Raw genomic sequence first — 134377 nt, 5'->3', positions numbered from 1 at the left:
ACAGTGGATAGTGGTCGCTGCCCCAGGCGTCCGGATCGCATCGCCAGTCTTTCACGTAGGCTGGTGTGGATAACGTCAGGTCTGGGGTCGTGTTACGTTGTCCACTGTGCAGGGCGGCGCGGGTGGGGTAGTCGGTGTCATTTGCGAGCACTACGTCAGCTGACTCCGTGGCATCTGCGAGCGCCATTCCGCGGGGCTTGTGATAGTCATAGCCCCACTGCGGATGCTTGGCGTTGAAATCACCGCCTATCAGGAAGTCGTCGTTTGGGTAACGTCTCCGCAAAGCGTGAATCCACGTGAATGAACCGCGTGTACGGGAGCTAACTTCAGGGCGCATGTATACCGATACCAGCACAGCATTTCGCTTTGCAATCTTGCAACGGACAGCCACCACCTCCTGCACGGCAGTTGAGTACTGAGAAGTGTCAATCTGCGTTTGCGGAATGTCTGTGCGGACAAAGACAGCCGCTTGTCCCCGTATTACAAGTTCTTCGGCTGCACTGGCGATACCATTGTGCTGCGGGTTTCGGTGTCGTTTCCTGTTTCTATGCTCTATTGACGGTTGGTAATAACCATTGAACTGTCGTAGTGTCCGATCTGTGCCATTAGTTTCTTGAAGTAAAAGCGCAAGGGGGCGTCCGACACAGTCAAACAAGAGGTTCAGTTCTGTCGCACAAGTGCCGAGCCCTCGGCAGTTCCACTGTAAAACGTGTGGAGTGGGACTGTCGAGGGCTGTACGCGAAGCCGGGTGGCTATTGACGCGAGGCGAAGAGCTGTTGGAGCAAGCCATATTGTAGTTGGAAGTGCTTCTCCTGCGCTTGGAGGAGAGGGTGCAAAAGTTGTTGTACCAGCAGAGCCAGGTCTGTCTGCTGTGTGGTAGTAGAGGTTGTTTCTTGCGTTTTAGTGAGCTCCTGCGGATTGCATGGCTGCTGCTGTCGCTTGGCACGAACACGTTCGAGCAGTGCTGCATGCCTTTTTTCGTTCTCTTCTAATTTCCGCCGCAGTTCGACGTTCTGTCGTGCGAGTTCCGCAATCTCACCTTCTACACTGTCTTTCGATGTATCAACCAGCTGCGATGGTGAAGGCAGCATAGGTGTGGTATAAGGTAAAGAGTTCGCCGGTTTGTCTCCACTTGGTTGAGTTCGCTTGAGCGCTGCTGCGTAGTTGAGGTTGCAGCCGTTTCCTCCCGTTGTTGGTTGTGCGCAGTTCTTTGAAACAACCTCGTTCACTGCTTCCTTTATGGTACGTGGCTGCGTTGAGATGTTTTCACTTTCAAGTAGCTGCTGTGTCAATTTGACGTCATGGCACTGGACAGTTCTAGTGCGGCTTCTCGATCGGTGTGCGCCGTGCCTTCTACGACGAGAGCGGGGCCTTGAGCGGAGTTTCTTAGCAATTATTGCGTCGCACTTCAGTTTAGCTGGACACTTCGGGTCAGTCGCCGTGTGACCTTCTTCTTCACAGTTGCGGCATCTGGGCGTCGTCTGTTTGCATTCATTGCCAGTAGTACTACCTTCGTGTGTCTTGCCGCATGTAGGACATACCGCTTCGTGCGGGCAGACATCCTTCTTGTGACCAAAGCGATGACAACGATTACACACGATGCTTTTAGGTTCGTAAATTGAAACTCGGGTGATGCGGCCGTAATACACGACTCTGTTAGGGGGGTGGCGTCCTTCAGAAGTCAGTAGACATGCCCCACGCTTTCCCATTGGGCGCGCGTCAAGGATACGTCGGTGCTCACAGGTCAAGGCTGCCCGGAGTTCAGCCTTTGTTTCATTGCAGTCAACGTTGTATATAACACCTCGACACATGTCAAGTCCGGGTGCCTGATACACTTGTACTGGTATCTGTCCGTGGTTCACGTCTAGGTGTGAAAGTTTGAGAAGCCCGTCTGCTTGCATCTTGTCATGAACGAGCAATCGTATGGTGTTAGATGCTGGTTGCAACGTGTACGTCAAAGGCTTGGTGTTGACGGCAGCGGGTGTGGCCATCACGAAGTTGCGGTGGAGGTCCTTGCCTGGTACAGTCGTGAGCGCCACGTTTACCCGTGGTTTCACGACTAGCACAAAAGTTTCTGGCGGTGTTTCCTTCTCGGGCCGCGTTTGGTTGTGCTTACGGCGTTGCACTTTCCACACTCCTTCGTCACCGTAATCTTCAAACGCGTCCTGGGAGAGGGCTCCGGCGTCTCGAATTGTCTCTAGCTTCTCAGTTGAGTTTGCGTAAGAAAACAGTTCTTGAGACGCGTGCAATGCAGTCTCTGCTTGACGTGGCGTTGTCACATCAGACTGTAGGCTTGAGGATGTCGGTGGTGCTTGTGTTTGCATGTCGTCTTCGTCACTGGAAGGGGCGGACGCGTCTTCGTAGGTCGATGACGTGAAAGAGTCGTGCCGCGTTCGTTTCGATACCGCACTGGCCGTCGTTGACAGACTTGCAGAGCGGTCTCTATCACGACGGTGGCGGCTGCGGCTGCGTTCGTTCGGTTCCCTATTGTTCTTTCGTCTTTGGCGTTCGCGTCTATGTTGTTGGTCAGCGGTAGCATGCCCACAGCGTTCTTCATGCATCCCAGCAGAGCGTTCTGTGGTAGACGCTTCCGGAACGCCTTCGGGACGTGGCGTAGCCGCTTCCTGGCCCCAGTCTTGGGCAGGCGTCATGAAAGCTGATTGTCCATGGCGTTGTTCATGGTCGTCAGATGGAGGTAGCTTCGATGACCCGGGCTCGGTCATCAACGCAGTCATGGCCATGCATTAGGCTTAGCAAGGCCGCCCGCTGACGCGTAAAAGCGGCCGTAAAACGGCCAGAAAGCAACGCACCTTGCCGAGGCTTGTCTCGACGTGTGGCTGAAGCGACACCGATGAAGAGGATGTGCGACAGAAGATGGTGAGACGCGAACAGCGCGCGTAACTGTCGAAAAGAAACGGAGCGCCAGGAAAAGACGTGCGCTCGCATCCGAACCGGAAGTTGATCCAGCAAAGAAAATCCTAGGCGAAGAGAAATCTCAAGAACCGAAAGTCCTCACATTTCTCTCGCAACTACAGCTCCTCTCGCATGCGCAGAAAGAGCTGAGAAATCCAATTATGATGTGCGCGTGAGTTACGCATACCTTTTCCGGCGCCTCTCGCATCGCTATTCGCCGAGCGCTATCACGTGGCGCAAAATGACGTCAAATGTTCGACTGCACCGCTGCGAAGCCAACTTTACGCGCGCCACGCCGACCCGTCATTTCCATCAGCGCCATCGACATTGCAATCAGCGGACCGTTGAGCGTGCGTTGCATGGCTCCGGTTTGCATCTTCAAGGGGAGTACGGTAGCGCGATTCAAAGACGGGACAAAAGAAGACACAAAGGGACACACACAAGGACACAAAGGGACACACTGTGTGTGTCCCTTTGTGTCTTCTTTTGTCCCGTCTTTGAATCGCGCTATCGTACTCCCCTTGAAGATGCATTACCAACAAGCCCACATTGCAACCCTCCGTTTTGCAGGTACGATATTCGACGACATTAAGTCAAGGACTTTGGTGAAATGATACGATACTCATTATATTGCTTACGCTTAAACCTAATAACATAGATGTCACTTCTTGTCCTATATCGCATATATATGAGCATTTCAGTGATTTTTGAACACGAATTAATTTGTTGTTTGTTACTGTTTCTGAGGTAGACTGTCGTCACACATCGTCGTTTGATATTAGCCTCGTCAACGGCTCAATCATGTCTTATTCTTTCCTTACAATGATTACTTTGCTAATGATTCTATCACTGCTTTTGTTGCTCTAGTGTGCACTGTGGATTGCGTAGTTTTTTATGGTTTGTAACGTGTTTTTTTTTTACATTGCATTTCTGTTTGCTGGCATAATGTCTAAGCCAACTTGTCGTTTTTTTTTTGCTTGTGTATTGTTTTTGTCGGTCCTGAATCAGTGCCTGTGCCTTCTGCTGCTGCCCTCGGACCGGGTTTAAGGCCCGTCAAGTTGCTGCAAGCAACTTTTTCCTTAAGTCCCCCATAAATTGTATGTTTATGGAAATAAAGGCATATTGTATTGACACTTGTATTCCAGTATAACGGGTTGCAGCGCACCAAACTGCACAAACCGCACGGAAGGTGGCAAAGCTTCTTACGCAGTGCCGTCATAGAATGTGCCGTGCGAACAGATGTGCGCCGGCGACTGGCATGGTTATGAAGCAGAGTTCTGAACGAGACGTTCATTTGAGGAATCGCCAGCCGTTTGTGCGCAGGCGCGAGTAAGAGCGGGCGCGAGAGGGAAAATTTGGGGACTTTTGCTCTTTGAATATATGACTCTGCCTAGGCACTACGGAGCACGACCTACTCTACGGAGTAGGTTTCCTAGCGCGTGTTGTAGGCGTTTGTCCCTAGGCGTGCCGGCATTGCGTCGTGGGGTCGAGTTTGTTTACACTCAGACTCTGGCTGCCGGCGCTGTAAAATAGGTGAAGCAGCGGACACTGACGCCCGAATTGGCGACCGCTGTGTCGGACAGACTGTCTCGCACCTGCGGCGCTCGTGCTAAGTCAGTCGTTAAGAAGGCCATGAAGAAACGCCAGGAAGCCTCCAGGGAACACAGGTATTCCAAAAGTAAGGGAGAACCTGAAGCAGAAGTAGAGAAAATGGGTAAACTACATAAAATGCAGAAGGGAAGCATCCTATTTGATAAGCGAGAAAATTAAGACAAAAGGGTCCCAATGGCTGTCAGAACTAAGCAATGAAAAAGAAACAGGCAGCTAGGAAATTCTGGCAACATCTGAATTCCTTGGGTAATAGGACAAGCCTAGAGCAGACGTATATAATAACAGCTCAAGGTAATCGGCTGGAAGGAGAGGAGGCAATGGAGCATATAAGAACCATGATGAGGGGAAAGGTTTGCAGAGCAGAGAAATGTTACATGCTGTATGTGGGAAAGGGATAGCCCAGTTAATCCACTACTTTTGCTTGGACAAAGAGAATGGGAAAGGGCCGAGAAGAGGGTACCAAGTAGTACACCGGCAGGCCCGGATGGTATTCCAATTATGTTAATAAAGAAATTGGGCCCGAAATCTAAGAAAGCATTAATGGAGGTGGTAGACAAAATGCTAATGGATGGTAAAGTACCTGACGAATGGAGGCTAAGTAGGATGAGAATGATATACAAGGGAAAGGGGGTCAAAGCTGACATAAATAACTACTGGCATATAAAAGTGACCTCAGTGGTTTACAGGGTGGTTATGCAGATTATAAAGCACAGACTGCAGGCATGGGTAGAGAACGAGGGGGTGCTTGGAGAGCTACAAAATGGGTTCGAGAAGCATAGGACGCTAGAAGACAATTTGTTCTCACTGACACAGTGCATTGAAATAGCTGAAAAGGAACACAGACCATGGCTGGCTTTTTTGGATATCAGGGGAGCCTATCACAATGTATATCAAGAGGGCTTGTGGGGCATATTGGAAACTTTAGGAGTGCAAGATGGAGTAAGCAATTTCTTAAAAGATATCTATAAATGTAACCGGGTGATTATACAATGGGAAAAGCAGGTTTCGGAGCCTGTAATGATTCGGCGAGGGCTTAGGCAGGGGTGTCCCTTGTCACCTCTGCTATTTATGCTGTACCTACAAGGATTAGAGGCCGACATACAGCATAGCGGACTCGGCTTAAACCTATCATTTTTCCAAGCAAGAAAAATTGATTGAACAGTCATTACCAGGACTGATATATGCGGATGATATTGTATTAATGGCTGACAATACATGAGATCTCCAGGGATTAATGGACATATGTGGTAAAGAAGGAGACAGATTAGGCTTGAAGTTTAGCAAAGAAAAATCAGCAGTCATGATTTTTAATGATATTTGCGGTGAGAATAGGATACAGGTTGCCACGCTTGAGATGGTCGATAAGTACAAGTATCTTGGGGTGTGGATAAATAATGTAATTATCTGACAGAGTACGAAAAATATGTAACGACTAAAGGTGACAGAAGTTCAGCGATTATGAAGAGTAAGGCACTGTGGAACTACGTACAATAAGTACGAGGTGGTACGAGGTATATGGAAGGGGGTAATGGTTCCGAGCCTGACTTTTGCCAATGCAATTCTATGTATGAGAGCAGAGACCCGGGTACAGTTGGAAACTAGGCAACGTGGTGTGGGTAGGCTCGCTCTGGGAACTCATGGCAAGACACCAAATCTTGGGGTGCAGGGGATCTGGGATGGTCTTCTTTCGAAGGCAAAGAGGCTAGTAGCAAGATAGCATTTGAGGAGCGATTGAGAAAAATGGGGGAAATGTGGTGGCCTATAGGAAGGTTTTCAGTTATACACGAGGAATGTTGACACAAGGCGGAGGAAGCGGACTAGAAAACTGTCAAGCAAATACTTGGGCAGCAGCGGGGGGACAGGTAAGGAATCATCTGTCAAGAAAAAGGTTAAGGAGACAGAGAGGGGTATGTGGAAAAGAGAGATGCAAACCAAATCAGCATTAGAGACATACAGGACGTTTAAACAAGAAACAGCCAAAGAAAATATTTACGATAACTCTAAGGGAAGCTCATTGTTAAGTTTGAGGCCAGGACAGGTGTACTGCGGACTAAAACGTACCGAGCCACATACCAGGAGATAGACTTCTTGTGCTACAGTGTACTAGAATAGGGGCAGTGTGTTCAGACGGCGGAACGCGCCACGCACTGCTTTGAAGCCGGGAGTGTAGGCAGGTCCCGGCCGGGTGTATGCGGCGGCGTTGCACTCGCGCGGGCTGTATACGAACGCGTTCTCCGTGTGTGGCGGCCGGTTGCAGCGTGCTTGCTCTGAAGTACTCTGAAGGAATTCGAGTTTCTGTCTCGTTGGTTTAGTGTTTGCGTAGACCGGGATGCGGTCTGATTGAATAGATTGGAGTGACACGGTGATACGCACTCATTGCTCAAACTCCCATGCTTTATTCCAGGTTGCCAACCGAGTAATCACATTTGGCTAAATGCTGTTAATAGACACTACATCACCCTCCTTGTGGAAAATGGAATGAATGCGGACACAATGTGATTAGGGAAACCATAAACGGAAAACAGTTCACTGTTGAAAAGTCGTGAATGTCTCCTACGAACAAACAGTCACAATGTCAGGTTGCGAAATCGGAAAGATGACGCGGAGGCTTTCTGTTTCTCTTTGGGTAGCGCTCTCTTGGAGAACTCTGGTGCAATGCAGGTGGTGCGGGATCTGGCACTGAGGTGGGTAGAGGATATATGATGTCATCACAGTCAAATGATGTTTTGGCTGGTGCTTGTTTAAGCCCAGAGGCATCTTTGAAAAAACTTGAGTTGCGCGTTATTACTCTATTTCCTCTCGATGCCTTGATTTGTGATCCATGAACGCTGACAATGGTATAAGGGTCTGGATCATAGTACGAAGTGAACTTGTCGTGTCTGTCTTGCTTGCACAAGACTCGTTGACCGACACAGAAGCGATTTGGTTGAGCGTGCCTTCGGGCATCAGCATGTTGTTTGTTGTATGCCCTTTTCTTGAGCACAGTTGTTTTCAACTTTGTTACGTCTTCCGTTTCCGAAGCAGCTTTAACATAGCAAGGCAGAAGATTTCTCATCGGTTTGCCAAACCGCAGTTCATACGGTGATCTTCCTGTAGTCAAGTGTTTTGAAGAGTACCCGCCGTGGTTGCTCAGTGGCTATGGTGTTGGGCTGCTGAGCACGAGGTCGCGGGATCGAATCCCGGCCACGGCGGCCGCATTTCGATGGGGGCGAAATGCGAAAACACCCGTGTACTTAGATTTAGGTGCACGTTAAAGAACCCCAGGTGGTCGAAATTTCCGGAGTCCTCCACTACGGCGTGCCTCATAATCAGAAAGTGGTTTTGGCACGTAAAACCCCATAATTTAAAGTGTTTTGAAGACCTGTATGACATCAGGAAAGTGTCGAGCTCTACTTTCCAATCTGTGTTCTCAAGCTGAATAGTGTGAACATGCTTTTTCAATGTTCTCATGAACCGTTCAGCTTCGCCATTAGCTTGAGGCCACAAAAGTGTTATTCGATGATGCCGAAATCCTAATTCTTTTGTGAATGCAGCAAACTCTTTGCCTTGGAATGGTGGCCCATTGTCACTTTTTACCTGTGCAGGGATTACAAACTGACAAAACATTTGTCGCAGGGAGGGAAGCACATTGTTTGCACTTGTAGAGTGTATGACTTGTACCACTGGGTATCATGAGAAGTCAATTAACACCACCATAGCGTACTTTCCATCTGGTAAGGGACCACAAAAGTCGACTGATACTTCTTCCCAGGGAACACTGGTTAGTTCTGTCATGGCAAGTGGTTCTTCCTTTGCTTTGGGAACAGCTTCTTGACATGGTAGACAGCTTTTAATCAAAGTGTGCACGAGCTTATCCATGCCTGGGAACCACACTTTTTCTCTTAACATTTGTTTTGTTTTCACAATCCCTTGATGGCCCTTGTGGGCAAGCAGCACTGCTTGTTTCTGAAGGGTAGCGGGAAGTACTAGGCGTGTTCCTCGAAGGACGATGCACTCGGGCATTGTTGTTAGTTCTGTTTTTATAGATGCAAATGGCTTCCGTTCAACTGAGACCCAGCTGGTGAGTGTGGCGTGCTGGATAGCACTGATAAGTGACTGTAGCTGCTGGTCTGCTTTCGTTGCATCAGCGACTTCTTGAACCGAGAAGGCCTTTGAGATGTTGTGGCGCTGGATAAAGTTGACATACTCATTAGGTACTTTGTCGATGCGGGCACACATTTTCGTTTCAGGAACTGGATGCCTGGAAAGGTAATTGGAAGGGTTACTACTTCCTGCAGTGTGTTGTGTTCAACAAACTTGTACTGTTGAATACGTAGAGCAAGGCGTTCAATGCGGGCAGATGGTGATGATCTTGGGTTTCCCAGTATGCTCACTAAAGGCTTGTGATCAGTCAGCAAAAGGAAGTTGACTCCACAAAGGTAAAGACGGAAGTGCTCTATGGCCCATACAGCTGCGAGCATCTCACGTTAAATTTGGGAGTAGCGACTTTCAACTGGTGTAAGCGCTCTACTTGCATAAGCTATCACTCAATGTCTTCACTGTCACGCTGTGTGAGGATAGCACCCAGTCCATGTGGACTTGCATCTACCACCAATTCTGTCGGTTGGGATGGGTCAAAGTAAGCAAGGGTGGAGGCATCGGACATGGCTTGCTTTAGGCTCTCAAGAACATTTTGCTGTCGTTCTGGCCACTCCCATAAAACATCCTTCAGTGCCAGTTCTCGTAAAGGCTGTGTGAGGTCAGCAAGATTTCTCAGAAATCTGCTTGAATAGTTGATAATTCCTAGCAGGCTCTTCACTTCTTGTGGTGATTCCGGTGTTTTAATTTGTAGGAAGGCTGCTATCTTCTTAGGATCAGGACGAACACCATCAGCTGAAAAATCAAGTCCAAAGAAGTTCAGTTCACGTTGATGAAAGTGAGACTTCTTTTCATTCAGTGTCAATCCAGCTTCTTGGGGTCGCTGCAGAACGGCTTCCAAGGACATGTCGTGTTCCTGTTTTGTTTGCCCAAAAACAAGAATATCATCACTAACATTCAGGACATTGGGGATGCCGTTGAACACTTGGCGTATGGTGTTCTGAAAGATTTCCGCTGTACTGCTAATGCCGAAGTTCAGTCGTTTGTAGCGAAACAACCCAACATGTGTTGAGAACGTGGTGAGTTGCCTTGAGGAAGGGTCAAGTTCCAACTGATGATATCCATTCTTTAAGTCAAGATTGGAGAACATTGTTGCTCCATTTAAGGCAACAATGATGTCATCCACTGTTGGGCACAAATGTCGTTCACGTTAAATGGCAGTGTTCACAACACGCATGTCAATGCAGATTCGAATTTCATCAGGCTGGTGCGGTTTAGGCACAATAACCGCAGGGGACACCCACGGTGTAGGTCCTATGGCTGGCTCAATGATGTCTTCTGACAGGAGGCGTTCAAGTTCTTTCTCTGTGGCGTCACGTAAGGCAAACGGAATACGCCTGTGTGGTTGTGCAACTGGTGGGACAGTGTAGTCCACAAAAAGATGAATGTGGTGGTTTTTGAGCTTTCCAACTCCACTAAACAACTTGGGGAATGCTTCCACGATTGACTTGTCACCTTGATACTCATTAACTTGGTATGTGATCTGGACAAGCCCCAGGTTGGATGCTGCTGTGAAGCTTAAGAGTGGTGCACAGTTTCCTGGAATGACAAAGATGTCTTCTTCAATGCAGTTATCTTTGTATCTCATTGTGACAGAGACTTTGCCTAGAAGTTCAAGCGGAGAGGTTGCTTTGTATGGGAGCACTCTGACGGATGTTTCCTGAAGTTTCACCTTTAGGCGATAGCTCTTAAAGTCATTTTCGCCAACAATTGACGCTGTTGCACCTGTGTCGATTATGAAAGTGACCGGCACATTGTTGACAGTGACAATAACTTTTGGAGATGGGCCTGTCTGAGGCGAGGTCATGGCAACAAAAAAAAATAAATTGTGGGGTTTTACGTGCCAAAACCACTTTCTGACATGAGGCACGCCTAGTGGAGGACTCCGGAAATTTCGACCACCTGGGGTTCTTTAACATCCTCGTCACTGCTTGAACTGGTGTCACGGGTGGCAGCACATTCTTTGGTGCTAGAACTCTTCTTACTGCAGACTGTCTGTGAATTCCTGTTTGGACCATTGTCACAGTCCACTGCGTGTACTATTTGTCTCGTTGAACGACAGAATCGTTCAAAGTGACCAACCTTGTTACATGCCTTGCATGTCTTGCCCCATGCAGCACAACTTGATCGTCCGCCTTGGTGAGGCCACTTTCCACCGCAGTTGCGACAATCTGCTGATGAGACAAGAGGTCGTTGCGGTGCATAGGTCTGCGGGACATCTGTCGGCTGTTTCTTTGGTGTTGGCCATGGTGCTGTCCTTCCTTGTGCACTGAGAGCACCGGCGCATTGCTATCGACGTTCTTTTCGATGTCGGATACATCCCGTTCGACATCCTCGAGCATTCTTCCTTATTTAAGTAAGTCTGGTAAAGTGAGGGACTGAAGCATTGCATATTTGCGAAGGCGAGACGACGTTGCGGCGAGGATTATTTGGTTCTGGACTTCAGCGTCGACATTCTCGAAGTTACAGTGGCGAGAGAGCTGCCGGAGGCGCGCGTAGAAGGCGTCCAGTGGCTCACTAACGTTTTGCTGGGCTTGGCGAAATTTGTTGATCGCAAATGTCGAGTTCACTCGCGGGGCGAAGTATGCACTCAGTTTCGCTCGTGCGGCATCCTATTCTGGCGTCGATGGGCCCTGCGTCGTCTGGGTCGTGCTTGTAGCTGTTGCAGCTTGTGTAGGGCAGTCGGGGAGGGAGCAAAATATGTCGTAGGCTTCCTCGCCGACGTAGTGCAGGAGGAGTGCTTGCGTGCATCTGCCGTGGTATCACACGCTAAAAGAAAGTTCTCGAACCTTTCTATCCACTTGGTCCATTCGTGACCAGTATTGTTGGCGTCTGTGGCGCGAAGGTTGAAACTTAGGAAGGGAGGGAGCGCATGTGCCATGGCTGCGATTGCCGGTTGCCGCTTGTTGCTGAGGGATGATACGACGAAATGACTGTTGGTTTGGCACTCACATGAGACCAAGTAACACTTCTGACACCATTTTAGTGTTCGCGTAGACCGGGATGCGGTCTGATTGATTAGATTGGAGTGACGCGGTGATACGCACTCATTGCTCAAGCTCCCATGCTTTATTCCAGGTTGCCAACCGAGTAATCACATGGCTAAATGCTGTTAATAGACACTACAGTTGGGAGTCACATGCAAAAGGTCTTTGCGACTTCTTGGGCCAGTCGACGGCAGATGGGCTTTGTGTGACTGTGCAGCAGTTTGGCTCTGTTATAATACTTGGAAGGAGAGGGTTTTAAATTCCTATTGACATCTAGACTAAGCCAATATAAGTTGGAGAACATCTTGTGAAGTAGTCGTACTTATCCAACGATCACCCAACGCCGTCTCAATTTTTGATTGTTGTGAATTGCCTGTCTTCTTATAACTTGGCGAAGGCAATGCAAACAGGGAACACAGAGGTCAGTAAAGACTTGGTATCGCTACTTAACTCGCCTGATAATTCTGATAAGGAAGGGGACGTTGCGTCACTGACTGGAAAGCTGGAAATCTGGCGTTGGTAGAGCAAAGGCTAAACTGTACTCCGGCAGGGCACCGGGCTTATGTGGAGGAAAGGAGCGATGACCGCCTCATCCATTATATATGGCAGGGTATGTCGCGCAGAAATTTTTTACTCGCAACAAATGTGAGGACTGCCGCTCTCTTCTTTTGCAGAACTCTAGTGTCAGTAGCAGAGTCTCAAAATTCACGAAATTTGTGACAGCGGAGGATTGCTGTATCCCTCCAAGTTGCTTTTTGAAGCACTAAAGAAACTTGAGGGAATATATTTACAACCTTCTTCAGCAAAGAGGAGCTTTGCAGCGACAGCATAGTTGCATGATGTCATGATTCTAGTGAAAGCTTTAAATTTGGCTATGCCATAGGCTGAAAATTACATGCTGATGATTTCACATCAGCAGTTGTGCGTTTTCATGTCCTAACGAGGCTGCACTTTTAAGTTAGAGGTCTTAGTCAGTGATGAGAGGCATGACGAAAAAGGAAATCGCACATTAAAGTTAGCTATAGGCTGTTCTTAGCAGGCTGGTGCAACATATGTATGCTGACCCTTATCTTTTTTATCTGAATGCACAACTTTTTCTAGTGCATTGAAAAAGCTAATTTTTGTGAATATGATTAAGAAATGAATTAAGGAATTCGTTTGCGCATATTAATTCCGCTGTAGGTCTCCGTTATGGATGGAATGTAATCGCACTGTTTTTCTGTGTTTTGGCATACTGTATGTCAGGCACGTACGCAGGATTTTTTTCGGGGAGGGGGGCAACCCAAGGTAACTTTTCTATGCAAATGAGGGGGAGGGTACTTTTACTAGCACAAATGTGAATAATGCCCACCAATCGCCATGAAGACACGTAAACCGGCAAAATAAAATTGAAATAACGTGTATCTCACAGGTATACGCCTGTGAGATACATCTCTTCTTTACTTAGCAAACAAAGAACCACATCAAATGGACTCACGCATGAAAGATGCGCAGGAAGAACCTTGCCAAGAACAAGTTAACCAGCGAAAGAGCAAAATAAAGATTTGTAGCAGCGTTTTTTGAATTATCTCTGGAAGAATTATCGAAAAATGTATATTTGCAGAACAACCACTGTTCTTTTGTATCCCTCCTTTACTGCTCTACCAAGTGCCAGAACCAACTCGTGTTGTTATTTGCGAAGTTGCGTAACAATGCGTGGTCACCAGTCCCGTACAACCGCGTAGAGCGCAGGACGCTGCGGTTCTAGACGTACTGCGTTCACCGCGGAAGGTTAGAAAAACACCCCTATTAGCTCAGCAGGAAAATGGCTACGTCAGGCGGCTCGATTGAGAACTGTAGAATAGTCATTCAAAACAGACGGAATTATTCTCCACTTACGGCGGCGTTTTCTCTACTTCCTTTTTTATATACAAAGACGTTGATCCACAAACATTTTCACAAAGGATTTTTGCGTTCCCTCCCTGTTTGGCTGTTGATTGGCTTTCTCCCTTAGTAGATCGCTTAATTTCTGATGTCCTTGCGACTCTTGTTTCCAGTTGCCAATTTTGCACGAGAAGTGCTGTACAATTAGGGAAGAACCAGACGAGGTAAGGGGGGACAGTCATATCGCTTATGGGTTGAACGGTTATTGCAGGCTCTGATGATGGACGCTGTTTCGCAATATTTTATTTTCCACCTTACCTAACCCATGGATATATGGTTCCGAGGAACTGCCAACGTCGCGGCGAGCCGTCGCTCGAGGAAATAATGAAGCAAAAGGAAAAGTTAAACGCAACAAGCGTTTTCTCCGGCCACAACTCTTTCCGCGTGCATACAGACCTGCTGACTATGAACCGAGTCCCTTTCCTGGCCCCTGGATCAGTCTAAACAAAGAAGGTTGAGCTAACGAAGCAACAGCGATGCGCGTGATCGTTGAATAGATAGTGACATAAAAGTTGTGTTGAGCATTATAAATAAAATAAAATATTGTAACTAAAAAAATGAACTACGCCCTGCCTGCTGCAATAGATGGTGACAACTGAATTCACCTTCAGTTAATCGCGCGGGCACCGAATCGATGAGAAAACTGGCCTCCACATCCCAGGAGATGCCGATAACTACCGCCATCCAAAAGGAGTGAAAAACTTGACAACAATTCCACTCTGTAAAGATGGAATGGCAGCGAAAGCTGACGAGAGTCAAAGCTCTCAAACGAAAAGCAAAGTGTTTCAACTCCGCTGCGGGTCGGCCTGAAGATAGTGCAATATCGGACCGACCAGCGGCAGAGGTGAAGCAGGCGTTAAGCACCCCCCATACGTGGGCCGATCCCAAAGATAGTGCAACACCGGGCAGACCCCCGGCGGAGGTGAAGCAGACATTAAGAACTCCCCATACGTATAGGCCGATCCCGAAGATGTTGCAATACCGGGCCCACCCGCGGCGGAGGTGAGACAGGAGTTAAGCACTCCCCATACGTGGCTCTATCGCGAAGGTAGTGCAATGCCGGGTCGACCCGCGGTGGAGGTGAAGCAGGCGTTAAGCACTCCCCATACATGGGCCCATCCCGAAGGTAGTGCAATGCCGGGCCGAACCGCGGTGGAGGAGAAGCAGGCGTTAAGCTCTCCCCATACATGGGTCCGTGCTGAAGATATTGCAATACCGGGCCCACCCGCGACAAAGGTGAAACAGGCGTTAAGCACTCCCCATACGTGGACACATCCCGAAGGTAGTGCAATGCCGGGCCTACCCCCGGCGAAGGGACAAGCAGGCGTTACCACCAAGGCCAAGAGGAGCATTTTCACCTTCGCAGGCCTTTCGTTGACGATTCTTTCGTCCCTTCCCTAGGCGAGTTCCCAAGTGGGCAGGGCTCCTCGACAATGAGACCGTAGCACCATATCGGCAATGCAGGCAGCGTGGTGCCGTTCGAGATACTGTTGCCCGTCGCTGTTACTGCTAGCATTTTTCTTAGTCGTGCTATCAACAGCGCCAGAGTCCAATTATGTACCGCGGTTCTCGGAAGCTGCTTCTTTAGTTTCTGCTGGGGTGGTTTTTGGCTGTACGGCGCCGTGGCCAAATGCACTTCCATGGTTACGGAATGTGTAGCGCATGCGACAGCAGCGAGGGCATCTCATAAAAATGGTACCAGAGTTATGGGACGCCAAGCAAGTTCCAAGACGGAAGAACCTTCCTCAGTCGGTTACGGCTCAAGTTTTCGCAAAGAAAGCATTGTAGGTCTTGCGGGCTGGTGCCTGGGGCGAGAGATTGGGTTTGTGATGTCTTGAAGTATTGCACATTATTCTCCAGCATTCCTGATGCGAGCATTATAAACCGTTATACAAGTTTGAGTATGCCAGTTCACTTGTGGAAGGCAGATACCGTCGACTTTTTGCATGACACTCATTTCTGCTGGACCATTCTTTAATCACCTGCCCTGAACACGTGTCTCGTATTCTGACTGCTGAAAAACAACTATTTGTTTGCGCAGGGATAAGATAACTTAAACAGTGTTTGGAGCAATTTCTGGAGCAAGAAATCTTGGTTTTGAAGTTGAATACTGTTGATATGGAGTATAGGTTAATGGACAGTAAGAAAAAATGAACATTTCTGTATATACATATTATAAATTTAGGGCAGCTTATTTGGAGTAACACTGTAAATCTGAAGCAGATGAGTTAAATGGTCGCAACTTTTACCCTATAGTCCTTACATTCTGCATTAGCTCCTGCGGTCAGAAATCCCGGCTTGAGAGGGCGCAAAAGACTGCCTTGTTTCACTTTCTACACTGTTAACTTCATACAATGAAGCCCCAATAATTCTAGCTCGAACAGAATTCTGGGTCCCGTCATAGCGCCAGACATTTACATTCAGAACATGCAACTCACGATACTTGAACACATAAACGTATGAGATGGTTACTTAAAGCAAAATTCCCGTTACCACCTGCCCGTTATTATTGCGGAAGTATGGTTTCCGAATACATACTGAAATTGCGGTGGAACAATACGGCGCATTCTTAGTTTTCTTATTGCGCCGTTTTGGAACACAGAACAGGACACAGGCAGGAGCGTGTTGTCCTGTTCCGTGTTTTGCGTTCTAAAACAGAACGTGGTAAGGAAACTTGTACCACCAACTATCTCAAGCCACAGCACTTCTAGCTACGGCGCACGCAGTGACGCTCTTGTTTTCTTTTTTCTTTTCAATGCTGTGCTCGGGCCCCGCGGCGTGTGTTAGAGGAATTTCTGCCTATCGAGTGTGGATCACGTGACACCGGCCACGCCGGTAAGGCAGCGTACCTGCAGCTCCGTTCGCGTGTTTTCTAGATGGTTGCTTCGTACGCATGCACTATTCCAATAATTTGAACCACGATTAGTGTAAAAAAAGAAAAAAAAATGCTTAAACCGACGTAATTTGGACCATTAGCAATGACTGGGGCTGACGCGGAGCGCTTCGCGGCATTCGCACCGTGAATGACTGGCCGCTGTATATCGGCACCGCAGGTGCGCTCGTTACTAACCGCGTCCATCATATATCCAATCGCGGTACGTTATCAACCGAAACAGGTTTCCAGTGCGAGTTCTTTCGCGCGTTATCACTCTCGATACGCACAAACACATTCATACACTTCGCTACTTTGCTTTCGCATTTTCACGTGAAATACCTGTATGGCTAATGACAAGAAGGTGTCATATATTGTTGTTAAACTTGTAGTAATTTATTCAAGTGCAGCAAGACTTTGCGGCTCTTTCTTGTATAAACTGGGTAGCTTGGGATATTACAGCGGCTTCATTTCTTGTATAAGCTATGTTTTTCAGTTTTCTTCTTATGCCTTGATCATTATTTAAAACAATGTGTAACCTTGAAAAACAGAGCGGTCATATTGTGCTGCCTTTGTTGACAAAGCTAGGGGGCGAAGGACACCTCAAGCCTTCATTTTAACGACATCCACATCGGTGCTAGTACTATAGAACAGCAGGTAAGAAAAAAATAGTATTCGACAAAAGCGGCGACATTCTTACAACAGGGACAATTTAATAAGTGACCTTAAACCTAAATATCCTTACTCAAATACGACTTGTGCGCGGCTATGCAGTGTTCCTCGCACGCGACGCACGCAACCTATTGGAACTTCATGATCGTAAAAAAAAAGAAGAGAGAGAGAGAGAGAGAGAGGTGCGTAAGCACTCCGTCCATCACGCTCATGGAACCTGAGGTCGAGTTTGCCAAGGCGAACGGGTGCAAGTGCATGAAGTTTGTTTTCGGCCCACCACGTGTCACCTTGTCATATATTTTAATATCTTTGTGGGCATATATTGTTTACTGTTTCACCCTCCCCCTCCCTCATCTCGTACACAAGCGTGTTCTTTAAAGGGACACTAAAGGTTACCAGAAACTCAAGTTAAAGTGTTAGAGCAATGTTCTAGAACGTCTAAGGCGTCAATATAATCACGAACAGAGCTTTAATAACCGAGAAATTGAGGTAAATGCATGACACGATTTGAGACCCCCCAGCGACATTCCGGTACTAGCCCGATGACGAAAGCACTCCTCATAATTTGTGTTACTAATACTCAACTACTCGTATTAAAAATATCATTTCATTCGATTATAAGACGAAAAAAAATGCTACTTGTCTACGTCTATTCGATTCTAAGACAAAATAACATTTTGACGTTACCCTTCAGTAATATGGGTGTTCCAAAGGTTTCGTTTTCGCTCGACTGTGCGCACTGGACTCTGCGCCGCGCACGCTTTGGAGTTTCAGTAGTTTCATATCGCGTCGTGCTGTGAGGGTTCTGCTGGCTCGCGAAACTTTCATTTGGAACAAGCAGCGAGAATGCCACGTCCATGTGATGTCGTGGGAAGCCCTCGTTGCTTTCCCGCTCCGGAGAGCCGGTGTCGAGGCCGCCGTCGTAGTACGCAACGACGCCGGCAGTGCGAGCCCTCATCAGCAGGTCGCGCTCGTCGGTGCTCAAATCGCTGAAGTTGAGCCCACCATCGCGAGCCAATCTGTCGGTGTCCGGGTCCATTGCGACGAGCGTCGAAGTTTGCGTCATGGAATGAAGTACCCGCTTATGGGCGTCTTGCGCTGGAGCTTGAGGTATAGTAGCGGCGCCTGGTGGCGGTGCGGGAAACGACATCTGGGTCGTGCCAGCTTGGGTCGTATTGAGCCCTGGTTGTGGCGAAGCACGTTTCTAGGCCGAGTTTTGCGTCGATTCGCACTTTTTTATGCCCTGTTGCGAGTGCGAAAAGGCTCGTCACTTCTCACAGACCACGCCGACCACGCTGCGAGCTCGCCGCAGCCTATAGACCGTTTTTTCGTAGGCGCCGCCATATTGTGAACGCAGTGGCGCCGCCTATGAGCAGCGCCATACTGGCTTGGGTGAAAGCGGTCTTTTGCATGGCAGGTATACGCTCGGCGGTAGGTTCTGGCGTTTGTTTTCGCGGTCGTGCGGTCTGTTTAGTATGACGTGCGTCTTCTACGTGGTAAACGGTTCTGTGAAACGTGCTGAAGTGGTTTAAGGCCTCATGGCCGGAATTTCTGCTGGCGTTGAGGTGGACGGAACACGCACCGCGATGTGTGCGCGCATATTTGAGCCTACAATCAGCCTCGGAGATCAATTGTTTATTTCTGAATGTTCCAATCACTAATGTGACCTTATTGCAGTATTATCCTCTATTTCTAAGCTGCGGTTTATGAGCCATGAAACATACGCGATGCGATCCTAACAGCGTGGGTACCGTTCTGCTACGATGGGAGCTGTGCTGTTATACTTTGACAAGCGTTCAAACTGTTCGCTGCAGGTTACATTGCGTGACTACTTGGTTGGATGGATGAGGTTTCCACCTATGAATAAGATAGTTTTGGCTAGTAATAGCAGCATACCTTACAGTCTGAATTAAGCTTGTCCAGCAAAGCGACTATTTACGAACTGCGCGAGCGTCCTAAGCAGTAGTAGGTGCTGGATTAGAGATATCTTTGTTCTATATAGCGCATGGTCCAAGCATACGGCATCAGCGGTTATATATTTATAAACATTGTGCGGCATTAGCACGTTTCCTCTTGCTTTTTAGAGAAAGAGGATGGTAAGCGATTTTTTTTTTGGTTGTGCTCGTTCGGTTCTCTACGACGGGCTCACACGTATTACGGAAATTTTGCGCTGAAAAATAGCCATCGCATTCTTTTTATGCGAACCCTCTCGAATATTATGGCTGTATACAGGCCAAAAAAGGCAATGCCGAAGCACACAGCTTATATGTGTACCGTGCTGGCTCACCAACCGCAGTGATCGCTGTGTTGAGCAGCACCATGGGCCTCATGCAGCAAGGCTAGCGTAAACATATTTTAATTCGAAGCATACTAGGCTTGAAATGCGTGAGAACGATGCCAGTGTATCACAAATATTTGATAAAGCCTGCCGCTCAGATGGTTCGTGGTTGCCTTAGGTTGGCCGTGCACGAGCATGCTCTCTTATGTTTTATGTTTTACTCCCTACGCCAGTGGATCAGACAGTGAGTTGATTTACCATTTAATGCTGGTAATGCAGAGACGCCGGCTTTCTTTGTTGAATTAAAACTGATATAAGCAAAATAGTAAACAAACACGCACCGCGACTGATAATGTGCGTACATCGCGGCTGATTATGCGCGTCACATTTTTGCGCCCGCAAGACATATTTCCGCCTACAGTAGTCACCGATGCACCGAAAGGCTTCCCTGACGACCTTATATGAACTAACATGGCGTAAATTTCACAAAGTAAGATCTAAAACATCTCGAAATCGTTCCGCAGCACGCGACAGCAATACTTTCAGGCAGCGCCGCGCCGGATCGCCCAAGCCAGAGAGGAGGAAAGGCTCTCCACGCGCCCTATCCTCCTCACCCGATGAAACGGTCTAATACTTTCAGGCAGCGCCGCGCCGGATCGCCCAAGCCAGAGAGGAGGAAAGGCCCGATGAAACGGTCTATAGACCGTTTCATCGGGTGAGGAGGATAGGGCGCGTGGAGAGCCTTTCCTCCTCTCTGGCTTGGGCGATCCGGCGCGGCGCTGCCTGAAAGTATTGCTGTCGCGTGCTGCGGAACGATTTCGAGATGTTTTAGATCTTACTTTGTGAAATTTACGCCATGTTAGTTCATATAAGGTCGTCAGGGAAGCCTTTCGGTGCATCGGTGACTACTGTAGGCGGAAATATGTCTTGCGGGCGCAAAAATGTGACGCGCACTATCAGTCGCGGTGCGTGTGTGTGTTGTTTACTATTTTGCTTATATGGATTTTAATTCAACAAAGGAAACCGGCGTCTCTGTATTACCAGCATTAAATGGTAAATCAGCTCACTGTCTGATCGATTGGCGTAGGGAGTAAAACATAAAACATAAGAGCGCATGCTCGTGCACGGCCAACCTAAGGCAACCACGAAACATTTGAGCGGCAGGCGCTATCAAATATTTGTGATACACTGGCATCGTTCTCACGCATCTAAAGTCTAGTGTACTTGAAATTACCATATGTCTACGCTAGCCTTGCTGCATGAGGCCCATGGCGCCGCTCAACACAGCGATCACTGCGGTTGGTGAGCCAGCACGATACATATATAAGCTGTGTGCTTCGGCATTGCCTTTTTGGCCTGTATACAGCCATAATATATGAGAGGATTCGCATAAAAGGAATGCGATGTCTATTTTTGAGCGCAAAATTTCCGTAATACGTGTGAGTGCGTCGTAGAGAACTGAACGAACACAACCGAAAAAAAAAATTCGGTTATCATCCTCTTTCTCTAAAAAGCAAGAGAAAACGGGATAACGCCGCACAATGTTTATAAACATATAACCGCTGATGCCGTATGCTTGGACCATGCGGTATATAGAACGAAGATATCTGTAATCCAGCACCTAGCTACTATACTGCTTAGGACGCTCGCGCAGCTCGTAAACGGTCGCTTTGCTGGACAAGCTTAATTCAGACTGTAAGGTATGCTGCTATTACTAGCCAAAACTATTTTATTCATGGGTGGAAATATCATCCATCCAACCAAGTAGTCACGCAATGTAACCTGCAGCGAACAGTTTGAGCGCTTGTCAAAGTATAACAGCAGAGCTCCTATCGTAGCAGAACGGCACCCACGCTGTTACGATCGTCGCGTATGTTTCATGGCTCCTAAACCGCAGCTTAGAAATAGAGAATAATACTGCAATAAGGTCGCATTAGTGATTGGAACATTCATAAATACGCAATTGACCTCAGAGGCTGATTGCAGGCTCAAATATGCGCGCACACATCGCGCTGCGTGTTCCGTCCACCTCAGCGCCAGCAGAAATACCGGCCATGACGCATTAGACCACTTCAGCACGTCTCACAGAACCGTTCACCACGTAGAAGACGCACGTCATACTAAACAGACCACACGACCGCGAAAACAAACGCCAAAACCTACCGCCGAGCGTATACCTGCCATGCAAAGCACCGCTTTCTACCCAAGCCAGTATGGCGCTGCTCATAGGCGGCGCCACTGCGCTCACAATATGGCGGCGCCTACGAAAAACGGTCCTTCCGCTAGCCACCATACTCCCGCTTTCGCTCTGCTGTCGGCCCTGTCTTGGCTCTGTTTCTGGCCGCGCGTTTGCGTTTTGCGCAGAAAAGCCGTAGCGCCGTCTGCGGACGCCGTTCTACTCGCCGATGGCGTAACGTCACTATGAGACCATGATGTCAGTACTCCTCGATCGGAGGGCGGGCGATTTGAACTGCGCTAGAGGTACGCGGACGCTTCAGAACGCATTTTCTCTTAAAATAAGTCTCTCCTTGGCACGAAACAAGCGTTTCGAGGTTTCTGTGATGGTATTTCAACAGTACACGTTGACTTAATAGTAAACTTTAGTGTCCCTTTAACAGCACTAAACGAGTTGGTAATTTGCGCCACTTACGTGCGCGTTTTGTTTCCTTTATGTTCGTCCATTGGCTCCCGCCAGTGTAACACTAGGCGCAGTACAAGCATTAACGACCACCAACTAGCCACGCGTCGATTGCTTTACTAAGCCCACTGAAATATTCGCATTTACGTTTTACGCGTACTTAGTCGCGCTGCCGTAAGCGAAACAACCACGTACAGATAAAATGAAGACATTGAACGAGTATTAACAGTTACCGCGTGAAAATTAGTTTCAAGGAAATAACACGTCTCCCGACGCTGGTTTGCCGAGCCAACAGAGCTCGGTGAACCAGTTTGGTTCGGTCAAAGTCCTTCCATTTTTTTTTTTTTTTTTTTTGAAGGACTCTGGTTGGTCATGGAAAGACTCTGGTTCGGTCTACTGCCGGCTCTGGGCTGACAGGTGGATAAGATAGCGTCGCCGAGCGCCCGCGTTGACGTACCGCGGGAGAAGCGTGAAGATATGCAATGAGTTGTGTGATGATAAGATGTCCCACTGTAAGTCCCGGAAATAACGCGAACACGGGTTCATGGGGGTGCTAACACGGGTCGCGCATTATCGCGCGTGAATGCAGCGTAGCGTATAGGCTGAAATGATTCGATACTGAGCAATATACGGCGACTCCTTGCGACTGCCGATGTTCTCATAGGATGAAGTGAAAGAAATCCAGTCTATTTACATAGTTGATTCTTCCCTCTAGAAACTGGCAAGAGCGCGTACGCTTCGTAGTCGCGCTGGATGTTTTGGAGCGTCTCGGACGCAATTCGAGGCATTTGCACGGTTTTGGCGCCGCAAGTCGCAAGTGTATGGCAATTTGGCAGAATTGACGCAGCTGTGCCACCCCTGTTGTAGCTTTTGTTTCTAATTTCATGAAATATTATGGAGCCAACCACTGTCCTATAGGCTGTCCGAGTTATCAAAAAGCAGGAAACACTAACACGCACATTAATGAGCAGAAGTAAATGTAGGGATCTCGTTAAGAGAGCAAACTTCGTGCATCTCTGTGCGAACAGAATTAACAGTGAATAAAGGTTGATGGGGGCGCATAGCACCTACGATGCCTCAAAAAAGTCACCGAAACAAGAAATGGAGAAGGGGATGGGGGGGGAGGGGGGCGCAGAGCCGCCTCATAAAAGCATTTGGGGGGGGGGGGGCTCTAGCCCCCTCTGCCGCCCCCCAGTTCCGGCGTCCCCGGGTCCGACCAGCTTTTCGAACCCCATATATATATATATATATATATATATATATATATATATATATATATATTGCACTTGAACAAACTTTGTGTGGCCTTGACGAATTGTTCACTGAAGTGGCCTTAAATGACAATTAACAAGACCTCATAGCAGGAGACAGTTGAATTTCACAGCCTGAGTCCTCTCCCACCACCAAGAATCTGGCGTCCCTCGGTGGTGTAATCGCCCTTCGTGTAATTGTGGTATACTTCGCTATCACTAATACTGCTTCGCCTTTCCGGCGAAACTGCAGCCTCTATCTGTTTTTTTTTTCTTCTTTTCTATGAGTCCGAGTGTAATCGCTCCTGCGCATGACTACTGTTGATTCTGATTTCGAGTGAATCCGCCTTGGCCTAATTTCGGTTACTGGGCGAATTATACAGGGTGCCCCAACTATCATGCTCGAAGACTTAAAAAGAGAGCAGTTGCGTTACTCGAAGAAACACCAGTCCATATTGTTTACAGTACAGTCCAGTAGCTGCCAGTAATTCTTTCGTTCCTGAAATTTAATTCGACAATTGCAATTAATTCTCTAATTCAAGAAGTACTGTCCTAATTATCAAATTGTCAATGAGACATGTGTAGGCGCGTCCAGGCACCCCCAAATGACATCTAACTACTGTGTTTTCAGCGACGTGCTAATTGCGTGCAATATTTTTCCGACTGGCAAACAAACCTCACGAAATATGAAAAATACCACGTGTCTGCGCTCCCACCCGCATCATAGAGCAGCGCCCTCAAATAAGCTGATTGAAACCAACTGCATTGTCTGTCGCAAACCCGAAGAGACAGTGCATCACCTGATAATCATCACCTTTGCAGCTATTCCTTCCTCTCTGCGTCAAACTTATTATCCGTCTCTCAAGACCGACTGATCACATTGATAACAAAATACCCTTGATAATGCGCCGAAGCGCCGCTCTGACCACGCACGAAACGCGAAAAAGCAATGCAATAGTCAAAGCACGTTTCAAAATAGCGGCTTTTCTCGCACCGCATCGACAGAGTGCGCGCGCGGCTATATTTCGCGCCAAAAACTTCCTTCGGGCCAAAGCCAAATTAAAGTGACGGTTCTAGTTTTCATGAGTGTGTATACGTACTGCAAGAACAGGTTTATGGCGTAAAATAAAATCGAAATAAACCGACAGGGAAGCGAACCACATGTTGAGAAAAAGGCAAAACCGATGCGTTCAAGGAAGTAAATAACCACTGCTAAATGAGCCTGCTAAATTGGCAAGCCTGCGCAAAAAACAAGCAAAAGATATGTACATCACATTTCAGTGTGCGGTTACCTATGAATTCGTAAGCGCCGTTGAACACCAGCTGCTGCCTAGAGGACGTGTTCGAATAGGTCTCCTGCAGCTACGCAATACTGAGTCCACTTTATCACACCTTCTGTGGCTTTCTTGGTGACCGACGCCCGTATTCTAGGCAGACATCCGTTATCCTTGTCTTGAGAAAATAAGACATCCATCTCGATCAAATATCTTTCACATAACCCCAAAGAAAGAAATAGAGTGGAGAGAGGTCAGGTGACCTGGCCGGCCAATATACAGGCCCGTGCCTTCCAACCGATTGCGCATGAAAAGTCTCATCCAGCCATTTTCGTGCTCGGCTGCTGCTGTGTACTGGTACTCCATCTTGCTGATACCACAGAGGTGGAAGACGTGACAGTGAGACTTCGCTGAGAAACTCATCCACCACTCGTTCAACGATTTCATCCACGTAACTCTGTCCAGGTAGTGTGCGATCGAAGAAGATGGGACTGATTATAACACCGGCGTGAATTCCGCACCCCACATTGAACGACCACAGGTACTGGTGCCGATTGTGTTTTACCCACAGTGCATTGTAGTCATTCCAATAGTGTGCATTATGCATATTTTACCTGGGCGTTTTTGTGAAAATTGGCTTCGTCTGTGCACACGATGTTACTCAAAAAGTCTGGTGACTCGTATGGTTTTGTGAGGACCCAATTCGAGAAGTCTAGGCGATTCTACAGGTCCTTATTTTCCTAGCACTGGTGCTGGTTAAGGTGGTACGGGTGAAAGGGAATCGTTTAGAATCGTGCAAGCTGATAACTTAGAAATTGGTACCTGGGCGGCCACGTCCCGCACATTAGCATGAGGATTTAGGGCCATAAATGCTCGAACTTTCATGACTGATATATATTTGCGGCCTTCGTCTGGTCATTTGCAGCTCCCAAGGCAAGGATTATTTGGCCTTCTGCTCAAAAGAAAGACATTGCGACTGGGACGAAACAAAACACACCTTTAAACATTTCCACTGACGTTGTCAATTCACTTCTGTGGGGATAGGTTTCGTGTAAAAAAAATAAAGAACTATCAGTGCAGTTCATCTACGCCAAGACTACAGCTATCATACCTTGTTTCCAACTAACGCTAAACGCGACTTGCTACTTCGGCCGAGCGACGGCAGATAAGGTGCTAGCTCGAGCACGATGTCTTCTGATTTGTCCGATTTGTCCGAGCCGATTCGTCCGTCCGTCCGTCTGTCACCTGTACGCCGAATAGTTCTCCGGCGCAACCCCATGCGAATGCACGAAAAAAAAAAAAAAGCGAGAGAGAGGCGCGCGATTGGCTGCACCAGTAGTGACGTCGCTGCTCTCCGTCGCAGCAGAACGCGCGCACAGCAGTTTCTCTCCGGCTCCGAAATGAGTAGGCCACGTGTCAAACTTACTCCTGATGAGCAGGCAGCTTTCGATCAGCAACGCCGCTCGTCTACGCTGTCCCGGCGTTGCAGCCCGAGCACAAGAACAGGCTCGTGCAGCCGAGCGCAAGCAACAAGTGCGTACCGAGGGTCCAGCAGCCTACCAAGCCGTCGTTTAATGAACAGTGCGGTTTAGCCCAGGGTTAAACACCGGAGACGCACGTTTCAGCTTCGCTGGTTAACCATCTGCACGGAGTGCTTGGGCGGTGTTTTTTTTTATTTCCTTCATTTTGTTCTGGCTAACTCAGAACGAACCTGTTCGATGGCGCTGCTTTATGATACAGGTGGGAGCGCAGTCACGTGGTATTCGCCATATTTCCCATGGTTTATTTATCAGCCGGAAAAAAATTAGTACGCAATTAGTACGTCGCTGAATATACCGCAGTTAATGTGCCTTCGGTGAGCCTACAAGTGCTTCATTGACATTTTGATAATTAGTATGGTACATCTCGAGTTAGATAATTATTTATGATTACCTAATTAAATCGCAGTAACGAAACATCCCCTGATAGCTACTCCACTGTAATGGAAAAAAATATACACTAGGTTTTCTTCGAGTAACGCTTTGCTTTTTTACATCTTGGTGCATGATAGTTAATTGGGGCACCCTGTATATATATATTTGTGACCTCTGCATGCAAGTGACGAAGTTTCCATCCCTAATAAATATTGTAAATTATAAGTGTTTTTATTGAGTCGTTAGCTTTACTTATCTGAAAGAGAAACGATATACTGAGGCCCATACCATTCACGTGTATTTCACACACCGTTGATAAAAGACTTTGCCGAAGGGCTCACTAAAGTCTACAGGCGTTTTTAAGGGTCAAAAAAGCACGCAAAGCGTTTTGAAGCTAGGTGAACATACAGCAACATATTCATTCTCTAAGCACAAGCTATCCATACGTTTAGAAATAATTGGTAATTGGTTACCCCCTTCTCTTTAAAAATATAATAAAATTTGTCCCGTGTATATGTTTAAGGATAGTGTGTATGTGCATGGTGTTTACTGTGGAAATAGAAAACAATGTTGAAGTGAGAAAATACGGATGAGTCAGCCACCACCGGTACTTCTACTGCGCTTGTTCTCGTGTTGTCAGAATTTGCAGCAATAAAGCAAAGCAGGAATTAAAATCCGTGCACGTCCGCGCCAATAATGATGCAGCAAGCTATTAGCCACAATAAAGCCTTGAGTGAAAATGTTGAGGCAAGACAAAAGAAAACTCAAATGATGTGGGTGACAAAACCCTAGAAATTACATAGTTAAAGGGGGGGGCTGAGCCGGAAAACGATTGAGCCCCCCTGGGTTGAGAATTCAAAGGGTTGAGAATTCAAATGAGCCTCATTCATCCATCCATCCATTCCATTTGTTTCCGGTGCACCGTATTGCAATCGTAGCGGACGCGCGGCGCGAACATTATAGCTGTGTGTAAATGGCCTTTACTAGCGCCTCGTGGTGCAAAACTAGCAAATCTCGACTTGACCTTAGTGCCGCATTCGAAGATGATGTAGAATACGCGGAAGCGATCTGGAGCATGGCGGCGAGTTTCATTGAAAACTTCACGACGTTGTGGAGAACTTCGACGCCATTGTCCACGATTTCTGCAAGTAACGGCAAAATCGATTCCATGCATAGGCAGTTCAATCGCACGTAAGCACGCAGCAGGCGCCGCTTCACGACGCGAAAAAGCCGGAGAAAGCGACTTAACGCTGGGGAGGTTAGCGTTTTGTAATAAAGCTGTCGCAGAATGACGGCTGTGTCACCAACGTTTTAACGGCCACTTACTTTCGCGGAACTGTCGAGTTTGTTAAAAGCAGGTTCGACTGCATTCGTGCTCACGCTATGCACCATCTAAGGATATGTCGTGTCAGCTTTTGTGAATTTTCCTGTACATTGTCTGGTGCTTTTGGTGTATTTCTTTGACGCATGGTGTGATCTTTTTCTGTTCGACTCATGTTCCTGTTGTCTGTAGCTTCTGTACATGTACTTCTCTCGTTGCGACTTTCAGCCTTTTCGTTCTCGCCTTGCATACATGCGCTTATTTGCAGTAATCGAGTGTTAATTGTTAAATAGGAATTCAGTTCGCACCGTCTCTTTCAAGACATTAAGTAAATGGCTCTGTTTACTGAATGTTCATTGACCATTCTAATATATTGCTACGGCATGAGCCGGGCGAGGAGAAGAGGAAGAAGACGTGAGCTGGTGTCAGCCTCAGGACGCCATCTTGACTTTACCATCAATCTCGTCCCTTAAATAAAGCCGGTTTAACATTAACCGTAGCAGTATTGTGGTGAAGGTGCGGGGTACTTCGACCAAGACGACGGAGCTGCTGCAGCAAGTGCTCCGCCGGAGCCGACGCCTCGCTCGACTGCCTCCAACACCACTTGAGATCCCGATGTCCCACAGCGGCGACCAACAGCCTTCTCTGGCTGCTCCAGTGCGAACAACCGGCGCCTGGATGCATCAGATGGAGCCCCGCCCTTTCTCTGAAAAATTCGGCGAGGACGTGGAGGAATGGCTCACCCACTACAAGCGTGTGAGCAAGTACAACGGCTGGAACTCCACGACTCAGCTCGACAATGTGGTTCTGTTCCTCACAGACACTGCGCTAGTGTGGTTCGAGAACCATGAAGATACGTTCACAACGTGGGACAGCCTCGTTACTCACCTCACAGAGTGCTTTGGCGATTCCACCACGAAAAGGAAGCGGGCGGAGCAGACATTGCTTCAGCGCGCTCAAGTCCCAGGTGAGACCTGTACTACGTACATAGAGGCGATCCTGAAGCTTTGCAAGACTGTCAGTCCTCGAATGTCCGAAGAGGACAAGGTTGGACACCTTCTCAAAGGCATAGCCGAGGATGTTTACAATTATTTAATCGGAAAGGAGAGTCTCGCCTCGGTCGCCGACCTCATCAAGCATTGCCGCACATTTGAGGCCTTGAAGCTGCGCCGTATCACGCCAAAGTTTGGCAGGTTAGCAAATGTCACAACGTTGGCAAGCGTTGACGAAAACGACAACTACAGTTTTCAATTTGACCTTGCGGCAACTATAAGGCAAATTGTCCGCGAAGAACTTGAACGACACACCAAAGGGGCGGATGTCGAACAGCTTGGTTGCGCTTCCAACCAACCTCAAGAACATGCATCTGCTGTGTCCGCATTGTCTGCCATGCCAGGCGTTGCAGACTGTCGATTGGGGCGGATGTCGAACAGCTTGGTTGCGCTTCCAACCAGCCTCAAGAACATGCATCTGCTGTGTCCGCATTGTCTGCCATGCCAGGCGTTGCACACTGTCGATTCGATCAGCTGCGACTGCACCGACGTACCTTTCCCGACGACATGACGCATGATCAACGAACTCGTCGAGCTACCACCACGAATCGGAATTCGGAAGATCGCGTTTATTATTCGCAGCGTCCCAGGGTTGACTCCGAGGCTTACAACGATCGCGCATCGCCTGTGTGTTACAGCTGTGGCGCCTCAGGACACATTGCTCGTTTTTGTCGCCGGCGCCGACAGACAACAATATATGGCGCACCACTAACTTGGCCTAATTTTGAACGTGATAGTTATGACGACCGTTGGCCGACAGACCCTGCAAACACCACAGGCTCGCCACCCCGGGATACCTTCCGTCAGTATAGTAGGAGTGGCTCGCCAGCTTCAGACCGCAGCCTGACGCCCCCAACCAGTCGCCAACGCCGTTCACCGTCACCACGGCGACGTGCTACGTCTCCACCGCCGTCGGGAAACTAGCCGGCGCGGCCGATGGAGGTAAGGTCGCCGGGCAGTCTGCGTCTCTGCGAAATACTCCTCTGCCTATTATGATGGTGAAGAACAAAGTGCGTGTGTTAATTGATAATATACATGCAACAGTATGAGTAGATACTGGTGCTACCGTTTCCGTCATGAGTGTGACTTTCAAAGAGAGGCTGGGTCGGAAAGTTATGTTCCCGTGGAATGATGGTGTGACGTTTCCTGGTGTCAGTGGAGAGTGTCTAGTTCCCCTTGGTATTTGTGTTGCAAGTGTTTCATTCGGAGGAGAAGATCTTAAAACAAAATTTCTCGTACAACCGCGATGCACTCATGATGTGATTCTCGGGATTGACTTTCTTCAGGATTGTGGTGCATCCGTTAACTGTGGCACAGGCGAAATTACTTTGAATAGCGCGCTCCTCGCCACCCTTGCCGACACATCCTTACCAGTGAAAAACTATTGTGTTGTTTCGAACGATTTGCTGCTACCACCTTGGTCGCTGTCGCGTATCCCTGTCGATTTCGCTGCTGCCGACCTTTCATCGTTTGACGCGCAAGTACAGCCACTTACGTCGAGCTGCGCAAAGAGAGATGTACTTGTTCCACGCTCTCTCATGAGAGTAGTGAATGACGCCTCAAATTTGTGGGCTTTCAATTGTTCTTGCGTCCCTGCCGTTCTCCCGCGTGATATGAAGCTCGCTGAATTTGACGAGATTACTTACAGCTCCATTACAGTTCTAAGCGAGGAGGAGCAGTCTCATACTAGCGATCCTCACCAAAGCACTTCTGAAGAGCAGATCCTATGGATGATCAACAAGGCGCTGCCCTCACATGAGCGCCACGCTCTCGCACAAGTTTTGTAGGCACATATTTCTGTATTCGATTTCACACGAGGCGACAAGCAGGCTTCACTCCCGCATTCTCGTGCTCGCCGAAGAATTGACACCGGATCTGCGCACCCCATTCGGCAAAAGCCGTACCGCGTTTCTTCAACAGAGAGGACAGTTATTGCTGAACAGGTGAAAGACCTGCTGCGGAAAAGTGTTGTTCAAGAGTCCTCTAGTCCGTGGGCAGCACCAGTAATCTTAGTAAAGGAGAAGGATGGATCGTAGTGGTTTTGCGTTGATTACAGGAAACTGAATGCGGTCACCAAAAATGATGTGTATCCACTTTCTAGAATTGATGATGTCATCGATTGTTTACATTCCGGTGCCTACTTTTTATCACTGGATTTGCGATCAGGGTATTGGCAGATACCCATGCACCCAGACGATAAGGACAAAACGGCCTTCGTGACACCAGACGGTCTTTATGAATTTAACGTCCTGCCGTCCGGCCTTTGTAACGCGCCAGCAACATTACAACGATTCATGGATACTATCCTCCGAGGACTTAAATGGGAAATTTGTTTGTGCTACCTCGATGATGTGGTGATTTTCGGCAGCACATTTAGTGAGCATAACAGCCGTCTCAGTCTTGTTCTGGATTGTGTCAAACAAGCCGGCTTGATCCTAAATTCAAAGAAATGTCGTTTCGGGGAAACCGAGACGTTAGTACTTGGGCATCTGGTCGACAAAAACGGTATGAGGCCAGATCCACGGAAGATTGAGGCAGTCAGCTACTTCGAAGCACCGAAGTCAGTGCGGGAGTTGAGGAGTTTCTTGGGCCTGTGCTCGTATTTTCGTCGCTTCGTTCCAAGATTCGCCGATGTGGTGTACCACCTAACATGTCTTCTCCAGAAAGCCGTCCCTTTCAACTGGACATCGGCTTGCGACGACGCGTTCCGCCAGCTAAAATTTCTACTGACGTCAGGGCCCATATTGCGTAACTTCGACGCATCCGCACCTACGGAAGTGCACGCTGATGCCAGTGGCATCGGCATCGGTGCTGTACTAGTGCAACGTCATCAAGGAGCTGAGCACGTTGTGGCTTATGCTAGTCGCTCATTGGCTAAGGCGGAACGCAATTACACTGTGACCGAGCAAGAATGCTTGGCAGCTGTTTTCGCTGTCCACAAATTTCGGCCCTATATCTACGGACGCCCGTTCACTATCGTTACGACCACCACGCGTTATGCTGGTTAATGAATCTCCGTGACCCGAGCGGACGACTGGCACGTTGGGCTCTTCGACTGCAGGAGTACGACTTCGTTATTTCCTGCAAGTCCGGGCGTCGCCACGCAGATGCGGACTCTCTCCCGCCTTCCTCTGACGACGACGGAGTGTGACGAAGACAATTTCGATGACTGTTTTGCTCCCATTTCTTCTACCTTCCCAGACTCGATGACTTTCAAAGCCGAGCAGGAAAATGATATTAGTTTGTAACCTCTATTTGTAACCGCATCGCGTCCTGGAGCCACTGGTCGATTTTGTGTCCGTGACGGCCTGCTTTACAAGACCAATTATTCGGCTAAAGGCGCACGTTTCCTTCTGGTGGTGCCGCAGAGTCTGCGAACGGACATACTGAGAGCCATGCACGACGATGTGACCTCTGGCCATCTAGGATTCATCAGAACATTGAACCGGACACAGGAGCGTTTTTACTGGCCCAGAATGCGGGACACAGTCAAGCACTACGTCACCAGTTGCGAACAATGTCAACGCTACAAGCGCCCTACGACCGCTCCGCCAGGTCTTCTCCAACCTCTTCCGCCGCCTCGCCTGCCATTTGAAGAAGTGGGAATCGATCTTCTGGGCCTATTTCCCCGATCATCTAACGACAACCGATAGGTGATCGTATGTGTCGACATCTGGCCCGTTACGCGGAAACGGTGGCCGTACCATCTTCAACAGCTGCGTCCGTTGCGACGTTTTTGCTTCGATTCATTATTCTTCGACATGGTCCCCCCCGTGTCATCATGAGCGATCGCGGTCGTCAGTTCGTTGCGGACGCCGTAGAAGAACTGCTTCGTCTCTGCAGTTCGCAGTTCCGTCATTCAACGCCTTACCACCCTCAGACAAATGGGCTTGTAGAACGTACGAACAGAACCCTAACTAACATGCTGGCCATGTACGTATCTTCCGATCACAAGGACTGGGATGACGTACTCCCTTTCATCACCTATGCTTATAATACTGCAAAGTATGAGACGACCGATTACAGTCCTTTTTATCTCCTTTACGCACGTTCACCACTAAGCTGCATTGACACTACACTACCGTTTGACTTTCACAGCGAGTACTCTGTTGCCAAGACGCTTTCTCTTGCCGAAGAAGCCCGGCGTATCGCTCGTCTTCGTACTGTGGCATCGCAACACCGATCGAAAGAGCGCTATGACAGCCGACACCAGTCTGTCTCGTACGCTAAAGGAGACTTTGTGTGGTTGTGGACTCCGGAACGTAAACGTGGCTTATGCGAAAAGTTTTTACCCCAGTACACGGGCCCATTCGTCATTGTAGATCGCTTGAGTGACTTGACGTACGTGGTGGCACGCTTGACGTCCGCTGGTCGTCGGTCTAGCCGGACCCAGTTAGTACATGTTGCCCGTCTTAAGCGGTTTCACCCTACGCTTTCCGAGTGATTTGGACTTGCCCAGCGGGCTTCGTCTGGCAACCGGGGATTGCTACGGCATGAGCCAGGCGAGGAGAAGAGGAAGAAGACGTGAGCTGGTGTCAGCCTCAGGACGCCATCTTGACTTTACCATCAATCTCGTCCCTTGAATAAAGCCGGTTTAACATTAACCGTAACAATATTATGTACTCTGGTATAGCCTGGGCAGCTTCCTTTACTATCATTAGTATTCTGTTGCATTGTGTGCTCCAAGAGAAGTTCATCGATATCACTTGGAGGTACAGTCAACAGCAAAAGTTTGCGGAATGCGCGAGCGCGTGGCAAAGCGACCCTCCTCCCCTTCTAGCGTTGAACCCCTGTTGTCGATACCGGCACCTGCACGCATGCGCGTCCCCCCGAGACTGCCAGCGTGCATGTTTCCGCGCTTCCTCCTTTCGCGCCCCGGCGATATACGAATGTAGGCGCGAGGTAGCCCTCTTGCAATATGCGCTGTGGCGGCTTCGACGGGCGAACCATAGCGAACCTGCGTGAAACGTGTTTAGAAGCGTGAACTTGCGGGCGCCACCGCTGCCGCTTTTTGTCGCGTCATGTGATAGCGAGTCAACGCCGACAGGCGTCGTTCAGTGTTTGTTATCAGAAGCGGATAAGCAACCGCCAGCGCGTATAAGAAGCACGCGCTGTTCCGAATAAAGCATCTGTTCCGGAGCCCGTTGGTCTTCTTGCTCGTCACGCTGCGCGCCTGCGCGCGTCGCCGTCCGCACAGTACACGACACATGGCGACGACGGTGGGATCGACGCAAGTGGCCTCCCGGGACCGCGGCGGATGCTGACAACAAGCGGGCCAGGCAACCAGGCTAGGGCGGCGGAACCTCGAGGAAACGGCAACATGTCAAAGGTGGGAAGAATCGATTGCTTCGACAAGAAGGCCGAAAGTTTTGACTCGTACGTGAAACGGTTCGAGTTGTATGTGGAGGCAAATGAAGTAGCCGACAGCAAGAAATTAGCCGTAGTCTTGACGGACGCAGGACCGGAATCATTCGAAATGCTGAAAAACCTACTCGTACCCCATGCGCCGTCCAGTAAAACGTACGATGAGGCTAAAGCGGTTCTGAAGAACCATTACAGCCCCCGGAAAGCCATCGTAGCGGAAAGGTGCTGATTCAACCACCACGTACAGTTTGAACTAGAAAGCGTGACAGACTTCATACGCCAGCTGAAGAATTTACCCAGAAGTTGCGCATTCGTCGACTTTCTCGACCAAGCCTTGAGGGACAGGCTCGTAGCGGGGCTGCGATGCGCGGACACCCAGCGGGAGCTGTTTGCGGCTGACGCCGGGGTTCTGGCCTTTGAAGGGGCTTGCAAACTTCCTCTGAACCGCGAAATGGCATCGAAGCAGTCGCAACAAATTAAGTCTGACGGAGCAGCTCGTCAGACGGACGTGACAGCTGAAAGCAGGCAAACAGGCAAACTCTCAGGCCAACAACACCCCGTCAGAGAACCGCAGGCGAGGAGTCGGGACAGAACCGATAGAATGTTTCCGATGTGGAAAAAACCACTCGGACAGAACATGTCGATACCGCAGGTACAAGTGCCACAACTGTGGCACGCAAGGTCATCTCAGGACGATGTGCAGGCGGGGAGCCGAACCACGCAAAGAACTAAATTGGGTGGACGACTCCACGGAAGAATCGGATAATGATTTGTAGTATCACCAGCAACAAGTCCGCGTATTATATTACCGTGGATATAGAGGGCCACAACGTGACCACGCAAATAGAGACGGGTGCCTCAGTGACACTGATGCAAAAGGCAATCTATCAGCAGAACTGGCCGCACCTGCCCCTGGAGGCGGTGGCTGATCCGTTAAGAACGTACACGGGCGGGCTTGTCCCAGTTCTTGGTTCGGTCGACGTGCAAGTAAGATACAACAAGCAGACTTGCGTCCTTCCCCTGACAATAATCGATGATGCAGGAAAGCTGTGGTCGTGCTTACTGGGAAGAAACTGGCTGAGTCGACTAAGGATAAATTGGAACGAAGTCGCTGCCATAGGGTCAGTAGACATTGTAACTGAGCTGAAACAGATATTTGCGCCAGTTTTTTTTTTTTTTTCGAAGCAGTTTGGACCAATTTCCGGTTTGAAAGCGCTAATAGTAATAAAACCGGACAGCAAACCCGTGTTCTGCAGAGCACGTAAGGTACCTTTCCCTCTTGTTGAACCAGTGAGAAATGAGCTGGATACTTGGGAGGAAGCCGGCGTCATGAAGCGGGTAACACGGAGCGATTGGTCAACACCCTTGGTCGCTGTGCCAAAAGACGGAGGGGCAGACGTCCGGTTGTGTGGCAATAAGCTCACTGTGAGCCCCGAGCTGAAAACAGAGCATTACCCGCTTCCGCTACCAGAAGACTTGTTTGCAGCTTTAGAGGGCTTGAGTGTTTTTTGAGTTTTGGATCTAGCCTCTGCATACCAGCAAGTAGAGCTATGCGAACACTCCAAGTCACTCTTGACGATAAACACGCATCTCTTCCAATACCAGCGTCTGCCCTTTGGCATTGCAAGCGCTCCCGCAGTATTCCAGTCGCTTATGGACAGCATTCTCTGTGGTATTCCTCACGTAAGATGCTACATTGATGATGTAATCATTGGGAGTACCACCACGTCGGACTGGCGAGAGCGGCTAGAACAAGTACTCCAGCGGTTTCAGGCCCACAATGTAACTCTTCAAGAGGAAAAATACAAGTTTTTTTTTCAAAGGGAAGTTCGGTGCCTGGGCCAGCGGATATCTGCAGCCGGATTCCAGCCTTTGGGATCTAAAGTTAAAGCACTTACGGCTCCGCGAGCACCCTCAAATACAACGGAATTGAAATCATTCTTGACCATGGTGACCTTTTATTCCAAGTTCCTGTCGAACTTGGCGACTGTGGCAGCACCGCTGTAAAAGAAAGGCCTGCGGTGGCACTGGTCCAAAGAATGCGCTGCTGCTTTCAACAAAACAAAGAAGCTGCTCACGTCGAGCCCAGTACTCTGTTACCACAACCCAAAGCGACCTCTTGTACTCAGGTGCGATGCATCCCAGTACGGACTGGGCGCAGTGATTTCGCATGTGCAACCAAACGGGGACGAAAGGCTCATTGCGTTTGCCTCTCGCACATTATCGGCAGCGGAACGCGCGTACTCTCAAATTGAAAGAGAAGTGATGGCCATAATATATGGATTGAAGCAGTTTCATCGATATCTGTACGGCCGTCGTTTTACGCTTTTCACGGACCACCAGCCGTTACTCGGCGTTCTAGGTGCCTGCACGCCGATACCAACTTTGGCCGCGGCGCGCATGCAATGATGGGCGCTTATCTCGGCGAGATATCGTTACGAGCTTAGGTATCGGAAAGGGTCCCAAATGGAAGTACCCGATGCGTTATCGAGATGGCCACTTCTAAGTAAGCAAAGGATGAAGAGGCCGACTGTTTGGCAGTTTTTGAAACAACGCCGCTGTCGGTCAGAGATCTCGCCAATTCTACCAGACAGGACAAAGTGCTGTGCAAGGTTGCTGAATTTGCGTTTAGGGGATGGCCACTGCAAGTAGAAGCCGAGCTACGGCCATACCACACCAGACGAATGGAACTATCGCTAGAGCAAGGATGCGTGACATGGGGTAGCAGGGTCGTTGTTCCACCCAAACTGCAAGAATATGTTTTGGCATTACTGCATGCTGAGAACCCTGGAACAATCCGAATGAAGATGTTAGCTCGCGGCCTACTGTCGTGGCCTGGGCTTGACGCAGCCATCGGAGCCGTCGTGAAAAGTTGGAAAATCTGCCAAGCAACGCATAGCAGCGCTCCCCGCGCCCCTTTGGAACCCTGGCCATTTCCCGCTCGCTGCTGGCAAAGAGTACACGTTGATTTTTTTCGAGTGCGAAAGCGCTTCATTCTTGCTGTGTGTCGACTCTTATTCGAAGTGGATTGCTGTCCTTCACATGAAATCGACAACGGCCTTGGACACCATTGAACGCCTTCGTACCTTCTTTGCCGCATACGGGTTGCCGGAACAGCTAGTGTCAGATAATGGCCCCCAGTTTACGGCGCGAGAGTTCAATGATTTTCTCCAGTCATGGGGAGTGCGTCACACAAACAGCCCACCTTATCACCCACAGTCTAATGGAGCAGCCGAGAGGTGTGTGCAAAAAGTAAAGAAAACCTTCCGTAAGCAACTACTCCATGATAGCGCTTCCTGCAGCCACAAGCCGCTACGAGAACGCCTGCACCATTTTTTTTGCTTGCCTATCGGACAACTCCATGCGCAGTAACGGGCCGCTCACCAGCCAAACTGTTTCTAACAAGGGCGCCGCGTACAAAGCTGTCGCTGCTAAAGCCATCATTACAAGAAGACATGCTAACGGGGCAACAAAAGTCCAAGGCTCAACGCGACCGAGGTCGCTCTCCGTGGCGCGCTTCTTCAAGGAAGGGGACCGCGTCTACGGTAAAACTTTCAGAGGGGAGAAAACAGCGTGGACTTAAGGCCGAGTAGTGAAGGTCATTAGCCCTGTGACGTACTTGGTGGACACGATGAGCAAATTGCATTTCGTTCACGTCGATAATCTGCGTCTGGCCCATTATTCCCAGCACGCAGATACTTCTACCCCATGCCAGTCATCCCAGCCAGCCATTCCAGAGCACCTGCCCTACGCCGGCCCCCAGACAGTCCCGGCGGGTATGCCCGGGAGCACGATGGATGTGCACGAGCGGGACCAGCCCATGCAGGGAGACCGCCAGCCAATGGGTCAACGAGAGCATCTTCAAATAAATCTTGAGGATGAGGCAACCGTCCCGCCCACGACCCCCACACCAGCACGGCCCCTATGCCAGGCACCTGTCCAGTCCACGTCACCCGAGCCCCACGCCGTACCACGTAGAAGTTCACGACAGCGGCACCAACCTGTTCGTTACGAGTTTGAGGACTTTCGCAAAGGAACTTGTGGGGGAAGGAATGTGATAGCGCCGACAGGCGTCGTTCAGTGTTTATCACAAGCGGATAAGCAACCGCCAGCGCGTATAAAAAGCGCGCGCTGTTCCGAATAAAGCATTCTCTGTTCCGGAGCCCGTTGGTTTTCTTCCTCGTCACGCTGCGCGCCTGCGCGCGTCACCGTCCGCGCTGTATGACAGAAAACTTCGCGGATGCCACGCTGTTCACACCGAACTTCACGACGTTGTGGGGAACTTCGACGCCACTGTCCACGATTTCTTCCGGTAACGGCAAAATCGATTTCATGCATAGGCAGTTCAGTCGCACGTAAGCACGCGGCAGGCGCCGCTTCACGACGCGAAAAAGCCGGAGAAAGCGACTTGACGCCGGGGAGGTTAGCGCTTTGTAATGAAGCTGTCGCAGAATGACGACTGTGTCGCCAGCGTTTTAACGGCCACTTACTTTTCGCGGAACTGTCTAGTTTGTTAAAAGCAGGTTCGACTGCATTCGTGCTCACGCTATGAACCATTTAAGGATATGTCGTGTCACTTTTTACTGGTGCCTGTAGCTTTTGTGAGCTTTCCTGAACATTGACTGGTGCCTTTGGTGTATTTGTATGACGCATGGTGTGCTCTTTTTCTGTTCGACTAATGTTCCTGTTGCCTGTAGGTTCTGTACATGTACTTCTCTCGTTAAGACTTTCTTTCAGCCTTTTCGTGCTCGCCTTGTATACATGCGCTTATTTGCAGTAATCGAGTGTTAATTATTAAATAAGAATTCAGTTCGCACAGTCTCCTTAATGACAATAAGTAAATGGCTCTGTTTACTGAATGTTCATTGACCATTCTAATATATTAATATGTGCTCTGGTATAGCCTGTGAAGCTTCCTTTACTATCATTAGTATTCTGTTGCATTGTGTGCTCCAAAAGGAGTTCATATCACTTGGAGGTACAGTCAACAGCAAAAGTTTGCGGACTGCGCGTGGCAAAGCGACCCTCCTCCCCATCTAGCGGTGAACGCCTGTTGTCGAGACCGACGCCTGCACACATGTGCAGGCGTTGCTTATAGGCGCTGGCGTTTGCTTATCCGCTTCTGCTAACAAACACTGAACGACGCCTGTCGGCGCTATCACATTGACTCGCTATCACATGACTGGACAAAAAGCGGCAGCGGTGGCGCCCGCAAGTTCACGCTTCTAAACACGTTTCACACAGGTTCGCCCGTCGAAGCCGCCACAGCGCATATCGCAAGAGGGCTACCTCGCGGCTACATTCGAATATCACCGAGGCGCGAAAGGAGGAAGCGCGGAAACGTGCACGCTTGCAGTCTCGGAGGGACGCGCATGCGTGTAGGCGTCGGTCTCGACAACAGGGGTTCACCGCTAGAAGGGGAGGAGGGTCGCTTTCCCACGCGCTCGCGCATCCCGCAACCTTTTGCTGTTGACTGTACATTTCTATGCTCATCTGCGTTTAAAATTTATTGCCTATTGCTAATATTCATGTGCTCAGTTCCTTCTTTCATTGGTTCAACTGCAGGCAGTGGTGTTGCAAATCTCTCCCGTATTATTGGTATCTCAATACATCTTAACTGAGTCACGAAGTGATTGCACTGCACAGGAGGCTATATTATGTGAGGCAAACGAATTTGCCTGTGGGGTTATTTTGCATTCCTTGCTTCAATTAAAAATAAAAACTTTGGCTCTAATGCCCCTTTTGCCAGTCACCAATAGCAGACTTTCTGGACAGACAAATAAGTACAAAGTGCGTGTTTTATTATAAATTCCAAGAATTTGCATTCTGCATCTGTACCAGGCAGGAACGAGCCTGTTTTGATGAAATTTAACGTTGAGCATCATAAATGCAGTTATCCGTTTAAACATTGCATAAAATACTAGAATATCACGTATAATTTATTTTGTATTGTGCAGTGTTGTCTTGTGTATTCTTTTTTGTTTGATGGTATCTGCAGGCTTGGAGTGATGCCCGTCACCGGCAAAAGATGCTGAGAGCGAGTGGGGCTATGCTAATCCAGGTACAACCAAATTAGGAAGGCCCACTAAGCTTCAACAAGGCACTCTCTCACCAGAACAGGAATTGGCCTTCGTGGTGCATTATTCCGCCACCCCCTCCCACATGGCTCACTCAATTACCCAATGTCCCTCAGTCCCCAGCAACGGCGGAGCACCTGACCAAGGAGGCGGTCAGACCTGTAACGCAGCAGAGGGGGCTAAGAATCTCTGGATCCTGACAGGCCGCCAATGGACACTGACCCTTGAAACGTTTAACACCCGGGCCCTCTCGAGTGAGGCTAGGTTTGCAAGCCTCTTTGAGGAATTATCGGACACTATTTGGGATATCATCGGTCTTAGTGCGATTAGAACTGGTGAGGCTTATAGTGAGGCTTATACATTGCTGAAAAATGGACATGTCCTCTGCTATAGAGGTCTCCTAGATAAGAAGCAGTACGGGGTAGGATTGCTAATCCATAAGGACAAAGCGGGCAACATTGACAAATTCTACAGCATTAATGAAAGGGTAGCTGTAGCCGTAATCAAGCTTAATAAGAGGTATAGATTAAAGGTAGTACAAGCCTACGCTCCAATATCCAGTCACGATGATGAGGAAGTAGATCAGTTTTATGAAGATGTTGAATTAACGATGAGAAAAGTGCAAACTCAGTATACTATAGTAATTGGCGACTTCAATGCAAAAGTGGGGGTAAAGCAGGCTGGGGAACAAGCAATTGGCAACTATGGCGTCGATTCTAGGAAGGCTAGAGGAGATGCTGATGGAATTTGCAGAAAGGAATAAGCTTCGAACAATGGACACCTTTTTCAAGAAGTGTAGCAACAGAAAGTGGACCTGGAAAAGCCCTAATGGTGAAACAAGAAATGAAATTGACTTCATACTTTCTGCTGATAACAGCATAGTGCAGGATGTACAAGTGTTAGGCAGTGCGAAAAGCAGTGATCACAGGTTAGTGATGTCTAGGATTTCTATCAATTTGAAGAGAGAAAGAGTGAAATTGGTCAAGAAAAACAGGCTAACCTAGACGCAGTAAGGGTAAAAGTAGACAAATTCAGGCTGGTACTTGCACACAAATATGCAGCCTTAGGACAGAGAGATGATGATGACATGGAGCTAATGAATGAAACCATAAATAGGCAGGCTTCAGAGGCAGAAATTGAAGTGAGAGGCAAGGCACCAAGGCAACCAGTAGGCAAGCTCTCCCAAGTAACGAAGGATCTAATAAATAAATGACAAAGAATGAAAGTGTCCAACTCAAGAGATAAGATAGAATTCGCGGAACTGTCAAAATTGATCAAGGCAGAAATGAGTGATATTCGAGACTATAACGTGAGAAAGACTGAAGAAGCCTTAAAAAATGGACGCAGCTGGAAATCAGTGAGAAAGAAACTTGGCATAGGACAAACCAACATCTAAGCACTAAAAGATAAGCAGGGTAATATTAGCAATCTCGAAGATATAGTAAAAGCAGCGGGATAATTCTATACTGACCTGTACAGTACCCAGAGGAGTCAGGATATCTCAATTAGAAACATTAATCAACAGGATACACAAACTCCTCCTATAACTAGCGGTGAGGTAAGGAGGGCCCTACAAAACAAGAAACAAGGAAGAGCGGTAGGAGAAGATGGAATAACAGTCGATTTGATCAAAGATAGAAGAGATATGATGCTTGAAAAACTGGCGACTCTCTATACGAAATGTCTATCAATGCGAGGGTCCCAGAAAACTGGAAGAATGCAACCATTACACTAATCCACAAAAAGGGAGGCGTTAAAGAATTGAAAATTATAGGCCCATTAGCTTACTCCCAGTATTATATATTTCCCTAAATCTCCAATAGAATAAGGGCAACACTGGACTTTAGTCAACCAAGGGAACAGGTGGACTTCAGGAAGGGATACTCTACCATGGATCCCATCCATGTCATTAATCAGGTAATCGAGAAATCCAGAGTATAGTAAGCCTCTCTATATGGCTTTCATAGATTACGAAGAGGCATTTGATTTAGTAGAGATACCAACAGTCATAACAGCATTACGTAATCAAGGAGTACAGAACGCTTACGTAAATACCTTAGAAAATATCTACAGAGGTTCTACAGCTACCTTAATTCTACACAAGAAAAGCAGGAAGATGCCTATAAAGAAAGGGGTCCGACAGGGAGACACAATCTCTCCAATGCTATTCACTGCGTGCTTGGAAGAAGTATTCAAGCTATTAAACTGGGAAGTCTTAGGACAAAAGATCGACGGTGAATACTTCAGCAACCTTCAGTTTGCCGCTGACATTGTTGTATTCAGCAACACTGCAGATGAGTTGCAACAAATGATTGAGGACCTTAACATGTAAGAGTGGGATTGAAGATTAATATGCAGAAGACAAATTTAATCATAAATAGCCGGGCAAAGGAACAAGAGTTCAGTATTGCCAGTCGGCCTCTAGAGTCTGTGAAGGAAGACGTTTACCTAGGTCAATCAATCACAGGGAAACCTGATCATGAGAAGGAAATTCACAGAAGAATAAAAATGCGTTGGATCGCATAAGGCAGACATTGCCAGTTCCTGACTGGAAGCTACCATTATAATTGAAAAGCAAGGTGTATAATCAGTGCACTTTACCAGTGCTGACATATGGGGCAGAAACTTGGAGAGTGACAAAGAAGCTTGAGAACAAGTTGAGGATCGCGCAAAGAGCAGTGGAACGAAGATTGCTAGGCATACCGTTAAGAGACAGAAAGAGAGCGGTTTGGATCAGAGAGCAAGCGGGTATAGACTATATTCTAATTGACATCAAGAGAAAAAAAATGGAGCTGGGCATGTCATGTAATGCGCAGGTTAGATAAGCGTTGGACCATTAGGGTTACAGAATGGGTACCAAGAGAAGGGAAACACAATGGAGGCTGACAAAAGACTAGGTGGAGCGATGAAATTAGGAAATTCTCTGGCGCTAGTTGGAATAGGTTGGCGCAGGACAGGCATAATTGGCGATCGCAGGGAGAAGCCTTCGTCCCGCAGCGGATATAAAACAGGCTGATGATGTTGATAAATCTGGTACATCGTTACAATAGCAAGTAACGAAGGGACAGAGTGCACTGTTTTATTAACTAAGCTACTATAAAACCGTCCATTTAGTTTTGCATATTGCCAAGTTAGCATAATTTTTTCTTCGTTGTGCACTATTTGTGTATTTCTTAAGCTTACTGTGTTCTATGCTTGCCAACACAAATTGTGACACAGTAAAACAGCTTGATTAAGAACAATGATGCTGCAGAATATCACATGCATGCTAGCCATTAAGCTTTCGTTTGTGTTCTAGATAGGAAGCACAGATGTGTACCATGTACTGTATGACCTGGTTCCAAGAAAATGAGTTTGTAGCAGGCTAAGCCCATGTTTACAACTACAACATGGGGCACTTTGTTAGAGTGTAAGTTTCTTATAATGGTGACCTGCTGCACTAGTAAGCATCCCAGGAACACATCTGTTCTCAGTGTGCATACACGACTAAAAACAGCACTATATTAGCAGCTTATTTTAAAGATAACCACGTAAAGAAAATATTAAGTTTGCAGTAAACTAATAAGGACGAGTCTCATGAATAAGGGCTGCAGCTAAAGACTGATTCGAAGAAAGCAAACGAATTGTTCTAGCAGTAGTGTACCAAAATGTTACTGTGAAAGAGCTAAATTTTTCTTTGCCTTGGGATCTCAGTTCAGCTAGTTTGACTGAACAAAATAATAATACAACTTAAGCAATCTCTTCTTACCATGCATGTTTCTAGCAAACATGGATTTCATTTTCTTCACGCCGCTGTAAATCTTGCTTACTTGTCATAAAGAATGAGCCTGATGGCGTTGTGTAGGCTTTTACTTCAATTTTCTTTTCTTGTAAACAAAGTGGTGTGCAGTTGGCTGATCAAGGTGCTTGTTACGCTTCTGTTATAGGGAGGCATCATGACTTCCCAGCAACAGTCGAGCACCAGGAGTTGCTGTAGAGTTGCCTCAACCATTGTGACCATTGCAACTATGCGCAAACGCACAGGTGAGGTTCCACATCATTGCCACTACTGCCCTCAGAGTTTATTTTATGACAGCAGGCTTAAGTTACAGCAGTGCAAGCCCCTTGTGTGTATTGACACAAGACAGCATGCCATCACAATACCACACCAAAGCAATATAGTAATCTAAATGCACCTGATGAATTGGCACTAGGAATTTTAATGGGTGTGCAGTCAGCCTCATGGCATTCTGATACATCATTGAGCACAACTTGGACTATATGTTGTTATAAACTGAACTGTATTGTCACTTTACACGATAGCCAGTGTGATTTGACAAGGTGTTGCACCATGTAGCTGTGGCTTACTATGTTTGAGGTTGCAGTGTCATTTCTTGCAATGAGACTGCAGTGCATTCCAGCAGCCACGTTTGTGTGGCATTCCTTCATATGAAGATGCAACAAAGCTATAACTGCCACCATTCCAGAATGTGTTCTGTTACCGCAGCCCCAGCACTCGCCCTAGTTATGAGAATTCGCTCTCCCCTGAGGATTTCGTTCAGGATCAAGTTGTGGTTCAGAGTAATCTGGTCCGTGAGAGCTTTTCATGGCCTTGTTTAAGCCATGCCTTCAGTTCTGGACCGATTCAAATTTGTGCAGGCATCATAGGTGGCCCTGAGGCACGCAAGTGGTTGCTCACCATCAAGCTTGCCGCTGTGTGAGCTGCACAGTTACCAGTGCCACCTGTGTCTCTGGGGTTCGTTTCACCCATATCTCCACTCCTCTTTCTCGTTGTAATCGCCTTGCAACTTGTTTTATGTTAAGCTAAGTGCCCTTCCTGGGGAGCACCAAAAAGGATTTTACTGCTTCTAATGTGCCCGTGCATATGTTGTAATGTGGTCTGGTGTCTGTTCCTTTGGTTAGTGCATTGTTTATGGCTTTAACAACAAGGTAAATTGTGTGCAACTTCATGTCGTATGTTGGTGGGTCTTCTACATATTTGAAGAGGCCTCCCCCTGATGCCACGCAGCCGTTCTAGGCTGCCACCGCTACCATCTCATCTGCCTCCCGTGTAGCGTCAGTGGAAACACTGTTTGCGTCGTCACCTGTATGTTTTGAGGTGACTGCTCTTCCTTGGGACATTGTTCCCTACTAGTCATTTGTGGAATTGGTTTAGGGCCTCTGAACTGTGTATCCTCCCAGGGGGGTATTTTAGGTTTAACGTTGAAGTTTCCATGTGTGACAGTGTCAATTTGTCATCCATGTAGCTCGAGAAGTTTGTCTTGCAGTAGACAGTGCCCACCTGACTTTGTGCCCTATATTTCGGGAATTGAGAATCAGTTTGATCGGTGGTAGACCGGCAAACTTGTATAGATCCTCCACTCTGGTATGTCTTAGGAGATTGGTAATCACTCTCAGATTTTCTCAGTGAAGACGCTGTAGCTTCTCTTCCTGTCGTTCGTCAGAGTGAAGCTGACTGCGCCCCGGCAAGCTGTGGAAGTTAACGATGCTTGTACCACGGTACGGCAAGTGTGGTTACCGGCTCCTCCACAATGGTGTGCAATACGATGAACGAGGTGCAGAGCTTCGAGCCAATGCTTCTCGACTTCTCTGAGCCGTGCTTTGGTTCCCCCTGACTCATGTACTATCTGGATTCCCAGGATCCTGAGCTGCCTGTACAGAGCTTGTTAAATATCTTTGCTGCCAAGCTTCAGTGTCACCATGCCTTGCACGCCCTCAAGAAGAATGAACTGGGTCGTTTCTGAGGAGGGTTGCTCTATGGTGGTGGTCAGATATTCTTCTAACGTGTGAAGTGCTTCTTGTATTGTGGTCTGGCGTTCCTCCATTGCATTGAAGGATGCCCCCGTCTCGGTTGATATAGTATTATGATCAGCATATGTGCTTTTGACACCAGGTATTTGCCGGATCCGGGTGGCCAGTCCTCTTATCACAATATTAAACAGGGTAGGCGAGAGGATGACCCCTTGTGGCGTACCTATGTTGTTCTTAAATTAGGCCAGGCCTCTTGCCCCCATTTTAATTTCAAAGGTGCTGTCTGCCAGAAAGCTTTTCGCTGTGTTGCATATTCGTTCTCCAGAGTCGCTTCCATTATCGTCGTCAGATTGGTGTTATGGGTTACTGTGTCGAGTGTCTTTTGAAGGTCAACAGCCACCATGATGCCGGGTGCTTTCCTTCTACCCTGCTGGGTGGCTGTCGTTCGCCTCGTTAAGCAAGCTATTGCCTGCACAAAGGCCTAGTCTGAAGTCTGTTTGACCTGCATCAAAGTAAGGGTCCTCTTCGCTCACTTCGAGTATGCAAAGTTCAGGTTGTTGAGTGTCATGGGCTTTTTCATTGGTCGAGCTGGAGTGGCCGCCGAAATCCTCGAGCGAGCTCAGGTTGCAGAAATCCGAATCGGCCAGCGGAGTGCAAGGACGCTCCGTGGGGGATCACACAGGAAGTGTGCGTACACGTCACGCATATCAGTTCCGGAAACCATGCCCGACTTCCGGACTGTACGTTTCCACGGCAACGAAAGTCTCCGTTTCCCATGTGTAACTTGACCTCCGCAGACGCAGAGTCCGTCATTTACATGTCGCGCCCGCATGGACAATGTACACAGGCTTCATATAACACCTGCGTCTCCTCGTAATCATTGTCGTCCGAGCTCTACAGCAGCACCGAACGTAGCTATTTTGTGAAGCAACACAATGTTGTGCGTACTGACCGGGTACCCATTTCACTTGAAGACGGAAGTGACGCGAGCTATTTCTGCCCTATTCCACGCCCCGGTGGCGGAGCAAGTGAGAGCGATCCAGCGCGGATCGAGTTGATCCGAAACGACCAGCGGAAAGCACGAACACGCTCCAGATCGACCAGTGAAATTCGGATTCGTGGCCACGGAGAAAGAAATCCTGCTCCGAATCGACCGGTGAAAAGCGCCATCAGTCTCTCCAGCAATTTGGAAGCTCCAACTGATGTCAATGACACTGGCCTCAGGTTGCCTATGGCATTAGCTGGCTTGCCTAGTTTGGCTAAAAGGACCACCACCGAGTGCTCCCACTCCTGAGAAATATTACCCGACATCCACACGTCAATAATAGTAGCTAAGAGTTCTGCCTTGCCGTCTTCATAGAGGTTCTTCGGCTTTTGCCACGTCACTCTATCTGGATCAGGAGCACTGTGAGCGTTCATCTGTTGCAGAGCTGTAACGAGCTTCGCAGCTGTGAATGGCACATTGATCCCCTCATTGTTGAATGGGGTTGAATGTTCATAGATGTAGCATTTCTTATAAATGCAACTAAAGGAAACAAAGAGATTAATACCAATGGATGTATTTCGCCATTTTATCATAACTTGACTGCTATCCTCATCCTCCTCTTCCATCGACCCTTTGGTTCTTTTTCTTTCGGTGCCTAAATGCAGCGTGCTTCACACTCTCTGGCTTTCTTTGTTCATACCTCCTGATGTAGTACTTTAAAATATTTCCAGTGGAGGCACACTCTTCTTTACCACATGCTTCCAGATACCATGTTGTCTTCAAGATGTCATGCTGTGATGCATTCTTTACCACAGGAAAGGGTCCGTGAAGTTTCACAGTTGAAGTCCCAACGCCTTTTCTTATTAGGACCTCTATGTGTGGTATTTTATTGTAGTGCCTTCTGTCAAAGTTTCTCTTCATGCGTTGTTTGTAGATATCCTCCTCCTGCAAGCTTTTCTTTGTTTCAGTAAGTTGAAGTTAGCCCAGGGTACCCAGTTTGTGATCCACAGGAAGTGTCGGCGTGGCTCCTCAGATGGCAAAAAAAGGGCAGCACCTCAAGCTACTTGTGTATGAATGGTTATGGTGCCTCACTGCAGCCTCTCGGCAGAATTTCCACCCACTTGCAAACTTTGCGTCCATCCTTATGAATTGCTTCACATCTCGTATGGCAAACTCCGCAAGGCCGTTTCCGGCGGGGAGTTAGGGCGAGCAAAATTTGATACTCATGCCATGATCTCGAATCCACTTCACTAGTTTAGCATTACGCAATGCAGGTACATTGCACAAGCAATTGTCTTCATATGTCTAAACCATTCGGTTTGAAGAAGAGCAATGATGCCTCGGGAGTCTTCCTTTCCTGCCTATTCCGTAATCTTTCTGGTGCATTAGTCTATGCAAAGTAGATACGCTTGCATTTTCCAGACACTTTCACCCGCTCTCTTTAGCTCCGCAAAATCCAAGTGAACGACTCCAAAGGGGACTCTCGAATGCACCAAGATAACCGCAGCATGTCTGTCGCCTGTATAAACTTTACTTTGTTTATTTGACGTGTGTGGCATGTTGGTACAGGGTTCATGGTTGCCGATGTCTTCTTTCATACTTGGCCATGTAAACCGTTCCAGTAGCTTGTTGTATGTGCGCCAAATCCCATCATACCCACCTGACTCTTGGTGTACCATGGTAAGGGTGGAGGGTCTTCGGAACCACTGTTGGTGGCACGTGGTACTTTCTGTTGATGTCTTTCATTTTCTTTGTGCCTTCCCACAGCTTCACGTAATTTATCTTGTTCCGGGTGCTTACTTGTTTCGGAGATGAGCAATCTGGACAAGGCATCTGTACTGGTGAGCAGCAGACCAGGGTAGTGTGAAACGGCAAAATGAAATTGTTTGAGCTAGTTGGCCCGCATTGCAATGTGTGCTCGTGGTTGTGCCGTACTGAGGTGTGTCAATGCCTGATGGTCAGTGAAACGCAGATATATTGAACGGCTTTAAAGATGTGTAGTGCTTCCTTTTCGGTGGTGGTGTACTTTACTTCTGCAGGCTTCCATGTATAGCTGTAGTATCCCACCACATGGTGCCTTTGGTGGTTAGGTTGGTTTGAGAGCTTCCGATAGAGCACTGCCTCAGTTGCATAATGTGATGCATCAGTGTTCATCACAAATGGTAGACAGAAGTCAGGAATGCAGAGAATAGGGTTGGGTCATGTAAGCTTCACTAGTTCATGCTAAGCACTCTCACATTCGTCATCCCACAGGAATGGTATGTGTTTGTGCATCATTCGTGTGAGGCATCTCGTCTTGACTGCATAATCCCTTATAAAGGCCCTGAAGTTTCCAGAGAGGCCCATGAAGGCACACAGGAAATGTAAGTTGTAAGGATTCACCAACTTAGAAATTCTTTCAACGAACTGCTGGTTTGCGCTTTTGGCGAAGCCATGAAATTCCGTGCATAGAAATACCAGTTTTTCTTGGAAGAATGCACTTTTCTGGAAGTTACCTTGAGATGTGCGTGGCAGAGGGCATGAAGAACTAGGAGAATGTGACTTTTGTGATCTTTTGTCTTCGAATTATATCGTCTATATAAACATTGCAAGAGCTGCCCAAGTATGGTTGCAGGATGTCATTCATTATCTTTTGAGACCACGCCGTGGAATTCTTTCATCCGAAAGGTAAGCGATTATATCCAAACAAGTTGAACGGTGTAGCAAATGCGGTGTACTTTTTTTAGTCTCCTCGGTCAATGGAATCTGCCAAAAGCTTTCGCAGAGGTCGATCCATGAAAACCAGTGGCAGCTACCAGTTTTGTCAATAATAGTATCAATTTTCGGCGTCAAAAATGTATTAACTCTGTTTGGCGGTTTATAATCCTGTAATTGGTGCAAAGACGAATAGTCCCATCCTCTTTAGGAGCAATGGCTATTAGTTGAAGCAAACGGTGAAACTGATGGTCGGATGATGTCAGCATCCAACATTGCTTGCAGCTACTTTTTCAACCAAGCCTTTTTCTTCCGTGACATATTGCATGGGGCTTTCCAAGCCGCTGTTTTGTCTGTGAGTTCAAATGGAACTGCATGGGACTTCATCGCCGCAGGATAGTTTTCTATGCATACGAGCTCTGAATACTATGCTCTGATGTCTTCTTCACAGTGAATCTGCTTTTTATCAGTTTAGTATTTTCGTCAACCAAAACCCCGTCATCCCTATGAAAGTTTATCTTTAGCTTTTTCATGCCAGGGCAAGATAAAAAGGAAGTCTTAGGTGACGTCAGGGATTGCTGACACGCCACTCTTTATGCAATGTCCATGAAATTCAATTACGACAAATGCCCACTCACTCTGAAAGCTTACTGCCCCAGCGTAACCTTGGACATGTAAGGTCCTCCCATTACGGAGACAACTGCTGTCTATTCTTTTCTGGTTGATGGTGGACACAGATGCTTCACTGTCCACGAGTGTGTTAATCTCAACACCATCAATCTTGATAGGGACATGAAGTAGGCTAGAAGATGCCAAGTACACAGTTTCGTGACAGTCTATCATTACAGGCCAGTCGTCTTTACTCAGTTCTGTGTGCGGTTCAGAGACAAACCGAACGTATAGAATGCTACCAGGACTATTTGATCAGCAATTCGAGCACTTCAAAAAGTTGTTCTAAAGGCTCCCTGTAAACTTGATTGATCGTATATGCGACTGAGGTTTTACAAGCTCATTCATCTCATTGCTGTCCAGGAGAAATCTTTCTCCACAAGGATGACTTTCCTATGCTGGTTCCACTGTAAAATTTTTCAGACACCGCATAAGGTCTTTTTTTTCCATAAGTCATTTCATACGGCATAAGGCATTTTTTTTTCATTAAGAGAAAATAAATGGAGCTGGGCAGGTCATGTAATGCGCAGGTTAGATAACCGTTGGACCAATAGGGTTGCAGAAGGGTACCAAGAAAAGGGAAGTGCAGTCGAGAACGGCAGAAGACTAGGTGGGGCAATGAAATTGGGAAATTCGCGGACACTCGTTGGAATCAATTGGCGCAGGACAGGGGTAATTTGAGATCGCAGGGATATGCCTTCGTCCTGCTGTGGACATGAAGTAGGATGATGATGATGAGGTCGTCTATTGTATCTGGAGCTTTCAGCTGGACCTGCTTTCAAATACCGACAGGAAGTCTCAACGTACCGAGGCTATAACTTCCAATGATGAGAGTTCAGGCTCTGCCATGTGCAAGAGGTGACGCTTCTCAAGGTAGTACTCTAGCAGGGAGCCACGCGTGAGCCTGAAGCGCAGCGGCAACCCCCATCTCCCCCAATGGAGTACATTGGAACACCACCAGGAACTTGTTTCCACTTCTCCCGATATGTTGGCTTTTAATCAGGGTGTGCAGATTGTACCATTTTCTGGCAGTAACGCCAACGTAACGTCACATGTTCAGTACTTTTCATCGGATAGCCACCCGTTATTGTGAGAAGCATATTCATAATACCATAACCAATGTTGCGGATCTTTGGAGCCTCCTTCAAAAACATCGTTTAACCGTATGAGGCGTTCGTTTTCGTTTCCTCAGACTCGGCTAGTGCTGTCATAAGTTGACTTTGTTGCATCATCTATTGCTGTTGCACTTCATAAACTTGCAAAATGTGGCTCACCTTCTCTTCTGACGTATTCTCTGTCGGAAAACTACGATGCATGGGTGCCAAAACAAGCTCTTCTGTTGTCAATACCTGCAGGTTCACCTTCACTGATCCTGTCTGCAAAAGTTCCTCATTGCATAGGGAGGTTTTCTTGAGCACTGCATCAATGAGGCCAGAGGAGCTGATGTGGTAGCCAGTGGAGATAATGCGCTGCGACGAGGTCTGGTTCACGAACAATATAACCCACACCCGGTCGACTGCGCCAAATTATGTAGCCTTCCTTATAAATGCAACTGAAGGAAATTCATAGCTTAATACAGTTGACTCTCGTTACAACAGACCCTGATCATCCGGCAAGAAACATCCGTTTTATCTGAAGTCCGTAATATGCAAAACGCCTCACTTCCAAAACTTTCGTCGCGATGTCTAACAACTTTATTGCAAGAGTGAGTGACGAATGTCCAAAGTAAAAAAAAAAAAATTCGCAGTTTCACCCGAAAGGCGATGCATCGATTGCGATAGCTAATTAAGCAAGATAAGCTAGGCAGCATCAGCAGCGGGTGAACGACCCTCGTGCTCTCGCTTCAACGCGAACTAAACGTTGAAAGCACAGGACATACGAAGCTGCCGGCACTGGGTGCACATTGTCCGCATTGCAGATTGTTTTGAAGAGGCCCCAGCGGATGCACACTTTGTCCGCATCGCAGATCACTTTGAAGATATGGCGCCCACGCGGGCGCGCACTTTGTCCACATCGTAGATCGCTTTCAAGGTACCGCGCCCGGGCGGCCTCGCCTCCCCCTGTGCCTCGCGCGCCAGAGACAGCGCGCTTCCGGTTCACCTTCCTCCCTCCCTGGCGAGCTAGATATTGAGCCTTGATCGTCGGCTGACCCTCACAAGTCAGTTTGCCGTGTCGACACGGCAAAAGTCCGTTTTATACGCCCGATTTTGCCAAAAATTGCCACTAATTTTGTCCGCTGTAGCCGATAGTCTGTTGTAGCACGGTCCAGTAAAAGCGAACTTCGTTGCACTAATAAAATAGGTAGAAAAAAACTAAGGCTGAAATATAGTTCATTATATATGAAAGTCTGTTGTACACAGGTTCATTGTAACGAGCGTAGACTGTACCGATGGATGTATTCCGCCATTTTATTCTAACTAAACTGCCCTTCTCGTCCTGCTTGGTTGTTCTTCTTTCGTGGCCTGAATTCCGCATGCTTCAATAGATATCTTTGGGTGGACCGACAGATGGTTGCGCGAAACAGGTGTCTGCCGCTTGCGTCTCAAAGTCTTGAGCAGGGAGTCCCATGGCAAGCATGCTGTCAGTCATTGTATTGTGTTAGTTCTCCCTCTGGTTGTTGTTTTCGAATATCCCCAAGCCTCGTTCTCAGAATCAGTCACCTCCAATCACCAGCCTGGCGCTCTCGAAAGTTCTTTGTAATTCACCAACCTAGGCAAAGTTCACAGAACCCCACCCTCAGCGGCGGCAACTGGTTGCGGGACGCACTACATTGACACAATCACTACGGATTTCCCCCTCACTTCACATTTCACTCCCACTACCTCCTGGTTCACTGTGTAGTATTTTGAGGTGTCCATTTGTGCACACGGTATATCTGCACGAACACGCACTCAAGCTTTCGCCTCCGCAAACACTGCACTGTTGGCCTCCCTGGGACGCAAAGTTTGGCAGGTGATACTGGGGGAGCAGAAACCCTTGTAGCCTGTAGGTATTGGAGACATTCCTCTGCAGTCTCCTGGTGTAATAGAAAAAACAGTCAGCCGATGTAACCAAACACAAAGTTTAGTTCAGCGGCACATCCTTCGAGTGACTGACAGTTGCACTGTACGATGTCTGTAGCAGTTTGTGTTATGACATTTCCGTTCTACAAAGCTGCTTAACACCGCGGTCATGGTGGGTCAATGCTGGAGTTAATCCGAATGAGAAGGGGGAATTCTTCCATCCGATAGGTATTAGATTATATTTAAATAAGTTGAACAGCGATGTGAGTAAAGTTCTTGACAAAGTATCTATAGTACGCACACAGACAATGAAACCTGCATACTGACTTGTTGTCGATGAGCTGCAAAAAGCTTGCAGTGACAGCTGTTTTCTGTGGATCAGGAAAGCCTCCTGATGTGCTGGTGACGTGGCCCAGGAACAGAAGTGTTTCGTAAGTGAAGCAGCATTTCTCTGGCTTCGGGGTCAACCCAGATGAGTTTATGGCCTCTGTTACTGTTGCAAGGCGCCTAAGATGACCGTCGAAGTTTGAGGCAATGACGACGACGTCTTCAAGGTAGACTGAACTGGTCTTTCATTTCAAGCCCGTAAATACCTTGTTTGCTACATGCCGGGAAGTTGCAGGTGCTGAGCAAAGACCCAATTGCATGACCTCAAATTTATAGAGGCCATGTGGCGTGATAAAGGTGGTTTTCTCTCTGTTCCTCTCATTGGCTTCATTTTGCCAGTAGTCCACCTTGAGGTCCATCTACAAAAAGTACTTTGCATTATAGAGCCGGTCCAATGCATCTATTCTTGGAAGGGAGTATTGTGATTTTGTTCAAGCAAGAATAGTCGACACAGAAATGCAGAGTTTCACAATTCTACACCAAGACTACAGGAGACACCCGTGGGATTTTCGACGGCTGGATGACGTACTTGTGCAGCATTTCCTTGTTTTTTTTTCATATAGCTTCACGTTTGCACATCGAGACTTAGTAAGGGCTCTGGCATGGTGGTTTAGTGCATTCTTTGGTTAATATGCAATGCTTAATAACTGGTGTTGTCAAATCCTTGATGATGACAAGAAGCAGTCCTTGTATTGCTGGAGGAGAGCTCTGAGCTGTGTTTGCTTATGCCTTGGAAGACTTGGAATAATATCGAAGGCTCGTTCATTAACATGGACCATCGTTAGTAGTTTGGCTGAATCCAAGAGGACCAACGTATTGTGACTGAAGTTTGTCACCATTATATGCGCTTTTCAATTGCAAAATTCCACAGTTCCCCTTGAGACGCTGATTTCATGATTGAGCAGCTGTTGCTGGTCGCTTGCAACAATGCCTCCCATGTCTCCTGTTTCTACGGAAATCATCATGCTGGCCTGAGGTAGGATAGTGATGTGATCTCCGTGCACGTTCAAACCACATCAACTCATACTCATATTAGGTGGTATTGCTTGTTTCATGAAGTGTTATCGACTTGGATCTTAAGTCGAGAACTGCGTTGTGTTGGCTTAGGAGGTCCATGCCGAGGATTACGTCCTGTGAGCATAGTGGCAAGATAAAAATCATTGCAGGGTAAGTCTGATTATGCACTGAAACCTTTGGTGGGCAAATTCCTATCGGTGTCAGGTGTCCTCCAGCTGTCTAGATTTGGGAGCCTTCCCATGCAGTCTTAGCTTTTTTAACTTGGCAGCAAAGGATCCACTCATGACAGAGTAGTCGGCTCCTGTGTCCACTAAATTGGTGACTACGTGGCCATCATGAAGCACATTGAGGTCAATAGTTCTTGGTCTTGCATTACGATTAGGTCGCGACGTCGGATCACGACTATGTCGCATTATACTGTTGTTACGTCTTGTCGACAGTAGACAATATAGGCTTGACTTCGAGGCTTTGTCTTGATGGCGGCATGCCGTTGCTACGTTGTCGAGTGGGATGGAGGCTCTTCGGCATTGCGACGAAGAGCAACTGCACCTCCATCGGTTGCTGCTTTCAGTTTTCCAGATATTGGCTTACGAACAAACCTTGGGATGGGCCAGTGTATGGTCGGCGCTGTGGCAACAGGTAGTGCCCTCTTGATGGCGAACGGGAAGGTCGTAGGGGTCTCCACTGCGTTGTGGCGAGGTAGTCGCCAATATCACGAGGCCGTTCACCTTGCTGTGGGCATGGTCCACTGATAGTGAAACCTCGCAGTCCAATCTTGCAGTAAGAGCATCAGCGACAGATGTGGCTAGCTTCTCCGCAGTGGTACCAGATTGAGCAGTGGTCTGGAATGCACATGTCTGTCTTCCTAGGAAAGCTGTGACGGGCAGGCGTGCTGGTTGTAGCACCAGACTATGGACTTGCTGTGGTGCGGCGATCTGGTGTGTGCGCGGAATGGGACCATGGTGACGGCGGTGTAGTTCATCGCTTGTTTCTCAGGCTGTGGCCATTCTAACTGCACCTCAGAAACTCGGAGAAATCGCTGAACTTCTTCTTTGACGATGTCAGCGATTGAGGCTTCCTGAGCCTGCTACCTTAGAAAGAACTTTTGCAATTCCTTGCAAACGACCACACTGATGGTCTCTCGCAAGTCATTGGTGCCAAGTGCTTAAACATTGATGTAGTTTGCAGTCAGCATTAGGCAGTTATATTGCCTTGTCCGCATATCCAGTGTATTCTCAATGGTTTTGACCTCGAAAAGAAATTCAACAACAGTCTTGAGCAGGTTGGATATCAATCCAGCAAAGAGCTCTTGCTTCATACCTCGCACGAAGACCCAAACTTTTTTCTCTTCTGACATGTCGGGGTCGGCATGTCACTGAACAGGCAAGTCATCTCCTCTGTGAAAATTGCGATATTCTCATTCTACTCATTGAGCAGTTGCACTCGGGCTTCTAGCCGAGCTTCGTCCCTTTCTTTTCATATGACACTCGTGAAAGTGTTCAATGCGAAATAGGTCCCATGTTGGCAGGGTTGACTCTCAATTCTCAAACCCCATTCGAACAACGCCTTCCAACGTATAGAGTACATGGCGCAGCTTGTTGTCGTAGCTCCAGTTGCTTAACTTAGTGACCCTTTCATACGTTTCCAGTCAGCTTTCTGGCTCTTCGAATGACGATCTGCAAAAGATCAGTGGCTCCCTGGGCTGTTGCAGCACGATGGAAGACACTGGGGCTGCCATTGTGGTTGTTGACTTGGCCTTGATTTGTGGGGTCCTCTCTGGAAAAGGGCCATACTCTGGTAGCAGTCCTTGCAGCCTGCGGTTAGCTAGCCGGACCTTGGCAATGCTGCGGTTGTCTTCACAGTTTGGCTTGGATCACGGCTTTGCGGAGGTGTCTGGTACATGAGTGCACAAGCACCTCCGCCAGATTTCTTGTTGTAGTGACAGTAAAGAACACAGTATAGCGAAACTGTGAATCATGGAACCAATTTTTCATCGTGCGAACCTGTGCCCACAAAAGCAAGTGAGACTTGAAACGTAACTATAGCAGTGAGCACAGTCAGCGATCGTCGAAATCTGATCTTAGGTTCAAGCATGACGTGTGTCGTCAAAGGTTACAGCGTAATTGCTCATACCCATGTGCCTTCCAGAAAGTACTGCATAATTTGTGTCGCACATAATCAGATTGCACAAGTTTCGTTGGTGACACAACAGATAGAATCAATGATAACTTTCCTGTAAGTTCCAAATCATGCACACACGTCTTCGATCTTGCGCTGAGCGATAATTTTAGTGTGGGAAATGCGGTCTCTAAGAAAATAAGTAAGCACACATGTCAGTGCCCCCCTTTTAAAAAGCATTGACCCGATGCTACAAACACGAGATCAGAAAACTAAAGTACATGTAGTAAGTAAATATAACAAAGAAACAAAGTCCCAGAGTTTGTTACTCCTGGTACAAGGGCTTAAGACACTTAAGCTGTGGTAAACTATGGATTCTGTAATCTTGACAAAGACTTCTAACAGAGAAAGCAGCTTTGTTTTGGAGTGTGTGCCTCATCGATTCCTGAGTGTGATCAAATAATGATATCCCTCGCCTGAGGAGGACCATGGTACCATGATCGGAAATTTCCTCCAAACATATCTCTTGAAACAAGTTGGGCTGCAGGCCACCAAAACTGAGTGAAACTTGCAACATATTATGCTATCGAAGTTCTGGCACAGAGGTTCGTTCCTGTATTTTAAATGCAGAAGGATATAGCAGAGGCACAACGCCGGAAACATGATTCATTAATAAGCCCCTCGCAAAATAGTGAATGCCTCCTTCCCTATGCTTTCTTCTGATCGAACCACTCCAGAAGATCGGGTTGCAAAACAATGTTTATGTCTGCTTTTATCTGGGCTGCAACCCATCTCTCTGCAATCAGTTGCTCTTTGCCTATTTTTCCAGCATTTTTCTTGCTTCGTACTTGTTCTGAGTCAAGTGACTAATAAAGGAAACGCCAGTACTTTTTCTGTTCACGAAAAATGAATGAACATTGGATTTCTATAGACCATTTGCAAAAATCCAAGTTTGCTGTCTTGCTCGGCTGTTTAGCGTTTTCTAACTAAGAACATAGTTTTTTTCTTTGGGCTCTGTTCCTGCCTCTGAGTGAGGTCCCTGAGGGGAAGGAGAGCAAATTCAAAGGCTTTAGAAATTCTTGGAAAACTTGTCCTCATGGTTCCTGACTTCACATCTAACTGTCGAGAGGGAATGTATTGTTGCCATTCAAGAGCCCTTGCTACCACTGAAGTCTACAAGAACGAGTAGGGGAATTTTTAGGGGTAAAGGCAAAGCTGTTCAATGGTAACAATACATTGTTATGCTAGTCTGTAGATTAGAATACTGGGGTTAAAAAATGCATCGCTTGCGCATGCTCAGAATATATCTGTAAATGGTTAGCCACAGTTGGTTACATAGTTCGCTATGGGTCCATAAACGCTACTACATACGTAAAAGTTTGAATAAACAGACAGCGCTAAAGGTAGGGCTAAACAAAAAGACACAAGGCATTACGTTGCCTTGTTTCTGCTTAGTCCCGTTTTTAGTGCTGTTCGTCTCCCGAAGTTAAGTACAAACTAGCTCATCACCATTTATTATATTGTGTGCCCCAGATAACGTTAGCCAAGCTGTACAATGAAAAAAAAAATAAAATGAAAATAAAGAAGGGTGATAAAAAATAAAAGAAAGGGTCAGAGATCCGAACACAGTAGACTGAACACTTCCTTTGGCCGCCATCCCTTATTGCCCTTTGACATCTTGCTTCTTTCTGATCCGGTGTCCACGTCCACGACTTCCCATGTGCAAGATGCCATCACGCATGAGCTCGTCGTGAACACTGTAGCCTGCGCTCAGCTCTCGTCATCGCAGATCGCATAAAAGACCAATTAAGATTGTCGACACTGGGATACTGCTTTTCCACCAGGCTCCCACGTCCTTCTCTGGCTCCCATCTTGTCATGTCGGCCTTTGTGAAAAGTTAATGTTGCGGTACGTTGGGCTTTACCGCGTGCTGCACCAGGTGCCTCCTGTAGCCTAGCTATGATATAAGTCCAATGGCATCCACTTCATCAACGGCCACACCACGAAGTGACATCGTACATGTGTTCCGCCTGAAGCGTTACAGCTGTGATAAACCATTTTGGCCACAACCAGCACCGGGACAGTGCTTCACTGGCTGGGGATAATGTTACAAACAGTGGCAAAGACAAAGATGTTGTAGTGGGGATCGGTCAGTCTCTCCAGTGGGACTGAAAGACCTGCTAAAGCCTGTGTGCCCTGTGTAATCTTGACTAGCCAAGTGCTAGTCAAGTGCCATTTACTGTTTAGTAAATACTTCCTGTAACAATATATATACAGACACAGAAAGAAGAGAAAGAGAGGTTCAAAAAAAGGGGTAGGAGTGGTAGTGACTGGCGGAGAACCCTCGCCCCAAAATAAATTTCTGACTACGCCACTGGATGCATCAAGCTGCTCTAAGCCGTATATACTTTTGCTTCTCGATATTCTACATTGTAAAGGGTTGCCAGGTACTACATGCATATAAAAGTGCTCTGAATGCTAGACATAAATAAATCATATCATAAGAAGCCAACAAACGCTGACAGCAAGGACAACATAGGGGAACTACTTGTGCTTAACAAATGATATGAGTAAACGGTAAATTAATGGAAATGAAAGCGGATGAAAAAACACATCTCGTTCATTACATAAAGGTCTCGAATCCGGCAACATTGATACCTTCAGGTAGCATGTGTGGGTTTATTGACCTGTAACCATCACCCAAAAAGATCACATACTCCTGATGCCTGCGGCAGAAAGGATGTTCCACGTCTGCTGCCAAGGTTTGTGAGTGGTGGCGCTGGCTAACACTCCCAGGGTTCTACTAGGAAACATAAATACCCAAGAAAGTGGATGGGGAAACGGCGCCGCGGTAGCTCAATTGGTAGTGCATCGCACACAAAATGCGGAGGTTGTGGGACTGTTCCGCACCTGCGGTAAGTTGCCTTTTCATCCACTTTCATTTCCATTAACTTACCGTTTCTTTATTTCATTTATTAAGCACAAGTAATTTCCTCTACGTTGTCCTTGGTGTCAGTGTTTGTTGGCTTCTTATGATATGACTAATAAAGATCGGGCCCCTCGGTTAACGCCCTTCTTTTCATTCATTAGACATACATAAAGTTTCTTTAAGCTTAGCTGGGCTTGTATTGCAGTTGAATTAAGTTTAAACTGTGGCTTGCCTTTAAAAAGAGCTTAGCGATATGCATGTGTTAATGTGTAAGGTGTTCTAGATTTGAGGCACAGATGTGTAACGTGTGCAGGAGAACCTGATTTCGGGAAATTGCTCTGTGACAGGTGCGCTGTCGGAAATTATTTTGATGTGTGATACACTCTAACTAGCCCAGAAAACTAATAACCACCATTAAACCACAAACTAGTTGTAGTAATGTAGCTCGCTCAAAGTTCAAATGCGATTGAAAAGTTCATTTTGTATGCATAGCAGTATTTCTGGGCTGATAACTATGTCTGACATCTCTGTAAGGTGCCTGGTGGTGGTCTCGTGCTGACGATGCCCTCTCGGTGAGCGCATATTTCCCCCCTCATCTTTTAAGAGGTTCAATACATACAAGCATTTGTCTCGCAAACCAGATTTTTTTCAAGGGAATTTTCCACGTCTCAATAATTTCTCTCGTCGTATTCGAGTGCTGATTGCCGTGTTATAGTTTGTTAACGAAGCTTTCCCTCAAGTCTAAATATTTTAAGGCGGTTTGTCGTGTGCGTATCATGGCCACGCACGCTTATATCGCCTTCCGTTTCTCTACCACGGTTGCGCTTTAAAACCACGGCGCTGCAAGTTTGCTTCAGAGACTTTCCTTTCCTTCCCACTTCTCCTCCCTTAAACTGGCTCCCTTAACTACTACACGCAGAGACAAAGCAACAGCGCGCGCATTAGATCCTATAGATGAGATGAATATTTACAATTATTATTAGGGTTATAATTATATTCGAGCGCTGATTGCCGTGTTATAGTTTGTTAACGAAGCTTCCCCTCAAGTCTAAATATTGTAAGGCAGTTTGTCGTGTGCGTATCATGGACACGCATGCTTATATCGCCTTCCGTTTCCCTACCACGGTTGCGCTTTAAAACCACGGCGCTGCAATATTGCTTTCCCCTCCTTCCTTCTTCTCCGCCCTTAAACTGGCTCTCTTAACTACTACACGCAGAGACAAAGCAACAGCGCGCGCATGCGATCCAATAGATGAGATGAATACATATATATAGAAATGTATCAGTCATAGCTCTCGTAGTATAGCCTTCTGAGCCGTTTCCTTTTTTTTTCTTTGAAAGAAGTCCTATTAGGGTTATTATAATTACACGAAGGTATTTCGCCCTCGCCAGCAGCAGTACTTGAGATAGCGTTTCTGGCGGCTAGCTTCCCACGCTATACGTGCCGCCCTCGCACCTGTTTAAGCTTTTCCTAGACGCTAGAGCTGTACTATGCCCGCGCAACCTTGAACGATCGGAAAGCGCGTTTTCCACTCTTGGCCGGCGGAGAGGGGAGGCTTCCTTCCGGCCGCGAAGCTCTCCACATCTCTGTAAGGTGCCTGGTGGTGGTCTCGTACTGACGATGCCCTCTCGGTGAGCGCATATTTCCCCCCTCATCTTTCAAGAGGTTCAATACATACAAGCATTTTTCTCGCAAACCAGATTTTTTTCAAGGGAATTTTCCACGTCTCAATAATTTCTCTCGTCGTATTCGAGTGCTGATTGCGTGTTATAGTTTATTAACGAAGCTTTCCCTCAAGTCTAAATATTTTAAGGCAGTTTGTCGTGTTCGTATCATGGCCACGCACGCTTATATCGCCTTCCGTTTCTCTACCACGGTTGCGCTTTAAGACCACGGCGCTGTAAGTTTGCTTCAGAGACTTTCCTTTCCTTCCCACTTCTCCGCCCTTAAACTGGCTCTCTTAACTACTACACGCAGAGACAAAGCAACAGCGCGCGCATTAGATCCTTTAGATGAGATGAATGTTTACAATTATTATTAGGGTTATAATTATATTCGAGTGCTGATTGCCGTGTTATAGTTTGTTAACGAAGCTTCCCCTCAAGTCTAAATATTTTAAGGCAGTTTTCCTAGTCTCTAAAGCCGCTCGAGTTCGCTCTTCTCCTCGGGCGGCCATTTTCATGAACAGTCAACAACATCAGTCCCTTTCCACATAAGTGGCTTGACGAACCAACCGACTGAGCTACCTTTCCCGGCAACATTGAAGGGTCACGAGTTCAAATCACATGTTATGTTCCTTCCCCCCCCCCCTTTCTTTTTCTTTCCTTTTAATGTCTTTTCCTTCATTTTATCACTGTACGGAAACCCTCCTAAAAAAAAAAAATTATATATCCTCAATTATGTGTGGCCACACATGCGCAGGTCATAAATACTAGGTTCTCTAGCCGAGTGCCATCCATGCGGTATAACCGAGCTCAGATTGGTCCACCTTGACTGATCAAGTAGGGCACCACTGTAGGTTAAATGAGGCGTACAACTCCTGCGGGACCCGCCGTGGTTGCTCAGTGGTTATGGTGTTAGAGTGCTGAGCACGAGGTCGCGGGATCGGACCCCGACCACGGCGGCCGCATTTCGATGGGGGCGAAATGCGAAAACACCCGTGTACATAGAATTAGGTGCACGTTAAAGAACCCCAGGTGGTCGAAATTTTCGGAGTCCTCCACTACGGCGTGCATAATCAGAAAATGGTTTTGTCACGTAAAACCCCATAAATTAATTTTTAATTTAACTCCTACGGGGACGGTAGAGTATCCGTCTCCAGTGCAAGGGGACCGTGATTCAAATCCCGGTGCCGCGCAATTCTCCACCGGAAAATACAAAAAAAAACCGTGTGTTGAGAAAATTGCACAAACAGGCCTGGAGTGCGGCCTGATCCCGGTGACCAGAACCGGTAACGCACTCTCTCACCAGAGCAGGATTGGCCACCCTGGTGCAGTACTTGGCCACAACCTCCTATATGAATACAACAATCAAACCCCGGCCCTCAGTCCCCAGCAGCCGCGAAGCAACTGACCACGGCGGCGGTCAGATCTGTGACGCTGCAGAGGGTGCTAAGAATACCTGGCTCCGGACAGGCCGCCATTGGAATCTGAACCTGGCAACGTTTAACGTTTGAATGCTATCTAGTGAGGCGAGTCTAGCAGTGTTATTGGAGGAATTAGAGGGTAGTAAATGGGATATAATAGGGCTCAGTGAGGTTAGGAGGACAAAAGAAGCATATACAGTGCTAAAAAGCGGGCATGTACTGTGTTACCGGGGCTTAGCGGAGAGACGAGAACTAGGAGTCGGATTCCTGATTAATAAGGAAATAGCTGGTAACATACAGGAATTCTATAGCATTAACGAGAGGGTGGCAGGTCTTGTTGTGAAACTTATTAAGAGGCACAAATTGAAGGTGGTACAAGTCTATGCCCCTACATGCAGTCATGATGACCAGGAAGTCGAAAGCTTTTATGAAGACGTAGAATCGGCGATGGGTAAAGTCAAAACAAAATACACTATACTGATGGGCGACTTCAATGCCAGGGTAGGCAAGAAGCAGGCTGGAGACGAGTCAGTGGGGGAATATGGCATAGGCCCTAGGAATAGCAGAGGAGAATTATTAGTAGAGTTTGCAGAACAGAATAATATGCGGATAATGAATACCTTTTTCCGCAAGCGGGTTAGTCGAAAGTGGACGTGGAGGAGCCCGAATGGTGAGACTAGAAATGAAATCGACTTCATACTCTGCGCGAACCCTGGCATCATTCAAGATGTAGACGTGCTCGGCAAGGTACGCTGCAGTGACCACAGGATGGTAAGAACTCGAATTAGCCTAGACTTGAGGAGGGAACGAAAGAAACTGGTACACAAGAAGCCAATCAATGAGTTAGCGGTAAGAGGGAAACTAGAGGAATTCCGGATCAAGCTACAGAACAGGTATTCGGCTTTAACTCAGGAAGAGGGCCTTAGTGTTGAAGCAATGAACGACAATCTCATGGGCATCATTAAGGAGAGCGCAATAAAAGTCGGTGGTAACGCCGTTAGACAGGAAACCAGTAAGCTATCGCAGGAGACGAAAGATATAATCAAGAAACGCCAATGTATGAAAGCCTCTAACCCTACAGCTAGAATAGAACTGGCAGAACTTTCTAAGTTAATCAACAAGCGTAAGACAGCGGACATCAGGAACTATAATATGGATAGAATTGAACAGGCTCTCAGGAACGGAGGAAGCCTAAAAACAGTGATGAAGAAACTAGGAATAGGCAAGAATCAGATGTGTGCGTTAAGAGACAAAGCCGGCAATATCGTTACTAATATGGATGAGATAGTTCAAGTGGCTGAGGAGTTCTATAGAGATTTATACAGTACCAGTGGCACCCACGACGATAGTGGAAGAGAGAATAGCCTAGAGGAATTCGAAATCCCACAGGTAACGCCAGAAGAAGTAAAGAAAGCCTTAGGAGCTATGCAAAGGGGGAAGGCAGCTGGGGAGGATCAGGTAACAGCAGATTTGTTGAAGGATGGTGGTCAGATTGTTCTAGAGAAACTGGCCACCCTGTATACGCAATGCCTCATAACCTCGAGCGTACCGGAATCTTGGAAGAACGCTAACATAATCCTAATCCATAAGAAAGGGGACGCCAAAGACTTGAAAAATTATAGATCGATCAGCTTACTGTCCGTTGCCTACAAAGTATTTACTAAGGTAATCGCAAATAGAATCAGGAACACCTTAGACTTCTGTCAACCAAAGGACCAGGCAGGATTCCGTAAAGGCTACTCAACAATAGACCATATTCACACTATCAATCAAGTGATAGAGAAATGTGCAGAATATAACCAACCCTTATATATAGCTTTCATTGATTACGAGAAAGCGTTTGATTCAGTCGAAACCTCAGCAGTCATGGAGGCATTACGGAATCAGGGTGTAGATGAGCCATATGTAAAAATACTGGAAGATATCTATAGCGGCTCCACAGCCACCGTAGTCCTCCACAAAGAAAGCAACAAAATCCCTATAAAGAAAGGCGTCAGACAGGGAGATACGATATCTCCAATGCTATTCACAGCATGTTTACAGGAGGTATTCAGAGGCCTGGAGTGGGAAGAATTGGGGATAAAAGTTGATGGAGAATACCTTAGCAACTTGCGATTCGCTGATGATATTGCCTTGCTTAGTAACTCAGGAGACCAACTGCAATGCATGCTCACTGACCTGGAGAGGCAAAGCAGAAGGGTGGGTCTGAAAATTACTCTGCAGAAAACTAAAGTATTGTTTAACAGTCTCGGAAGAGAACAGCAGTTTACGATAGGTAGCGAAGCACTGGAAGTGGTAAGGGAATACATCTACTTAGGGCAGGTAGTGACCACGGATCCGGATCATGAGACTGAAATAACCAGAAGAATAAGAATGGGTTGGGGTGCGTTTGGCAGGCATTCTCAAATCATGAACAGCAGGTTGCCACTATCCCTCAAAATGAAAGTGTACAACAGCTGTGTGTTACCAGTACTCACATAGGGGGCAGAAACCTGGAGGCTTACGAAAAGGGTTCTGCTGAAATTGAGGACGACGCAACGAGCTATGGAAAGAAGAATGATGGGTGTAACGTTAAGGGATAAGAAAAGAGCAGATTGGGTGAGGCAACAAACGCGGGTAAACGACATCTTAGTTGAAATCAAGAAAAAGAAATGGGCATGGGCCAGACATGTAATGAGGAGGGAAGATAACCGATGGTCACTAAGAGTTACGGACTGGATTCCAAGGGAAGGGAAGCGTAGCAGGGGGCGGCAGAAAGTTAGGTGGGCGGATGACATTAAGACGTTTGCAGGGACAACATGGCCACAATTAGTACATGACCGGGGTAGTTGGAGAAGTATGGGAGATGCCTTTGCCCTGCAGTGGGCGTAACTAGGCTGATGATGATGAACTATGTCTTGGTGATTCTCTTCATAGTTGATAACGTTATTTGCCTTCTTTCTCTTTATAGGTGTGTGTCACTGGTGAACGGAGGACGTCATGTTCTTGCCCCCCCGTCTACCATATTTAGAATATGTGACATTAATTTTTATTGGTGGCTGTATGCTGTAAATTTTCCTTTATCGTTGGGACTGATTCTATCACTAGTGGTTTTTATGGCACACAGTATGCCTTTATCTTTTTTTTTGTTAGTTTGTGTATTTGTCCTCTCTAGGTTCTAGCAAATTTGTTTATTTCTTGGAGTTCTTTTGCTATTATTTTCAGTCTTTTCGTTACCTTGGCATGTAAGCACTCCTCTATAGTAATTGTGTGTTTAATCTTTGTAAAAATTCAGTTTGATGAGCCTGTTTCAGAGCATAAATGATATTGTTTGGTGAACCTTGGTGCATTCTTAGTTTTAGTTGATATTTTAATTCCTGCACTAGCAGCATGTAATCTTTTGGTACCACTAGCATTCTGTTGTGTTAGTGGCCGCAGAATTTGAGTGATTACACTTAATGGTTTCTTTTATTGGAAGCAGTATATTATACAAATTCTCTAAAAACACAAATAGCAGATAATTGGGCTGTTATCCTGCTAGGTATATTTTAATTTTCTTTTCTTTTTTACAGCTTGTCTTCTTCGGTGGCTTTAAAAGAAGCATCTCCTTGTTTCTTCAGCCCCATCGCTGAAGGAATAATGGGGGACTGAAGACAGTATATTCATTATGCTTTCTGTTGTGGAAAATTGCAAATGCATTCTAGGTATTTACAAGGCATGCTTGTGTAAATATGTATTGAGAAAGTGTTATACGTAAAACATGTTCAATATGAAGCTGTCAGTTATGCTATGGCAGCAAAGCATTTGTATGCCAAGGGGTTTCTTTACCTCTTTTTCCGTTGTTGACATCTTTTGTTTATTTTGGCTTTGTCATTTTAAATGCACTGCCCTTGTTGATGCAGAAGAGTCGTGTTTTAATACAGCAGTCAGGCAGATTTTCTTCATACTTTGTTTTCATTATTGGTGTTTTGCATTATCTGTGTGGACTATATTGTGTGTATGTCCGTGCGTGTATGTGACCGCGTTCTGCTCGTGAAAATTGCATGCATCTGATTTGTGCACTGATCTTGTGAGCTGCTTGTCTTGAATCAAGCTGGCTCTTGCAGTGCAAGACATATCTCTTTGCAAAGTTAGCTTCATTGTGTACTTTTTATCTGTGTATTCATTAAGGTTATTCATGTGTTCTATGCTTAACGAATAAAAATATGACGCACCAATGTAGCTAAATAATCCATATGAAAAAGAGCATTGATTCTGCAACATATAGCTGTCCATGGTATGCAGATTTAGTAACTGTTAAACATTGGTGTGTGATCTAGATGTGGAGCAGAAATGTGCACAATCTACTCAGAACCCTGTTGTAGTATTGTGTCTTAACGGCCACCACCTCATGATGCATATGTTGCCAACGACAATGTTATATTACGAGGTGTTGTGCAGTAATAGGGGAGAGAATACCTAGCCAGGAAACCACAAAACAGTTTAAACGTTGCACACTGAACCAAAAGTAACTGGTCTCAGTTCAAAGCTGCATTGTGCTAGCATTGTGATCACCTGAGGAACCATGTACTGTGTTGCATCTTGTATTAAAAAACGGTTGCCCTTTTATGGTCAGTAGACAGGGGCCACCTCAAGTGTATGTGCTTGTGACGCCAGCAACAGTTTTTTTTCACTAAGGGGCTTATGCTTATATACCAGGCTGCTTGTTTCATAGCGTTTCTCAGAAACAGAGAACTCAAAACCCAACAGCAGCAACTTACACTGATACTACACTCACTGTACTCTCACTTTATTTTTTTTACTATGTGAAATCTTTTCTTGGCGAAAATATGGGGCAATTTCATAAACTGGGTCACTAGGTAATCACATATAAATTTATTAGTCAAATAAAAAAAACGTCAAACTGCCAGGCGCAGTTTGGTCTGATCCAAAATTACCCTATCAATACTTCTTGAATGAGGATAAAAGCAATCTTTAGCATTAGTATCAATGTTATTTCATTGTCATTTTGTAATTAGCTTTGTTTTCTAACAAAAATCGTTACTATGGTAACCTGTCTTAATTTTTATGCAGCATCGAGGCCTACCAGCTGTCAAACTGCAACTACGAATAGTGAGAAGCCGCATCAGGGATGTCGCCACCACTGTAACTTGTGTGACTACAAGACTAATAGCCTGTACCGTCTGAGAACACACATCATGGTCCATACAGGCGAGCGGCCATTTGAATGCCATTTGTGCCCTCAGAGCTTCTCACTGAAGAGTACTCTCAATGTACATCTGCGCTCTCACACAGGCGAGAGGCCATTTAATTTCCCTTCATGCCATCAGCGCTTGCATAAACCCAAATTGAATGATCACCTGCGCACTCACACAGGCGAGAGGCCATTTCAGTGCCCTTCATGCCCTCGGAGCTTCCAACAAAAGGGTAATCTCAATGTACACCTGCGCATTCACACAGGCAAGAGGCCATTTCAGTGCCCTTCATGCCCTCGGAGCTTCCAACAAAAGGGTAATCTCAATGTACACCTGCGCACTCACTCAGGCAAGAGGCCATTTCAGTGCCCTTCATGCCCTCGGAGCTTCCAACAAAAGAGCCATATCGATGCACACCTGCGCATTCACACAGGCGAGAGGCCGTTTCAGTGCCCTTCATGCCCTCAGAGCTTCCAACAAAAGAGCCATATCGATGCCCACCTGCGCATTCACACAGGCGAGAGGCCGTTTCAGTGTCCTTCATGCCCTCAGAGCTTCCAACAAAAGAGCCATATCGATGCACACCTGCGCATTCACACAGGCGAGAGGCCGTTTCAGTGCCCTTCATGCCCTCAGAGCTTCCAACAAAAGAGCCATCTCGATGCACACCTGCGCATTCACACAGGCGAGAGGCCGTTCCAGTGCCCTTCATGCCCTCAGAGCTTCCAACAACACAGCCATCTCAATGCACACCTGCGCGTTCACACAGGCAATAGGCCGTTTCAGTGCCCTTCATGCCCTACGACCTTTACATGTAGAAGCAACCTCAATAAGCACCTGTGCCATCACAAGGGCAAGCGACCCTTTCCATGCTAGTTCTGTTTTCAGAGCTGTTTTGTAAACAGCACATTTTACTTGTCATTCAAGAACGCCTTGCGAGTGCTAAGCAAGTTGTGCAAGACAAATACGAAGCTGTGTGTCTATTTGCCATTGCTAAGTATGCATGAATATCCAATAGAAGATTTCGAATTGAACATTGAATTGACACAACTGGTCTCTGGGGTTTACTGGGCTTAATCGATCAAGAGCTCTCTGGCTCTCTAGATCTTCACTAGCTATACATTTGTTAATTTTCCTGCATCTGTGTGACTGTGCCTTCAGCAGTGTAGTTTCGGGCACAGTGAGATATATTTTTTTCCTAAGGTCATAATTTTGGTGCCTCAAAGGTCTATTACGTGTATGGGTGCTTGGAGCTTTGTTCGTTCTGATATTTCACCTTTTTTTTTATTATCTTCTTGCGTATGCATTCTACTTTGCAGTAAATAAGCATTCAAAGCATCTATTACGATTTGTGCAAGTTTGTTTCGACTGACTCAATAAATGACTGTTTCGTGAATGTGCATTGTTAATTCTCGATATTTCAACCCTTGCAGTAATAGTAGCTCGCAGTATTTTATATAATGACCTAGTGTTTGTGTTGAACATGCCAGGAGAAGTTGAGTAGTGGCACCTGCAACTACATCTATTATTGCCATTTAATGCAGTTCTTATTTATTTCATTTGCCAGAGCGTCAATTGGCATTACAATGGGGAGAATTCACTATACAAATCCAGAAAAACAATGCAGACAGAGGAAAACTAGCCATGAAATTATACAAGCTAAACATCAAGGATGCAACTAAATATATGAATAAAACGTCATCACTAAAAATTGAAAAAAACTTGCACACATAAAATGCTACAAGGATGTAATAAACACATTATTTCAAATAGTAGGGTAGCTTGTTCCACTCAGATACTTGAAGAAAGAATTACATTCAAAACAGCTTTGTTCTACATCAAACTTCTCCAGCTTTGTTCACATCATCTGCACGGTTGGACACCTAATCTAGTTGCAATATGTGTCAGTCTCTCTTTAAACAGAAAAATTTGTTGTGAAGAAAATGTTTGTCTGTATTTTTCTTTGCTCCTGTAAGATTTTCCATTTGAAATTTTCTTTAGCTCTATATATGCTACATTCTTGAGTTTAGTTATTTAGTTATTAAAGCAAAGTGGACTCTGTGTCCAGCACAGTCCACTAATACCACACCATAAATTCGTACTGAAGTAGTGGCCACACGTAAGTTTTTATAAAGGTATTTCGTTTCTTGTGTCATGTGCCATTTCCCGAGTAATCCTTGAACAGTACATGCTTCACCAGTGATGTGACCGATATGACGACGCCAGGTGACTTGTGGTGACAAAAGGACTCCAGGGTATTTATACTCGTAAACTTGGTCAAACAAAGTCATGAGCCTGTAGCAGTACCGACGAGGCAATCCACCGAAAGATGGGACAGAGCTACCGCCGACGCCGTCCACGTTCCGTCCGCATTTCCCTGCGTTCACGCCAAACGCGCGCTGTGCCCGCAACTACATGCAGTGTATCTGACGGTGGCTCGACAGGTTTGGACAGTGGAAGGAGAGTTCGACTCACTCATCGTGTAGCGTCAGATGTCGCTGCCTATTCTCCATCGCGCAACGTTTCTGATGCAAGTTCCTGCTGTATATCTGTGTTTACTTGTTTTTACGCAGTTGCATCTCATAAACACATGCACGCGACATTTACAATCATTTTTCTTTTTTTTTCTTGGAGAGCTATACAGCCGACTTCCGTTAATTTGACCTTGACAGCAACAATGAAATTGAGAATTTATCCGGCGGGTCGAATTAAACAAGATTACAAAAAAAAAAAAGCCTAAACACACTGCCAATTCATTTGGCAGTAATTGCCCCATTCTAACACGCCCCAAAATCGAACCCGCGCCCACATTCTGTGTCCAAATGAGTAAACTAATGTAGAAATGACATTAAAGCTCCTAAACAAAGTGCAGAGCTAAAGTGGATTCGATTTTTTTAGCAAGAAATCTTGTTGCACAATAGCCGACTGTTTCCTAAAGTAAGCTTTGCTGCCCATTCATATTTAAGTCAGATTCGCTGCAATACATGCGTCTGATGCGGGAAAACATGCAAACGTTGCAGAGGCAGTTTTAGTTACATGTCCGATTGGGTACCATGCAAACAACTTCCGGCTCAATTTTATCTTGAAAAAAAAAGGCACACATTAGAGGCAGGTAAATACGTTATGTAATCAAACATTGTGAGATGTGGTTCTTGCTTGAATACCTTCCTAGAGTGGGCCGCAAATAGGTATTTTCAATGAGAGGTGGCGTGTGTTCAATGCATTTACTGTCTCGTACAATCTCCTCTGAGACGGACATTGCCATTAAAGGGTCACTATCAGGGTCCCAATGGAGGTCACACGCGTGCATGCTGTCCAGTCAAGTTTGAATTATGTGGCAAAAGCATCGAAATAAGGAGTTTGGGCCCATAGAAATACATGGGCGCAAGCTGGGAACTTTGGCCGGTATCGAATTAACCGGAGTAGAAATAACGGAAGTGTACTGCATGAACATTTTCCTAGATGTGAACTGCATGTGCGAGTGATCACATGACCTGAAAAACCTATTAATTTCATTTTGCAAAGTAGTACAATCATCTATGTTAGTAATTATGTTCTACAGCTTATACAATTGTCGGCAAATAGCAGCAAATATATTGACACGTGTACTTGTCTTTATCGGACGGCACGTTTCACCGCCTAACAAATATTATCGCACAGCGAAGGACGCGTCTGCATGTATCGGAAGTTCCTCGAATGTTATCGATGGTTCCATCTGCTGTCTGTGACCGAACCTTATTGCATGTGTGCGCGACGCGAATAATGTAGACCTTTGTGAAAGGAACGCGGGTCCCAGTGATTACTCTGGAACATTCGACGACTGATGTATAAAAGCCGACGCGCTTGACCCGCTCATCAGATTTTCGACGACCGCCGACCGTGTTCGCCGCTATCGTTGTGCTATAAGTGTAGCCTGTTTTTGTGGGCACAAGTTCGCCCAATAAAAGTTAGTTTTGTCTTTCACAGTATTGCTACTGTGTTCTTTAATGTCGCCACCACGTGGCAATATCATCTCAAGAAATGCTCTAGTGCTATGCTCAGGTAAGGTATCTCAAAGTCATTAAGTTAACATGCATTACTGTATCAATAAGAATAAGCAATGCACATTCATCAAACATGAGCATTTATTTCATGCACTAAAACAGATTAAGCTAACTGAATTTTTATTCCCGTCTATGAACAATAAATTACCATCAAGAAATGCTATGTACGAAAATGTAATGAATTGGCTGAAACAGAATAATACTGAAAAAAAGGTTTAAAAAATGCACCCACGCAAGGAACTAGAAGCAATGAGAACATCAGCCTGATCGAAAAAGATCAGATATTATTGCGTGCCAAACAACACTACCACAGGTAGCAATCGCACAGATGATGATCTGTGGCATTTGATGGCACAAGGGCCATCAAACACTTCCACGTGTGGCAAAGAGCGCCATGAAAAATGGCAATGTTAGATGAAGTGTTGATGCCGTGGTCGATGTATTCTTTATGGCAGATGTGGCATGGCTGTAAAAGGGCATAAAAAAGTCTGTCGCTGCAAATAGCATAAAAGATAAAGCTACTAAAATAATGACACTGACTAGTTAGTGACATGGGGTATTGCAACTGCATTTCATGAAAACATAATGCAACAAATTTAGCTATTTTGACTTTTTCGTAACATTCTTTGTATTGTTTTTTAATCCCCTTACCGCCTTTCCACAGCACATGCTAGCCAGCCGGTCTGAGAACTGGCTAACCCCCATGCTGCAACACCACCACCACCAACTGGTTAACCTCCCTGTCTTTCAGTCTATTCCTACTTTCTTCCTTCCTAATGCGACAAAATGTAAGAGGGATATCAGAGCTTCAAAAGAGCTCCTGCATACAAGGGCTATTAGTGACATGCTAAAACTACCTGGACAAATGATTTTCAGAGTGTCTGTTTCAATTAAAACTTGAAGACAATTTGTAGATTAAAAAACGGTTCATTGTTAAGAAAAAAATGAAAGGTGTACCGCTATGTTGTTGCACTATGCACAAGGGAAATACTTTTTGCTTTCTGCTTCTACTGCAGGGCATTGAATAAGTATGTGGAGGACTTGGACATCATTGCTGCACTTATTACAAGTTGAAGGATTAAAGTTAAGGTCTTCTGTTTCTTGAAGCTTACCCTATGCTCTACGGATATATGCCCCTTTTTCCCACACTCGACACATTCTGCACACTTTAATTTTTGCCGGTTTGTGCTTCGTATAGTTTGCCTGTCCATCAGCTTATGCAGTTTGGTTCAGTCTTCACGTCAACGGTCATCATGAGTTGACGAGTATACCCACAGCTCCTGCTGCCAGCACCATTCTCTGTTTCCTGCAAGGTCAAACTTCCATGAGAAATCATTGCTCTCTCTAATATTTTGCTCCGGATTCCGCATACAATCTTGTCCCTTAGAATTAGGCCCAACATGTCCCCAAAGTTAGATTTGTCAGCTTCTTGTCGGAGCCCGATAGTACATTTCTGGGCTGATTTGTCTTCATTTTGGACACGACTAGAAATGTGAAGCTTTCTGCAATACCATTGGGCTTGAGGTCCTAGAAGTCCTCCAAAATTTTCAATCACCTCATTGCAGGTGAACTGGTTCACCTTGGAACAAGAACATCACCCACTGAGGACTTCAGTTTGATCCAAGAGCCGAAAAAAGACGCATTCTCTTCTGTGCATCCTCTGCAATACTGTTACCTTCGAAATAGAACTCCATGCGAATGACGTACGAAGTCCACTTATTGTCCTTGCCGTCGTCAAATGCTGCTATTTCTTATGACCCTACTCAAGCAGCAGAGCACTTGTTTTTCAACATGTTCATACATTTCTCATTGCCGTTGCTACACCATGCCCGGCGACTGAGAATGCAGTATCGAAGACACAGCAACATGTAGGCTGCTAGATCAAGGATCGTTTATTTTATGGCAGTTGCCTCTTAATAGCCACCCATCAAAATCAGACAAACAAATACAATCAAGTAAACTCGGTGCATGCATAAGCAAGTGCTATCACAGAATAGCATGAAGCTATGCATGCACACTAACAGCACAGTCAACATTGCAGAAGTTTATTACATGTATAAGAATACTCACGTGGTAATGATGAAGGCATACCTTTGATACTAGACCCACAGCTTGATATTTGTCTTACACAACTTCTTTAACATTTGCAAAGTGTTGTAGAATGACAAGAAAAATGTGCTGTTTACAAAAACGCTCTGAAAGCAGAACTAGCATTGAAAGGGTCACTTGCCCTTGTGATGGCTCAGGTGCCTATATAGGCTGGTATTATGTGCAAAGGCCTGGGGGCATGAAGGGCACTGAAATGGCCTCTCCCCATTGTGAGTGCGCAGGTGTACCTTGAGATTGTACTTTCGTGTGAATCTCTGAGGGCACAAATGGCATTCAAACGGCCGCTCGCCTGTATGAAGCATGTTGTGTCTTTTCAGATGACATACATTATCAGTCTTATAGTCACAGAAGTTACAGTGGTGGCGGCATCCCTGATGTGACTTGTCACCTTTCATAGTTGCAGCTTGATAGCTGGAAGTCTTCCATGCTGCATAAATAAATTAGAACAGGTTACCATAGTAACGCTTTTCATTTGAAAACAGAATTGTAGTTCCGAAACGCCCATGAAAAAACACAACATAGATACTAATACTAATGATTGCTTTTTTTCTTTATTGAAGAAGTGTTGAAGGCCATTTCAGATCAGGCCAAACAGAGCATTGCTCGTTGAGTATTTTTGATTTGCCTAATATATTTATGTGTGGTTTCCGAATGGTCCAGTTGGTGAAATTCACACACATATTTCCAAAGAAAAAAACATTAGATTTGTAAGAAACATGATAAAGAGAGAGGACAGGAAGTGTATTATTGCAAGCTGCTGCTGCAGCGTTTTCAGTTTTTCTCTTTAAGAAGCCTGAAGTCCAATGCCAAACAAGCAGTATGGTACATAAGCCCATCACTGAGAAACATAGCTGCTGGCATCACAAATACATACGCTTGAAGTATCTGCTTTATATAGGACCATACAAGAGCAAGAACTGGCTTTTAAATGCAAGAAGCAACACAGTATATGGTTCCTCAGATGATGAGAATGCTAGCACAATACAGCCTTTGAACTGATACCAATTACTTTCGTTCGAGTGCACAGCGTTATTAGCACTATTTTGCCATTTTATGGAAGGTATTTATTCTCTCTGCTATTACTGCGAAACACTCTGTAAAATAAAATTCCTCTTGGCAGAACATGCATCGTGGGTGGAGGCTGTTAGCCACATAATTACAACAGGGTTCAACAGTACACTGTACACAACTCTGCTTGACATCTGGAACATCTAGAAAACACACCCATGTTCAACGGTCATAACAACTGCAATCTGTGGTCTGGATGTTGCTCGAGCAATGCTGTTGTTCGTAACCATTATTCAGCTACATTATTGTGATATACTTTTTTTTCTTAAGAATCAAAGATCTGAGCAACCTGAACACATACGGAGATAAAAAAGTGTCTAATGAAGACAACAATCATGCTACCTTCACAAGGAGGCTGACCCAGATATATTAGCAATAAAAAACGGTGCTAAACAACAGGACGAGTGAAGGGACACAGACAACAGCGCTGTTGTCTGTGTCCCTTCCCTCGTCCTGTTGTTTAGCACAGTTTTTTATTGCTCGTAATCATGAACCAACCAGCCCAAATGCGTACTCTTCTCCAGATATATAGTTTTGCTGTGCAGGAACTAGTTTAACTCAAGACAGGCAGTACACAAAATGAGCACAAAAATCAGAAGCTTGTAATACATTGGTTGTTGGTGAGCAGGAGACGGCCACGCAGATGCATATGTGTATAAGAAAAAAAACCCCACACATTAGGCAACACATTAAAAATGAAAACAAAGCATGAAAAACCTAGTCTCACTGACTGCTGTATAGAAACATGGCTGTTCTCAAACAAATGCAATAAAATTAGAAATTAGGAAAAACACCAGAACAGGAAAGGTAATCTACAGAAAGAAAAACCAGGTGGCATAAAAATGCTTTGCTTGCAATGTCCTAGCACTGTCGTCTCAGCAATAAATACATTTTATGTATAAGTCACCTTTAGTATGTATCTATATAAACATATCCCATAAAACAAAGCAAAAAGAAAACGTACTATACTCAGTACAACTGATAGTAAAATAAACAATGTCTTGAATCTGCAATTGTACTGTAGTGCTGCAACTGTGGTAACATAGGGATGAGTCTTCTAAAGGTATCAAAGAAGGCATACTGTAAAAAAAGTTGAAAATAAAGAATTAAATTATATTTAGCATGATACAAATTTGACTGAATTTGTTTTTTTTCATACCGTTGTGTAATTAAGATTTATTAACTAAGTGAACTTCCAAGTGCGATAACTCAAGTTTTGTTGGAGCACCAAAACAATAACATGCTAATGATACTGAAAGATTACATGTACAAGTGTAAGGTTTAAAACATTAAGAAGAGTTAAGAATGCTATAAGATTCACTGGCCAATTACTTATGCATTGAAGCAGACTTGGCAAACAGAATTCTTAATCAACATTAAGCACTAAATGAGTACTGTAAAAAAAATGAGATACGCCATAGTGGGGGACTCCGGAATAATTTGGACCATCTGGGCTTCTTTAATGTGCACCTAAATCTAAGTACACGTGTGTTTTCACATTTCACCTCCATCGAAATGCAGCCACCGTGACCGGGATTCGATCCCACAACCTTGTCCTTAGCAGCCAATCACCAAAGTACTACTATGGACCACTATGTATAAAGGAATGCCTACATAAGACAATGAAAAGGCCCTGAAACAGAATATTAACCCCAACAAACTCCAAGGAACAACCTAGAAGTAATATATACACGAGCCTAGCAGAAAAAGATTTTTAAAAAATATTGTGTGCAAAAAAATATGCCATCGAAGGGACCAGTCTACAGTGTTCTAGGAGGAGGTAGTGCGCTCACATGGTGGCGGCGCTTGATGCACTTCGTGTCGCCGCCGACAGGTGGCGCGGTTCGCAGCGTCACCTTAGAGTTACTGTATATGCTACCACAGGTACCTGTGGTAGCATATACAGTTACTCTACGTCACCTGAAACTCGCTGCCATGTCGGAGTAGAACGGGTACCGCGCATTGCTGCAGTTCCCGAAAGAAATGCAACACTCACGATGTGCAATGCGCGATACTTGTTCTGGTGCGTCTTATCAGTGTACAGAGAAAAGAATTACCGCCGCTGTGGCTGATCTACGGAGCGTAGGCGATGTCTTGTACCGGAAGCGCGGATGAACGCGCCTGGCTATTAACGCATATACAGGGCGCGAAGCAACGGACGATCCTCTTTTATTTCCTGCTATTAAAATGTGCAATGTGGTTTCGCTAATGCAGCAGTCATATTGGACAGAATTTTAGCATTGCTTCTTTTTTTTCGTAATCGCTGGCCTGCAGCGGGAATGCGCGCTACAAAGCAAAATTTTTTCCACGACACTTAACATTAGATAATCGCTTTTTCGAGTGTTAAGCTCATGATTTATATGCATGACATCGTTCGCACTGTAACACGACTCAGCATATAGAAAGGAAATAAAATATCCAGGTACATTTATGCAATGTTTATTTACAAAGAAACAAGGGAGGAACGTGGACCAGAAAAATCAGGCTCATGAAGGCTGAACGTTTATAAGTGGAGATGTTTACAAATTGATATAAACATGCACTTGCAGACTCGCCTCAGGAAGTTTTCGCGATCTTCCTGTGCATGATTGTTTTCCTTCTCTCGTGTTTTTCCGAGTTAATGCCCTTTGTAAAAAAATGGAGCCGCGTTGTAATATAAAAGCTTATTACATTCTTGGTGAGTTCGGCTGAATGCTCACTGCAACCAATTTTGTGCGAGCACTTTGCTTTCACCAGACTAAGCACATCCAAGATGCTATCAGCATGTAGTTGTTTTTTGCTGAAGCATTCAGTAAACATGTCTTCAAGCATTTTTACAAACGAAAAAAGTGTTCCACGTGGGTAGAGAAGCCCGCCTCTATCCCTGTGCAGTGTCAACACAGCAAGCCCAGGATTCTCATCTTCGGACGACACGGTTAGCGCATTCATGCAATCCTGGCAGTTGGTTTTCATTACGCACTTTCGTGCGACATATCCAGACAGATAGTAAGTTATCTGAGAGTCGCTCCTCTCTATGTGCTGGTCGTGATCGACGCACGACTGTATGCAGGCTGGCACCCGGGCTCGAAACAGTAATTTCGACGGCGGCCAGGCATTCTCACAAACACACACTGCACATTGAGCCAAGCACCAAGCACAGGCACAGAGAGATATTGCCACGCATACAACGCCGGCGGTATTTGCAGTCGAGCGCCGACAACGCCGAACCAACCGAGCTGTACCGAGCGCACCACCGCAACCGCAACACGAGGCATGAGAAGTTTTTCAGGTGAAACATGCGTCAGCGCCCCTGGCGGGCATGCGGGAAGTCGACGCTGAGTGCGCCGCGGCGGAGCGGCGCAGGGATACGACAGTGAGCCCACTGCCCCCTTCTAAAACACTGTAGACCAGTCACAAAGATGCCCCGAATAAACAGTAACATCGCATATCGTCAAGTTGGTAGACGGTGGGGGTCACATGACACACTCCATCCAACAGTGGCACACAGCTAGAGAGAGAAAGAGGGAAACAAAGTGTTATGAACAATGAACAGGATCTGAAGCATAATTATCAGACCCACAGACACTGCTACACACAATCAAGATGTGAGCTGCATTTTAATTTTGAGTGTAAGAGAGTAACACCTAGTTCATGGTTTAATGGTGGTTATATAGTTGTTTTCCAAGCTATTTCCTATATAAGACACAGCAAAGTAATATTTCTGTGTGTAACATATGGCGACCTGATAGAGAGTTTCCTGAAACTGGGTTCTGCTTCCACTGTACATATCTCTGCCCGTAATCTAAACACACAACCAAGATCAATGGTCAAATGCTGCTGTAGCATTATTTCCCTATGTTCTCATAATTTGAGCTGTTTCACGATGAGACATCATGTATTGCTAAGTCTAAAGCTGCCAATGACCTTAACAAATGCATTCATAAATAATGTAAACTGAAGAAAAATATTACACTAATCTCGCAGAGAAACTAAGCCCAAAATGTCTTCTCGCAGTGTATAATCTGGCTCAGCTCAGTGCAAGCATTGCACTCAGGTAATTCTGGGGAATGCATCTAATAATCTGTCATAGTATACTATTGCCCTGTTACCCTCCCAAAACATGCAAGACAACAGGCATTGTCGAGCCTAATGTAAACTATGTGTGAGGTGTTCGTCTAGAAATCTATCACCTATCTCAATGTGTAACTGGGCTGATTAAGGAGAGATGCAAACCGAAAAATGACATTTTTCTTCTGCAAAATAATGTTTCTGGATTTTGATTCTGTATTTATGCTTCAACATCCTACTTCTATGTGCAAGAATGTTAAGACATTGCTCCAGCAAGAATACTGCGAAAAATTATTCTAATGGGGGAATGGTAGGTTGAGGAGGTTCATAATTTCATTCATGCTCTACAGATGAGGCTCACAACAACCACAACTATTGCCTACATCACGAGCTTTGCTGGTGTAACAACAAGCCAGCACTAGTCCTGGCAGAGTTGATTCTTCACTTTTCACCAGTTCTCAGGCACAGGCTGTGCTTCCTACACGTGAGAGGCTGACGAGCAAAAACCTGCTATTTTGCTGCATTTAGGGAAAACCACAATATTTGGCTGAGGCTTGCAGCAGCAAGATTTGGTGACTGTGGCACAAGGAATTGGATTCATGCTGTGGAGATAACCACTTCTAAAGCCATATCGTTGTGCGACATAGGCTTTGAGGAGGTTCTACAGGAGTTGGTTATCCTGCCAACTCAGGAATTGTTAGATCTGAGCAACTAGAGAAGGATTGAAAGAATCTCGAACTCACAGAGCTGAAGCTAAATTCTTATTATCAGAGTGCAGCAAAGAAAGCCTGGCTGGAAAGGTAAGTTCACAAGGTTTATCAGGATACTACTGACACAGCAGGAGAATGCTCAATTGGAAAAGACTGTTCTGCATTCTCTGAAAATTTCAGTCAAAGATCATATGCAACCAGTAGTACCATGTTATGAACTTTCAACTTCATTTCCCTCTTTCTTTTCAATCTTACACTGTTTATATTAGTACTTGTGCAAAAAAAGTTGTTTGTAGCTAGTGTGGCTCAATTTCGGCCAAATTTTGTGTGCCGATGCAGAAGAATTCAAAGGATGCAAGTGTCTTGGCATTATTGTAATGTGCGGCAATTTTCTTCGCATGCGTGGATGCCTGTTACCAAAGCTCTTTATAACAACACTTAGGATTAAATTTTTTATTTAAATAATACAGCTTGAAGAAATGCTTTTATTTTGCTTATATTTTTTATAAGCCATGTATAGCTTATCTTATAGCTCTCTCCCGGGCTTCATCTTAACCCCAAGCCTTGCACAATTACCCCACTTCCAGGGAGCACAGAAAAATAAACAGATAAAATATTGCAAAAATAATACTATGTTTAATAAAAGAATAAGTTCTCTATTGTGCATGAACTCAATTCAATTACTTTTATTAATACCAAAAACAAATCTTTGAGGCATTTCAAAGAAGTATTACTAGAGAAAAATTATATGCCAGTGTCAGCAGAACTGTCAGTACCATAGCCGTTGCAATGTAGAAATGGAGTGAGCTCATGGATCCTAACGCTTTGCTAAAACCTTAAATTGCTGGTAAGTGTCTGTCATAGGAAGTGCATTCAATGACAATAACAAACGAACTTCCAAGTGCCATCGTCCAACTTCTCTTGGAGCCGCCAGTGGGATAAATGGCTAAACATACTATAAGTGCAAGCATGAAAATACAGTAAGCCCTCATTAAGTTGAACTTTGATATCTCGAAATATTGGTTAAGTTAAAATTTTTCCCTGCCTTGGTGTCAACACAACGTATTTAGCATATTGACATGTGTACCCGTTTATCTTTCTCGGGTGAACACGTTTCACCGCTTAACAAATGTTATTATGCAGCACAGGACGCGCCTGCATGTATAGGAAGTTTCGGGAAGGTTATCAATGGTTCCATCCGCTGTCTGTCACCGAACGTTGCGTAATCTCATTGCATGTATACGCAATGCGAATAGCATAGAACTTTGTGGAAGACACGCGGGTCCCAGCGGTTACTCTGGAACATTCGACTGATCTATAAAAGCTGACGTGCTTGACCCACTGGTCAGGTTTTCGACGATCGCCGACAGTGTTCGCCACTATCGTTGTGCTATAAGTGTAGCCTGTTTTTGTGGGCACACAGTATTGCTACTGTGTTCTTTAATGTCACCACCACGTGGCAATATCATCTCAAGAAATGCTCTAGTGCTATGCTCAGGTAAGGTATCTCAAAGTCATTAAGTTAACATGCATTACTGTATCAACAAGAATAAGCAATGCACATTCATCAAACATGAGCATTTATTTCATGCACTAAAACAGATTAAGCTAACTGAATTTTTATTCCCGTCTATGAACAATAAATTACCATCAAGAAATGCTATGTACGAAAATGTAATGAATTGGCTGAAACAGAATAATACTGAAAAAAAGGTTTAAAAAATGCACCCATGCAAGGAACTAGAAGCAATGAGAACATCAGCCTGATCGAAAAAGATCAGATATTATTGTGTGCCAAACAACACTACCACACGTAGCAATCGCACAGATGATGATCTGTGGCGTTTGATGGCACAAGGGCCATCAAACACTTCTTCCACGTGTTGCAAAGAGCGCCATCAAAAATGGCAATGTTAGATGAAGTGTTGATGCCGTGGTCGATGTGTTCTTCATGGCAGATGTGGCATGGCAGTAAAAGGGCATAAAGAAGTCTGTCGCTGCAAATAGCATAAAAGATAAAGCTACTAAAATAATGACACTGACTAGTTAGTGACATGGGGTATTGCAACTGCATTTCATGAAAACATAATGTAACAAATTTAGCTATTTAGACTTTTTCGTAACATTCTTTGTATTGTTTTTTAATCCCCTTACCGCCTTTCCACAGCACATGCTAGCCAGCCGGTCTGAGAACTGGCTAACCCCCATGCTGCAACACCACCACCACCAACTGGTTAACCTCCCTGTCTTTCAGTCTATTCCTACTTTCTTCCTTCCTAATGCGACAAAATGTAAGAGGGATATCAGAGCTTCAAAAGAGCTCCTGCATACAAGGGCTATTAGTGACATGCTAAAACTACCTGGACAAATGATTTTCAGAGTGTCTGTTTCAATTAAAACTTGAAGACGATTTGTAGATTAAAAAACGGTTCATTGTTAAGAAAAAAATGAAAGGTGTACCGCTATGTTGTTGCACTATGCACAAGGGAAATACTTTTTGCTTTCTGCTTCTACTGCAGGGCATTGAATAAGTATGTGGAGGACTTGGACATCATTGCTGCACTTATTACAAGTTGAAGGATCCCTCCCAGTCAAGAGGTAAGAGTGAGTGCGGTAAGTGCGTCTTCTGAATTGGCAAACAAGTACTTCCTTGTACCATGGCGCTTTCTCACTTATCTAGTTCTCCATAGGGGTCAGTCATGTGCCTGTAGACTTCTCAAGTTCAAATTATCTGGCGAAAGCTAAGCTTAGGGCCGAAATAACAGAACCTTGAATGCATAGAAACGCATGACAGCTGGTATAGATTCTCGGCAGGGATCAAATTAACCAAAATATTGAATTAAACAGAGTTGAAATAATGGAAGTCTATTGTATTTGAGAAAAAGTCTCCAGAACTCGAACCTAATATTTTATTTCTAAACAGAATGACATGTAGCTTGCCTGGAGTCGGCCTCCTAAAAGAAAGGCTTATAGACTGTATTTACATGGCTTAATTACAGACATATCTAAATGCATGCAACATTCTTTGTAAACTGACATACACTCCACTGCAGAGCTTGTAAATGGAAAAAAACTGCCTTAAGTTACTTCGTGCACTGTGACAATGTCAGCAATGAATTATGGAAGAGAATGTCACCAGACGCACATAGAATGTCAAGATTCTTCAAAGAGAAGAGCAATCCCATAGCACTGCATATCATTTTAAAGGGGCAACACTATGGTGCAATTGGCTAAATAATAAATTGTTTTGCATGTGTTGAGACCACAAATTTGCATACATTCTGCTAAAAGTGAGCCATGCAGAATGAACCACTGGGAACCATTTGGCCAAATTTATATCTGCAACGTGCATTCACTCGGGAACTGGTGCAGCAACTGCAGCTTCCCTGAAGAAGTGTAATTCGGAACGGTACTCATTTTCATTGTTCTCTGTCAATTAAGACTCCAATAAGTAAAGTTCTTTATGCATTCAAGAAAAGTGAACATTATAAACTTTCATTTAGAGACTTCTCAAATGGAATACGAAAGGAGAAGCAACAACTATTTGATTTCCGTTTGAAGTTTGAAAATATTTGCACGGCACATCTTTGACATAATCTAGCATATTCAAGGCCACACTGCTGCCCAGTGTCAGGCATGCAGAACATAAAGAAATGTGCTGATCCATTGATTACACTGCTACGGTCTAGTTTAGAAAGGGTGAGCAAATGAAACATCTATTCCATGCACATCCAGCCAGAGGGCAAGTGTATGTTGGATAGTACTTAATTATGTAATTATAGAATTATGTTTGGCGATTGCAGCCATTGAGAACAAATTGATATTTCATAAATGCTTAAAAGAAAGGTTGCTTGGGAACATTATAGGCAAGTTTAGGAATATAAGATCACCTGGCAGATTACAGATTAAGCTTGTAGCACACTACTACGTGCCATAATGGTCCGGTCACAAGATACGTCAAGAACACGCCCAGCACACTGACGGTGCGAGCGTGGTGGAATCGGCGAAATCAGTGTTCAGCCAAGTTGAGCTGGCTCGACTAAAATATAATTTGTGGACGCCATGGGCAAGCATCTGTCTGGTTTTTCTTCTACCAAAAATTGGTCACTCGAGATCTCATGTCATCGCTCTTATCTGTGGGTGCCTCAGCTGCTTCGCTGGAGCTACCACCGCAGGGCACTTGAGCCCCGTTGTCGTCGCAATCTGACTTCTATCCAGTCAGCCATGGCCTCAAATTCTCCCGATCAAGTACTGCTGCCAGCGCTACTACCCTGCGATACCGAGGTCTCCACACTTAAGCTCCCACAGTTCTGGTCATCGGACTCAGAACTTTGGTTTTTTACAATCGAATCCTTGTTCCGTAGTTACCGCCCGAGTTCACAGCTGGAGTACTTCCACTTACTACTGATGCGATTGTTCACAATGTTCTAAACTCCCCACTTGTCCACTGCCCCTATGACAACCTTAACGCGGCGATCATCCAGCACACCTTTGAAAATGAAGCACCATTGATTACAGCAACTTCTTACAATGGAGGTGCTCGGTGAACGCAACCCTACCGACTTATTGTGTTGCATGAAAGCTTTGGCTGGAGACCTGGCCCCTTCAAGTCACAGCGCACTTCTCCATGAACCTTTCCTGCAGCGCCTTGAACTGTAGGTGCACATGATCCTGACTGCATCTTCATTCTCAACACTGGAATCTCTGGCCCAATTGGCCGACAAGATTATGGATGTTGGTTCTCTCTCCGTAGCCACAGTACATCGTCGTCCTAACGCTCCGTCCCACGGCACAGCCGCTGGCAAACGCTATGCACGTCTCTTCAAAGTTAACAAGGAGCTCGCACAGCAAGTAGCCTGACAGGTGAGGTCGCTGCCATCCGAACACGCTGGCCACGTTTTTCGTGATGGCCTTGCCGCCCAAGCCCCAGTCACTTTAACGCCATTCTCCTCCTCCTTTTAGGCTTTGCTGGTACCACCGTTGCTATGGCTCTAGCCCTGCTGCTATGTGGGAAACGGTTAGGCTGAACCCTGAAAGTGACCACTGTTCCCTGCCCCAGACCACTGTTCCCTGCCCCACCTTTCGCACGTCACCGACCACGTCAGAATAATCCGCTATCTTGTCGACACTGGCGCAGAGATTTGCATCCTTCCTCTGATGTTGGCTCAGCACCGCCATCCTCCCAACTCGCTTTCTCTTACCACAGTCAACAGATCGACCGTCCGGACCTACGGACAAAAGTTGGCGACTCTTGACATAGGCCTCAGACAGACCTTTCCCTGGATCTTTGTCATCGAAGCCGTACACCAGCCCATCATCGGAGCCAACTTTCTTTGGCACTACTATCTCATCATCGACTTGTGGCACAGCCACATCTTGGACTCCAAGATGAGCTTAGCCGTCCAAGGAGCTTCCTGTTGCGCTCCACCACTTCGGCTTCTCCAGGTGCACACTGCTAATCACAACCCTTGGTCAACTGTCCATGCCGAGTTTTCAGATGTCTTCCGACCCCCCCTCCTTTCAGTACTCGGTCGCTCACAGCATGACACATCATATCGTCATGACTGGCCCTCCCATGTCACCTCAGGCTCATCACCTCTTGCCAGATCATCAAACTGTTGCAAATGAGGAGTTTGAACACATGCTTGACCTTGGCTTCATTCGTCCCTCCTCCAGTCCTTGGGCCTCGCCACTCCATATGGTGGCCAAGGATACCTGTTACTGGTGCCCCTGTGGCAATTACGTGATCTCAACAAGGCCACTGTCCCGGACCAGTACCATATACCTGACATTCAGGGCTTTATGTCGGCACTGCATGGTTGCACCATTTTTAGCAAGGTCAACCTGATGAGAGCCCACCAGATGAATTCTGTGGAACCCTCAGATATTCACAAGACCTCAATTAGAACACTCTTCAGCCTGTTCGAATATCTTTCGATGCCTTTTGGTCTTCGTAACGTGGCCCAGACCTTTCAGCATTTCATTAACCAAGCATCACGCGGCTTGACGTGCTGCTTTGCTTATCTTCATGACATCCTCGTCTACAGCACCCCTGCCGAAGTTCATAAGCTCCATCTGCGTCAATGGCTCGCAAGACTCAGCAAGTTTGGCCTTGTCGTTAACGGTCCAAAGACCAAGGTCGGCATTACGAGTTGGATTTCTTCAACCATCACATTAACGCACATAGTATTTGTCCACTACTGACCCGCATAACATCCACCCACGAGTTTCCTCAGCCATCCACCAGCAGGCAACTGTGCGAATTCCTTGGCCTCTCGAACTATTACCGCAATGTCATTCCTCTGTGCCAATACACTGCAGCCTCTACAAGACTTTCTCTCTGGCCTCAAAACACCGAATACTCCCTGGAACGACACTGCTGAATACACGTTCAGAGGCGTGAAAGAAGCCATTGCCGGTACGACCCTCCTCGTCCACTCCAAAATGCGACGCCACAACATTTTTCGTGGTTGACCCATCAGGCACTGCAGTCAATGCAGTCTTGCAGCAGTTTGTTGCTAGTGCTTGGCAGCCCATCGCCTTCTTTTCCAAAAAGCTTGCACCGTGTGAGCGCCGCTACAGCACATTCGCCAGACAGTTGCATGCCATCAATTTGGCTGTGAAGCATTCTTAACATATTCCTGAGGGACGCTCCTTCCATGACCTTACCGGCCATAAATAAACCACTTACTTCCACCCTAGCTACAAGTAGCATCTACTATGCTCCCCGCAATATCAGACAGCTCGTCTACATTTCTGAATTCACCAGCGATATTCGTCATGTCAGCGGAAAATCCAACGCCGTTGTCGACACACTTTCAAGGTTGCGCCGCTCCCCATGCAACGGACCACAGCCGACCTGTAAACGACTTCTAGGCCATGGCTACCGCCCAGTGTTGACACCGAGCACCATTTGCTTCACATGAGATATCTGCTTCTTCACTGCGTCATGCTCCTTGTTTGTGATACGTGGACCGGACGTTTTTGTCATTATGTGCCTTGCCCATGCCACCAAGCCATCTTTGATGCCGTCCATTCTTTGGCTCATCCTGGCCTTCGCCCACCTCACTGACTTGTCACTTCTCGTTATGTGTTGCGCAGCGTCAACGTAGACGTTCGCAGCTGGTCTTGCGTGTGTGCCTCAGCTGCCAACAGTACAAAGTGCATCGCCACACTGCGACTCCTCTGAGCACACTCACGCCCCCGGACGCCCACTTCAGCCATCTGCATGTCGATAATGTTGGCCCCCTTCCTCCCTGTGGGAACCATTGCAACCTGTTAACCTGCACTGACAGATTCACCAGATGGCCTGAAGCGATGCCCCTCCTGGACATAACGGCAGAGTCGATAGTTCGAGCACTCATTACACTCTGAATTAGACGCTACTGTGTCCCTTCCACCATTATGACTGACCGTGGTTGTCAATCTGACTCAACCTTATTTGCCACTCTATCTCACCTACTCAGCGTCAATCACATCAAGACAAACTGTCACCCGATATACAATGTGATCATCGAACGTTTTCACCGCTAATTGAAGGCTTTGCTTATGGCTTCAACTCCTCCTGTATCATGGATCGAGCACGTTCCTTTCGTTATGTTTGGCATTTGCACTGCTCTTCGCAGTGGTTCTTCCACCAACACAGTCGAGCTTACGTTTGGTACAACTCTACGAGTCCCTGGCGAATTCTTCGGCGACTCGCCCATTACACCTGCTGACGTTTCCGACTATGCCTACAGTCTATGCAGCGCTATGTGTACTTTCCTCCCTCCCCCCAAATAACATTATTCCTGACGTGTATATGTCAATGCTGGCCTTGAGAACTGCACGCACATCTTTGTGTGCCATGACGCACAGCATCCTCCCTTACAACCTCCATGTGATGGTCCGTTCAAAGTACTCAAGCGTGTACCTAAAAACTTTCTTTCGCTCATCAACGGCCTGGAAAATGCGGTCTCAATCGATAGTCTGAAGCCTGCCTACTTAGACTCGGATGCTTTAGCCACTTCTGCTGTCACATTTTCTCCCAACCAGCCCAGTCCTACTTTCCGCGTACATTTCGCACCACTGCCATCTGCGCTTGGCCATTCGTCTAAGCTTACGGCTTCCTCAATAGAAGGTGGGCCCTGTAGTGCACTACTACCTGCCACAATGGTCCAGTCACAAAAGACGACAATGACACGCCCAGCATGCTGATGGTGCGCGAGCAGTGGAATCTGCAGATTCAGACTTCCGTTTAATTGAGAGAGTTCGACTAAAAATAGAATTCATGGACTCCAGGTATCAGCGTCCGTCTGGTTTTTCTTTACTCACAAGCTATTTTTAGCCCTCAAGGTTATTTGCTATAATTGGGTCTGACTATAGCCTAGGAATCGCAAAGTGAGATAAGATGGTGTGTACCGTTCGTGCATACTGCCACTACTGCCAAGTGTAATGTTTCCAGTAATGTTTCCATGACGTAGTTGATATTTTCCAGATAAAGGTATGCTTGTAAACAGATTGCAACAAAGTAATTCACATTACTGTCACTTGCTTAGCATATTTATTTTCTTATATCTCAAGCTTCTTCCAACATTGCAAGGAGGCCATTTTTGCACATATTTTATGTAGTTTATGCCCATGCCTATTTTTCGTTGTTTTGTGGTCTCCAGGACAACGAATGCCACAGGGCAACAGCAATATAACAAAAAGTGCCCTTATCAGAAGCACACAGCAGCCAGCATTCCCAACACAACACAAAAACAAGCACTCTGCAAGTCTAAGCCTCGAATAACATAGTTATGGGCCCTTACAAATATATGCACAAGGTGCCCTCTTTGCCTTTACCATGCACGAGTGAGTCCTCCTTCCACAGAATATGTGATATTATGCATCCCGGGCAATTTTTGAGTATTGTCTGCTGTCACTAATTTTTGTTGCTCAGGTGGACTGCAAGCACGACACAACTTATATGACAGCTGCAAAATGCATATTTAGTGCTGGCAGTGACTGACTGGAGTTTATTGGTGCAAGGGCCATATGTGGCCTAAGAGCACCAAGGCTATGATAATAGACTGCCATTGGTAAATGAATAATGAATATCGAGATGTGGATGAAACACGGCTGTATAGAGTCCTAAACATATTTGTTAGAAAGTGTGCAAATATGTTCGTAATAAAACCAGACTATGATACATATGCTATGTATAAATGACATGCTACGAAGAGGTGATGCACTAAAAATTTTCCTACGAGGAGCACTACTGCCTCACGAAGGCCATTAATCACAAGGGCCTGGAGGCATGTTACATACAGGTCACTACTATCGCAGAATCAGCCTCTCGTAAGAGGGTGTGGTATGAATATTGTGGGTTTATAATGGACAATAAATCGACATGTTGAAAAAATTTGAAAATTATTTATTATCAAAAATTGGTTCTGCTTGAATAAACAATACTGGATGAAAGGGAATGTGGAATCTGTATACTAGACGAAAGTGCTAGTTTCGTTGAGCTTCTGCTTCCCAACACTCCACCAAGATGTTGAGAATGGTCAGCCTCTCAGCACAGAGGGAAGCTTGACTCCCGGTCAGTAGGGAAAAATGGGTACCATATGTGTATCCTATTCTCAGTCGACAGAACATGACATCAGTTTGTCGTACTTTTGTTCCCGAAGGCCAATTTTGTATGTGCGGCTTAATTAAATGAAGTTTATTAGAGGTTTCACGGTCCGAGATGCATTGCCAAAAGTTTCGCAGCGTTCTGTGCAAGACAGGCTTGAAGTCCGTGGGAGGGATAGCTATGGTTGTGTTACAGGCTCTCATTGTTATGGATGTATCAAGTTCACCTGCAAGCATATTGCCCACTATGCCTCTGTGGCCTGGCCCCCAACATGCTACAATGTGTTGGTTAGATGCACACATAGTAGTACTCAGGCATGAGTAAAGGTCGTTGACTACTGGATTTTTATATTTCTGTAAAGACATTAAAGCTCTTACTCCAATTGGGGAGTCTGTAAATATTACAGCTTTTTATAGTTTTAATGCCTTTATGTGTTTTACAGCTGAGAGCAATGCCTAAGCCTCTGCCATAAAGATGCTCATTTCAGCATGCAGTATTGAATTCCAAGAAGGATGGTCCGACTGCATGTAAGATACACAATTAGGTGACTTTTATGCGGCGGTATAAAATTTTGGACAGGAGTACTTTGACAGGAGTTCCAGAAAGTGCATACGGATATGCATCTCTGGAGCATGCTTTGTAAGTTTGACAAATCATGTGTCGCATTCTATCAGTTGCCACAGCCACGGTGGCAACAATCTTGTTGGGTGCACATGTAGTGGGATGTTTATTTCCTCGCTCAGCTTCCTCACGTGTAGTGAAAAAGGTTTTCTCATTGAAGGTCGGTTTTGTAGTGCGGCAGACGTCAAATTATTGATGGTTTTATAACAATGGTGTTCAGGATTAGATTTCACTTTGAGGAAGTAGGTGAATCTTATCTATGTTCTTTGCAGGTGGAGTGACCATTCATTAGATTCTATGTATAAACTCTGTATAAGACTCGTTCTGAAGGTGGCTGTGGCCCGGCGAATACCTAAATGGTGAATGGGGTGCAAAATCTTCAATGCACTTGGAGCGGCAGATTGATATATTGCAGAACCATAGTCCAGATGTGACAGTATGAGGTTCCTGTACAGGTTAATTAGGCAGCCTCTGTCATCGTCCCATGTCTGCGGCTGGCAGTGACTGTAATTTCATCCTCATATAGCCTGAAACACAGCAACCTACACTTTGAAAGTGATATGCTCATAGACAGAGCATATGAATGGAGCAAGACTCATGGCTTTGCATCATGGCTCTGGTAGCGACCTGCATAACGCACTTTCCTAGGAGTTCCTTGGTCTCAGCAATGTGGTCACCAGCCAAACGGGATTCATCAAACCCATAGCTGTCAAACATGTCTCGCCCTGGTGTCGCCACACTCCGTCCGAGGCAACTGTGGGCCTGAAGAAGCGATTCGTCGCAGTAGGGCAGGAAAGGCTGGCTGGTCGCTTCCTCCTCTAGCCAATCGTAACAGTACATACGTGCAGCTATTCAATGAACCTTTCATGCCGACGTGGGACACTGTAGGTGCACGACTGGGTAAGTACTGCTGTTTGAAGAAATTCCTTGATGCCAACTAGGAGCACTGGGTATGTACCACTAGCTCGGTAACGGTCTTGAATGAATCTTTTTGATGCCAACTAGGTTTACTAGGTATATGCCAAGAGGCGTGTGCCACTATACAATGACGAATTGAACCCACGTCACAAAACTTTGCATCACAAGGACAACAACATGGAATGTATGACCGAGTCAACAAAAAGCATGTGCGCTTGAAGACTACTTGATTGAAGTTGGGCACGAAAGTTGCAAATAAATGCAGCGTGAATATGCGGCACATAGAAGCGCAAAAAACTAACCAAGCAACATACAAGTGTATGATATTTGTGATGAGCGAAGCATCGTTCGGTTACCTCACAATCCCGGCTGATTCTTTGAAGCCAGACGTTCCTCCGTGCCGAATCTCGCTTGGCAGATGGAATACAAAATAGTCGCTTGTGGTCCCTTTCACTTGTGCTGCACCTAAAGGCACAGCAATGCGGCATCATGAACATGGAACTATGCTACAAAAGCACGAAGGAGGCGCGAAATGTGCCGCATGGTTACGCCGCTCACTGTGTTTGGCACCGCAATGGTGGCACAAGCAAACAACAAGCAAGAAAAAAGCACGAGTGAGCGCATGACATTCGGCCAATGGGAGGGCCGAGCATTAAGGGAAAGCGCAGGGGGCAGGACGGCAGCCATCTTCAAAGCATGGAGCTACTTTTCATTTTTCTTTAGAGGCTTCACACGATGGGGCACTGCTCCTATATATGTGGAAACGTGTCACACTCGAAGGGCAGTGACTTGGTTGGATCAAAATGCGTGAGCATTCTGACATTTTGAAGGGCTTCCTTAGATTGTTCCAAGGACTGTTGCTGCTTTGATGAGCATTTCAAATGGTAATCCTTTCTCAGAAGGTTCCACAACGAAGCCAGGATCATTGCCATGCAAAGCAGCAAATTGCTATAATTGAGCAGACCAATCTATGAATGCAGCTTGCTCACACTTTTCTGACTTGGCGCTTTCATCACAGCTTCCACTGGATGAAGTCCATAGCTGGTGATCTTGTGTCCCAGATACAATACCTTCGGCTTCATGAAGGAACACTTATCCTTGCACATTTTGATGCCACATTCACAGAAATGCTGGAGCACTGCCTTGAGATTCATCCACTGTTGAGTTTCTCTTCCACCACCAGGAAGTCATCCATATATGCTTGTACGCCTGTTGGAATGCCAAACATATTTTCCATGGTGTACTGAAACATAGCTGGAGCGAATGACACTCCATAAGTTGGGTGGTTGAAGGAAAGCAACCCTTTGTGGGTATTGATGGTCATCAACTTCTTTCCCTTTTCATCCAATGGAATGTGGTCATAGGCATCATGCAAGTCTACAGTGCTGTAGACGTCTCCCTTGCGCACTGCAGCAAAAATACCATCGATGACTGGAAGCAGATTCTGTTCAGTGACGCATGCTGCATTCAGAGTTAGCTTGTAGTTGCCACAGATCCGTCTCTCTTGCGCACTGGCACAATTGGCATAGCCCCTTCTCAGTGAGCGACAGGAGAAAGCACACCTGATTTCACTAGCCTTTCCAACTTTTCAGTCACCTTGTTTCACAGGTGATTACAATCCCTTGCGCACTGCAGCAAAAATACCATCGATGACTGGAAGCAGATTCTGTTCAGTGACGCATGCTGCATTCAGAGTTAGCTTGTAGTTGCCACAGATCCGTCTCTCTTGAGCACTGGCACAATTGGCATAGCCCATTCTCAGTGAGCGACAGGAGAAAGCACACCTGATTTCACTAGCCTTTCCAACTTTTCAGTCACCTTGTTTCACATTGCATACAAAAGTGGTCTCACCTTGACGGTGTTAGAAGTTTGAAACGGCTTCTCCTTTGACATAGAAGAGAACGAGCAGAGCCTTGAACAGGCCTTGTTCTGGCAGGAAGACATTTTGATACAGCATTTCTTCGAGGTCCTTGTCATCTCGTCCGCTGGTACTGCTCAGGAGCTGGACTGTAGCACCTGCTCTGTTTATGGCTCGAGTGAGGTTGTGACCACATAAACATGGCCGTGAATGATAAATTATGGTCATAGAGGCAGCATCTTGCAATTGCAGGAAACTGTAAGCGTAAACTTTCCAGCGATAGCCAAAGTCCCCGGAAGCAGGATAACCTCAAGTCTGTCTTCTGGGTTTCAGACAACATTGAGCAGTGTGTACTGTAGACATCACAGGGAATGACACATAATGGTGCACCAAAGTTTATTTTCATTCATGCCTCCACAGAAGAACATGTGCTGCACGGGACGTATAAATTCGTTATTCAGCACCGATGCTTGGCTTTTGGCAATAACGAACAGCTGAGAAGAACACGCCTCGATTCTGTTCAGGTTTCCAATTAAAGCGAAGGTGTTCCAATTCTTGCCACTTAGCCTACACAGATTACAATCCCCTTCCTGTCAAACTCGAAGCGCTTTGCATTCTTGAACTTGCAAGCTTGTTCAGAGTGTTTTGTTTCCGTTCCTTCTCCACTCTTTACTTTCTTGCCTATTTGTGCTTCGTGCTGGTTGCCTATCAGCTTATGCAGTTTGGTTCGGTCTTGACATCAACAGTCTTCACGAGCATGGTGGCTTTACCCACAACTCCTACTGCCAGCACCATTCTCTCAGCTTCCTTCAACGTCAAGCTCCCAAGAGAAACCATTGCTTCCTGTAACATATTGTTCCGGATTCCACATACAATCTTGTCCCATAGCATTAAGTCCAACATGTCCCCAAAGTTGGATTTGTCAGCTTGTCGTTGGAGCATGACAGTAGATTGCTGGGATTTGTCTTCATTTTGGACACAAGTAAGATATCTGAAGCTTTCCGCAATATCACTGGGCTTGAGCTCTTAAAAGCCTTGCATAATTTTTCAACAGCCTCTTTGCACGTGAACTAGTTCACCTTACAAGAACATCACCCAATGAGGACTTCAGTTCACTTTGATTTGAGAGCCGAGACAAGAAGCATTCTCTTCAGGGCATGATTTGCAATACTGTTACCTTTGAAGTAGAACTCCATGCGAATGATGTATGAAGTCCACTTAATGTCCTTGCCGTCGTCAAATGTGGTATTTCTTATGACCCTGCTCAAGCAGCAAAGCCCTTGCTTTTCAAAATGTTTGTACATTTCTCACTGCCATTGCTACACCATGCCTGAGGGCTGAGAACGCAGTATCCAAGACACAGCAAACGTAGGCTACCAGAGCAAGGATTGTTTATTTTGTGGCAGTTGTTTCTTAATAGCCACCCATCAAAATCAGGCAAACAAATAGAATCAAGTAAAACTCGACGCATGCATAAACAAGCACTACCACGGACTAGCATGAAGCTATGCACGCATACTGGCAGCATAGTTTGCATTGTAAAGGTTTACTAGATGCATAAAAATACTCAAGTAGCAATGATGAAGGCATCCCACAGCTTGATATTTGTCTAACACAACCTCTTTAACACTTGCAAAGCGCTCTTGAATGAGAAAATGTGCTGTTTCCAAAAAAGATCTCAAAGCAGAGGTAGCATTGAAAGGGTCACTTGCCCTTGTGACGCCTCAGGTGCTTAGTTAGGTTGCTTCTACATGCAAAGGTCTTATGGCATAAGTGGCACTGAAATGGCCTCTCACCTGTGTGAGTGCGGAGATGATCTCTCAGAGTGCACTTTAGCGAGAAGCTCTGAGGGCATGAAGGGCACTGAAATGGCCTCTCGCCTGTGTGGATATGCAGGTGACCAGTAAGAGTGTGCTTAAGTGAGAAGCTCCGAGGGCATGAAGGGCACTGAAATGGCCTCTCGCCTGTGTGGATACGCAGGTGATCAGTAAGAGTGCGCTTAAGTGAGAAGCTCCGAGGGCATGAAGGGCACTGAAATGGCCTCTCGCCTGTGTGGATACGCAGGTGATCAGTAAGAGTGCACTTAAGTGAGAAGCTCCGAGGGCATGAAGGGCACTGAAATGGCCTCTCGCCTGTGTGAATGCGGAGGTGTACATTGAGATGAGTCTTTTGTTGGAAGCTCCGAAGGCATGAAGGGCACTGAAATGGCCTCTCGCCTGTGTGAGTACGCAAGTGCACATTGAGACGACTCCTTACTGAGAATCTCTGAGGGCACAAATGGCATTCGAATGACCGCTCGCCTGTATGGACGATGGTGTGTGCTTTCAGATGACACATACTATCAGTCTTATAGTCACAGAAGTTACAGTGGTGACGGCGTCCCTTAGGTGACTTGTCACTTTTCGTAATTGCAGCTTGACAGCTGGAAGGCCTCGATGCTGCAAAAACAAATTAGAACAGGTTACCATAGTAATGCTTTTGATTTGAAAACAAAATTGTAATTATGAAATGCCAATGAAAAAACACAACGTACTAATACTGACAATTGCTTTTTTCTTCACTGAAGAAATACCGATTGTAATTTCAGATTAGACCAAACATTTGCTGAATATGAATTTTCCAATGTATAAGTCACTTTTCTATAAATCGCACCCCCCTCAAAACGGCAGTTTTTCTTAACAAAATAGTGTATGAGTTGCACCAGTGTATAAGATGCACCAGTTCAGTTGGTAAGCAACTTAAATAAAAAAACAATATGATGACATTTCACTTCCTGAATGCAGGTCATGCGCAAGCATGATATTTTACGTATTTCTGCCATCATGGTCGCTGCGATCTACCGTATGAAGTCCAAGGGCAATAACATCGTCCCTGTGCGCTATCTATGCTGTATGTGCGACTGAAAGTGTGCGACAGTGAGTCGCATCGTGCACAAAGGTGGAAAGCAGGAAAGCGGACAGAGGAGGAAGGCATGTACTGTGGTAGCAACTGTGTAGATTGTGCAACGACATGCGCGTATCTTGAAAGTGATCTGCAGATGCGACGACTTCGGAGTCGGTTGACTTGTGGACTTCCATCACTCATGTTGCTGCTCCATCCTTCTCGCACAGTGTGCTTTCCCAACTCTATCACAAAAAGAACCCGGTACCGCCATAGCGCGCATACAACCTGTACAAACTGCCAGAGGAGGTCAACCCAGTGAGTCACTGGAGGCCATAGCATCCAATACAATTTTGACAACTGTTTACTTCAAAAAAAAAAAACAGGAAAGAAACAGGAAAGTGCCATATACAAGTTGCACCGGTGTATAAGACACACCAACGAAAATTTCCAAAAGAAAAACAACTTATAGACTGGGAAATACGTTATGTGTGATTGCTTAGTTTCGAGTTACGGCAGCCAAGTTCAGTGAATTTGTTTCTTCAAACAGTGGTGTAATTAAGACCTATTGCCTGTAATAAGTAAACTTGCAAGTGCGATCACTCAACTTGCCTTGGAGCACAAGACACAATCAAATGCTAAAGGTGCCGAAAGATTACATCTTACAAGTGCAAGAATTAAAACATCACCAAAAATTGAAAAGGCACATGCATTCAACAAACACTGCAACTTTTAAACTGAGGCAAATTGACCAAACTGAATTTGTAATCCACATTAAACAGTGAATACTATTAAAAGAAATGCTTACATGCAAACATAATGAAAAGGCTGAAACAGTATAATAACCAAAGAAAGCGCCAAGGAAGAACCTACAGGAATAAAATATGTGAGCGTAGCAGAAAAATATCGATCATATTGTGTAGATCAGTAACACTACTGGAGGGACCAGTCACAAAGAAGCAGGAAGGTTTACAATGTACAGTCACGAATAAAAAGTAACATTGCATATTATCAAGATGGTAGATGGTAGGGGCCACAACATGACGCTCTTCATCCATCAGTGACATACACCTAGAGACAGAAAGAGGACGGCAAAGTGTTATCAACAATGAAGAGAAGCTCAGGCATGAAACATTAGGCCAAGAACATTACAACACACAATGTAGTTGTGAGCTGCATAATTACAAGTAGTTCATGGTTTAATATAGTGGTTAAATAGTTGTTTTCTGAGCTATTTACTATATAACACATAGCAAAGTAAATTTCTGTGTGCAACACATGGTAACCTGTCCCAGCGTTTTTCTGAAACTGGTTTCTACTTGCACTGTACACACCCCAAATCTAAACGCACAACCAAGCTCAATGGCAAGATGCTGCAATACTGTTCATGTACATTTTCATAACTTGAGCTGTTTCAACACGAGACATTTTGTATTGCTAAGCACAAACAATGTCAATGACGTTAACAGATGCATTCATAAATGAGGTAAACTGAAGAAATAAATTATGCTAACCTCGCACAGAAGCTAAGTTCAACATCTCTTCTTGCATTGCTTGCATGATCTGGCTTAGCTCAGTGCAAGTACCGCGATCAGTAAATTCTGGAGAATGCAACTAATCATCTGCCATAGTATGCTATTGCCCTGTTACCCCTCAAAAAGTACAAGATGGGAGGCATTGTACAGCTTAATGTAGACTATGTGCGAGGTGTTCGTCTGGAACTCCATCGTCTATCTCATTGTGTGACTTAGCTGATTAAGGAGAGGTGCAAGTCGAAAAACTATTTTTGTTTAAAAAATAATGTTTCTAGATTTTTATTCTATATTACGCTTCAACATCATATTTCTACATGCAAGAATGCTAAGACATTTCCCCAGCAAGAATATTGCGAAAAATGAATCTAATGGGGGCATCGCAGCTGTAGGAGCTTCATATTTCCATTCATGCCCTACAAATGAGGTTTGCAACAACCATAGATATATTGGTGACATCACAAGCTTTCCTGGTGCAACAACAAACGAGCACTGGCACTGGCTGAGTCGACACCAGCGGATTCTTCACTTTTCACCAGTGCTTAAGCAAAGGCTGTGCTTCTTACATATGAGAGGATGATGTGCAAGAATGTGGTGCTTTGCTGTATACTGCACAAGATCCAAAACACGACAAATAATTTCAACCACCAGCAATTGCCTTCATGCTGTGGAGACAGTCACTTCTAAAGCCATACTGTTGTAGAACATAAGTTTTGAGGAGGTTCTACAGGAGTTGGTAATCATGGCAACTCGGCAACTATTAGCTCTGGGAAACCAAAGAGACAAGAACCAAATAATTCAGTGGAATGCATTTTATTGCTAAATGCTTTCATCGAAGTACAGCAAAGAAAGCCCACTTGAAGAGCGAAGCTCACAAGGGTTATCAGGATACCACCAACACAGCAGGAAAATGTTAAACTGCAAAAGACTGTTCTGCGTTCTCGGCAAATTTCATGCAATAAATAATATGCAACAGTAATACCAAGTTTATGGGCTTTCACCTTCATTTTCATCTTTCTTTTCAATCTTTGTTGCTTCAATCATTCATTGTTTTTACTAGTACTTGTGAACAAAAGATGTTTGTAGTTAGCAAGGCCCAATCGAAACCAAATTTTGTGTGCACATGTACAAGAATTCCGAGGTTGCACGTGTCTTGCAATCATTGTATTGTTTAAAGATACCAATTATGAATGCTCTTGATAACTACATGTATGATTAAATTTTTTACTTAGACGATACAGTTAGAAGAAAAGGATTTTCTTGGCTGATTTTAAATATTCTTTAATAAACTGTATATAGAAATTATAAAAAATCTCTCCTAGGCTCCATTTTAAGCCAGAACCTTGCACATTTTTCCATTCCAGGGAGCACACAATAATAATGTTCAAGTTGATATCAGGTCCTTATGAAGCTGTATAGGTTCAGATTCGTGTTAAAATAATAAATCTTTATTCGTGTGTACCTTTTATTGGCTGCCTAGCAGTAAGGTAAGCATTAATGTGGACTTGCAGGCTGCAATAGAATCTTTAAATGAAGTGTTTATGGTTGTCTCTGAAGTCTTTATTCACCAGAATATTACTAGTGCCAGCGCAAACTTCAACATTATGGCATCAGTGCATCAGCTGATACAATGTTAATGATATGGGATTCTTACTCCTTTTATTAAATGGTACGGACACGAACCTGCAAGAAGAAAATACTAGAATAGTTGTTTATGAATTTACATAGATATGCTCAGTCTATGGGCATCTTGCGCTGGAGTTTGAGGTATAGTAGCGGCGCCTGGTGGCGGCGCACTAAACGTTATTAGGGTAGTATCGGCTTGGGTAGTATTGAGCTCTGGCTGTGGCGAAGTACGTTTCTAGCCCGAGTTTTGCGTCGATTTGCACTTTTTTCTGCCCTGTTGCGATTGTGAAAAGGCTTGTCACTTCTCACAGACCTCGCCGACCACGCTGCGAGCTAGCCACAGCCTATAGTTTTAACGAAAACGGACTCTCCATGAGGCGTAATGCTGGAAGCAGAAGGAATAGGCGACACCGATCCGGAGAGACCTAGCTGAGCCTTGAAAAAGCGTCACCATCGTTACTTCTGCGTCGTGGGATCCCATGAACAAAAAGGCCTGAATCCCAAATACAGATTCTACCGTTTTCCTTCTAGTTCTCGCGAAGCGGAGCGTCGGGCGCGCTAGATAGTTGCAGTTCGTCGTGCTGGATAAACGAAACTTCGTGCCATGCTGACTGCTTCGCCTGTCTCGAAGCTTGCTTGATTATCTGCGTTCTAAAATTTGGTCGTTTGCACCTACAGTCCCGACGGCAGACCAACATAGCAGCAGGCATGGCTCGTGATTCACGATTCGAGACCTGGCCACAGTGGCAATTAACAATTCGACTAGTGCGAAGTGGTGAAGTGACCAGGTGTGTGCAAATGACCACAAATGGTCGGGCTGATTCGGTGGCAATTCGCTACCCCACAACGAGCAGCACAGGTTAGAGAGTTAAATTTGCTCATCCTTGACCTCAAGCTAGCACGTTGAGGCAGCGCAGTAAGGTAGTAGTGATTGCAGCACATCGATGTTCGAGCGCTGTCATTCAAAGCTTCATCAAGCGAGCAGTGCACGAGCTCGTGCTGCAGCGCGATTTGCGCATACATTACTGCGAGCTCATCAGTTATCTGTCAGTTGCTAAAGGGACAGATGGCCGCTACTACATTGCAGGCATAACTACTTGTATAGCGCATGCAGTCAACAAAGATTGCAGGAGGCCCACCGTTTCGCGGCATGTCAAAAGACCGCTGCCGTCGCAGTGCTTACGATTGTGCGCTCGAGCAGTTTGTACAGCGCGGCATGCTGAAAGACCGCTGCCGTCGTGGCATGTACCGTCGTGCGCTCGAGCAGTTCCGTACACATGATGTCTGCTTATCGCTGCTGTGAATTCATCTATAGCAAGAATTTCCTCACATTTGTGCGCCTGAATCTAGCAGCGTGCAAACCTTACCTGAAGTTCAACTTCGTACGCAACTTGCTTCACTTGCGATTGACACCGCGCTGAAACCTCGCCGCTTATTTCTTAAACGGCGTACACGTATTCGCCGTTACATAATTTATTGCCTTTACGCAGCGTGCCACCCCTGAAGAAATCTTCAGCGCCTGATATTCGCTGCAAGCCATGGTACAACAAAACCGAAAGTGGCAGGTCCATACTGTAAATGTACTTTCCGAAGCAGACGACAGAGCTTGGTACTACCCAGTTCAGGACAGAGGGCGCTTTTTAGCACCATTTTCACAGCACCCCCTGGGCAATGCAAGAGGCCCATGCACGTATTACCAAGTGTAAGTGATGACTGTTCTGTGTTGCGAAATGAACAGTATGCAATAGTTGCCTGCAGTGCTAACAGTAATATACCGCTATAAAAACGCATACACGGAAGAAATAATGCCTGTGCTCAATACGTACCATTCCAGGGAGCACACAGAAATAATGAGATAAAACGTTGAGAACCTATTATCATATCTTTAAAAAAAGAATAAATTTTCTCTTGTGCATGAATTCCATCTAATTAATTTTAATAAAAAAACGAATATTTGATGTATTTCAGGGAAATATTAGCAGAGAAAGATGAAGCGCCAGCGCCAGCAGTACTGTCAGTAGTGTAGTTGTACCAATGTAGAAAGGGAGTAGGCATATGCCCATTAACCCCTGTCTAGAAACTTAAATTGCCAATAAATATTTGTCATAGCAAAACTTAAATTGCTCATTAATAGTTGTCATACCAAGTGCATTCAATGGCAATAACAAGCAAACTTCCAAGTGCAATCGCTCAGATTCTCTTGGAGCAGTCAACAGCGCATAAACAGCATACGAAACTGAATAAGTTGATTACATGCTATAAGTCCAAGCATGGAAATATAGTAAGCCATCATTAACTCGAACACTGATACCTCAAAATATCGGCTAAGTTGAAAATTTTCCTCGGCTTGGTGTCAACCCCCTGTATTTTTCATTTCTCTAGAGATCCTGTTGTGTAATACTCAGGAGAGGTATCTCGAATCTCTGAGTTAACAGGGTTTTACTGTATCAACAAGAATAAACAATGCAAAGTCATCTAACACGATAATTTATTTAGTGCACTAAAACAGGTTTAACTAACTGAATTTGTATTCCAGGATATGAACAACCAATTACAACAAAGAAATGCTAGGTGCAAAAAGATAATGACATACTGCCGATTCATTTGGCAGTAGTTGCCCGATTTTGACATGGCCCCGATTCAAATGCATGCACACTTTCTATGTTTGCAAAGTAGAACACGGACGTAGAAATGACATTAAAGCTCCTTAAGAAAGTAGAAATCTAATGCGTGCCCAATTTTTTGGTAAGAAAAATTGGTGCACAATGGCGCCCGGCTTTTTAAAGAGGGCTTCGCCATGCAGTTTCATAGAGTTATCTTCGCATTAATACAGCCGCGTTTTGTGGCAAAACATACAAATTCTGCAAATGCTGTTTTGGTTTATTGTGCGATTGCAGCGTGCAGGCAATTTCCGGCTCAATTTTATTCTCAAGAATGAAGGTAGGCACGCATCAGAATCGGCTAATTACTGTATTAGGACATTGTGAGCTAGGCTTATTGCTTGACAATTTTCTTGGAGAGAGAAAGAAAGTGGCACTTTCGAGTAGCGATGATGTGTGTTCAAAGGCACCACTTCCTTCTAAGGTCCATCAAGACAGACGCTGCTACTAGAGGGGTCATTATTGGGGCCTCAGTAGGGGTCAGTCGCCCGCCTGTTCACATGTCAAGTTTGAATTATCCGGCGATAGCTAACCTTAGGATCGAAATAATGGATCTTTGGGAGCATACAAATACATGGACGTTGGTCAGGACTCTCGGCAGGGTTAGAAATAACCAAAAATTGAATGAACCGGAGCCGAATTAAACCCGTCCATTGTGTTCAAGAAACCATTCTCAAAAAGTCAAATCTAATATTTTATTTGTAAACACAATGAACTATAGCTTGCTTCGAGCTCAGTTAAAAATAAAAGGCTTATAGATTGTATTTACATGGCTCAACTACAGACATATCTAAATGCATGCAACATTGTTTGCAAACTGACATACATTACACTGCAGAGATTGTAAATGGAAACCAACTGCTTTAAGTTATTTTGTGCACTGTGACTATGCCAGGAATGAATAACAGAACAGCATGTCACCCAGTGCACGTAGAATGTCGAATTCGTTCAAGAAGACAAGAGCAATGCTATAGCTCTGCATATTGTTTTAAAGGGGCAAGACCATCGTGCGATTGGGCAAATAATAAATTGTTTTGCCTACGTCGAGACCACAAATTCGCATACAGGTTGCCTAAAAGTGAGGTATGCATAATGAACCACAAGGAAGAATTGGGCAGAAACTATATCTGCAACGTGCATTCAATCAGGAAGTGGTGCAGCAACTGCAGCTCCCCTACAGAAGTGTCATTAAGAACGCCACTTAATTTCATTGTTTTCTATCGATTAAGACTCCCCCAATAAGTGATGTTTTCCAGATATTCAAGAGAAGTGAATATTCAGACTTTGAAGTAGTGGCTTCTCAAACAATACGAAAGAAAAAAAAGCAACAACTATTTGATTTGCATTACAAAATTTTGAATATTTACATGGTAGTAATAAATATCTTTGAAGTATTCTCCCATTTTTCAAGTCAAACTGTTGTCCAGTGCCAGGCATGTAGAATGTGAAAGAATGTGCTGATCAATTGATTACACTACCACAGTCCAGTCTAGAAAGGGTGACCAAATGAAACATCTATTCCATGCACATCCAGCCATAGCCCAAGTGTTTGTTGGGCATGAGTTTGAGTGTCAATGACGTAAATATACGGCGCTGCGAACAAGTCCAAAAATGGTCGATGCCGTATATTTATGGTGCCGTCTGTATGTTTAATGAATGAATGAATGAATGTTTGGTTTTTATTGGCGCAAGGGCCAGTAATGGCCAAAGAGCGCCAAGCCAGTGTTGATGAATTCGCAATGTAGTTATGAGTTCAATGAGCTTGATGTGACGTGGCTGTAAAGGGGCCTTAAAAATAGTCGCTCTAGAGTGCGTAAAATCTATGTGTTATAAGATTATGTCGATGATAATAACATGTTCAATGAGAAATAAAGTGCGTCGTGAGAGAATGATGCATTATAAAAGATCTGTGAGATGGTAAAATTACCTGGAGCACTACTGCCTCGCCAGAGCCCTTGAAACACAAGGGCCTGGAGGCATGTGCTATACAGTATGACTTCACAGCGGCATCCTCTCAAGAGAGGAAGCGCTACGAATGTATGGGACTAATAACGTGTAGGACAACATCTCTGAGGAAACCTAGGACAGTGTTTGTATCAAAAAGCGGTTCTGGACCGAGAAACATTACTGGGTGAAGGGGAATGTGCTGCCGGTATGCCAAAGAAAAATGTCTCCTTCTCTCAGATTCGGCTTTCCGACACTCCAGGAGAACGTGGAGCACGGTGAGCCTCTCCCCGCATCTGCCACATGTTGGAGGGTCATTTCCGGTGAGTAAAAAGTTAAGGGTGCCAAATGTGTGTCCTATTCTAAGACTACAAAATAGGACATCTGTGCGCCGTGATTTTATTGCAGAAGGCCAGAACCCTAATTGTGGCTTTATTACGTGCAGCTTATTATTTGTTTCCCTGTCCCACAAGCGTTGCCAGTAGTTTCGCAGTTTCCTGCGCAAGAAGGGCCTCAGATCTGTGACAGGGACTGCAGCAGTAGGATGAGCAGAATACGATGCAATTGATGTGGCCATCTGGTCCGCCAGAACGTTACCTCCGATGCCCCTATGACCCGGCACCCAGCATATGATGACATGCTGGTTACATATATATGATTTACATAGGACGGAATATAGTTCATTGATTACTGGATTTTTGTGCTTACAAAATGACATCAAAGCCTTCACAGCGCTTAGGGAGTCCGTATATATAACAGATTTTTTCAGATTTGTTCTCCTTATATGCTTTACAGCCGACAGTAGTGCATAGGCCTCAGCCGTAAAGATGCTTGCTTCCGGATGCAGTACATCGGATTCCAAAAAGCATGGGCCGACTGCTGCATAGGACACCCCTCGCGTGACTTCGATGCATCTGTGTAGAACTTCGTGCAAGAGTGTTTGTATTGGAGTTCCCGGAAATGCATTTGTATTTCAATCTCTGGAGCGTGTTTTGTAACTTGCATAAAAGATATATCGCATTGTATCATCTGCCACTCCCAAGGAGGTAGCAGCTTAGCTGGAGGCATTAGGCAATGTCTGAGTGGGACATCCATTGCAGCGCTAAGCTCCCTCACACGAAGTGAGAAGGGCTGTCTTACAGAGGGACGATTACAGAAGAGTGTATCATATGTCATATCGTTAAGGGTATTAAAACACGGATGTTGAGGATTAGAGTGGACTTTCAGGAAATATGTTTGGCTGATGTATGTTCTCTGGAGATGGAGTGACCACTCATTTGATTCGACATACAAACTTTCAATGGGACTTGTTCTGAAAGCGCCAGTGGCCAGTCTAATTCCTAAATGGTGAACCGGATCTAGCATCTTTAGCGCGCTCGGGGCTGCAGAGTGATAAATCACGGCACCGTAGTCCAATCGTGATCGAATGAGGCTTTTGTGAAGATTCATCAAACATTTTCTGTCGCTGCCCCATGCTGTATGGGATAAAATTTTCAGTAAGTTCATTGTTTTTAAGCATTTCACCTTGAGATATTTTATGTGTGGAATAAATGTTAGTTTAGAGTCAAGTATGACACCTAGGAACTTGTGCTCTTTGTTCACAGGGATTTGCTGGCCATACATTTGGATATCGGGATCTGCAACGAGGCCTCTCTTTCTTGTGAAAAGCACACAAGAACTTTTGTTCGGGTTCACTTTAAATCCATTTTCGTCTGCCCATTTAGATACTTTGTTCAAGCCCTGTTGTACTTGCCTCTCACACACTGCAAGGTTGCAAGATTTGAAACCTATTTGTATATCATCTACGTAAACAGAATAAAAAATGGCTGGCGGTAATGAAGCACGGAGGGTGTTCATTTTCACGATAAAGAGTGTGCAGCTAAGCACACCTCCTTGAGGTACACCATTTTCTTGTATAAAAGGTCGCGACAATACATTGCCGACTTTCACGCGGAAGGTACGTTTCGACAGATAGCTTTCTATAATGTTTAGCATATTTCCGCGGATGCCCATCCCCGACAAGTCTCGTAAGATCCCGTATCGCCACGTCGTGTCGTACGCCTTCTCCATATCGAGGAATATCGATAAGAAGAACTGTTTATGTACAAATGCGTCGCGGATATTTGCTTCAATGCGTACAAGATGATCAGTCGTGGACCGCCCTTCTCTAAAACCACACTGGTAGGGATCAAGCATATTATGCAGTTCAAGGAAATGTATTAGTCTACGATTAATCATTTTTTCGAATAGCTTACAAAGACAACTTGTAAGAGCTATCGGGCGATAACTTGCCACCAAGGAAGGGTCTTTGTCCAGCCTCAAGACGGGAATAACAATAGCCTCCTTCCATGAGGATGGGAGGTATCCGGCAGCCCAGATGGAGTTAAAAAGTGCCAGGAGTGTCATTTGTGTGTCTTCGTGTAAGTTCTTAATCATGTCATAGATGATTCTATCAGCTCCCGGAGCAGAGCTTCTACATGTGCTCAATGCAGCTTTAAGCTCGGCAATATTAAAAGGACGGTTATAAGGTTCATCCGGACGGCATTTACGATCAAGTGTCTTAAGTTCAGCTAAGTGTTTATATTTGATGAATGATTTTGTGTAATGTGTGGAGCTTGATACATGTTCGAAGTGTTCGCCCAGAGCGTTCGCCTGGTCCTCCAAGGTAGTCCCTTGGTCGTCCACTAAGGGCAGAGGGTGGATTTGTTGCCCCTTTATCTTTCTTACACCATTCCAAACTTTAGATTCTTGAGTGTAGGATGTGATGCCCGAGAGAAACCTCTCCCAGCTAGCTCTCCTTGCCTGTCTCCGCGTGCGCCTCCCTTGTGACTTTGCCAGTTTAAATTGAATAAGGTTTTCTGCAGTCGGGGAGCGACGCAGCAAACCCCACGCTTTGTTTTGCTTCTTTCGTGCCAGTCTGCACTCTTCATTCCACCAGGGTACCCGTCTTTTACAAGAAAGACCTTGTGTTTGGGGAAAACTTTTCAGCTGCGTTGAATATAAAAGAAGTAAAATATGCTACAGCATTGTCTATGTTAAAATCAGTGATAAAACCTCGTGATAAGTAAGTTGCCTCCTTAAAATCATTCCATTCGGCGGAGGCTAGTTTCCACCGGGGTGTATGTAGGGGGCATTCATGTTGAGGCATTGAATTTAACATTACAGGAAAGTGGTCACTTCCATATGGATTTTTTATTACATGCCATTGCAAGTCCGGGAAAATTGAAGCCGAGCCAATAGACAGGTCTATTGATGAATATGAATTGTTATGGATATTATAATAAGTTGGCTCCTTCTTGTTGAAGAGGCATGCACCGGAGTTCACAAGAAAATTTTCAATGAAACGGCCTCTCGCGTCACATCGCGAGTCTCCCCACATGGTGTGGTGTGCATTAAAATCGCCTGCGAGTATGTAAGGGTCCGGAAGCTGATCGATTAGGTTATAAAAATCACTTTTTTCCAGATGAAAATTGGGGGGTATGTATAAGCAACATACAGTGATCAATTTCTTAAAAAGAATTGTCCGAATTGACACTGCCTCAAGGGGCGTCTGAAGGGCGACCTGGTGACAGGCTACGGACTTGTCTACAACTATTGCAACACCGCCAGACGAGGTATTCGCCTCGTTGCGGTCTTTACGGTAGATGGCGTACTGACAAAGAAAGTTTGTTTGTGTGGATTTAAGATGTGTCTCCTGAACACACAGCACCTTTGGGTCGATGCCGTATATTTATGGTGCCGTCTGTATGTTTAAGAAGCGCACCAAATTAATAACTTTTTCTTTTCTATCATGTGCTGCCACTATGTGGGAATACAGCGAATTTTTGGTTTTCTCAGTTCTCGGTTTTCGTTGCATGGTTTGGTTTAGGGCTAGTTTGCTGCAGCGCATCTATATTGACACGTGAACTCATTTAGCTTTTACAAGTGAGCGCTTTTACCGTCTAAGAAATGTTATCTTTCAGCGCAGGACGCGTCTACATGTATCGGAAGTTTCTAGAATGTTATTGATGCTTCTATTCACTGTCTGTTGTCAATAAACCTTGTGTAATTTGATTGCATGCATGTGCGATGCGAATGGCGTAGAACTTTGTGGAAGTCACGCGGGTCCCAGCGATTACTCTGGAACATTCGACGACTGATTTATAAAAGCCCACGCACTTGTCTCGCTGATCAGATTTTTGACGACTGCCGATCGCGTTCGCCGCTGTCGCCATTCTTTGAGTGTAGCCTGTTTTTGACGGCACAAGATCGCCCAATAAAACGCTAGTTTCGTCTTTCCCAGTTTCGCAGCTTTCTTCACCATCACTACCATGTGACATCTGGTGGATGTGCTTTGTGTTCATGTACTGGACGCCCCCACAAAGCCGTGACCCAAGCCCGAATGTGGAAGACAAGACCAACGTCGCCAAGAACCAGCGAGGTAGCCGCAGGCTGCAAGGACTGTCCCCAGAGCACGGACTTTTGCCTGAGACGACCAGGAAGATCGTTGCCCAGTCAGCCCCAATGGCAGCCCCAACGTCCCCCATCGTGCTGCAGCAGCCAAGGGAGCCTCCGACGTTCCCAGCAACATTCGAGAACCCGGAAACCTGGCTTATGACGTATGAGAGGGTCGCTGCATTTAACAGCTGGAACAGTGACGACAAACTTCAACATGTCTTTTTCGCATTGGAAGACGCCCCCAGGATGTGGTTCGAGAACCGAGAACCCGCCTTAATGACGTGGGACCTGTTCTGAAGCAGCTTCCTGCAGACATTCACAAGCGTCGTATGCTGAGAACGAGCCCAAGCACTACTAGAAACCTAAGTGCAGCTGCCTAATAAGACCACCGCGATTTTTACAGAAGAAATGAGCCACCTATTGCGCCACGCCGACCCGGAAATGTCCGAGGAGAAGAAAGTCCGCCTACTGATGCGTGCTGTAAAGGAGGAACTTTTAGACGGTATGGTATGAAGCCCACCGAAGACAGTCGACGAGTTTCTTCGCGAGGCCACCAGCACCGAGAAGACACTGGAAATGCAGAACAGGCAATTCAACCGCCGCATGAACTCGACAAGCTACACTGGAGTTCAGTCACTTGCTACCGACGATCTGGTCGAGACTATCTGAGCGGTTGGGAGGAGCTACAGAAGCTGTTCCCTTCATCACAGCCTCAAGAGGCTTCAATTGCCGACACTGTCCGTGAGGAGCTCCAACAACAACTCTGAGTAGCCCCTGAATTGCCGCAGCCTCAGCTGCAAGCAATGACATACGCCGATGTAGCCCGCCGTCATGTTCTGCCTCCGCGCCCATGGCAGGGCCCAGTGACGAGACAGTTCCATCGTCCGCCACCACCCCCACTACCAGCATGCCAACCCGTCACCTCACGCAGCGTTCCAAGGAAGACTAACGTTTGGCGCGCCCCCGACCACCATCCACTGTGCTACCACTGCAGAGAAGCGGGTCACATCTACCGTCGATGCCCATACCGGGAGATGGGACTCTGAGGGTTCGCCGTTAAGGCGCTGAGACCACAGCTTCGCGAACGACCTCGCGATATTGCCGACTACCTCGCCATTACTCAGTGGAGCCCTCAACGACCGCCCTGTTTGCCATGACCAGGCTGCTACCTGTCACGGCAGCGCCGACCATACACTGGCCCAGCCCGGAGCCGCTCTGCGAGCCCATATCCAGAAAACTAAAAGCAGTAACCGATGGAGGTGTGGTTGCTGTTTGTCGAACTGATGAAGATCCTCCGCCACCGACGAAGACGCCAAAGAGACTACCTCGACGACATGACACACCACTGTCCTGACGAAGTCCGGAAGCAAAGAATACACCGATGAAAGGCAACCTGACTACGCCACGTACCAGCCACAGGTCAATGCGACACAGCCGTGATCCGACGCCAAGACCTAGCTGTAACGCAAGACAAAGAACCACAGACTTCGATGTGCTTCTGGACGGCCACGCCGTCACCGCCTTAGTAGACACAGGAGCAGATTACTCAGTCATGAGTGGAACCATCGCCGCCCAGTTGAAGAAAGTCAAGACTGCATGGGAAGGAAGGCCCTCAAATTCGGACCGCTGGAGGACACCTCATCACGCTGACTGGAATTTGCACGGCAAAAATTACTGTTCACGACCGGACTTACCCTGCCACCTTCGTTATCCTCCAACAATGTTCACGCGACGTCATTCTCGGCATGGACTTCCTTAACCAACATGGCGCAGTCATCGACCTGAAGTCGAAGTCGATAACCCTGTTGGAAGATCAAGCGATACCACCGGAGAGCTCTGGTAGCCACCATGCCTTGATCGTGCTCGAAAATCAAGTCAGCATCCCGCGCCGCTCCAGTATTGTCATTTCCAAAACACCTGCCAACGTAGAAGGGGTCATCGAGAGTGACCAACGACTACTGCTAGACAATGAAGTTTGCGTCACAAGAGGGATGGCTCGACTGCACGGAGGAAAAACGAAAGTGTTGCTGACAAACTTCAGCCAGGAGTTCAAGCACATCAACAAGGGCACGACGATCGCGTACGTCAAGGAACTTCTCAAAACCAGCAAAGTGTTTGTCCTCTCAGATTCTGCCGCTTCTATCCCGACGACCATAGTTCCTGAACAAGACTTCAACGTAAATCCAGGTCTCACCATAAGTAAACAGCAACAGCCCAGAAGTTTTCTCCGACAATACAAAGAATGCTTTTCCACATCATCAAGGATTCGACAAACACCAGTTGCAAAGCATCACATAATAACCGAAGAGTGCACTCGACCACTCCACCAGAGCCCTTACAGAGTTTTGATGCGAGAACGTGAAGCTAGCAGGCATCATGTCGGCGAAATGCTGCGCGACATCATCATCCAGCCATTGAAAAGTCTGTTGGCATCTCCTGTAGTCCTGGTGAAGAAAAAGGACGGAACCCTACATTTCTGCATCGATTATCGTCGATTGAACAAGATCACAAAGAACAACGTACACCCTCTTCCATGGATAGACGATGCATTGGATCGGCTCTGCAACGCTAAATACTTCTCGTCAATGGACCTCAAGTCTGGCTACTGGCAAATAGAAGTTGACGAGAGAGTTCGCGAAAAGACTGCCTTCATCACGCGAGACGGCCTCTACGAGTTCAAGGTCATGCCATTTGGACTATACTCGGCGCCTGCAATGTTTCAGCGCGTCATGCACACTGCGTTAGCAGGATTGAAGTGGCAGACGTGTCTTGTTTACTTGGACGACGTCGTTGTCTCCGCCGGAAATTTCAACGATCACCTTCGGCGGCTTGCGAAATATTAGAGGCCATCAAGTCATCAGGGCTCACTCTGAAGCCGGAAAAGTGCTGCTTCGCTTTCGGTGAGCTTCTGTTTCTAGGCCACGTCATCAGCAAATCTGGAGTACGCCCCGACCCGCAGAAGACAGCTGCCATCGCAAAGTTCTTGCAGCCCACCGACAAGAAGGCACTGTGTAGATTCCTTGGCACGTGCGCCTACTACAGGCGCTTTGTCAAGGACTTCTCTCGCATCACTGAGCCACTAACACATCTAGCCAAATGTGATGTCGAGTTCAAGTGGGAAACACCTCAGGCAAATGGATTTCAAGAACTCAAATGACGCATGCAGACACCGCCGGTACTTGCACACTTCGACGAAGACGCTGATACCGAAATCCATACTGACACCAGTAGCCTAGGCCTTGGTGCCGTCCTAGTCCAGAAGACGGATTTGAACGGGTGAAATCTTATGCAAGCCGGTCGCAGTCAAAAGCGGAAGGCAATTATTCTACGACTGAAAAGGAATGCCTCGCGATCATTTGGGCTACAGCAAAATTCCGCCCTTACCTATATGGCAGGCCATTCAAAGTTGTCAGCGACCATCACGCGTTGTGCTGGCTAGCTAAGTTAAAGGACTCTTTAGGACGGCTGGCGGGGTGGAGCCTCAGACTGCAAGAATATGACGTCACGGTAATCTACAAGTCCGACGAAAACACTGTCGCCGACCGCCTATCACGCGCCCCCATCGATCCCCTGCCGCAAGACGACGAGTACAAAGATGCCTTCCTCAGAATAATAAGCGCGGAAGCCTTCACTAAACAGCAATGAGCAGACATGGAGCTAAAAGGCCTCGTCGAGTATTTGGAAGGGAACACCGACGTTGTCCCTAGGGCATTTAAGCGCGGATTGTCTTCATTCACGCTAAAAAACAACCTGCTCGTGAACAACTTCTCGCCAGTCCGCGCCAGCTACCTTCTTGCTGTTCCATCAGCGCTGCATCCAGAAGTACTCCATGCCGTACATGACGATCCGACCACTGGGCACCACAGATTCTCCCGGACGCTGTCGAGGATACAGCAAAGGTATTACTGGCCGCGTCTGACCGCCAACGTTGCCCGTTACTTCAAGACATGCCGAGAGTGTCAGCGACGCAAGACACCACCGACATGGCCAGCAGGATTACTACAGCCGATTGGGATGAATATGCTGGGACCGTTTCCAACGTCAACATCCGGAAATAAGTGGATCATCGTGGCGACGGGCTATCTCACCCGCTTCCCTGAAACTAAAGCTCTCCCGAAAGGCAGCAAAGCCGAAGTGGCGAAATTTTTCCTCGAGAACATCCTGCTGCAACATGGTGCCCCAGAAGTCCTCATCACCGAGAGAGGAATGGCCTTTACAGCAGAGATAACCCAAGTCATTCTGCAATACAGCCAGACAAGCCACAGGAGGACAACTGCCTACCACCCGCAGATGAATGGTCTCACGGAGGGGCTGAACAAAACCCTCGCCGACATGCTAGCAATGTACGTCGACGTCGAACACAAGACCTGGGATGCCGTCCTGCCGTATGTAACCTTCGCTTACAACACGGCGGTGCAAGGAACAACACAGATCAGGCAGTTCAAACTGGTTTCAGCAGGAATCTGACGACTACTTTTGACGCCATGCTGCTGCACATCTGCAACAAAGAGATTCTTGACGTCGCCACCTATCTCCAGCGCCCCAAAGAAGCCAAACACGTCACCCACCTGCGGATCAAGAACCAGCAGAGGAGCGACAGCCAACACTACAACCTTCGACGACGCTACATTGAGTACCAGCCCAGCAACAGTGTTTGGGTTTGGACCCCTATACACCGACAATGACTGAGCGAGAAGCTTTTACGCCGATATTTCGGACCATACAAGATCATCCAACGCATTGGCGCACTCGACTACGAGCTCGTGCCAGACGGCATTTCACTTTCACAGCGGCGCCGCTCACGACCTGAAGTAGTTCATGTGTTGCGACTTAAGCCTTCCACCAGCACTAACGAACTTTGGGGACGTCGCATAGCCGAACTTTGGGCTTCTTTTTGGACTGTGTCACCTTGGACTTTGTTTCTTTGTAGTTTTATTACTTTGATTAAAAAGTGCCCTTTTTTTGTTTCACTTGCCCTTATGTTTGTAGCAGCGGGGCGTTGCCTTTTGAGAGGGAGGAATTGACACGGGAACTCGTTTATCTTTTATGGGTGAGTGCTTTTACCAGTCTAAGAAATGTTATCGCTCAGCGCAGGACGCGTCTACATGTATTGGAAGCTTCTAGAACGTTATCAATGCTTCTATTCATTGTCTGTTGTCGCCGAACCTTGTGTAATCTGATTGCATGCATGCGCAACGCGAATGTCGTAGAAATATGTGGAAGGCATGCGGGTCCCAGAGATTACTCTGGAACATTCGACGACTGATCTATAAAAGCCAACGCGCTTGACTCGCTCATCAGATTTTCACCGATCACCGATTGTGTTTGGCGCTGTTGCCATTCTTGGAGTGTAGCTTGTTTTTTAGGGCACAAGTTTGCCCAATAAAACGCTAGTTTCATCTTTCCCAGCTTGACTGCTTTCTTCACCGTCACTACCACGTGACAATGCACTACCGCTCGTGCGGGTAGGCGGCGGTTTGGCTTTTGTTTCGCAGGCGGTTTCGGCGTCTTTCGCTCGCAAAACTGATGGCTATCTCGTTACTAATCACTCAAAGGGCTACCGCTTCTTTCTCGCTCGTTTAGTGCTCACAAGGGTGTGCACAGGAATGATGTGAAGGATGTGCATAGGAAGGATGCATGCACAAGGGTGCATGTGTTTCTGTTGCTTTGTTTTTTTTGGACACTCACGAAAACTAATTGCCTCTGGTTGGCGATAAGATGAAAACTGGCGGAAGTTTGTCGCATGTTTTGCTTTTTTGATGGGCACACAACCACACAGTTTTCTTGAGTGCGCGCACCTACGCAGTTCGATTACGCTATGGATGTACATATTAGTTTAAGAGCAGGAACATTTGAGTCTTGCGAAATATTCTCACATGCACATTTTCAAAGCCTTTAACAATGTGTATAACAATGAATCAAATCTTTCTTTCTTATAAGTTTATTTCCTTTTTTATTGTTGTTATTCATGAATTAAGAGTACATAATATGCCAATGCAAAATACTTTCTCACTTTATGGTCACCCTAAAGACATTACGGTAATTTTTTTGTTGAAATAAGTTTCTAAAGAGAATTGGAATCTGCAATAAAAAACATCGACCCTGGGTAGTCACATTTGGCGAAAAAAAATCGCCCCCCAAAGGGTTAAGAACAAATCGGTACTTTAGAATTGCATAACAAAAAAAGCTTATCTGGGTACATTATAGGTGATTTTGTGTATATCAAATCACCTGATAAGTCAAGCTATTTAAGGTTGTTCGCTATAATAGGTTTTGGCTGTATATATCAAAAAAATTGGCTAAGGTTCAGCTCTTGTAAACCTAGTCATCACAAGCAAAATGTCTGGTTGGCTTCGTTTTGCCAAAACTATGCATATTGTGTTTTCGTAAAGTTAGGCCGCAGTCTCACACATGTTCCTATGGGTGGAAAGCACCACCCGGATGAAAGACGAGAGGAAGTACACAATACGCTCGTATTGTGCTCGCATTGTATACTTCCTCTCATCTTTCATCCGGGTTGTGCTGCCCGCCCATAGGAACCTGTTCAATCACCAACTCACCCAGCTTGCCGTGTTAATTCTTTCACACGTTACACACATTGTGGAACAGGTTGTCCGTAAAAGTCAGTGAAACCTGGAAACTGCAGTCAAGCTTCCTGGTGCCGTTGCTGAAATTGATGGCTTCGTCTCCTTCTCCTTATTTTTCGTTGTGTTGCTGAACTACGGTGGCAATTGCAGTACCTTTGATCCTGGCATGCTTATGGGCTTGGCAAGATTCTCTATAACAAGCTACTCAGGCTTCCTTTTGCACCAGAGTTTCAGCAGGCAACTTAGCATTTGCTAAAGAAAATTGCAAAGCGAGTTGAGTTGGTGTGTAGCATTCGGCCATACAGCCACTACTGCAAAGTGTAATGTTTCCACTAATGTTTTGATGACACACTTCATATTTTTCAGATAAAGGTATGCTTGTATACGCACTGCAACAAAGTAATCTACAATACTGTCAGTTGCTTAGCATATTTATTTTCTTATATCACAAACTTGACCAAAACTGTGTGCATCCAATGTTGGCAGATGTTATACGTAGTTTACGCCTGTGCCCAGTTTTCATTGTTTTGTGGTCTTCAGGACAATGAATGCCACAGGGCAACATAAATATAAGAGAATGTGCCCTGATCAAAAAGATGCAGCAGCCGGTGTTCCCAATACAATACCAAAACAAGCACTTGGCAAGAATAAGCATCCGAATAACATAATTAGGAGCCCCACAAACATATACACAGGGTGCCCATCTTGCGTTGACCATGAAAGAGCGAGTCCTCCTTCCCTATAAAGCCTCAGACTATACATCATGGGTAATTTTTCAGAATTGTCTGCTGTAACTAATCTTCGTTGCTGAGGTGGACTGCAAGCACGGCATACCACCCGTATGAAAGTTGCCAAATGCACATTCAGTGCTGGCAGCGACTGTATTTTCATCTTGACATAGCCTGAAGCACAGCAACCTGCATTTTGAAAGTGTAGGTGTACAGACTACCATCGGCAAATTTAACTGTCCACGGGCAGCAAGGTATGTATAAGGTGTTTGTAAAAACATTTTTCACACTCTTAACTATACCAACATTTTCACGACCCTTTTCAGGCATGAATAATCTGCCAGCAAATACTGTTCATTAAATGGCGATAATGATTTAGGGAATTAATGACACAAATCCTACTGAGGCCATAGCGGGCAAGATAATCGTGATTGGTTGGCTCAAGATAATGATAAAAAAACAGATAATCCATGTAGTAAAGCAGACTAAACATGCTGGTGTATAAGTCCAGAATAAAAAAAAAAAACTGACTCACTATAGAAGCCCCGAGGAAATGGATGCCCAGTGAAACTCTTACAAAACCACCGGTACAACTGCTAAGGGCACTATGCAAAGCTTAATTTATGGTTGAGGTGCTTGTTTTGAGCTTGTACTTTATTTAAACGTACGCTGTTCTGTTTGTTGCACAAGATATTTCAATGATTGTTTGCACTGATCGCTTCACTTTGCCGAGTGGTTGTAGCCTCTGCGTTATGCGGGGGATGATCCATCGCCAATGATAATTTATGCTCAAGGACAGACACCGAGATGCTAACAGCTTCACTGTAAAAGAAAAAGAAGACAAAGATTTTCTTAAAAACACTCTTGAGGACAAAATGTGTATGTCCCATGGTTAAAATAAATACAATTGCAATGACAAAGAAACACTCACTGGTCCTAACATGGGGAATGGTCAAACTGATTTTAATTCAGCAGTCATGCTTGTGTGCAAGAAATTTTTTCCAGTACTGTTGTCAACTAGACATCCACCCAAATGTGCGCCAAATATCTAGCCTTGCTCTCACAGTATATAGCCCGTGACATAAACAAGGGTGAGGGTGTTAGCTGTATTACTCTGCACGGCGTGCTACAGTTTGTAGAATATGTGCGAGTTTATGGACTAAATGCACCTTGACCAATTACTCCTTTTTTGCTTTCAGACGCACACATCTCGAAGTTCCTCTTCATTGTTTAAAAGGAATTGGAATTTTAAATGTTGGGTACACTAAATTAAAACCCAGGTCTTATTCTACTCTTTGTGATGCCAATTTGCATTCCTCACCTAACAAAGGATTTGGGTTGACTTGAGTGCTTGAACATCGAGGGGCGATTTTGCGTGCAGCTCAAAGTATGCCGCATGTCATTTCATCTTTGAAGAGTTATGCTCATGGCGGTGTCAGGCTGGAAAGCTGCATGAATTTATCCCAGTTTGCAAAACACACAGACACCACCGCTTTGAACATAAGGGACATGCATACTCTTCAATTCCCTCTAGTAGCACTGGGACATTACCACTTCTTAAGAGGCTTTTTAATCATCAGCCATTGCATGCAAGGAAGTGAGCATGCAGAGGATGTGACGACTCTTTAGAAATAACTATTATGTACGATGCTAGAAATAAGTAGACTACTTTGTATTACTTATACTTGTCCCATAGGACATCTGAAAATTCTCAATAAGTTCACCAATAATATCACATGCCAACCTGCCCCACAGTGAGCTTTAAGTGCAGGTATCCAACAAGGACGTATGGGGAAGGACGCAGACAAACCAGGCTTTCAAAATGGCCTCCGAGTTGGTGATCTGTGGTGTATATTAGGACACACAGTTATTGTCTTGTTAAATAAAATAGCTCGTATGGATACAGCTTCAAGTGACATATGGAGACTCCCATGTTGACTGTACAGCAATTGCCATTACATCTGGGGAATGTGGAATAAAAGCACTTCAATGTTGTCAGTATTTAATAAGACATCTAAGATTTCGAACTTCAGGACACTGTGATAATTTTTTTCATTATTCTGAAAGACTGTTATAGTGAAAGCCCCAAAATTAACCATTCCGCCCATCAGCCCATTAGTTCACAAGGTGTCAGCATATGAGCTATCCACGAAAACGTCGCTGTTGGGTCTGAACACGCGCTGTTGCAATTTTCCATGGATTCCGCTGCCACGCACCAGCTATGCACCGTGTAATAAGAGTGACGTGTGCAAAACAGATGCTGACGCTGAGAAAACTACTGACAAAAAGGTAGCTTCATGTCACCTCCGAAATGGAATGTCTCTTGCTTTTTGCTTATATTTGACATTTCTTGGGGTGGATACCGCAACTTTCTAGCTCAAGGCAGACACCTGAACTATGTCAAAACACACGCACGTCTGGAAAGTGCAAAGTGTGACTGCGTGGCATCCCCGCGAGTACGGAGGTTACATTTCACCGCATGCATAGCTAGCATTGCCACCAAAAGAAGCATGAAAGAAAGAAGGGTGCGTAGAAAGAAGGCTGAAACAAGAAAGAGACGCGGTTCCATTGCTAGGCAACACTTTTCTGGGTGGAGCAAGCGCTTACAAAACCTGATGCGCAGTCGCCTCCGCTCGCCCACATTCTTTTTTTCTTGGGCACCCTCTCAGGTTTTCCGAAATCATGCGCCGCTACGTCCGCTCTCTGCGCCATGTTTGCTAGCTTACTGCTTCGGCTGCTGTGAAAGATATATGAAAATCATCATCTTCATCAGCCTGGCTACCCCCAATGCAGGGCAAACGCCTCTCCCATACTTCTCCAACTGCCCAGGTCATGTGCTAATTGCGGCCATGTTGTCCCTGCAACCTTCTTAATCTCATCTACCCACCTAACTTTCTGCCGCCCCCTGCCATGCTTCCCTTCTCTTGGAGTCCCATTCGTAACCCCTAATGACCATCAGTTATCTTCCCTCCTTATTACATGCCCTGCCCATGCACATTTCTTTTTCTTGATTTCAACTAAAATGTCATTAACTCGCATTTCTTTCCTCACCCAATCTGCTCTCTTCTTATCCCCCCCCTTAATGTTACACCCATCATTCTTCTTGCCGTAGCTCCCTGCATCGTCCTCAATTTAAGTAGAACCCTTTTCGTAAGCCTCCAGGTTTCTGCCCCGTACGTGAGTACTGGTGAGACACAGCTGTTATACACTGTTCTCTTGAGGGATAATGGCAACCTGCTGTTCATGATCTGAGAAGGGCTGCCAAATGCACCCCAGCCCATTCTTATTCTGACTATTTCAGTCTCAAGATCCGGATCGGCAGTCACTATCTGCCCTAAGTAGATGTATTCCCTTACCACTTCCAGTGCCTTGTTACCTATCGTAAACGGCTGCTCTCTTCCGAGACTGTTAAACATTACTTTAGTTTTTTGCAGATTTTTAGACCCACCCTTCTGCTTTGCCTGTATAGGTCAGTGAGCATGCATTGCAACTGGTCCCCTGAGTTACAAAGCAAGGCAATATCATCAGCGAATTGCAAGTTACTAAAGTATTCTCAATTAACTCTTATCCCCAATTCTTCCCAATCCAGGTCTGAATACCTCCTGCAAACACGCTGTGAATAGCATTGGAGAGATTGTATCTCCCTGCCTGATGCCCTTCTTTATTGGGATTTTGTTGCTTCTTTAGGGAGGACTACGGTGGTTGTGGAGCCGCTATAGATATCTTTCAGTACTTTTACATACGACTCATCTGCACCTTGATTCCGTAATGCCTGCATGACTGCTGACTTTTCGATTGGATCAAATGCTTTCTCGTAATCAACGAAAGCTACATATAAGAGTTTGTTACATTCTGCACATTCCTCTATCACCTGATTGATAGTGTGAATATGGTCTATTGTTGAGTAGCCTTTACAAAATCCTGCCTGGTCCTTTGGTCGACAGAAGTCTATAGGCTGTTTCACATGGCTTGATTTTCAGTCAGCAACACAGCGAATTCCGTCGCTCAGCGACCGCCACAACGTCGTAGGCTCTCCACGACTGGATTCCAACAAGTTGGTCGCGCCGTCGCTCAGCCGCAACGATCGGTGCGATGTGGGAGGGGCAAGGTGTGTTTTACCGTGCATTGTTAACTCTGTGGAGCATAGTCGCGCATCAGTTCTAGCTATATTTTGGGTGTACCCACCAGCTTTTGCGGTTTAGGAGCTTCATAAACATTTTTTCTTTTCTTCCGCTTACACAATTCGTTTGAAAGAAGCTGCACGCTATCCAGGTCGGGAGAAGGACGCCGCTTCAACATAAAACACATACACACTTGATCACCGCCGTCTTTAACCTCTTCATCCCTAAAAATTGCGCCAGCTGCTTATATGCATGCACACTTAACAGTAGTTTGTTCTTCTCCAAAAGCAAATACTCATCCAGGAAAAAACATTGCGGCTTTTATAGTAACAACGAAACCAGCCCACCGACGCCGCACCAGCCGCACGCTCATAACACTTGGGGTGTTGTGCAGCTCCTCACTCACCGTATCTGCAAGCTGTCGTAAAGTCTCAACGCTTTTAAACATTAAAAATGGTGTACTTATTCTATTATCGAACAAAAATAGGAAAATTCGAATATTTGACTAGTTTCCATGCTGTTTTTATTGGACGATGCAGGCACGGATACTTCGTGAGCAGGAGGCAACCTTGCACATTGCTGCGACGGTAATCGCGCTGCCGCAAACGCATGTGAAAGCTGTCAGCGAAAATCACTATCACGCACGCGGCAGAACGATTTTTTTCGCCCCAATCGCACCATATGAAACGGCCTTAAGGTGTTCCCGATTCCATTTGCAATTACCTTACTGTCATCTTACTGTCATCTATCTTACTGTCATCTTACTCCATGATCTTGCTGTCCATTGCCCACCTTTGTAGGCAATGGACAGTAGGGTGATCAGTATAATTTTTCAAGTCTTTGGCGTCCCCTTTTTTACGGATTAAGATTATGTTGCCGTTCTTCCAAGATTCCGGTACGCTGCAGGTCATGAGGCATTGCGTATACAGGGTGGCCAGTTCTTCTAAAATAATCTGCCCACTATCTTTCAACAAATCTGCTGTTACCTGATCCTTCCCAGCTGCCTTCCACCTTTGGATAGCTCCCAAAGCTTTCCTCACTTCTTCCGGCATTACTTGTGGGATGTCAAACTCCTCTAGATTATTCCCTCTCATTATCAAGAATCAAGAAATCAGGAATCCTCAGATTTCTAAATATTAGCTCATGGTACTGAAGCATTGTTAACCTCACAGGGAAACTGAATAATGATCGTTATTCTGAAAACTTCAGTATTCTGAAGTTTGGAGTACTGAAATACTTTTACATTGAAACTATAAGTCAGCAGGGGATTTCTGAAAACTTTGTTAATGTGGTATTTGTAGTAACGTGGTTTAACTGTACTTCAGAAGGTAATGCTAGATGATCTTCACCTCATCTGTACAAGAGGGGTCTTGTGGTTTGGCACGAGTCAAAACAGCTTACCTCCATGGGCTTGGGCGGAGCACTGGGAGCGTTGGCGAGTTGGAGGAGGAGATGGCTGGTCGCTCCACTACAGTTTCTGCGGAATTTTTACTGTTCCAAACCATGCATATGCAGTGGGGCTTACCGTGGGTGGAGAATAGGGTGAGGTCAGCAAAGCTATACTGTCCTCCTGTGGACACCACATGCTGCCTCGCAACCCTGTGAGCTGCATTGGCACAGTTAATGCTTGAAAACTGTACGTGCCTTGTGCACACTTTGGAAAGAGTTATATTTCGATATAATGAAGTCGTTAAAATTGGCAATGTGCTTCATTATATTGAAATTTCATGGTACTGAAACTACCTTTTATGCAAATAAGTACAGTCACCAAGACTTTTCTTACATGGAAAGGGGGCACAGAATTATGCATATTATCGGGCAAAAGAAAAAAGTAAATTTGAAGGAGAAAACAGATCATTTTGATGAATACTGAAAAAGTTTGCACGGAGACACAAGGTCAATGCTGAGAAATGACAGGGACGAGCACTATTGACAGGACGAGCGCATTTTGATGAATTTGGGAGTCGGTGATGAACGATACGGTTTCACGCCATGACATCTTCAAGTCAGCGGTACAAATTAAACGAAGCCAGCCACACTTTCGCGTGCACATGGCGGATGCCGTGGCCAGTCTAATGAATGGAAAATATGCTGGAAAAGCGGTTTCATTGAATTTTTGCCCAACGGAATTATCTTTTCTAGTGTAGTCAAATTACAATCCGATGCTATCATGTCTGTACATTGTGTTTAAGTCGTACATTATGATTTTTCGATGTATTTTAGCTTGAGAAATTCAATTATTTCAGTAGCTTCCTTGGGCCACAAGGAGGGCCTTGGTATGTGTGGTTCGAGAATTTTTTTTGCCGAACCGACGTCCGATGCCAGATTTTCTGTGGCACAGGGCCCTTAACGCTATCACATTAATAGCTGAGATGGAAATACTTCAGTGATACAAACCCAGGATTTCAGGAGGCGAGCGCCACTGCCAAGCGACACACTCTCTTCACTTGCCCTGTCTAGCCTCCGCAAGCAAAATTAATTCCCGGTGTTGTCACATGCCAGAGCTCAAGAAACACATGTCGTATACGTCACAGGCCCTGCCTTCATTTTTTTTCTCGTCACATTTTTATGGTGCGGCACACTTCCACTGATGGCGTCGCACGCGAGCTGTAGTGATTGTCTCATTTTGTGGAGCACACGATTTTTCATGCTGTGCACGAGCATACCCGACTAGCAGTATAAATAAGTGCTACACGAACACTGAGGCAGACACAAGTGGATCAAAGAGCAACATTGCGCTGCAACACAGTAGAAAATAACAATTTCGATGTCTGCGCGCGCCTCCATGACGTGGGAACAAGCAGACGAAATGGAAGTAAATCTCTCTTGCCGCAGTGCAAAGTAAAACAAAAAACACAAACATTGAGTTTGTGTGTTTTATTATTTCTCTAAAGTTTAATTCGTCTACTCAAGCAACAGATTACACAAATAACAGATGTTGCCTTGAATAATTCTCGAGGTCACGTGTCCCTACGAGTGACTTCACAGCACAAACACGTGTGCGTAGCCACACTAGTATGTGTATGTCACCTTCAGGCTTGAAGCATGGCGGCCGCGACGGTTCGGTTTGAAATTTCTAATCTTTCCGTGGCACGAAGCAAAGTAATATTTAGCAGACAAGATCATTAGCGCACAACGTATGCAATGTGCTTGCCAGCTCAGAATGCCCCGACCTGGAGAGGGGCCCTTGAAAGCAAACAGTGTGTGGGGAGCGATAGGATCTTATCGCACTTGGACTTAGTACGGAGCTTGAAGTGGCTCGACTTCGGCAGTCCCTTTTGCTGCGCGGCATGTGACTTGAAAAGTCAGTTTTGAAAGAAGCCGCTTGTACTTCACCTTCCGGTCTATAAGTCGCACTACCCTCAAAATGGCAGTATTTCCAAGAAACAGCCATATATAGGTTGCACCGGTGTATAAGAGGCACCTGTTCATTCGGTAAGCGATTTGAAAAAAAAAAAAAAAATAGTGACATTTCACTTTGTGAACGCGAGCCACATGCAAGCAACGATATGGACACCCCAGGCACATTTCTGCCGTCGTGGTGGCCGCGATGTACCGACAAAGTCCAAGGGCGATAACATTGTCCCCGTGTGCCGCAGATACTGTATGTGCGAGTGAACGCGTGCCATGGTAAGCTGAATCGTGCACAAGTGTGGAAAACGGGAAAGTGGCAGCACGGGATACACTCTGGTAGCAACTGCTTAGATTGTGCAATGATGCATGCCTTATCTTGACAGCGATCTGCAGATGCGACGACTTCAACTCCACAGTGCTGCTCCGTCCTTCTCGCACTGCACTCAGCAACTTGATCACGAGAAAACCCCCGTACCTCCATAGTGTGCACACAACCTGTAGCAACTGCCAGAGGAGGTCAGCCAAGTGCATTTTCGGGAGGCCATAGCATCCAATGTCATCTTGACAGCAGTCCTTTAAAAAAAGCCATATATAAGTCGCAGCAGTGTATAAGGCTCACTGACGAAAATTTCAGAAAAAGAAATGTGGCTTATACACCGGAAAATACGGTAATTCAATAACCTGACCATCTGTGTCCGTGGAAGTTTCTATTTACTGTCTCGACATCCCATTGCGGCGGCAGTGGAATTTCTTTATTGAAATAGTATACACACACTTCGTTATATTGAGGTTTGAAATACACGGTGTTCTATAAATAGGAGGTCATGATTGTTATATACTTTGTTATATAGAGATTTTTGTTATGTTAAAGTTCTTTATATTGAGGTTTATGTATATGTTTTCTTGAAGCTGTAGCAGGATTATTGCATTTCCTTTTCTGAATATTATTTGTGCATGAAAGCAGTCAGCATGTGGACCACTGCCAGTTAGGGCACTTTACGAATGCATTCGCGTGGTTGTACAAGTTGTGTTCATGTTCACTGCATTAAGCACACATGCAAGTTTCCCATGGCAAGACTGTGAGCTATGCCCAAACTGCTGGCATTTGGAGCATATCGGGTTTGAAATGTCCAGTGTCACTGAATGCTGAGGAAAGCTACAGTGTCTTTCGTGGACGGACACATTCGGTTAAAAGTGAGGACAAGGTATGGTTTTGATATCTCTCCTGGCTTTTTCGTTGTGTGCCAAGCCACAGTACCTGCTTGGCCATGAAGCTTATCTAAGATGTCTGCGTCGTTGCCGTTTAAGGCCGTTTAAGAACTCTCTCCAAGAAGAGACTTCGACTTCGCCCTATAGCTGCCTGGTTAGCTCAGATGGTAGAGCGGCTTCCATGGAAAGGCGGTGGTCCCAGGTTAGAGTCCTCAACTAGTACAAATTTTCATTCAACTGCAAGGCTTTTCTTTCAAGGAACCCATATGGCTTTCCATTATAGCAACTGCTACGATTGGGTGGATTCTGATTTTCCCTTTATGTGTTTACAGACAGAACCCCATAGGTTTGTCAATGGCGGCAATGCGAAGGAAAAAAAACACTTTTGTACAACGCAGAGATGTGCCGCACTCGAGGCACAGTGACTTGGTCACATCAAAATGCATGAGCATTCTGGCATGATGGAACGCTTTCTTAGATTGTTGAAAGAGCTGTTGCTGCTTTGAAGAGCATTTCGAATGGCAATTCTTCTTCCGAAGGTCGCACAACGAAGCAAGCGTCATTGCTATGCTTGGAACATAATAGGATACCATATGCACAAATATGCATTGTAATCTTTGAGCTGATTAAGGCCCCGATTTTTGGAAGGGAGTTCATTCTCACCGCAAATGATTGTCAGAGTGATAGAAGATAAATTGTCAATGAGATGGAGTGCATCAGTACGCGCTAGCTGAATGCCGATGTTAAATGCGCTTTTATGTATAAAGGAAGTTCAAAAACACAGGAGCTCTATGCAGTTTCCTTGTCTTGTTTTTTTTTTCCTCTGAATGGTTGCACAAGAAAAATTCAACATTCATCTATGTGAATGCAGTTTCACACTCTCTATAAGTTTAAAGAGAAAACGAGCGATCTAATAAGCCTAGGCAGTCCCTTCGTCAATATTTGTGAGAGCTATGGGGTACAGACCATAGGTGAAGTAAGGAAGTAGGTTTAAACTATGTAAGATAGGCCCAAAGTGCACAGTAAGAAAATTTTGGAGGACGCTTACCCTTCGCCTTTAGGAGCAGAATGCGATACCATTCAAAGATCCCCGACTGCTTCTCATGCTTCCCGGCAACTGCAGCGTATGTAACCATAATGTTTACCGAGAAACACTCGTGGAAAACGCTACGCCCGAATGCAGGTTTTCTGGAAGAAACCCGTCCACTTGCGTGGGCCGTGATGGATGGATGGATGTTATGACCGTCCCCTTTGGAATGGGATGATGGGTTGCGCCCCCAAGCTCTTGCTATTATACTGCCTAATGTCCCACCTATGTAAAAAAAAAAAAAAAAAAACATAATGACTCCCCCAACCAAATTTCCTGACCCCCTACTGTGAACTTTGCTTTTGTACGTCTCAGTTTTTTTTGTCATTTCCCTACTTTTCTTATACCAATCTTCCAATCACCCCTTACTAATCTATTGTGGCCATGTTTACTTTTCCCCTGCTCCCGCTGAACCAAAGGGATTCAGGAGGCCAGTTATGCCTAAATCAACCAGTGGGCAGATGTCTTCTCATTCTAATAAAAAATGCACCATCGTTTCCCTAGCTTTACCATAGCACGCACATGCTTCTTCCTTCTTATATCTCGCTTTATAGGTGCGTGTTCTAAGGCATCCTGATCTCGCTTCAAAAAGTAATGAGCTTCCCTTTCAGTTATAAATTGTTTCTTTCCTGATTTCGTTTTTTTCCTCTTAAGTAGTTACTCATGGCAGGTTTCTTTTTCACTGCCACCGCCCATGCGATTATTTCAGCCTCTCTGAATTTCCACTTGACGTTCTTTGTTGCTGTGTTGCCCCACCCTACAGGCCGCATACTTGCTGGTAGGCTTCATATTTCTTTTTCTCCCCTGTGAATCAATGTTTTTTCCTGTACAGATACCTCAACACCCTCCCAGCCCATTTACTTTCTTCTATATTCCTCAGTCGTTCTTCATACTCAATTTTACTGCGAGCTTCCCTCACTTCAAAACTAGTCCAGCCCGTATCCCCCTGCACAGCTTCATTTGTAGTCTTCCCGTGAGCGTCCAGTGTGAGGCGACCCACTGACCTTTGGCTCCCATCGAGTCCTGATTGTACCCCTGATTTAAAGCAAACAGCCGCATTTTCAAATGTGTCCTGGAACCATTACACCTTTCCACATACCCCGGAGTACCTCGTACCTATTGTATCCCCACAGTGCCATAATGACCAGTGCTTCATTAGGGCTGTATTTCTCTTCCCCTTTACTGCTAGTACATTTCCTGTGTTTCCATATATCTATTGCCTTCACTTATTCATAAACCAAGTTATTTATATTCTTTTACCTGAGGTATTTCCTGGCCCTGTATTGTCACTGTCTGTTCACTGCTTTCATTGAATACTATAACACCCGATTTTCTAACACTAAATTTCAAACCTAAATTCTTGCCTTCCTGTCCACAGATATTAGCCAGACATTGCAAATCACTTTACTTGTTAGCTAGCAACACAATGTCATCTGCATAAAATAAACCTGGAAGCTGCTGCTCTACTACTGTACTTACCTGTTAGTATGAGAGATTAAACCTGACATTACTTCCCTCTAACACCCTCTTCATCCTCACCATGTACATCATAAACAGCAGTGGGGATAAAGGGCACCCCTGCCTCAGTCCCTTGTTGATATTAACTTTCTCCTCACTCCTGATCCCTTCCCATTCAATGCAAGTGGTATTTTCTAGGTAAATCTCTCTTAAACGCTGTAGGCAATTGTCACCTAAGCCTTCCCATTCCAGAATATCCCACAACATGTTGCGGTCTACGTTGTCATAGGCTCCTGTAATGTCTAAAAAGGCCACATATAACGGTCTATTTTTTACTTTTGATATTTCAATATACTGAGTAAGAACAAATAAGTTATCTAAATGCCTACCTATTCTGAAGCCATTCTGAAGTTCTCGCAAAATGCCATTATTCTTTGCCCATGCTTGCAGCTTTAATTTGATTGCCTGCATTGCTAGCCTGTATATTACCGATGTAATGGTCAGTGGTCTAGACAAGTGAATTCTATTATTCTCCCCTTTACCTTAATAAATTAAATTAATTCTACTTTGTTGCCAACTGCCTGCTATTCGTCTATATTTTAAAGTTTCTTGCACTGCTTTCACCAGAGCTTCCTTACTTTTTGGTCCTAGTTCATTAATCCGCCTCACGGCAACCTCCTCTATCCCTGTTCCTGGGCAATTAGAAATTTTCTGTTTGGCTTTCTTCCAGTTGGAATTTGTCAGCACCAACTCATTTTCCATCTGGTTCTCTTTCATGCTCTTTCTTCAATTCCACCCTTGTCATTGCCTTGGAAAGAGTCACCTGCTATTTTTCAGATGTAATTTAATGTCACTTCCCGTGCCAGTTTGTTTCCATCTTCTAAAAAAGATGGCTAAAAAAATCTGCAAATCAAAAACGAAAGCGAGCTCAAAGCAGGCAAAAAAAAAAAATCATGACTTCGTCACTGCCACAGAGCCCTGAAAATCATGTCCATTCGCCACAGAACCTCACACCAAAATTGGTAAAGCTCCTTAAACTTCGTAAAGCAGCGCCACGCTTTGAAGAATGCCGCCTCCTCCTCGCGCACTCTGGCTGAGGCCGACGCCGCGTTACTATTGGCTTAATGACATCACTTGAGCCCTGGCGCCGGCTTCGTTTGTTTAAAGCCGCGCTTCAGTGACATTTTTACTTGAGAAGCATCTACATAGGGGTGAGGTGTGCATGATGGTGCCTTTCCTGTTCCGTGTTGTTTTGGTTTGCGAATGCCTTGGACTAAGTTTTGTGGCAAGTGCAACGTCGTTTCATGGCATTTTCTATCACCATAACCTGTTGCGCCTTCATATTCCAAAATAGTTTCAGCAAAAACAAGAAGCTGCTCTCTATGCCATCCGGTAAGCGCTACGGGTAAAGAAAAATGACATGGATTCATTGAATTGGGAGGGAGAACTTCGTCATTCGCTGGTTCGTTTAATTGTTTGCTTACTCGTTCGTTCAACTTTTAGCTCGTTCGAACACTATGTCTCTGAAACACACGTAATGAGACAACAAATGGTGCCTCAATATGAATGACTACATCATTTCACGTACCACAATATCGGCCATGTCATAGCGCAGCAATTCTTTGCGCGGTCATCACATCACTAAAGTCATATCTCGCAAATGTTATTTGGAGCGAGCGCAACCATCCTCGACATCACGACTTGTCATGACACAGCATTAGCGCTCGTTCAGATACTTTAAAGAGTAGCTATGAAAGCAGAAAAAGAAAGCTGCCGTCACTGAATTTGCATAACCATCGGTTTAGAAATTCTATGCTGTACATGAAATTACTCGGGGCTAGAAAGCCAACGCGAATGCTTAAAGCGTACTGCCTTGCCATGCGTGCATTCACTCTGCGAAAGGCTGTCTGCTACACTCGAGCGGTGTAGGCGGCGCCACTGTAGAGGAGGAGAGAGGAGGAGTGAAGACAGAGGAGAGTGTTGCTACTTTATGAAGATTTAAGGTGCTTTAAAAATTGGCGGAGGCGAGCGCCATCTTTGTTTTAAGGAAGCAAGCCCGCTGCTACGTGGTCTCCGTGAGATCCCCGAGTCGGTGCGCGCAAATGGCGGTTGGCAGTCTACGAGTTCTAGAAAAATTGCAAAAGGGGTTCGAGTTTTCGCGTAAGCGAATTACATTTTCTCGTATAGTCACAATAAAATGCAAGATTCTATCATGTCTGTATGTTGCGCCTAAGTCGTTTACTATATTTCCATGTATTTTACTTCGCGAAATTCAATTCAGTAAATTCCTTCCATCACATGGAGGACCTGGGTATATGCGGCTCAAAAATATTTTTGCTGATGGGACGTAGGAAAATGCCACTAGGGGGCCGTGGAATACAGAGGCACTTCACCGCACACTCGCCTGGCTAAGCCTGATGCCGAACGAGCCACTGTAACCCCGTGGCGTGTGCTGGCACCAATCGAGCGTATCTGTGGGCATAGCACAGGCGCCTACCCAGGCAGCAACTAAGAGTTCTTGAGATGAGCAAAGCAGCAGTAGAAGCAATCAAAATACCAAGAGAACAGCTAGACAATACAAACACAATGCAGATGGACCCAACTGAAGTAAATAACGCAGAAAATGCCTGGAATTATGGCACAAGCAGTGGAATAACTATTGAACGAGAGAGCATCTGGATTACGAGCGGCAGAAAAGGCAAGAAGGGTGCAGAGAATCAAACAACACAAGAAAGCAGCCCAGCTAAGCAACAAACGAATAAAAAGCCATCACCACCGCAACAGCAAAAGCCCCGAATGCCACCTCTAAGAGTCGACGACTACAAGGTTGTATTCCGCCCACAAGCAGGCTTCGAGCTTGGAAAGTGGAACAATGTCGCTATCATGCACGCCATCGAAAGAGCCAGCGGTTTCTCTGAGCAAGACTGGCGAAAAATGTGAGTTCAAGTGCAGACAATCAAGAACCTGATTATTGCAAGCACGGTCAACTGGGAAGATGCGAAGAAACTCAAAAATATCAGCAGAATACAACTCGGTAGCACTTTCTTTGCTGTAAAAGGCAACATGAGAACCCCGGACGATGTATCCAGAGGCATAATAAGCGGACTCTTGCCCTGCATGAGTGAAGAACTCAAGGCAAGTCTTTGCGCACCAAGAAGATACAAGGTCCTCCACGCTCGTATGCTCGGGTAATTGTCGGCAGCCGTGATCTTTTTCCAAGGATCGCGCATTTGTTATTACGTCCGCTTCCAGAGTCTCAACTTTCGATGCCAACCCTACTACAAGTCGGTGCAATATGGCATAGCAATATGGCAACGAGCATAGCCAATAGTGTGACCAGAGACACCAACCTGGATCTCACCTTCATGCTAAACGTGCACTCAGCAGAATGGAGCCGACTCCCAGAAACCCTGGGCAGCGATCGCCACATCCTCCAACTAACCGTGGCTCGCACTCACAAGCCCACTAGGGTAGAACGACCCGGGCAACGGAGTGGAAGTCATTTAGAGGCGTGCAAAATGTCGAGACCACCATCGACAACATAGATGACCGGCTGAAGAAAGTCCTCAACACGGCACATTGCCACACCAAAACAATACAGCTGAATGAATTAGTGCCAGCCGTCGACACACACCTCCTCCATCTCTGGGAAGCCAGAAGAGCTCTCCTCAAAAGATGTAAGAGACGAAAGCTAAACAAGAAATTAAAGAAGCAAACTGCCCTCCTCTGAGAGCAAGCACAGGCATACACGGACAGATTAGGAAGACAGAACCAGCAGGCATTTTGCGACAAACTCCAGGAAACACTGAGCACTGACAATGTGCCCCCCCCCCCCATCTCCTGCGCGCCCTTCTCGACAATGGACCTACGAAGACGCAGCTGAGACAGCACCTCTGTAGGCTCGTGCACAACCACGCTGGATTGGAAGAGAACCTCCTTTGAGAAATTCAGAAGAAGCTGTGCGGCCACCCACCTGTTAATATGATGGCACATGACGGCAAGTCCACGGTGGGAAACTAAACTCCGAACTTGATCAACCCTTCACGCATGCTGAACTCTCTGCAGCACTATCGATGCTCACCACAAACACCAGCCCGGGCAAAGATCGGATCAACAAGCATCTCCTTCCGCAGCAGGTTAGCGCAGCCCTACTCCAGTACTTCAGTGCACGCTGGCAGAAAGGAGAGCTACTGGCTGCCTGGAATAAACAGCTCAGCATTGAAAACTTGCACCCAATTTCCCTTACCTCGTGCGTAGGGAAACTTTTCGAGCATGATACACAACCACGTAATCTCACACCTCATGACAACGGATATTTTCCAAACACTATGTTCGGTTTCAGGCAGAATCTGTTAATGCAAGATGTCTTCCTCCTACTCAAGCAAGACCTCATCGACCACCTGAGCACCAGAAGCAAATAATCGATTTTAGCCATCGACATAAAGGGAGCTTTTGACAACGTCAGTCATGAAACTATCCTCTGCAACCTCGAAGGCCTGGGCTGTGGGTCTCGGACATATGAGTATGTCAGGCATTTCCTCACGGGCCGCACGGCCACAGTTGGAATATACAACCTGCGCAGCGACAGCTTCCAACAACCGAGCAAAGGCACCCCGCAGGGTAGGGTCATATCGCCGTTGCTCTTTATCGTCGCCATGATCAAACTACCCAGCCTCCTCGACGCAATACCAGAGCTAAGACATGCTTTTTACGCAGTTGACATTACGTTATGGAGAAGGGCCTCAAACACCGGAACGCAAGAAACACGCCTACAGGAAGCCCTAGATACGATCGAGAGCTACTTGCACAAATGCAGCCTCCGCTGTGCTCCCGAGAAGTCTGAACACCTCGTCCTCTAGCCAAGAACGAGAGACAGACCACCCGGCTACGATGAACCCTGTCCCAATGTCACCCTCAATGGAATGCCCATTCTAAAAGTGGAAACCCTACGAGTTTTAGGGCTACACATCCACAAGGACAGGTCCGGGGCGGCCACCCTCCCGCGACTACAGCGAACGCTATCCCAGCTCACGCATCTCGTCAGGAGAGTTGCAAGCCATAGAAGCGGACTTAAAGAACATGACCCGCTACGCGTGATGCAAGCACTCCTCAGCAGTCGAATAACATACGGCGCACTCTACCTCGTGCTCAAGAATGCAGAGGTAGAAAAAATTAACATTAAAATACGCAAAGCCATCAAAATCGCCCTGGGCCTACCATCTACGGCTTCGACTATGAGACTTCTTAAGATGGGCGTACACAACACCTGGCAAGAACTAGCTGAAGCGCATAAAGCCAGTCAGAACGACTGAAGCTCACGCCCACTGGAAGATGAGTGCAGCAACGGCTGAGCTACAGTGAAAGCTTTATAACCACCACGGTCTGAAAAGAAAGAATTCCTCCAAACATCCGCGAATCCCTGTGCATAGCACCAATTCCACGCAACATGCACCCCACGTACCACAAGGAAAGAAGACAAGCCCGAGTGGATGCCATATGGCGAAGACACAGGCAAGATCCGGACGCCAGATACACCGACACAGCCCAAATACCCGCAAAGAAATGCTTACGCCCCGAGCGTCGTAGATTCTCAGGGCAGAGAGCTACAGTCTGCCATAGTCCGTGCACAAAACCCTGAGACTAAAGAAGAGACGGCGATTGCGCTAGCAACTACCACATGCATGGAAGCAGCTGCAGTCTTTTCCGATTCTGAAGCAGCTGTCGGGAACTACGCTAAGGGTCACGCGTCGACAGAAGCACTGAACACATTGAAGCACCGCAGCATTCCGAATCCCTACACCTGCGTGACATGGGTTCCTGGGCACGAGGGGCTGGAGGGGAACGAAGCGGCACACGCCGTGGCCCTGAGGCCACACCTGCTGGGCCAACCCTTCTTACTCTTGAGATGCCTAGTCTGCATCGGCGGGGGCAGAGACCGTACCCATCACCTACTCAGCGATCCTTCAACATCACAGGCTGAAATGCAGGGTGTACCCAACACCTCACCCAAAGCTCACCAAAAAGGAAAGTACCACACTTAGAAGACTACAGAGTAACACTTACACCCACAGAATGCTCATGCACAGACTATACCCAACGCTACAAGGATACCACTGCCCAATGTGCGGTGTACCGGACACCTTGGCGCACCTGATCCTCGAGTTTCCATGGCATCTAGATAAAGACGCATCGCCTTCACCGAAAGAATATAACGCAGACAAGATAGCGAAGACCTCATTGAAGCGTGGGAGGCCGCGCTCGTTTCCGAGGACCTGGAGCAACGACGACGCCTCGTCGCCAGGGCCAAGGAGGCAGCGAAGGCCAGAGGGTTTCTGGAATTAGACCTCCCACCTAAAGTATAACTGAGGCTTACCTCGGAATACTGTTTCAAAAACAAACGTTTATTCCTCCTCCTCCTGATGGGACGCCCAACGTCGACACCGGATTTTCTGCGACACAGGCTCCTTACGCTATCGCCTTAACTGCACCGAGCGGCTGACAGGCCGCACGACCACCGAGAAGTTGCGGTGACAGGAGACCGTGTGCGAGAGCTAAATTAATGTAATTTAACCCTGCAAACAGTGTATGAGCAACGACATGCCCATTATGACCAGCCTCTTTTGCGCGAAATGTCTTTGGCTGCAAAAACTCATGGTATACGCGCACCGGCACTGCGCTCCGTAGGGAGCGAGACATGTCATTTCGGACGTCAGCGAGCTATTGCACTGGAGATCATTTAATAACATACAATGACATTAACAAGCACAACTATTTAGGACGCAGGCAATTCCCATTGCCACATTCAAAATTGAACAGGGCTCAGGCAGTTTCACTGTACTTATTGAAAACAGGTACATATCCCACACCGTACACCATTAATAAAATATATCCAGAGAGGGAAATTAAGATGGACTGCAACGATTGTAACGGCATCATTGGAATCAGACATATGCTGGCGGGCTGTCCCGCGACTCTCCCCAACTTCGTTGAAGAACGGACACAGTGGGAGAAAAGGATTCAAGGGCCGTCCAGAGGGCCCATGATGTCGCTGAGAGGCTTGGCCTGACAGTGCCAACGTGAGAGCGGCCCGCCTTGGCTTAAGAAGTCGAGCCTCCGGACCTCATTACAATAAATGTTTTCACACACACACACACTTGAATTAAAAAAAATACAGGAGGCAATGTTCTTACCATGTGTCGCGAATCGTGGCATGCGGCAAGTCAAACTCCGACGCATCGCACGACGGATCGCACGTAAACCCTCAGCATGTATCGCGCGCTTAATTCATATGTGACAGTCACTGGGCTTCTTCGATTTTCCACTTCTGGCTACCCGCGGGCTGCCAGAGCCAGCCAGAGCGTCTTCGTTTTTCTCGGGTTGCTCCGCCCACCGCGCTACGCACTTCCGCTGGGCGTTCGTTTTGCTCGCGCTGGACGGTTCTGGCTACCCGCGGGCTGCCAGAACCTGCCAGGACGATTTTGGTCTGGCTGCTCTCTGAAAGTTCTCTGGCTAGCAGACGACTAAAAGAGGCGATGGGCGCTCGCCGCCATCTTTACGGGGACTTCACGGATTGCAACGCGGGCGCTTGAGGACTTAAATTTACCTCGCTCAGCCAACTGTCTACGGTCATCTTCGGATTTCCTTACTTCTAGCGTTATCTTTTTAGGTGCTAACGCTCCGTTCCGCAT

At 46.0% G+C, this 134377-nt stretch overlaps 2 protein-coding genes, 2 long non-coding RNA genes and 1 pseudogene across 7 annotated transcripts; 2 read left to right on the top strand and 3 right to left on the bottom strand.

Moving 5' to 3' along the window:
- Positions 1–9811: 9811 nt before the first annotated feature.
- On the bottom strand, positions 9812–10249 carry LOC129381922 (uncharacterized). Its single transcript, XM_055065191.1, has one exon. It carries the CDS (start codon positions 10247–10249, stop codon positions 9812–9814), a length of 438 nt encoding a protein of 145 aa, XP_054921166.1.
- A 498-nt stretch (positions 10250–10747) lies between these two features.
- Positions 10748–11542, bottom strand: LOC126519141 (uncharacterized; annotated as a pseudogene).
- Positions 11543–33986: 22444 nt separating this feature from the next.
- On the top strand, positions 33987–72059 carry LOC126519233 (uncharacterized). Of its 2 annotated transcripts, none has more exons than XM_055065153.2 (4): positions 33987–34170; positions 40204–40266; positions 44209–44305; positions 67973–72059. In XM_055065153.2, the coding sequence occupies exons 1-4, from the start codon at positions 34099–34101 to the stop codon at positions 68968–68970; spliced, it is 1230 nt and encodes a 409-aa protein (XP_054921128.1). In that variant the 5' UTR covers positions 33987–34098; the 3' UTR covers positions 68971–72059. The 2 variants fall into 2 exon arrangements, with proteins under 2 accessions (XP_054921128.1, XP_054921129.1); XM_055065154.2 differs by lacking the exon at positions 33987–34170 and adding an exon at positions 38364–38517.
- A 1947-nt stretch (positions 72060–74006) lies between these two features.
- On the bottom strand, positions 74007–134090 carry LOC129381902 (uncharacterized). The gene is made up of 4 exons (XR_011890606.1): positions 133880–134090; positions 123306–123508; positions 95367–95504; positions 74007–74673 (listed from the first exon to the last, which is right to left on the bottom strand). It is a non-coding gene; the product is annotated as an uncharacterized lncRNA (long non-coding RNA).
- Positions 81489–105544, top strand: LOC129381903 (uncharacterized). Of its 3 annotated transcripts, none has more exons than XR_008610007.2 (3): positions 81489–82669; positions 103949–104031; positions 105313–105544. It is a non-coding gene; the product is annotated as an uncharacterized lncRNA (long non-coding RNA). The 3 variants fall into 3 exon arrangements; XR_008610006.2 differs by lacking the exon at positions 81489–82669 and adding an exon at positions 100018–100806; XR_011890607.1 differs by lacking the exon at positions 81489–82669 and having other exon boundaries at positions 103137–104031.
- Positions 134091–134377: the final 287 nt, after the last annotated feature.

The sequence above is a fragment of the Dermacentor andersoni genome, chromosome 10 (assembly GCF_023375885.2).
Source record: "Dermacentor andersoni chromosome 10, qqDerAnde1_hic_scaffold, whole genome shotgun sequence".
Taxonomy (NCBI): Eukaryota; Metazoa; Arthropoda; class Arachnida; order Ixodida; family Ixodidae; genus Dermacentor; species Dermacentor andersoni.
The sequence above is the reverse complement of the archived record's forward strand: the minus strand, read 5'-3'. Positions and strand labels throughout refer to the sequence as shown.

What these genes read in the sequence shown, in the direction of transcription:
- LOC129381922 (XM_055065191.1), bottom strand. Translation starts at nt 10,249, where the DNA reads ATGAGATACAAAGATAACTGCATTGAAGAAGACATCTTTGTCATTCCA.
- LOC126519233 (XM_055065153.2), top strand. Translation starts at nt 34,099, where the DNA reads ATGCTGACAACAAGCGGGCCAGGCAACCAGGCTAGGGCGGCGGAACCT. An exon ending in GAAACGGCAACATGTCAAAG is followed by an intron (nt 34,171 to 40,203) that starts GTGGGAAGAATC and finishes TGGTATCTGCAG; the next exon opens with GCTTGGAGTGATGCCCGTCA. An exon ending in AACTATGCGCAAACGCACAG is followed by an intron (nt 44,306 to 67,972) that starts GTGAGGTTCCAC and finishes ATTTTTATGCAG; the next exon opens with CATCGAGGCCTACCAGCTGT.